The sequence below is a fragment of the Hippocampus guttulatus genome, chromosome 7 (assembly GCF_054856545.1).
Source record: "Hippocampus guttulatus isolate MCC_2025c chromosome 7, RoL_Hgut_1.0, whole genome shotgun sequence".
Classification (NCBI taxonomy): domain Eukaryota; kingdom Metazoa; phylum Chordata; class Actinopteri; order Syngnathiformes; family Syngnathidae; genus Hippocampus; species Hippocampus guttulatus.
In genome coordinates, this window is record NC_141267.1 from 11,965,765 (window position 1) to 12,085,678 (window position 119,914).

Consider the following 119,914-nt stretch of genomic DNA (forward strand, 5'->3'; position numbering starts at 1 on the left):
CAATCATTTCCCTGAAGACTTGTATTGACACTTCAGAAGTTATTCCACACCGATGCCTCTCATTCCAGTGAAATTATTTTTCCTTTTGCTGAATTGCTTTACTTTTGCGTGTGTATCATTCACCGTTGTATCCATAGTTTGGCACAAAGGGTTACGCGGAATGTTGTGCGTCCATCATATTTACACAAGGACAATGTCCGCTAATTAACACTTTGATCTTCAGCATGTTTCAATCCAAAATGCCTGTGTGTCACAAACTATTTTTGTGTGAAATCCACAGCTCTTTCAGTGTCATTTAAGATCCTGTGTGTAATGATGTTTGTCATGTGTGATGTAAACAATGCCCCCTCCCAAGCCTCTTCACTCCTGAATAAACAAGGCCGTTTGGGTTCTCTCTGTAGCTAGTCACATATGCCAGTATGGGCTCAATATTCCTGACATATCTTTGTCTTTAGTTTGCGGGACGTTTTGCACAGCATTCAAATGGCTGACACGTTTTTCCTCATCTAACTTTATTTGTGTTTGCAAAGGGAATATTCTTTGCTGTAGCAGATTTTATGTAACAAAGAATATGTCACAATAATAAAGCATTTTATTAGAAAAAACCCCGACTGATTCAATGTTCAAGTGGGTGCAAAAAATGCGACATGGTGAATTAAACTCCACTTCCCATGATTCTTCACTGACGTGGGAAAAGGAAGCTGTGACGAAAAGCAGCTAGTTGGCTTTGATTAATTTTTGATAGTATCAAATGAATATCTTGCGTTGTTTGCTGGCAAAACACCACGGGAAGTCGGGAACTTTTTGTCGTCACCCGTAAGTTGTTTGATTTGGACGGCGCGTTATTGTCAAAAAAAAAAATTCAGTCATTCAAAATGTGTTCGATTTTGAATTAGCAAAGCCAGCTAACTGTCCATGTTAGCTTGATAAATAGAAGGCGGCGACAGTATATGATATTCGCTTTTTGTTTATTGTAACTGTTTTACCATTTGAGCCATGTTGTATTTTGCTGTTAAAATTCGTCGTCGGCACCCATTGAGAAGCGCGAGGGTTTGTGTTGACGCTATTTTATTTTTTTAAATACAACTATCAATTGTGAAATGTGACTTTAAGGGCGTAATTTTTACGCATTGCATCTCGAGTTACGTGTTTTAGATACTGACATAATAACAAATTTGTTTTGCCCTTCCCGATCAATTTCCTTGTGCACGTTGTTTGCCTGTCTTTACTTTGACATTTTGCCTCTGAGCACTTGTTTCTGACATTTTTTTATTCCGACAGAAACGTCGAGTCGTTGCAAGACTACAAAAAGAAGGATGTTAAACCTACCAACCGTACTTTAAGATCGACAAGAAAAACAATCTGATGAAAGTTCATTGCAGCGTTACTTTGTAAGTAGAAATCAGTGCATTAGCGTTCATGTTGCTGACTAGTAGTTTACCCAGCGAATGAAAAGCTTAATAATAGCAGAGTGAGTTTAGTTTATTCTTGAATATTTTACTTGATGTTTGTGACAAATGGTGTAGTTATTGTTTGAGAACATTAATTTCAAGTTTGAGAGCGTTTATGAGTGGACTGATATTTTATAATTTCCCAATTGTTTTTTTTGCAGCCGTCATGGAAGAAAAGGCAAATGGCTCTGTCGACACCAAAAGGTACAATGTCAAATTACTGAGAAGAGTATCCTTATTATGGTTACAGTCAGACTTGTGGATAGAGTTGCCAAAAACTATATTCAAAAGAGTGCTGTTCCTTGAGAATATTCTAACTCCAGAAACCGTAAAACTTGGTCTCCCAAATAATTACTACCAGAGTACGGTCAAGTGTTCATTGGAAAAATCAAGCACGGTTTAAGTAATGAGTAACTTCAATTTTATTTTATTTATTTTTAAATAGCACATGAATGTCAAATAGATGGGAATATGAAAAAGAACTTGCAAATTCAAATCTCGCCAAACAAAAAAGACTTGCCAGGCAGAGCTTCTTGATTAAATAATTATATGTATGATTTGATTATATTGAATTTAAAGAGGTGGATTAGCCAATTACCAGAGTCATGTGACAGAAGTGTCTCAGACAAAGAAAAATAGATTGTGCATGTAATGTTGTACTGTATCCATAGTTAAAAAAAATACTAAAATTAATGATTAGAAAGTGGAGAGAGCCAAGAGGTAAATAGAAGCCAAATTGGCCTGTCCCAGATATTTTCAAGACCACAACAGTTAGGGTTTTTTTGTTTGTTTTTTTTGGTTAAGTGATCACTTGGTCACACCACAGTGACCTTTGTTTGCATAGTTTTGCACTGTTAGAACTTGTTTTTTTGCAGGTAATGCTGTACACACACACACACACACACACTTCCTGTGTTTGTGTAATGTATTTCAAAACAGACTGAAATAACACTACAAATCTAATGTTAACTGTAAACATTTACATAGGATGATCAGTCTTCTTTAGCTGCTTGTGAAACATTGTGCTCGCATGCTGCACTCGCTCACATCCTGTGATTTTCCCCCCGCGGCCCCAATCCATAAGCCCAAGTAATGCCCTTGCGTACCACGCCGAGTACTAGATTGCATCAGAAATCTCAGAGAGAATGGGGCGTGCAAGCAGGCACCTCGACAGTAGTCAGAAAGAAGACTTGGATCTCGCTAACATATAGCTAGCTTTTTTTTTTTTTTTTTTTTTTTTTTAACAGCAACCCCAAGTTTTCCATTGGTGGACGTTTGCACAGTACTATACTTAATGATGTTGTGTTTGCCTGCGTGTTTTTAAGACTATGCTAAGTCTAGAATCTAAATTTGAACAATACACTGTCTCCGCAGCCCAGTGGAGAACGGCCAGCTTCCAGATCCAGCCAACTGGGCCGTTGCTGATGTCGTCAATTACTTTAAAGCAACAGGGTTCGAGGAGCAAGCCACAGCATTCCAAGATCAGGTTGACCTCCCTACCCGCCTTCATTTGGCTTTAAGGCAACTAACGTGGGTGGCAATAGCAATAACAGTGATTCACTTCTTGACAGGAAATCGATGGCAAGTCACTGCTCCTGATGACACGTAATGACGTGTTGACGGGCCTGTCCATAAAGCTGGGCCCAGCGCTGAAGATCTACGAGTATCACGTGAAGCCACTGCAAACACAACACCTAAAGAGCAACGCCTGTTAGCACGTCACCAGGAGCTCGCTACTCCACCGCTTCAGTGACAATCGACAACTCCCAACCAGCTGTCCGTTGGCAGAGACTGCTCTGGCCGCATGGCACCTTAAAACAGGATCAATTTCAATATGTTTTTAGAAACATGGGTGGCACCTATGGGGTCTCATGAGCTGTTTACCTTTTTAGCTGTTCTTATGTCTGCTGCTTCAGATTTGTATTTTATATTTTATTCTTCATGTTTTATTTAAGACAAGAATCCTTGTTAATGATGGTGTAAAAGAAGTGTGATTTGTTTGTGTGGATTGTGCTACATGTGTGCGTGTGTGTGTCATGAACCAGTGATGGATTTTAAAACGGTATTTGTACATAAGATGATATATGATTTAAAACACCGGAACACTTTGACACGGCAGAAAGTACAGATGTGGTACTGTTGAATTTGCCTGAAAAAAAATGTATATGCTCTATACGGCGCAACTGAGTCCATGCATTACCATTCTGCTGCAAATAGGAAGTATTATACTTTTCCCAGATAAAACAAGCCTTGCTTGGTTTTTTGGAAATAGTAATGTGTGTATAATGATGATATTCCTACTACCTGTGGTGCTTCAACTTGGTCGAAAAGACAACTAATCAGGTGTGTGTGTGTGTGTGTGTGTGTGTGTGTGTTTAACCATGTGCAACACTGGAATTTGAATATTTCACTCAAAGACTTGCAATAAAGGGTGCTCTTTTCTCACCAAAGAACAACACCTGTTTATTGGTGATTGGTACTGAGACTAAGGTGCTATGTGCATCATCGATGTTGCTATAGCATAATTATTCTTGCACTTGTGTCTTCACAGCCTGGCGTGCTTCCTACGCACTGTCCCTGTGATGTTTCCTGATGGGTTGTCAACGGGAAGAAGAACCTGTGACAGTAAGAAAAACATTTCGGTCAAGTCAATAAATTACATCACAATTGACCATAACTGAACTTACTTCGGCCTTGTTCTCAATGCCCATTTTTGTCATGTCGATGTTGAAGTAGTGGTTGTTGGGCATGATGATCTCAATTTCATCCACCTGTAAATCAGCGCACACATTAGCTAGGATGCATTAACTGACCGTAGCTCTTTGATTTCCTACATACAGCTACACGCCTCACTAAATGGCAACGGAACCATGTGCTTTCTCATCGCCAAACAACAAAGAAAGGTTATGATAACATGCAATATCAGAATCTGGTTTATTGCCAAGAAGGGGAATGCAGCAAAAGCAAGGAATTCATGATGACGATTATGTGAATGAATTTAAAATTAAAACAAAAGAAAGAGAAAATCGGCAACTGAAAATACTGCATTCAAATAAAGGTAATACTGTAACACAAAACACTGCCACTAATTTATAATGAATGTGAAATGGCTAAGCATATGCAAAGAGTAATTCTGGAAGTACTACCCCGTGACAGCGGTATTCTTAATGGGTGGTGTGGCAATAGGATAAAGTTCTGGCCTTACCTCAGGAGCCCGAGTGAGGACGAGAACTTGTGTATCATAAAGTGTCTTCTGCACAGAAGGTGAGAACTCTCCCTGATCAAAGGGGCCTGCAAACGTCTCAATAATTGTGTCTTTGACGCATTTCCTACCAGAACAAGGGTGAATTTCGATGAAACATTGCAGCTTTGTCATCGCTGCTACCGCACGTGTGTAAGGCTAATGAATTGGATTTTGTCATTACCAAACAGTGTCAAAGTTGACATCTTGAACCTTGTTGTAGCGCCACTTGGCACAGACAGTGGTACAGAAACACCTGTCCGTGGCCTCTTGCAGTGTGGTGAAGCGGTCTCGGAGGAAACCCACGAAACCGGACTGAGTAGTTTTCAGTACCTTCATGTCCTTGAGTCCACCATGGATCACCGGAATGCCTGAGTAAGGGACAGAGAGAGAGTGCGCGGAGTGCCAACCACACAAACAGACAATACAACAGAAAGGTGATTGCAGTACCATGCAAATCTTGTTCGATCTCACAGAATCGGATGGTTTTCGGGTTGTAAATGAAGGCGTGAGCATGTTCCACTCCATTCTGAAACAGGAAATTAAAAAACATGAGCAGTGGTCGTACATTGACCAGTGACAAATGTCCAAGGTGTACCCCGCCTCTTGGCCAAAGTCGGCTTCGATGAGCTCCTACTCAGCCATGGCACTAATAAAGACAAGTGCTGTACAAAAATGGAAGTTTTTTCCATAGAACAATTACATGAACGTGGGGTCGCATTGGCCATGTTGTGTGTATGGGACTGAAAAGTCTCGCCAGACAAGTTTGAAATCTGGGTTTGCGCAGTATTTGATTGTTGTTACCCAATATCTTAATGTTCTCTTTTACGAGCTTTTCCAGTTTATTTCGCATTACTGTTAATTACAATGGAAATAGTACAACTCCCAACCTCACTCAGTGATATCTTTGAATGTTTTCTAACCGTACCCAAGTACAGTGTCGAATTGTTGAACTAAAATTACATGACTGTGGCCATAGAAGGTTGTTATTTAACCACAGCATTTTCCATCATGTCCATGTTCAAAACTATAGCCAGAACGGTCCCAAAGTTCTTGATCTGGAAAGGCTCAAGTTAATGTGTGTTTTTTGATGATACACGAGTTACTCAGTGTTGAAAAAAGACTGTGGCTCGGGATCATGATCAAAACAGAATGACATCCTTTGTTAACCTTGGTCTATTTATTTATTTTTTTACCTTGTCCAGCCTTTTCCATGGTGCCTCCTCAATGTAAACCTTGACCCGCAACACGTGGTTGAAAGAGGTCAAGAAATGGTGACAAAGATCCAAAGAAAACTGCTCAATGGTCTTCACCTGAACACAAAATACAGTATGAGGTAGGCGAGAAATATACCGGTACACACAGTTTCTGCCTGACAATTACTCGCAAACTCTAATACTTCATAATCAGATGTACTCTACTATGACAAAACTGTGTAATTGTGTCTACAGTATGCATCCATCCATTTTCCGAACCGCTTGATCCTCACTAGGGTCGCGGGGGGTACTGGAGCCTATCCCAGCCGTCTTCGGGCAGTAGGCGGGGACACCCTGAATCAGTTGCCAGCCAATCGCAGGGCACGCAGAGACGAACAACCATTCACGCCCACACTCACACCTAGGGACAATTTAGAGCGTCCAATCAGCCTGCCATGCATGTTTTTGGAATGTGGGAGGAAACCGGAGCACCCGGAGAAAACCCACGCAGGCCCGGGGAGAACATGCAAACTCCACACAGGGAGGCCGGAGCTGGAATTGAACCCAGTACCTCTGCACTGTGAAGCCGACGTGCTAACCACTGGACTACTGGGCCGCCCCTGTATCTACAGTATGTAATACATAATGCCATGACAAAAAGTGGGGGATTCTCCCCCACTTTTTTTTTTTTTTTTTTACGTTCAGGCCCCAAAGCCAGTTTCGCTTGTCACTTTGCAACCAGTTTGTTTGTCAAAACATGAGTCAATCCACAAATGGCAAGAAAGCATGACCAAATACACATGGGAAGTCTGCCACTTTGGGTTGAAGCAGTCATTTTGGCCATTCTCAGGGTTTTTTCACGATAGAATTGGCCCTGGGAATCTTTCCAATCACGACTAAATCTGCACCACATGAAGCAGAAAGATAATTGCAAAGGAATACATTGTCAATCTGGCACATTTGCCAACTTTGGTTCATTGATATGCCTCATTACACAGCCTTAAGTCAGGACGTTGGTAATTTTTTTGCATTTTGGGGCAACTGGAAGTACTTCAGCATAATTAGCATTACATATAGTCACACTCAACAATTATACACCTTTACCTGATTGTTTTTTTTTTAAATTCTAAAATAAAAATAAAAACAATTTAGTAGTGTGATGAGCTCTGGTCAAAGGCTTTATTTGGATACTGTACTCCTCACTGTGTATGGATTGTGGTGGTCATGCGGTACAACCTACCCCTTTCAATTTGGCCAAGGCATGGACAGTGTTCTTGATTGTGTCAGTTGGGATGATGTCCGAGTTGTCTCCGGTGAGATATTCCTTGCGGGACTTGAGAGTGAGCTGCACATCTGCCTTGAGCTCGATGACGTCATGGTGGCCCCCCTGTCTCCTGATGCATAACACTTTCACCGTGTTCTTGCCGTAGCCCGTCCGCACAAATTCGACGTTCTGCCACATGTGAACGACAGCTGTCATTGAGCGTATCTACTGTAAAGCTGAATGAAGCAGTATGAGACTGAAGAGGACAGGAACAACAACAATAGATTGAAAGCTGGCAGACAGTCATTCTGGCAGGAGTATCTAATATTAGCCTGTGTACTAAATTATTACCTGATTGGAACCGCTCGCCATATTGTCTTCTGCTCAACTGATCCTCAAGCAATGGCCCCATAAAAAAAAAAATAAAAAAAAAAGTTGCCTGACAGGTAGAGGAGGATTTGTAGAGTGGGAGGTTCCACATTAGCCTGTGGCCATTGGAGCAATTTTGAATCCGAGCCCAACTGTCATTCACACATTGTACAAATACTGTAAATACATTATTTTATTTTATTTTATTTTTTATATTTTGGCCTGACATTAAGAAACAAGGCAAGGTCCAGAACTGTGAAACACTGCCTCCTTACTTTTTAATCACGGGTGTATCTGCAAAATCTCCAAATAGTTGAGTTAGACCAAGTCATTATTTCAATAACCTTCCTTTTATATAGATTGGAGTATACACTTTGTACAAATAGTAATGTAAAATATTTTTTGCCGTGATAATTTTCATCATGTGAAACTTTCATAAGAATAGTAGTTTTGGAAAACTTTGGTCATGGTGACACCCTGGACCAATTGCCAGTCAATCCCAGGACACCCATCGACAAACAAATAATCACAGTCACGTAAACACCTATGCACAATTTGTATTCAATTCAACTAAACATACACTTTTTTGGAATATGAGATGAATCCATTATTGCCCATTAGTAAGTGAACAAATAAGTAAATGGCTGATCACCCCTAAGTGATCCAGGACAGTTGTCAAATATCAATGGTATTGTTCCTTTTCCGGAAATGCATATCATCATTCCAATGAAGTCGGGATGTTGTGTAAGATCTAAATAAAGACTTAAAATACAATCATTAGAAAATCATTTTCAACTAATATTTAATTGAATAAACTACAAAGACAAGATATTTGAAGTACCAACTGATGAACATTGTTGTTTTTCTTTGCAGAAATACGCAAATTTTGAATTTCATGCCTGCAACACATTCCTACAAAGCTGGGAGAGAGACGGGAAACTAAAGAGGGTGTTTAGTTGAGCAGTACTAAAAAACACCACCTGTTTGGATTCCACATTTCCACAAGTGAACAGTTTAATTGGAAACATGTGAGTGTCATGATCGGGTGTAAAAAGAGCATCTCTGAAAGGCTCAGTTGTTCAAAAGCAAAGATGTAAGGTTCACTACATTTTCAGCAACTGCATAAGTAAATAGTCCAATAGTTTACGAATATTTCCCAATGTAAAGTTCCAATGAATTTAGTCATTGAATGCCCATGACCTTCAACCCCACAGGCGGCACTGTATTAAAAACCGGCCTCATTGTGTCAAAGATATTGCCACCTGGGTTCTAGGAATACTTCAGCTAACCATTGTCAGTTCATATATTTTGTCTACGCATCTACAAGTGCAAGTTAAAATTCTAGTAAGCAAAGCAAAAGCCATAAATAAACAACACCCAGAAATGCTGCTGGCTTCTGTGGGCCCAAGCTCATCTGAGATGGACTGTTGCAAAGTGGGAAAGTGTGCTGTGGCCAGACAAGTCCACATTTCAAGTTGTTTCTGGAAATCATGAATTTTGTGTCCTTTGGGCCAAAGAGAAAATTGGACATTCTGATTGTTATTAGCGCAAAGTTCAGTGTGCTTGTGCCAATGACGTGGGTAATTTGCACATCGGTGGAGGTACCATTACTGCTGAAAGGTACATACAGGTTTTGGAGCAACATATGCTGCCATCCAAGCAATGCATTTTTGGGAAACATTTCTGCTTGTTCCGGCAAGATAATGTCAAGCTACACTTTGCACTTGTTACCACCACATGGCTTCATAGTAAATACGTTTGAGAACTGGACTGGCGTGCCAGCAGTCCACACCTGTCTCCAATGAAAATGTGAAAACTATGAGAATGGAGACCTCGTACTGTTGAGCAAACTGAGTTGTACTTCAAGCTAGAATGGGAAAGCATTTCACCTACAATTTAAGTGTCCTCAGTTCCCAAATGCTCATTGAGTGGTGTTAACAGGAAACATGATTTAACACAGTGGTAAAGCGGTCTCTATCCCAGTTTTTGGGAATGTGTTGCAGGCATCTAAAAATCTAAATGTGTGAATATTTGGCTCCCACTACCCCCCAAAAATAACATAAGTTTTATTAGCTTGAATATTAAATATCTTATCTTTGCAGTGTATTCAATGAAATAGAGTTTGAAAAACATTTGTAAATCACAAAATTGTCTTTATTTAGATTTTACACAACAGCCAAACTTAATCGGAATTGGGGTCCATCCATTCATTTTCTGTACTGCTTTATACTCAAAAGGATCACAATGGATTATCGGTACGGTACATTTCCCGAAAAATTACAGCAACCAATTAACCTGACCCTGCTTTTTTTTTAACCTAGATATAAAGGTGTCACTCATACGTAAAAATTATTTTGAAATAATGTTTAAGCATGTCTACAAAACAAAGTGTTCAATGTTATATTTGTGTAAAATCCAGTTTGTATAAATATGTATCACAATTCTAGCTATTGTGATTTGTGCTAACACTTTGTTAAAAGTCAAAACTTTTAAATGTTCTGCAGCTAATCTTCACATTAAAAGTTTTGGGAAATTTACCAGACATTTTCCAACCCCAAAGCACCGCATGATACTTAAATGCATAAACAATTGGAAGATGCCCAATGGGATACATTGTCATCAACAGCCAAAGCTCTATTTTAGAAAAAAAAAATTCAACGATACTGTACTAATGAAGTGTTGTAAACACCTCCCAGAGTGTTAAAACTATGACCGACTCAGCCAAAACACTGTCATGGGACTCTATCGCATCACTTCCTTTTTTGCATTGTGACTGTGCACTGACCACTTTCAAAATTGGTACTCAACGGTCAGAAGAGGTTGAAACTTGTTTTTTGGGGTCCACTCAGCTGTCGTCACCTACAGATCTCAATGGCCTTAGCATTAACTGTTTTTGTACTTTTGGCTTTCACTGTGTGTGATGCTGCTATTTCCTGTCAGAATGAAGCTGGCGAGCCTGTCGACTGGTGAGCTGATTTATGCATTCAGACAAGAATAATAAACGTCACTGTATTCTAATCGATACGTTTCATGTTTTACATATCCGCAACCTTTTGGCATGAATTCACTGTCTGATCTGCTGCAGGTTCATCATCTACAAGCTGCCAACATACAAAATTGGTGAAGTGGGCAGTGGGGTGGACTACATGTACCTGGACCCCTCGCTTGAGACCTGGCAACTTAGTAAAGTCATGATTAACACTAGTCAAGGAGCCATTGGAAACACCCTCAGCCAGCTTTACAGCAAAGCCATTATGAACAAGGTGATGCTTGTAATTATCTCGTTCTCCTGCATTATCCACTCGAGTACCACTTTTATATCTTGGAGGAAGCTTTGTTTTTTTTCAACAGGAAACTGTAGCTTCTGCTGTAAAGTGGCACTTCTTTGTACTGTTTGCTTTCAGCATAATTGTGCATGTTATGTTATGTTATGAAATACTGCATCTGAATTTATTGACAGTGTATAAGCAGGATTTTGACTTATATTTTGATATTCTGAAACTGTGTTGTATTTTCCTCAGACTAGCAGCTCTGCTTATGCCCTCTACAATGATTCACCGCCTGTCCTCAAATACCTCCGAGGATATGGACACACCAAAGGTACAGTCGTCAAGAAGCTATGATCTTCTGGGGCGAATGTCCAAGTGGGTGCTGTTCAATAGGTGATGTAAATGCCTCTAAATGTTGCCACATCTCAACTACATACAACTGTAGTAGCTTGTATCACTTTGAGGATTATTGTATCCCAGTCGTGTTAATAGGGTTCTAAATGTAGTTCAGGGGTAATTTACTGTATTTACTCGACCGTGTGGACTATAGGTTCAGGAATTTTGTTCTACCGTGCTGAACATAACTGATTCGATGATGACTCGTTTTATTTCGTCCGACTTTTTGGAGGGGATTCTTTTTCCAAATGGTTCATCTTTTTGCCTTACCTTTTCATGCCACTGGAGGTAGCCTCATAATGATGTTGCAATACTCTAGTGACTAGAGGGATCTGTGATGTGAAGTACCAGAATGTGGCAGCCATTTTGCATTCAACAAACAGCAGACTCATAAAACAGAGGTGTTATTTCAGAGGTATTGATGAATTTGTGAAAGTGTCGGAGCAATTGCATGTCTTTTACAGTTTTTCTGAATGTATAGGGACAAAGGTGTAATGGGTAGTTAAGGATCATTCATACACTGTCATCTGCAGAGTTTGCAAAGCATCAAAATGTGGTTGCTTTGAAGCCGTTCATGTCCATCCATCCATCCACTTTCTGTATTTACCAATTATGCGCTTTTGTCATTGTTGTTGTCAAGAAGTGTATTTCAGTGGGCCACCATCATTTGCTTGGCCAGTGGGTTCTATCAACAAAGGTGTGGCAATATTTAAATTGTGAGCATTGTTTCTGATTTTTCCCGTAAAATTTAAAAGTTCTTATTCAGATTACATCTGCCCTGAGCTGCAGTGTATTTCTCTTGTCTTTACTATTGTGGCCTAAAATTTAAAATGAATAACCTTTTGAAGCATAGGACTTCAATCTTGGCTGTTTCACCATAGGAGACATTTACCCATATTAAACCAAGACGGCATTAAAAAAATAAATAAAGTTGCACACTTTGAAAAAGAAATGTTTTACAAACATTTTCCCCCTTAATCAAATTAGTTGAAAGTGACAACTGGAGAGACAGACACGGGCAACTATGAATGGTCGTCCGAAATGTGCAAAATACGTCTGGAAGCTAAAACTGGATTTTTTCTTCTTTTTTCTTTTCTTTTTTTTCTGATGCAAGACATTTTGGCTCCAATCACCAATAGACTTAATGTGGTATTTGGGCAATGACCAGCTCTTTCAGGCACAGTACTAACACCACACCTGTTGGAAGTCTTTTTTAAGGCAGAGGCAGATGAACAGCTCATTCAAGGTACATGGCACACTGTTATATTTCCTGTTAGATTTTCTAACGTTAATGTTTGAATATGTTTTCGTTACCCTAGCTAAATGTTGAGCTATTTGGCTTGTTACCTAACCAGCTGTAACATCAGTTGTTTTTTAACCTCTAGAATTGTAGTGTTGTGATTTGCAAGACAAAAGGCTGTTTTCATAAGTAGTGCATACAAAATGACCATATTGTTGTCAGCCATGTGATCATTAATGTGATCTTTACATTTCAATGCAAATTTGAAACAGGTTATCACAGATACTGGTGCTACAATAAAGTACACGCTGGAACAACCACTTCCCTGGGGTCACTGCAGGACATGCAGTCATCAGCCTGGACTGGACCAACATGGCCGATAGACAGTATATTATGCAAGGCCAGAGGGGAATTTTAGACCAGGCTACTGTGTGTACCTGAGCCACAAAATTAAACTGGTCAACCGGACTGGACTAATGGCTCTGCCCTTGGCAATGTAACTTTAAACACAATAAACATTCAACCCTGTCAGTGTTGAAGGGCTTTTCTTATATTCCTGTAATCATTCATTCATTCATTCATTTTCCGAACCGCTTTAAAATTTGGGGGTTGCTTGGTTTTATTTTAGTGATGCTTGAGCAACCTCAAAATGGGCGAGACATGCCTATGGTTGACACACTTGGGTGAAAGTGTTTGCTTCCTGTGTGTGTTTACGATCTGTACCTACAGTATGTTTAGAGTTGTCTTTTTTTCTGCCTTCCAACAGGGGTACTGCTATTTGACTTACACCAGGGCTTCTGGCTGTCCCACAGCATCCCCCATTTCCCTTCATTCCCAGAGATGGGTTACCTCTACCCATCCTCTGGCAAAGTCAACGGGCAGACAGCTTTGTGTGTGAGCCTCCACTATGACCAGTTCCTCCATATCAGTGAGTGATCCCTGAACAAGGAGAAGGCCTTCTCTTGTCGACAATGCAAAACAATGAATCCACAAACACACACACACACACACAGTTTCAGTCAGTTGTAAATAAATACATTAAAATATAAAAACATTTTCACCACACCCGATGTGTGTGCAAAGTTTGGTGGGTTTTCACTCATGTTTAGGTCTTCAAAAATGTGAATCATTACAGAGGATAATAGTAATGTCTACAGAAAGTCAATCACATTGATATGTGGTATGTTTATTGATTATGGCCATTTGAAACTTTTGAGAGGCAAAATACATCAACTGATATCAAAAGAATGCATGACTTTGAAAACTAAGTACAATTTTGTTGTTATATTCAAACACATGCACACACTCTTAATGTTTTCTCTCTTCTAAATTATTTTTCCCTAATGCTGGGTATCTCTGATTTTCCCCAATTACAGCACAGCATCTGGTGTATCTTTTCCCACGGTTTTACAATTGCTCTGTCCCCTCCGCATTTGCTACCAAACTGCCTCAGCTGGCCCAGTTATGTGCTGGCCATAGGCCAGAAGCGCCTTCAGATAAGAAAATGGACCAGCTCGTCTCCCGACAGGGAGAGATGTTTTTCACTTTTGCCAAATCTGAACGTTTTGTGGATGGTAAGTTAATTTTATTGGTCAGTTTTATGTACATTTTATTTCTTTCGCACACTAAAAACAGAGAACTGCAGCTCCTTGTTTTGGTTTTTTTTTGTTGATGTTTGTTTAACTTCTGACATACATGTGGATGCAATTGTTTGTACCCCTCAAACATTCAGTCGAGACAAGGCACTCTTCAAACCTGAGAATGTCTTATTTCTTATTATTGCTAATACTGTTAGACCACAAAAATAAAACAATGCCTGGTTTTCAATTTGTCAGTTTCAATCTATTTTTAGTGATCGTCGTAGCTGTCTCCTTATTTAACAGTGGGGTACCAACAATTTGTTCACATGTAAGAATTATCAGTGCCCTATGATCAAGTGCAGAAACGCTATCGCCATACTGCAGATAGAATCAACCTCACCCTGCCCTTGCAACGCTAAGATGTCAAAGGCACCATTCGCGACCAAATGTGTTGTCATCATTAAGTTGATGTTTTTTGTAGTTTTCAAATAGTAGTGTCAAATGCATTCATTATTAAATGAATGCAATTTCTAACACATGAGCTTTTTAAACAGTCTTAATTGAATCATGCTGTGCCATATACTGTACATTTACGGGTTCAGAAAATTATGAGGGGAAAATGAGGGGGAAACTGAATTCATTTCTGACTGTCCTTCATCCAGACATCTACACTGGCTGGGTGGCTCAGGTACTGGATGCAAACTTGCTGGTCGAGACCTGGCAGAGACAAGGCCATGACCTGCCTTCCAATTGCTCCCTGCCCAATCACGTCATGAACATAAAGAGGATCCGTCTTCCCGGATCCGTCCCATTCCATTCTAAGTACGATCACTCTAAGTGGTGCATATCGTGGGCTTATCAGAAGCACTTGACCTGCTTGGGAGACCTGAACAGGGAGGTATCCCAAATGTGGCGCGGTGGGGGGCTGCTGTGCTCCTACAACACTTTGATTTACAAGGCTTTCAGGCAGGTGGTGGACTGGTACATTGGATGCTGAGCTTTGTATTCTTTTGATTGTTATCGAACAGATGTTTCTCGAGATGTCATTGATGGTCTGTCGGAATTATGACCTACCGGTTAATCTCACTTTCCTGCTGTTGAGCTTGCTCTGTGAATTGATCGATTGATTTTTAATATTGTTTTGAAATGAAGGAAAATTCTCTCAAGGGTGTGACGTCTTGGGTTCACGCAGTTGTGGTATTAAGCTGAATATTGCTATATTGTGGTTGCTAGCTCCCCCGTAGTCAACATTGCATTTTTTGTTTTGTTTTGTTTTTGTGACAAACTGAGTCAAGAGTGCCTCTGCTGTTTCCAGTCAAGTAGTGCACTATATTTTGCCTCTTTTGCTTCAAAATGTGAATCATCAATGATCAATTCAATCAACAGTGTTTTTAACAATGAATAATAAATGATGATTAAGCCTATCCCGTACAGTCATATACTTTTTCATGCATGTTTTAGCAAGGAATCTGAAATGTGTATGTCTTTGCACACTTCGACGTTGGTTATTAATTTGCCTTACGTGACAAAAATAGTTTTCTGGGAGGCCAATTGGTGGGTCATCAAGCAGTGAGAGGCTCACATGGCACTGTCACATTAAAGGTCAACTTGATTACAGTGTTGTACAGGAGAGTGCAAAAATAGCTATACAGTAGTAACTTTGTCTTTTTATTTTATTTTTTATCTTTTTGTTTTATTTCTTAAATACTCGAAAAATATATTTTAAAAAAGATTACAATTAAAAATAATTTAAATATATTTAAAGAAAAGATACTACTGTATGCCTACTTTTTCTCACCGCCTCTGTATTAATTGAATATCAAATTTATTGAAACTGATTCCCCCAGTTAATTCGATGTATGCCTACTTTTTTCTGTATTATTTGAATACAGGTATCTAATTTTGTGAAATAGATTCTCCCAGTTCATTCGGTTTTTACGTCCTCCTCGCCACTAGGGGATGTATATGTTCAACAAGTGAGCAAATCATGTGAACCGGAAATGAAGAACGGAAGGAGCGGAAGCAGCAATAGCCACGCACGTGAAGTAGGACACTCGTCGTCTTCGTAAACACTGCTGGAAGAGGATGGATATCACCGAAGTTCCCGTGACGCAGAAAGGTAAATGCAAGAAAAAGAAGAATAAATGTGATAAGACAAAGACCACGGAACAATCAGCCAAGATGGAAACAGACGTGGAGGTGAAAGAAGAGAAGACAGAGGAGACCGTCAGTTTCCCACCGGCGTTCAGCTTATCAGACATCAAGAATAAACAGCGACGACACTTAATGTTTTTGAAACTAAAGCAAGATAAAAGAAAGGTAAAGTCCTGAACACGACTCAATCGCTTGTTATCACATCGCCGGTGTCCAAGCAGGCCTTGACAATTATGATAAATAGATTTGCCGTGAGGGAAAAGAACGTACAAGTAACGTGAACGCTGTATATAGTCAAGATTACTGTTACGTAAGAATAATGACTCGGGTAAAACTATACAAAAATGCTGTTGTGACGCGTGAAACGATGAGTAAGACTTAGCCAATTGTCCAGTAACTAAATATAACATTCCATGAGGATGGGTGATAGAAAGTATGTTGACGTTCTATCACCCTTTTAATAACATTGCCGGTTATCTTTATTAGTTACGTAAGTGCTAATATGTTTTTGTCTTTGTATTAAAGCAAAAAATGGAGCTCAAGAAAAAGAGGAAAAGACAAGAAAAAATGTTGGGTAGCAAGGTGAGTTTTTGCTTCTTTTATTATTGTTGTTGAAGAATAATTCTTCCGTGTTTGAGGGTTTATAATGTTGCTTGGGGGGAAATGTGCTCGTAGTAAAAGCTTATTACGTACTTATTATTTCACAAAACAGCATTAATGCTTAGTAATGTAGTTTATTTGGAAATTAACCTTTGCACAAAACGTATTCTGTTTTTTGTGTGAAGTAATTATTAACTGTTCATAGCAGAGCTGTATGTTGCTCAAAATTGTTATTGAAATTGGGAAATGGGTGTTTAATGTGTAGGGATGAAATGGTTTTAAAGAATGTACATAAATTTAAACAAGTGATAATAGTAAGGTAATTGATGTTTGGTGCTATTTTTAATTCTGTCTTTTGAAGGCCCCGCCTAAGCAAGTTCCCAAGACGATAGAAAACCAGCGAGTGTATGACGAAACGACAGTTGATCCGGAAGATGAAGAGGTGTCGTCATGATTCTTTTAGTCATCTCTTGATAGCCGATAGGATGAATTTGGCTTCATCCCTGTCATTTTGAGTCTCGTCTAGGTTGCGTTCGATGAGGCAACAGATGAATTTTCTGCCTACTTCAACGGGCTGACGAACCCCAAAGTGCTCATCACAACGTCGGACAGACCCAGGGGGGTGAGCGCAAATTAGTGCTTTGTTTGAACACCAATTTTGTTTTTCAAACGCTGAATGATACTCCCGTGTTTCTCAGAGGACGGTGAGGTTCTGCAGGCAGTTGGCCACTGTGATCCCAAACGCTCACGTCTACTATAGAAGAGGCTTGGCCCTCAAGAGGATCATTCCCCAATGTGTCGCCAGAGACTTCACTTACCTCATCGTCATCAACGAGGACCGCAAAGTGCCAAGTATCCTCTCTGCGGAGCGACGTTCCTAACGTATGCGCTTTTTATTAGAAAAGGGCAAAGAATCCAGACTGCTAAGACCAAGCCCTTCTTTTACACAAGATCAAAAATTGATAATTTTGTCATTTCTGCAATTTGTTTCCCCTTTACTACTGCATTAAGGCCAGCAAGAATGAAGTTGCCGTTTTTTCCATGTTCATATTCCTGTTCTGACAACAATGTCGCATATATGTAAAACTTCAGCAAAACGACGTCATAAAAACACATTACAGTTTAACTGTTAGTGCGTAAACATGCCCTGGAGAACCAGAGGATAAAAACGGTATTCCATGTGTCTAATGGAGCTCTTTTCAGCTTTCTTAACTCCAGCTTTAAGATGGCTTGGTTCTTTGTCACCTGCCTGAAGGGCCCACTGCACACTTCAAGGTCAGCAGTGTTCGACTACGGAAGGAGATGAAGGCAAGTGGTTTATATTTCAGCGTTTCAGGCGGTAATATCGTCTGGACTGCATAGAGCACTGATATCAAACTCAAGGCCCGGGGGCCAGATATGGCCCGCCGCGTCATTTTACGTGGCCCCCGCGAAGCCAAATCAAGTGTCTTTGCGAAAATCTGTACCGAAATTTTCATGTGTAGATTATGCGAAAAATGTGTTAGCCCGTTTACACTCACTTGGGCAATTATTTAACAATCTATTATAATTGACTGATTTCAAAACTAGTAATCTATTCATCTGTTGTGTACAAGTAATAATGCGATAAGACAATGAAACATTTTTGTGGTTTCACTGTCCTAACGGCCCTCCGAGGGAAGACGTAACTTCAAAGTGGCCCGCGACAAAAATGAGTTTGACACCCCTGGGATAGAGACTTGATACAAATTGTAGAAATTTTTTTTTTTTTAATCGTTTGTAAAATTATCATGTTCTTCCTGGCCAAGTTGCTTGATGGTTCTATTATTGTGGCTATTGTTGGGCGCAATTGAGGAGTGTGTATTTTCCCAACACGATTGTGCTGTTTTGTGACCACAGCGACGAGGTAAGGAGCCAACAGAGCACACCCCTGAGGTGATCTTGAACAACTTCACCACACGTTTGGGCCACAGCATTGGCCGGATGTTTGCTGCTCTTTTCCCTCAAAACCCCCAGTTTGTGGGTCGGCAAGTGGCCACCTTCCACAACCAGAGAGACTTCATCTTTTTCCGATTTCACAGGTGAGCATCTGATGAGAAAGTACACACCCAGTCATCAAGGCCGCTTTTCCAATGATTATTGTGTATGTCAAGATACATCTTCAAGAATGAGAAGAAGGCCGGCATTCAGGAATTGGGTCCTCGTTTTACTCTGAAACTTCGCTCTCTGCAGAAAGGCACCTTTGATTCGAAGTTTGGCGAGTATGAGTGGGTCCTCAAGGTGAGAGCATCTTCATTTCATCTCATTAGTACAGGCCACATCAACTATGGCAGTTCCCTGCTTCCACCTTTTTATACAGTTAACGTAACTTGTCTACCTTTATGCTGCTGTCTCACTCAATGAAACAAAGCAACATTTTTTTTAATCATTACCATCTTCATTGCCGGTTTTCATTTACTGTTTTATTGTTTATTGTATGATTTATTTTTGCTCCGTGTACACCACTTCATATACTACAAACGCTGGTTGTTTGAAAGTTGAGTTATCAGTCAAATCAAATGCCTGTGGAATATCTATCATAACTTTTATTCCTAATACAAACAAGGGTGCACATAAAAATGTAGTTGTGCTTCACAAATGAGCACTAGACATTATTGTTCGGCCATATCACTAATATGTTTTCCTTCTGTTTGTAGCGCCATGAAATGGATGCCTGCAGGCGTAAATTTCAACTGTGAAGGGAAAATCATCTCTCCTATAATTATGCAAACACCCCTGTTAATCCCACAGTTTGCGGTTTCATTCAAAATGACTATATTGTTCTTACTGTGGATCTTGAGACTTTGTGTCAGTTAGTCTAGTTCACAAACCCAGTACAGAAAAAAACTGATTTTGTTGTTTGTGCTTTTAAACACACAACAAGGTGTGAATGATATTTTCCAGATGTTCAGACCCTTTTGAAAAGGTGCATTACATTACATTGGGTCATTTCCCTCGGGATTAATAAAGTAACTATCTGTCTTGTGTATTACAATTGTTTATAACTCTTTTGTGAGACAGCACGTGCTGCTGTTGTATACTGTACGGTTGTTAGACTCACACGAACAATCGTAAATACAGATTTGGAGATAAGTGTTGGAGTGGTGAGTTCTGATTTATGTTGGTTGCAAAACATTTATGAAAATACAATTGTTAGAGACCAAGAGCTAAATGTGTTTATTCTTCGCCAGCCATGACAACTGTACAATAAACGACATGTATTTTGGGGGTATGGTTAGGTTTGTTTTATTTTTTTAGAAAAGAAGTTTCACAATTGATGATGCTCACAACCCAGTGACATTGAGGTTACAACCTGCAAGGCAATTGAAGAATCTCAGCGACCTAAAGGCACACTCACATTTATTAATTTTTATATGATGGTTTTACATTTATGGCTGAGGAGTCTTCCATCCAAATATTTACTGTAATTAGGACATTTCAAGGTTATATATGACGTGTAAGAATACAAGGTCACGAAGCCCAAGAGGAGGGCCTCTTATGTAATTGTTCTAATGACCATTTTTCATTTGTTTTATATTTGTAGGCTCGACCTGTTTTTCATGCAAATATTTACCGTAAGTATAACTTGACTGTGGTTGCGCTTGGCTATAACATTTGGAACTGATTTTACCACCGTAAAACAAGTAAATTTGTGTTAATCATGCACAAAATTGTGAAAAATGTCTTGTAAGCACCTGGAAATGTTTACTGGTGAAATTTTTACAAATGTAAAAAAAAAAAATTTTAAACCCTAGGTTGCAATTTTCCCGAACACTCCTCAGGCGATTCGAGTCTATCTCCACGAGGTACCACACACCGAAGACCTGTAGAAAGATCGCAAATGTGAATACGTACTTGGAAAAAGATTATTCCATGTTGAAAGAAGGCAGAGTGGGACTTACAAGGGCGAAGGCGTCGCTGTTACAGGAAGGAGCAGACTTTCTGCGGTCTGAACGGGTTGTTACTGGACGACATACCGGTTAGCAGCGGGTCATGCTGGGCGTTCTGAAGACAAAACTGCTGCATGTCAGCCGCGGCCAAGGATACCTGACGAGAACCAAAACTGGATATTAAGTAATCAGCGTCAGAAAAACGGAATCTGTAGTCGAAGCGAAACAAGAACTCGAGAAACGCCCCTGCAGCTACCGTTAGGCTCCGTTTTTACCTTTACTCGGTTTATTCCCGCTTCAAAACGAAGTTGTTGGACAATTTTCTTCATCGCTACGATGCTGGATGCCCCCGACATTATTTATTCTGTATTGATCGGTTTTAGTGTCGGAAAATTTGGTTAAATTTAGTTCCAAAAACTTGTTGACAACCGAGCGACGAATACACTTCCGGTTATTGTTGGCGTACTTTTAATGGCGCCTTCAGAGTTTTAAAATTTTGTTGGAATTTCCACAACTATCGTTGACAAAAACAGCGGAAATAATTCATCATTGACAAAGATTGTTGTTTGGTATGTGTAATCTGTCGTTAAATTTATGTCACTATGATCATCTTTTTTTTCCAAAGAAGGTGATAGTACGCGTCTAAATTGATTTCTGAAATTCCATAAATACGTGAACGCCACACTTGGAAATGGGACGACAGTTGCTGCCTCTGGTGGAATTCCACGGAGTGCAGGACATTACTAATGACAATCTCACCAATCCTGTGTTAAATGCGTGTTTACAAAGTCGTAGTGAATAATTAGGACGTCAATTAAGAAATGCGCAGTATTTACTGTTGCATTAATGAATCATTTAAAACTGGTGAAGCCTCAACCAGCCACAACCAGTGTGGTGGGAAGCACATTACAACTACAGTACTGTACCTCGTTGCTGTACTTAAGTAGATTTTTCAGTTATCTGTACTTACCCCAAAGTATTTATTTTTCTGACGTATCTTTACGTTTACTCACAGTATTGAAAAACATACAGCGGTTTAAAAAGACACCCCCCCCCCAGTTTTTTGTGATGAATAAAAAAATTGAAACCAAATGAAATAATTTCAAAAAATTTCCCCACCACTAATTTGACCTTTAACCCCCAATGTGAAATCGCAGGTGTATCTTTTCTGCTTGGTTACATCAGTATCGCAATTTGCAGAGATGAGGTTTGCATTTCACAGGGGCGGGCTCCTATTATTGTGCAAATAGAATCATTCAGCCATTATCTGGTCCACTTAGCTTCACGAGGCTCGCAGCCGTGCTGGAGCACTATCCAACATCTATGGGATGATCTGAAGAGGGCTGTGTTTTTGTAAAGTGGCCATACTGATAGACTCCTACTCAAAAGACTGAGTGCGCCAACAAAGTATTAGTTTGAATTTAATCATGAAACCAGATTAATGTAAATTGTTGTTGTTGTTTTTCTAATTACTCTCCTTAAAAGAGTTTCTTTTTGAGTTGTGCGGGTTATACAGTAGGTCCGATTAATGGTGGTAAAACTTTGAAATTAATTATCTTAGTCTCATCTTTTACAACAAAACCTGGCATTTGAACAAGGGTGTGTCGACTTTTTATGGCCATTGTATCTGTGCTTTCTTCTCCTTACTTTGTCAAAATAGTCCTGTACTTTATTTTACTTAAATAAAAGCATCTATCTAATCAGTACTCCTACTTTAGTACAGAGAGTGTAGCTACTTTCGCTACCTCTGCAACCAAAGCAACCGATGCTGGCACCCTCATAAAAGAATCTTGAGTATGTGTGGAGCCACTATTGCGTCAAGTCATCTCACAACTGTCCACGCCTCCGCCGGCTCAAACGACGCATCACCAAAACGCGGCATTTCTTTGTGCGAAGAGCACGCATGTGCATGACTGGACTGATGAAGATGGAGCTGTCGTGTGAATCTGCTTATACCGCGGATAGGAGACCAATCAGTTGCAAGGTATGTTCACAATGCAAGAAAGACAAATGATCACTGACTGCACTCTGGAGCACTGTTTCATTGTTTGGTGTGTGTGTGTGTTCAGTTCGTGGAGCTCCATGTTCTCTATGTGCCGGACGACCAGTGGAATGTGAAGCTGAACAAAGTTCCTGCAGAAGCCACGGAGAGTTTCATATCGGCAGGCTTCATCAGGTCACATTTGTTGTTGTTTTTTTTTTTTTTCATGGAATCAAGAGAAAATTTGTCAAATGAAAGCATCCACAAATACTCTTGATGGTTACATGTTGTATTTTCTTTTATTATTCAGCTGTGAAATCTAATGAATTCCATCTCCCAAAAGAAGCAGCAACATTCCTGAACAAATGTGGACAGGAGCATCACAATTTTAATTGTCACATTGCTGTTTATCAAATTAACTATGAAACATGCCACAAGGATTCTAATGGTTGTTACTGAACATCACCAAACCCAATCCAGTCCATCAAAGTGTTAAAAACTCTGACTTTTACAATTGACTTATTTTTCATTTTTCAACTTGACAATGAAAACTGCAAAAGCAGTTGGCTGTCGCTTGTTTTGAGATACAGTATCGTGAAAAGTCAGGGGGCAGAATAAACAATGTCAGTATTTTGAGTTTTAAGAAAAAGGTTAGGAGAATCAAGTAAAAATATTATGTTTGTTTAAAAAAGTCGCACACATTAAGAGTAAAAATGATGGTAGGTATCAAAATATTGCAGGCAGGTGGGAAAAAAAGATTTTGTCACAATTTGGTGGGGTGATTTTATTCTGTTCTCACCCTCTATTTCCCTGTGTGCATTTCCGGGCCTACTGCTGCAGGAGACATGAATGCCAAATGCTATATTTTGTTGTGTTTCCAATTCACTAAAACATACGTTTAAAAAAATCATTTCAGCTTCAAAAAACTTGCAACTTTTCTTTATTGAACCCAGACTAATGTGGTTATTGTCGGTCCCATGTGTGTGCTGTAAAACAAATGTTGCAAATTTAGAGTTTACCCCGAGGTCACCCTGAAAGCTCTGAGGAGTGAACTGGGGGAGCTTCTGGGCACAGAGAGGAGCTTGGACAAATTCTCCTTCCTGAAGTGTGTGGGCCGCAGCTTGGCTCTGGTGAGTCCAGATGATGTCACATGACGCAACGGCAGTTACAGGTGCCAATCAGTCTGCGTTTGGGGCCGAACATCTTTTTTTAACCTTTGCTTTTGTCTGTTGCGTGTCAGGTCAAAAGCAAGCAGGAGAAGGATTTGAAAGCAAAAACGTTCGCCCCACCGTATGTATGTATAACACGAGTCATGTACATATTTTTGCCTTTAGAACAATCCCTGATCATGATTATTACCTCTGCACATGATGAAATTTAACAACATCTGGCCACCATCAGTTTACATGGTTACCTTAGTCTTTAATTTTTTGTGCCCATTTTTTCCATTTATTATTGCCGGTATTTTGCCAAATTAATTTTTTTCCCCCCAAATCCATTTGAAATGGAGTTTTAGAGCATTCAAAAAAATAAATATATGAAGATGTGTGTAGTCGACGTTGGCGAAGTACAGTAATAATAAATGTTGTAATGCCAAACTAATTTAAAAAAAAAAGTTAAAATAACAATCAAGAAAAAAATGTGAATTTCCTTCTATTCTACTAAATTAGGTTATTACTATCTTTGTGTTTCCAGACTGCCCAGCCGGAGCTTTACCTGCTGCCCACAGCGGAGAACGAGAGCAGCCTTTCCTCCAATTTGCTCAGCCCAGACACCAGCAGCAGTTCCTTGGACCCGCCAACCTACTACCCCCTCAAGACATGGAGCTCGCCAGCCGAGACGAAAGAGCCTTTGAAGTTCCCCCACATCGCCCAGTCTTCCCACCAGCTTGTTCCCACCTCGAGCTTGGAGGAGGAGGAGGAGGACGACAATGAGGAAGAGCAGGGTTACAGCTCCTCAGTGGGAGGACACGGTGGAGAAGAGGAGCAGGGTCTCTCTGGCAGTAAGATCGAGAGGGGGGAGCATGACCAGAGAAAGTCCAACAATCAAGCTCGTAATAAAGGTGAAAAGAAATGTTTCTTCTTTGACATTTGTAGTAAGACTCAAGGCAACTTTTTGGTACTTTTGTGGAAGCTTACCTATTAGAGTGCCAGCATGGTGGACGGCACAACGGTGGTCGACTGGTTAGCACGTCGACCTCACAGTGCAGAGGTACCAGGTTCAATTCCAGCTCCGGCCTTCCTGTGCGGAGCTTGCATGGTCTCCCCATGTCTCCGTGTGAATTTTTTCCGGGTATTCCGGTTTCCTCCCACATTACAAAAACATGCTTGTCAGGTTAATGGAAGCCTCGAAATTGTCCCTTAGTGTGAGTGTGAGCCTGGATGGTTGTTTGTCTGTGTATGTCCTGCGATTGGCTGGCAACCGATTCAGGGTGTCCCCTGCCGAATATCCGAAAACAACTGGGATACGCTCCAGCCCACCCACGACCCTTGTGTGGATAAGCGGATTAGAAAATGCATGGATCGATGAGTGGATGGATAATACATTTCTCAATGCATTTATAAAGGATCCACCAAATGGTTTCAACAATCCAACCCCCCCCCCCCCCCCAAAGAAAAGCACATACTGTGATTTTTAGCACAGGTTCAAAGGGCTCTTGTGCATTAAATACCATTCAAGGACAGCACAAAACTGCTGCACAGCAAACCAGTGCAAGAATTCATTTTGAGCATTTCTTCCCCCCAAAAATTAACTCACTCCAAATTCCAATGTTATTCACATAATCTTTGTCCTGCATGTCATTTTAAATCAGCAAAAATTGTTTATATATATATAGAGAGAGAGAGAGAGAAAGAGAGAGAGGGAGAATAATGTTGATTCTGGCTAATTTTATCCTTGTTTATATTCAAATATTTTTTTTCATTCCAACTGATAGACAATAGTAATCAAAATGAGTTATACATTTGCTCCCCAAAAATATAGAGAAAATAAATGCGCACAGTAAATTCTTGATATGCACTATGTGTAAAGGCGCCTTGGCTCAGGTGCAGGAGCATCCTCAGGAGAATGAAACAACATGCAGAAAGAAGAAATATTACCTGCAAGGAAGCAGAGTGGCCAAAGATTCCGGAGCTGTGGCGTGGGTGGAGGAGGAAGAATCAGACAGGCAGTGAGCTGAGCTCCCACTTCACTGTGCACTCTGAAACTATTCTCGACAGACTTGAGACACATGTCCTTTTCTTCTGTCCGCAGGCTCGGGAAATCAGGCGATGTGCACACATTTCAATCTCTCGGGATGAAAACAACGAATGGGGTAAAGTTTGAAATGCAGCTTTTAAAACAGGATGTTCTGTGCACGCAAATGTGTGAAAATCCATTGTTTCCATTTGTTTGTGAAGGTGACAGAGAGCCCGGTTGTGTTATCCCGACCCATCCGCTGCACCTCTCCCCCTCCTGGTCTCGACCTTACCATGACAACCCACAAGCTCGTTGTTTCCGCCTTCATCCCGACTAATAGTAAACCATCCCGTCAGGAAAACGGCTCACGTGAGGATTATGACCTCGCATTTGAAACAATGTGTGTCTCCTCCAGGAGAAGAGCTCATCGAGGAAATCAAGCTGGTGAAGGCGGAAAGGAAGCAACTAGAGTGGAAAAGGCAGGAGTTGCTCAGGAAAGGGAAAGATTTGTTGGCCCAGAACAGACACCGCAGGAACCAAGGTGGTGGAAATTTAAGATAATCCCAATGAAACAAACCTTCAAAGTCTATCAAGTTTCTTGATTGAGTGTGGCCTCAGTGGAATGTAAACAATGACAAAAATCAGTTTGATGAGCATGTTGAATTGAGTTTTTTTTTTTTAAATGCCAAAAAATAATCAACTGCTGTTGGGACTTGCGGTAAGTCGTAACAACAGCAAAGCCAAATAATCTCATTGCTCATTGTATGTTTTTGAATAAAATATAAAATCAAACAAACTAATATTTACAATATCAAATATTTTCAATTATGAATACAAATTAGTTTGTTTCACATGAATTCAATACCGTATGCGAATTTAATTATTTTTTTAAAATGTGGTGCGGCCCGGTAGTCCAGTGGTTAGCACGTCGGCTTCACAGTGCAGAGGTACCGGGTTCATTTCCAGCTCCGGCCTCCCTGTGTGGAGTTTGCATGTTCTCCCCGGGCCTGCGTGGGTTTTCTCCGGGTGCTCCGGTTTCCTCCCACGTTCCAAAAAACATGCATGGCAGGCTGTTTGAACACTCTAAATTGTCCGTAGGTGTGAGTGTGCGTGTGCATGGTTGTTCGTCTCTGTGTGCCCTGCGATTGGCTGGCAACTGGTTCAGGGTGTCCCTCGCCTACTGCCCGAAGACAGCTGGGATAGGCTCCAGCACCCCCCGCAACCCTAGTGAGGATTAAGCGGTTCGGAAAATGGATGGATGGATGGAAAATGTGGTAAAACCAATGACATCAACAAAAATATTATAATTTGATGGTGTGATTTTTACAAATTAAAAAAAAAATCAAATAATTTATTTTATAAATAATGTATGTACATGCAAATATACTGTATATCTATAATAAGTTAATTATTTACCATTGTGGAGTAAAAAAAGTGTTCGATAAAAGGTTTTGTTTTTCATTACAATTGTATTTCATTTTGATTATTTACAAAAATAGATGATAAATATAATAAAAGTGGCCCGTGTTTTAATATTTAGTGGTAACTTGGCGGCCCTGTTTGTGCCCTGAGGAATCCCTTTCATACGAAGACCTTTTCAGAGCATTAAGATTTGCAAAGCTCTGTGTCTAAAATACTATTTGTTACTTTGCCAAGGGTTGACTTCAATAAGAGCAGGTAAAAATGCTCAGACTGTATACCTGGAAATGTTTTTTTTTTTTTTTTTTACTTCTCCCCCCCCCACCCCACTGATTTTACAAGCTCGTGACAGCTGGAAAAAAAAGTACTTTGATACCAAGAAGGCCACTGCACCTTTGGAAGATGCACTGAGAAATGTGCGGCAAGAACTGGAGACATTCTACAACAAACTCCTGCAACAACTCCACGCTAGAGATCACAGAAGCAAGCCGCAAAAGCAAGGAAGAGTCTCTGAAAAGGTGCGCGCAAATTAATTGTGATCAATATTACATTGTTTACTACGTTCCTAAATTGGCAACATGTGTGTTTAGAATGAGCTCATCATTCAGATCCTGACAGAGAGCCACGCCATCGACAACCTGAAGAGGAAGGTGGAAGACGCCAAGATGAAGCTGCTGACGGAGATAAAGGTAAATCTCAAAAGTAAAAGTCGGCCGTATGGTGAAACGCCGGAGGTCCTTCACTGAACGTCGTGTCTTCCAACAAACACTGCTGTAGCTGAGGAAACAGGCTGCCACTGAACTGAGGGCACTGAAGGCGGAGCTGGCCCAGAAGAAGAGTCAGTCAGTCCATCAGGTGCCGGTGGCATCTCTGAGCTTTGTGAGCGACACGCGAGACAAAGCAAATATCCAAAACAACTCCAACTGAGAAGGCCCTGAGATACAAATGTACCCGTTTCTCGTTCTGGTGATTTTATTTTTGTGATTATTTTTGGCGGGCTTTGGGTTGCGAGCAAAAATTTAAGATCGAAACATTGACCAATTTCTCAGAAAAAGAGCCTTTGCATTATTGAATGCCACTACCGGCTGATATTTACTGTCAAAGTTAACATTAGAGTCGAGAATTACACATTCAAAACAACTACATAGCCTTTGCCTTACAACTGTTGATTTGGCTTGATGCTGACAACCAACACAAAACGACATAGATTGGAGAACGAGTTCCGTTGGTGTTGCAGTGTTGTAACCCTTTAAGCAGCGGGCGGATATTTGAACACAAGCTGTGCATCAACACATGTAGACAGGCAATTTAAAAATATGCATATGTACATTATCCTCAGCCAAAAAGAAAAAGACTAGCATTAGTGCAGTTTGCTATGTCAGTTGTGCCTTGTTTCTGTAGTATCCTAGCCCCAAAGTGGGCAAGGCATGCACACCAGAAGGAGCGGACCAACGAATCCAAGCTATAATCATGATACACAAACTGTTTCATTGTTTACATTAATGTAATGTTCTTATTAGTTTGTTTTTTGAAATGAAGTATAGAGTGCTATTTTTCTTATTCACATGGTCTTGATCCGTTCCCCTAACTCCACTCGTCATTTTCTTTCCCCACCAACTTGCATCCTTTTTGTAACACTTACTTTTGTTGTTTTTTTAAAATATCTGTCTAATGAAGAAACAGTCGTTATAAGCCATTTATCTCCTGTTTTTTTTCTTCTTGCAGCTCATATTCTGATACAAATCACAAGCACGTTTTCACTGTGTTCGCTACACCGACATCAGCATTATCTCTCAACTCTGGATTTGAGCCAACCAATTTTCACACGCATGCATCAAATCAAAGAGATAAACCTCTGCAAAATTAGAACTTTATTGTCGATTGTCAAATTGCAGTACTACAGAGCAACATCAGCTTTCTCAAAATCCAAATCAGAGGGTAATTGAGTTCATGACAAAAAAAAAAAGAAATGTGGAGATTTTCGGTATTTTATGACTGAATCCAAGTTCTGCTGTAACATTCATTTATTGGATGTTGTGTGTAAAATGCAGAAGGGTACAAAGATTTCAGAGAGTTCAACAGCAGTCGTAATTACAAAACACAACACAAAAAGTGAATCACAGTGGACTCATTCAGTCCAATGGAATGTCTGAGACCAAACTACAACAAAAAAGCAACAATAAGGCCTAAGGTGCAAGTATGCGTCTGAAAACTGGGACTGCATTACTGTCACAAAGGGACTTGTTGACTTAGCAACCACAATGCAGCCGCTGTAAAAGTCTCGGGGCTGTAAACTTTAGACGAACTCACATCCAAAAAGAGCGTTCCACATCATTGCGCTCTGCTGCCTAGCAACCGGATCGTCGCTGTAGTTCAAGATGTTGCCGTTCCACATGCCCACTCCTCTCAAACCTTTCGATTTCACAAAGTCCGTCTTGAGGCAAATACTCTCCGGGTCGTCATACCAAACCTGGTGAATCTGACCTTTTGGGTCCTGCAAAGTGAGAGGAAAAGATTGTGGTTAACTTGAAAACGTTCAATGGGAAGGTTTTACTATATTTTCTAAAGCAGGCTACTAACACACTGATAATCAAGCTCAAAATCATTATTTTCACCCACAGGTCAGCATGGGCCTGATCATTGGATATCTCTGAAAGATTATCCTGAAGGCCTATTCTTCTAATATTCTCTCTTAAGTATGTTTTCCAACAGTCTGGATGCTCTGTAGCCTACCGCCTCCTACAGGTCAGTTTTGGTACTCCAGCAGACTTCACGGTTTGCAGGAGGAGACTCGCTATTTATCAGTGAGATTATGGCTAAATATTGGCACGGTGAGATGGGTTTGGGACTGTGGAGTACACCGCATATGTCATTTTTTTTCCCTTGGCCATGTGTCACCTTCAAATATAAAAGTGTTCTTTTTCAAGCTGCAATATCAAAACGCCTTAAGGCAAGCCAAAACATACCATGTAATTGAAGTTGGGCGCCTGCTGCTTGCCGTCCCACAAGCGGCCTGACAACGAGCTGTTGATCTGCTTCATAATCCAGCTGTACGCTTTCTGTTTTCCAGCAGCATCACTACATGGAGCACCCCGGAACGGCACTTTGGCAATAGAGCAGATGCCTTCCTGGTGCATGGGAAGATACGGTTAGCCTTTCGCAAAAACATGTCAATTCAGGAATCTTTGAAATTCAAATGACTGAGGTCTTATAATTTGGAAATTGGAATAAAATGTATCTGTAAGGGCACACACATTTTCAGCGTTCGTACTGCTGTGATGTCACATGAGACGTTAAGCACCAAAGGATTCCCTCGAAAATTGTGGTATGTTTTTTTTTGCAACACTTATTACAACAGACGGTTGACCAGACAAGGTTGTTTTACTGCTTTCACAGCGTACAGTTAAGTTTTTCCTTTTTTTCATGCTTCACTCGTATTCGCGTTTAACCGAGTTTGACGCACTTCCAAAGGCATATTATTGCCATGCTATGTGCTAGCACAGGCTGACCAGCACCATATTTATTTAAATACCTCATATATTCTGCATTAATTCATGTATGGCTTGTTTTTACAGCCCTCCAATATGGCCGCCGGTAGTGCATTGTGGGTAATTGCTATAAGGACGGAGCCCTCTATTGTCCTTAGGTGTCAATGTGAAAGCGGATGGTTGTTTGTCTCTCTGTGCCCTGCGATTGGCTGGCAACCGGTTCAGGGTGTCTCCGCCTAATGCCGAAGGTAGCTGGGATAGACTCCAGCACCCCCGGCGACCCTTGTGAGGATAATGGGAATCAGAAAATGGATGGATGGGTGGATATAGTCTCCATGAAAAAAATCTGAATATGATCACGAATGTACTCTTACACCACTAATAATAACATTTCTGATAATCCGGTCAAAGCAATGTGATTTAAGACAATTCCGACATGGGATGCAAATGAAATATTTCACCGTACAGGGGGGTCCTCAAGCTACGACAAAGTTCCATTCCTACAGCAGCGACGTACTGTAACCTGCATTTGGCCGAAAGTTGGAACATACTCTAGTCTAACTGCAGTACTGAAGTCATAATTACAGGAAATATTTGTATGAAAAACAATCACTACGGTAAACTATTAAGAACAGTGGTGATGGTATACAGTATGTATGCTGCTGCGCAAACAGAGTTCATATACTACGTCCAAAATTTGACTGGTTGACTGCGATTGGGTCCTGACCCACTAGTTGAGAATCATCGGTTTCGATCATTGATTCTCAACTAGTGTACTGTGGCATGTTATTGTGCTGCAGGAAATGATTCCATTTCGGTTCTTTGGTCCAAATTTTTGTTTTTTCCACCACTTTGTCAAGTGAAATATAGTGACAAGCAGAACATTCAGACGCTCTTAAATTAGATGGAAGGCACCTAAACGTTTTGAGTGGCATAACATTTTTCAAATGTAAAAAAAAAGTGCCTTCGTTAAATCAATGCTGGGCATATTCTACCTGTGAAAGGTTGAGACAAGGGTAGTCATAGCCATACCACGGCACACCCATCACTAACTTCTCTGGCGCTATCTTCAAATTCAAATACTGATCATAGGCTGGAGAGAGACAGACAGAAAGATGAGAGGTCATCATGACTCGTTTGGTTCATCCCGGACGCACAAGCGCACCACCAACCATTGAGAGTTTGCGGGACAGGGGCGTTGGCCATGGCGATGCAGTCGCCCAGTATCTGGCTCTGTTCGTCGTAGGACATCACAAAAAGCAAATCACAGGAGTCGGCGATGGTGACGTAGTCGTAGCAGCGCTTGTCGATACATTTGGGCGACCAGGCGACATCGAAGGACACCTAAAGAACAGGATTTGGGTCGGCGGGGGAGGTTCTCGGTGTAACACGGGGAACAGTAACATGGTCGGTCACCTGCGAACCGGGGATCTCCCTGTGGAAAGCTTCGGTGGTTTCTTTGACCAGGTCTGTGAGGGCAAAGTACTCAGGCGAGCCTTCTTCTACTGCTTGTTCAATGTCGATGTTGATCCCATCCATGAACTGACTCTTGGCCAACTTGACCTTCTCCATTATCCAACCTGTCCTGTTGTTTTGGTCCACGATGTCAGCGAGGTGAACGTCACCTTTATGAAAGACCTGTACGAATGAGCTCTCAATTTCCAGAAGCGTGAATTTCCACTGAAAAATCGTTAGCTTGCTAGCATTACCCCCCGAGGGCCAACATTAAGTGTAAAATATATTTTATTTAATCAGCAGAAAAATATTTCCTGCACATTGATCTAAGACTGGCTGCCTCTTCTTCATAAAATTTGAGTCTACCATGAAATATACTCATTGAACTCATAAGAAAAGTTATATTTTGACGGAATTGTGTTACTATTTATCCTAACACAGGGGTGTCAAACTCATTTTTGTCACAGGCCACAATGTAGTTACGGTTCCCCTTCGAGGGCCGTTATGAATTTTGGGAAACCATTTAAATGTTTAGTCCCCTCCACATATTACATACACATATTACATACACAACAAATTGATGAATAACTAGTTTTAAAATCTGAAGTCAAGAATAATGACTTATTGTGGATTACATATGACAATTTGAAATTTTGGTTCAGACTTTAGGAAGCATCATGGAACTTGACATGCTTGATTTGCTTTCACGGGCCACATAAAATGCTGTGGCGGGCCAGATCTGGCCTTGACTTTGACACCTGTGTCCTAACGCTACTGCGGGTTTATTTGATAGTATTACTGGTAATATTCAAATTAGAACTGAGTAATAATTCAACATCAATGTACTGTATATCGTGATAGATACCTGCTCAATCAATAGAAATTGGTATCAGTATTAATTTAAAAAAAAAGACGTTTTGCGTACTGTCAATTCGAAGCTCCTCAGAGGAATTTTGGAGCCCAAAGGAATGTATGACAGAGAAACTATCCAGATACAAAGAAAAAAAAACTTCTAGCAAGCACATTGGCATTTCTGACGATTATCAATACCTTTTAGTACGACCCGTGCTCCTTTGGAATGAGCATGACACATAAGCTCTGCGTCGTATTTCCCAAATGTGGCTACCGTCGTCACCACGCTCCAGTTGTACGACTTCCATGTCTTCCCGCCCACATCAAACACAAACACCTGAGAGCACACACACACACACACACACACACACACACACACACACACACACACACACACACACACACACACAGGCACACACACCAAAACGTCAGTCTTACTCACTTATGTATGCAGTATTTAGTGAACTGGATATACGCTTTCTCTGCGTGGTCCATATTTGTATACATAATAACTGGTGCAGAGCTATTCCAAATGTAATCTTATGCCCGCCTCAAACGGGCAAATACACATTTTCTTTTCTTTTATAAATGAGAATTAATAATAATAACATTAATGCCAGTCGTAAGTTTGGACTTGCTTTTTTTATTGGTGAATATATGATCATCTTTTGGGTAAATCAGGAAGTAGAACCCGCTTGAAAAGTGAGTTTAATGTTTGTTCATCTTTAAATATATGTTTTGTGAATATTTCTCAAAAGGGATTTAAAGTGTGCCGACACAGTGGTTCACTGCCTCAAAGTTCTGCAGCTTTGGATTCAAATCCGGCCGGGCTCAGGATCAGTGTAAAATTACATAGGTCAACAGCAAATTCAAAAATTGCTGTATGTATCCTTTAACATATTTTTGACGCTGATTTAAAAAAAAACGTCTACTTTTTCCCCCCAGCTTTTTTCTACATTTTGGAGATCCTATCAGTTTTTGGTTTTTAAGTTTGACCAATAAAAGATTGAAATATAGATTTTACCATGCCTTGTAATTTATAGCTATGACGTTTGAGAAAAACAACAAACATCTGTTGCTGAACCTTAATTCATAAGTATTGCTAGATATATTCCTATATTACAGACTATGTTGTTATTATATTGTTATGAAAACCTAATGTGCTGGAGAAAAAAAACGAGGGCAGATTCTGAATCAGCAATTAGAAAACATTTGTTGACCAGTGTTGTTTTGGGACTGGGCTTTGTCGTGTTTTTTAAGACAGCCACTGGAATGCAATAACATATAGAGGTCCTCCGAATTGTATGTAAATCGGAATGTGGGTCGTCAATTACTAATTTACTCAAACGCAGGAAAGAGACAATAAAAAATACAATTTGAAAAACAGTATGCTGCGCTAACTGAGCGTGCCCTGAAAAAACATGTCCTAACCGTCCGTCACGTCCTAAATCGTACATCGAGAACTTCCTGATTTTTTTTCCTCAGCAAAAAATATCGCGCAATATAAAAAACACCTGATAGTACAACAATATTAATGTTTTAAAAACTGGATAAATATTACATGATCTTAACGAATATTGCATGCACTGCTATGATCATCAATGATTTGAGTTTGATTTGAAAAAAAATAGACCCGTTTGTAAAGAAAGAATCAGACATTTGTTAAAAGGAGGAACCTCGGGAAACCTATTAACAACAACAATACCGTGTACAAAGCAGAACAACGTTTTCAAAAGTTAAGAGTTTTGAGTGCTTTATTCGAACTATGTGTCAATACTTGTACAGTATAGAGGACATCGTAATCACACTGTAATCCCACGAAGTGCTTCGTTGAGAGGATTAATCTGTTAGCAGTTAAAAGCGCCAGCAAAAGTACGGTACCTCGAAATCTCTCTCGTCACGTATCTGATGGCATAATTCGGGTCTCTCACACGGACAGGATTCGGCCCAACTAACCACCATTAACGATGGTAAAAACAGGAGAAAGAAGAGTGACATTTTAAAACAGAACTTCCGATACAAGACGAAGCACACTCGGAAAGGTTCGTCCTCTGTGGTGGCTGATGAGGGACAAACTTGTTGATAATTTGAGGAAATGCACTCGAGCTCCCCAACCCCCCAAAAATTAGACTACAGTACAGTAATCTAATCATTTCAATGTCGTTTCCCCGGAGACGTGTAGGCGCTCGCTCTACCCCCACACCTTTTCCTCAACCTCTTCCTCAAGATGGCTAAACACTTTTAACCAAGTTCGTTACGTGTACGTTGAGTAACACAACTTCCGAGCGTCACTATTAATTAACTCGTCTGTGATTTAAAAAAACAAATATTTTAATATTTACAACTAAGGACGGTGTTTCATCAGAACAATAGGAAACAAACCTGATCTGAGTATAGGAAATGATATTTGGTATTTATAGTAATATTTAAGAATCCCTTCAATGGACGTTTTGTCATGGGACAAAATATCTCAAATGCATGTTTCTGTATGTGTGTTGGGGGGAGGGGGGGTCGTAAAACGTGCACACAGCGACTCCCTGTGGTCACCACTGGCAAGATTTTTGGCAGCGCCCAAGAGGCTTGCTAATTGGCGCTCTGAAGATCCTCGCGCCTCCGCGGAGAGCACAGCTGCCGGCTGTCAGACTGATGGCCACGTTTGGCGAGTGACTGCCGTGTTGTCAGTGTGTCCATCATGGAACTCTTGGTTCGCTATCTTGATCGGAGCAATTCAGTGAGGTAAGTTCTATTCCTGAGGTGGTTTCTGACTTGTATTCACCATATTTTCATTTGATTAAGTGTCATTTTCCGTGCCGTTTGAACTTTAAAAAGCGTAGTGTGTTTTAAAGTAACGATTTAATAGGAAAACACGATTCTTATCAACATATAACGACGACGACATTCACGTTGAAAGTTGCTTCTAAATGTTTCGTAATATTGACTGTAAATATTGAACTTACTGAACTCCGGCTCCAGCCATGAAATTAACCACTGTCTTGTTCTCAGTTCAGCGTGTTGAAGAGTCTTGATAAATACTCCAATCCTGCGCTAAATTAGTGTAAAATGCCCATACCATTTTCAGAAAACCTTTTTTGTTCCCCAGTTCGACCACAACTCAAGATTTAGTCAAGGAGCAAAACCTGAGGGATGACCTGAGGTTCTACTTTATGAGCCCATGTGAGAAGTACCAGGCCCGAAGGCACATCCCTTGGAAATTGGGGGTGCAGATCCTCAAGATTGTCATGATCACCACACAAGTATGTACCTCACATTGCAAAATTCTCGTTTGTTTCTTAATCTGTCACGTAATCAATTACATTTGATTTTTTTTGTTGAATGTAAACATGCATGACAAGTTGAGACTTTGTGTTTAGGTCCCATGTGCTATCTGTTTAAATGCTTTGTGATGACATACTGTAAGTGTGCCATACGTGCATATGTGAACTTTGATCGCTTTGCTGCTGACTGTGGTTAAGTTATTGCAACATTTAGAGGAAATGGAGAGAACCTGTTTGTTCCAGTGGAAATGAAAGGAAAAAAAATCTTTTGCAGAACTGCTCTTGCTTAGCCAATGTGATACTTGGTGAGCGAAGTACATTCAAATCATTAATGAAACCTCTGACAGGCACTGCCACTTGTTTGGACTTAAGTTTGAACTGACTTATCGATGCATAGACAAGTCTGCAATGGTGGCTATAGCTTGAAGTCAATTAATTGCCAATCGTGTTTTGGCATGAACAATACAGTCAGTCGCTTTGCTGAAAGCAAAAGTTGGTGGGTTTTTGTTGCAAAATAGCAGCTGCCTCGAGCATGTGGTTGAGGCAGATTTTTGTCTTACCATTACGCCTTTAGGATTATATGTGATACTTTAGGGATGGTTTGAAGGTAATATAATATGAATCTTTATTAAAAGTGTAATGCAGCCTTGTAATTAAAACAAGTTGGGCACCCCTGCATTATTTGAACAATCTTGACTAAGGATAACCACTTTGCATAAAGTAAGACTAAAAACGAAAGCAAAGTAAACTTTGCTTACCATACTTACATGCCTGAGGAAGGTTTGAACATTGAGTCACAAAGTGCTGTGCAGTGTATTGTGAGTACACTTACGATAATAGTATCTGATTGATGGAAATGTGTTCAGAAAATTGCGATTCTGTTTTCCTCATATTGTATTCAGAAGCCAGACACTTCAATATATTGTGTAAGATATTCAATTTCATCTCCATTAGTTCCTTGTTTGCTGTCAGTGGTACCACAAAAAGCCAAAATAAAGCCAATGAAAAGTAAAATCCTTTTCGTGTTTACTTGTGGTAAAGATATTAGATATATTGGGCAAGGATACAATATTAAAACTCACAAAGAACAAGGGGTAAGACTAGATAAGTTTTTACTTCCTTTGAACATGTAAATAGTTTTTTTTTCAATTTTACTTCCCTTTACGTCCTGTCAAATTTTCATTTTCTGTTTATATGATCAATAAACAAACAAGATTTTCTGCCAGAGTGAAAATAACAAAGTCACTTAACAAGAAAGATGAAGTCAACATACTCTGTTTTTGTTGGCCACAAAAAAATTCAGTGGCAGGCTCCATTTGCCCCCGAGGACTTTTATTTTTTTCACTTCCAGCTCGTCCTTTTTGGCCTCAACAACCAGCTGGTGGTGTCCTACAAGGAGGAGAATGCCATGGCCCTGAAAAACTTGTTCCTGAAGGACTACAGCGGAGTGGATGAGGACGACTACAGCGTTGCAGTCTACTCACAACAAGGTGTCTATGACAGCTTGTTTTATGTGCTGGAGCAGGCAAGTTTGACCAGTCATCATCTTTAAAAAAAAACCCACACTATAAACAGAATACTTTCTTCACAAGATTGATGTTTCAATGAAGGATAAGTGTTTAAAACGATTGTTTGGTTGTGGAAGTGCTGCCTGTCAAGTGTGCTACGCTGATGTTTTTTTGCACTTTGGCTCGGATGAGTGGATTCATGTGACGCTGCTGGTGTTTACAGTACAGCCAGCTGGGCCGGCTTGCCGTGGGTCCCATCGGTTATGCTGAGGATGAAGATGGTGGCTTGCTGCCTCTGGTCATCTGCAAAAACCTCTACAGTCGAGGCAGTGTGGCGCCTTCGGAGGAGACCTATGACATAGACGCTGAGTTGGAGACAGGTGAACATTAGAACTTCAAATACAAGCCATAAAAATGGTCATACTAAAACTCTCTTCTTCTGTTTTGCCCAGAGTTCCACAATTTGATGTTTAAACAAATAAAAAATATTGTTTATTTTCCAAAGTCAAACAAAGTTATTAAATTTGAGTTCAACCAAAATGTTGAAGAATATGTCTAAAAAGTCAACCGATGTGATGCCACTCCAACTTTAGCGTACAGGATTAACTACACTGGTATGGAATTTATTTTTTTTCAATTTATATTTGAAGTATTTCAAATGATACATGTAATGAGAGGCAACATTTCTGGTAAAGAGGTAAAATATGATAACCATAGGTCAGGAAGATGAATTTACCACGACACAGGTTAGCTTCTGTTTGCGCAGAAAAATATGAGCAATACAAAACAAAACAAAAGAGGGACTTTCATTTGTTGTGTACCAATGTTTGCAATTACAACATTAAATGAATTTGTTCGGGATGAGGCATGAAGATCAACAAATCTCATTTGTGTTCCATATCGTCGCTGACTTGCGAAAAATATACACCGGTATGCCCATTTTTGGTCATTAAAAAAAATGTTTACCTTAATGGGATGTCCAAAATACGTGTTAGACATTGAAAAGGCATTGGTTCATACTTATTGTTTGGTCTTGCTTTCTTTTTTTCGGCTTTTCTCCTCTCCCCCCAGTTTGCCTGTCACTTGATCCGAAGACCGCACACCAATGGAAAACCCATAATACATCCTTTTTTGACCTGGACTTTTACAGGTATTCTACCACGACACCTTTTAGCATGGCACACAATGCACGCATCCGCACATTTTTGTACCTGAATGGGTGAACCTAATCTTATCCTCATTTCCAGGTTGGTGGACATGAAAATAACCTTCAATTTAAAGGGGATCAACCTGCAAACGGTGCGGTCGCGGGAGTTGCCTGACTGTTACTCGTTTTCTGTCACGGTATGGCTCAAACTCAGCGTCGCTCATGATTGAGTACAGAAAGCAGAGAAATGGGAATACAGTTGAAGCTGAATGTTGCAACACTGAGAAAAAAAAACATTAAAATTGAACACTGCAAACTTGGCAATGTTCGGTCTTGACAAAAGACTCGCCTCTAAGGCAAATTACATAATCCTTCCTCCCCAAGATTGTCATGTGTCATCAGGGTACATGGCGAGTATTACATTTGTTTGAATAAACTCCAACCGTCCCGTGATGCTGGACAGGATAATCTGTATGAAATGGAGGGATTGGTCGTACTTTATAATGATTAACTTTTATTTTACGCTCATATGACAGTTATGGTGTTAATGTTGGAAATTAACTTTACTGCCTATAAAGTTTTATCACAGAATAGTTTGACCCTTGAGCACCATGCCCATTTTTTAAAATTCTCTTATTGCCCATTAAAAAAAAGTTTATTCCAAATCTGAATAAATGAAGTTGACCCTTTTCAGGTTGCACTTTATTGGTGAACACTCGAATGGCACAAACCACACAGAATTACAAAAGATAACAGCATTGTTTTTTGTGTGTGTGTTCCTGCAGATAACATTTGATAACCAGTGTCACAGTGGAAAGGTGAAACTATTTCTTGACATCGACGCACAGAGCAGCACATGCCGAGACTGGAAGATATCTGGAACAGGTAGAATTTAATGACAATGCTGGCCATTTTGTCCTCGTTGAGATGTACATGTGAATTCATGGACATAATAATTCAGTAGCACATGAGCCATACAAATAATGGAGTGCTTTTGCTGCAGAAATGCCACCAGACGCTTGCAGTTAAGGAGTGTCAGAGCACCACAGAGGCGGTTTCCTTTGTGTGGTTATCAGTCACAAAAGTGGTGCGCTTACGTGAGAGATTAACGTTCTCTCGTGTGCTATCTTTCTTTCAGCTCAGAAAAACACACACTATCATCTGGTGTTCGACGGCTTTGTCATCGTGGTTTGCCTCACGTCGGCCGTGCTGTGCACCCGTTCCATCGTGTTGGCCGTCAGGTTGCTGCAGGTCAGCCTGTTTTTTTTTTTTGTTTTTTTTTTGGACACACCTCCAAGTTCAAACCAGCTGCCATTCAAGCAAACTTGCGCCATAACCACATCTATAATTTCTGTTTGTCGGTGTGCGTTTCAGAGATTCTCCAGGTTCCTTTATGAAAACTACAGCCGAAAGATTTGTGAGGATGACCAGAGAGAGTTCCTAAATGGCTGGTACGTGTTGGTCATTGTCAGCGACCTCTTGACCATAATTGGGTCCATACTGAAGATGGAAATTCAAGCAAAGGTAAACTTCAGAGAACACGAAAGCTTTCAAATTTGACATTGGTATTAAAAAAAAATGAATGAGTGATTGACCTGTCACTCCATTTGCTGTGGAATCCCAAAGACTGGTGTTGACCTGAGTGCGAACCTGTTGTCCTATTTAAATGTTTTGTACTTCAATACACTCTTATGTTACAGTATGCACAGTTGGTCTTGCAGAGACCAATTTTACAGGACTGTATGTATAAATATGGAATGCCTTTCAGACTGAAAATGTTAACGTATGACAATTTCCATATTTTTGTGTCCTGCGATTGTCCATCCGTCTGTGTCGCCTCGTATTTTACTCGTGGTGAATCTTTTTATTGTGTATGATTTTCAGTCACAATTGGACAGTTATGACACTTCCTCTTTCTTTGCCCACAGAGTTTAACCAGCTATGATGTGTGCAGTATATTTCTGGGTACGTCAACGTTGTTGGTGTGGGTCAGCGTGATTCGCTATCTGGGCTACTTCCAGAAATACAATGTGAGTCTTGACATTTTGTTTGGCCTTTGTTCAGATGGACTAAGTAGAGCGCGTTATTTGACAAACTGCAATTGTTTTTGATGTGGAGGAACACACACTGTGCAAGGTGTGTCATAACGGTCCCAGGAATGGTGTCTCAAAAGATATATTTTTTCAACCCATCGTATCAGTTTTCTCCAGCAGTGTGGGTCAAACAATCAAACGGAATGTCTACAAAGAGATGGTGTGCCATTTCCTTTGTTCAGTGTGCAAGAAAAGACGGCAGTACGAGATTATTTTCAAGGGGAAAGAAAACCTTGTCATTGGATTTGCGATGTATCGTTCCTGATGCCATTCCTGGACTCTTTCTAACACTATATATCACTGGAGTTTCGACTCCCCCCCCCCCCCCTAAGTTATACATATGCTTCATTGCGATCTATAGGTGCTGATTTTGACTATGAAGGCCGCCTTTCCGAAGGTGTTGCGTTTCTGCTGCTGTGCTGGCATGATTTACCTTGGCTACACCTTCTGTGGGTGGATTGTGCTGGGGCCGTACCACGAGAAGGTCAGTAGCTTCGATGAGCATCATGAGCGAGGAGTATCCTGCAATCTGCGGAGGCAAACAAAATTCAAGCAACTTTGGAAGCAAAGCAGCATCACAAATGGAGTGTGAGCGATTCCACTGTGGGATTTTTGATAATGCTTGCAAACGCTAGATGGCAGTATTGACTTTTCTATCTTTCATGAGTAGTCCAACTGACTTCAGCAATCTCACTGACGTTTATTTCAGTGACCTTTATTTTTTCCTCAAAATATCTTCTGCCGGGGCGGCCCGGTAGTCCAGTGGTTAGCACGTCGGCTTCACAGTGCAGAGGTACCGGGTTCGATTCCAGCTCCGGCCTCCCTGTGTGGAGTTTGCATGTTCTCCCCGGGCCTGCGTGGGTTTTCTCCGGGTGCTCCGGTTTCCTCCCACATTCCAAAAACATGCATGGCAGGTTGATTGGACGCTCTAAATTGTCCCTAGGTGTGGGTGTGGGTGTGGGCGTGGATGGTTGTTCGTCTCTGTGTGCCCTGCAATTGGCTGGCAACTGATTCAGGGTGTCCCCCGCCTACTGCCCGAAGACGGCTGGGATAGGCTCCAGCACCCCCGCGACCCTAGTGAGGATCAAGCGGTTCGGAAAATGGATGGATGGATATCTTCTGCCACAGAGGTGACATAAGATCTCAAATGATAAGAGAAGCAGACTTGCGTATTAGGATAATGTTTCAGATGTCATTCAAACAAAAATCAAATGAATTGCTTTTTTTTCATCTTGAAACAAAAGCAAAGCCAGCAGTGGTCATTTCATAAACTAGCTTCCGCTACCACACTCTGGATGAGCGTTCCTTCTTAGCATTTTTTATGTTTTTCTACACGGGCGTGGCTGAATCAGCATCAGTCGACAAAATCTGGTGTATTTCCCTTTTGCATAGAACCCTGTGCAGCAGGATATTGCCTCAATCGTGTAGTCTTCGACACCGTGACGATCAGATAATCCACATGCACGTGAAAAAAAGAGTTGACGGTCTTCCTCTGTATTGTTTTTGCTCGTTACGATAAATGTTTGCCCCTTCTGTTTCTCCCAGTTTGAAGGCCTGAGCCTCGTGGCAGAGTGTCTGTTTTCCTTGTTGAACGGCGACGACATGTTCACCACCTTTGCCCAGCTGAAGGACAAAAACACGCTGGTTTGGCTGTTCAGTCGGGCCTACCTCTACTCCTTCATTTCACTCTTCATCTACATGGTGCTGTCGCTCTTCATCGCCCTCATCACCGACGCCTATGAGACCATTAAGGTACTTCCTCACGATCTGTGTAAACGAATTTCTATGTGGGTTAAAATATTAACTGAAAATAAATACCCCCCCCCCCCCCCCCCCCACCTGCCTCCTATAGCAAATCTCTTACTTGGACTTAATTTCGTTTCACCAGTTTTCTCCTAATGGGCCTGACTTTCCTGTAAAAGCTTTTTTAACTCTAGCATTTTGGCCTTTGTTTCATGACAGAATTACCAGAGGGATGGATTCCCACTGACAGACCTGCAAAAGTTCCTAAGAGATCAGAAAGATTTTGTTTGCTCGGAGGAGAGCAAACAGCAAGACGTCTACACCCGCTACTCAGTGTTCTGCTGCTGTGAAAGGTACGTTGCACGTGCATCGTTGGATCAGCACTCGTACGCCTACACACGCGCACGCACAACATACCCTTGTATGCTCACTGGCAAAGGAAGTTATGTGAACTGTTCATTTTTATCTGAATACAGATCAGGTTAACTGTTGATGTCAGATCTGGCTTACCCACGATTCTTACCAGTTATGTGACTTTTCCCCTTGCCAAGAATTTCCTGACCGACTCTCCGTTCAAAGGGGATGAACAAAACTTCCCAATCCAGATGCACATTTTCTTTTGTTTTTGTGGATGCTTCCTCGTGAATTAGTCTTTGTGTGCCAAACACGCATCATATAAATTGGGAATAAATAGATACCATGGGGTCTAATGTGATCTTCAAACAAATTAATGAACATCAAATGTGTGGAATCCTCAAAAGTTTGAACACAATTTTGGATTAATGAAAGTAACATTCTGACTAACTCCAATGTTTGTAGTGCTCCTTTTGTTGTGAGCAGCGAGGCCCTTTCCGACATTGCCAATAAATTCAATTTCTGATTCTATAGGGGTATCACAAAAAAAAAGCCAAAATCAGAACACCGGGAGTTAATCCCGTGTCTTTTCACTAACATGACGTTTCAGATTTGCTTGACTACTCACGGGTAAACTAATAATCGACCACAACAAACATTATCACTCATTACAACAAACCTGACCTGAAAAGATCTTTGGCGAGAAAATAGGTCTGCTTGACAATATAAAGAAAATAATTTTTGCTGCACAGTTTTTTTAATTGATCGAATAAAAAATGGACCTGGAAACCATTTCAGTACCTCATCGTACCATTTAGTCTCCTGACAGTGTATTGCTTATACTTTCTTGTTCCAGCAAGAAACTTAATTTTTCTGAAGGACTTTTTTTTTCCTGCTCATTCCTTTTCAATGATCGAATCCCTATCATCAGCGACTGGCAGAGTGGAGTGGGCTTCCCTCCACCCTGAGGTTTGGCGTGGGCTCCTCTGCACGGACAACATTGAAATTATTTGTTACACACCCAGCAATGGCTAATTAGAGGCTGGGAATATCCACCATCCCCGATACACAGCCATGGCTCTGTTCCTCCGAGATAAACACACTATAATCTGCACCCGGTTACAACGGCAACATTTGAGCCAAGAAAATGAAAGTTCAGTGGTTAGCGAGGCAGAGGTTTTGAATCGGCTTTGCATTTTGGCATGCATGTTTGCACTTTCTCCATAGGCTATCCTCCTCATTACTTAAACCACTCTGTCATTCTTTTGGAATAAGATGCGTGTTTTATTTTAAACATGTCTGAAGGAGTTTCAGTTTATCACGCCGGGAAGCTACAAAGGACAACATCATTCTGTCTCTGCTTGTGGACTGTTATAAGGCAACCAAGTTGTTGAAATTCATTGTCAACTTATTTCCAGAAATATTGAGGATGTTGACTAGCTTCGCCCCCTTCTGGTAGGGGAGAGATATAAAAGGTGACAATTGATGGTCTGCTGTTACACCATCCATTTCAAAAGCGCTTGTAGCTTCAATGGCTCAGAAAAAAGGCCACCAGTCAGATTATATCTATTTTTGTTTCATAAGAGTCTGTATGAGTCACTGAGGCTGATTCTAACAAAATGTCAATAAACAGTCTGTACTGTCTGAGCGAAACATATTGCAAACAACCCAAAAAATAAAAGGCAGCTAAAACAAAAGGGCAATTATAGTGTGTGCCTCATGAACACAGTGTAAAGGACTTTGAGTATGTTCCATGTGTTCCTGGTTTCGTGTCTGTCCATCCCACTTTTGAACTGTAGCCCCACAGTTCAAATCTTCCCACAGACCAGGGTCAAATGGGCATGAAATTTCCAAATAAAATCAATGTTTTTCTTTTTAAATACCACAACCCACATCTTGTTTTCATCACGCTTCACACTAATTATTTTTTTAAAATAAACCCCTTTTAAGTCTTTTTTTCTTTGTATTGACTTGTATTTATATTCCTATGAAGTTTTTAAAATAAACATGTGAAACCTAAATTTACGTAGACAGTGAACTCTCTCAGCCCATTACGGCGCTTGTTCTTCATTCGTGTCACAGATGAGCTGGAGTCTGCGCACTGGTCGGAAGCCAATGAGGGGGCATATATAGACAGACCACCATTCACACCTCTGGATTATTTGGAATTGTCTATTCAGATAACACAAATGTTCATGGAATGTGGAAAGAAACCTTTGTTTGGAGAGCATGCTGTCAGGAAGACCAGAGCAGCGATTCAAACCTCAGAAATGTGAGGCGGACGTGCTAGGCAAGAATAATGCAAATATTTATATCCATACAGTTTCATAGACAGAAGCTGCACAATCGCTGTTCTGGTAAGAGTATTCATAAATATGTATCAGTAACGAGGCAAAAGATACAAACATTGTCCCTTTTTCAAGATGAAGCCACTCATGCTGCACGACAAATACCAACAGTGCATTTAAACAAAGTGACCCCCCTCCCTACCCCCCAGGCGCCGTCCCGGGTTACTACAACATAGATCACTTTGACTAATCTCATTGTTTCATGAATCTAATCCTAACAGAGTCGCTGAAAGTGATGACATCGCACTCATCAGCTGACAAATGTTGCGCCTCCCGATTGAAGCAATCTGGGAAGAGAGCGATGGGAATAGGACTTCACACGTCTGACGCACACTAGCGAATATTCCTCATTCGGACTCCTTGCTTGTGGACCGCTGTGTCGTGCAATACAAAGACATTACGTGAGTCCCCATGTTGAACTTACTGAAGCATGAACTTACTCAGTTATGTCTTTGAGCAAGATGTAAAGTTGTTGTTTTTTATTTACAGTGTTTGTTGGCGACCAGGGTGACAGTGTCAGCAAGGGGTGGGACTGGTGGAGGGGGTGCACACATGCGTTTATGAATTTTCCTAGACCTGCTGGTGCTTCATAGAATGATGCAATAAATGTGATTATTCATTGTTTGTGCATACGATAAGATGCCGCAAAGTAATGAGAAAGTTACCCGTTATGTCTTTGTGCATCTTTGTTTCAGATCTGACTTATAATGTTGAATATACAGAAATAAAATGCATTATCAGCCTCAAAATCGAGTATAATTTGAATGAGTACTAGCATATCTTCAGCCCTGTACATTCAAATTCCAGATTAAATAAACAAAAAAAATTCCCATCACTAAGGTGAAATACCAATTGCCAGCCCAACTGCTTCCAGACTGAGTCTTAAACAAAATTAATTAGTGATTAAGCGGGACCATAACGCAGTCCTGTCCAATCTTCAAATCGGTGGTACAATTTGGTGTTCAGCTGAAATTCTAGGACCTTTCACAGGAACTTTATGCCGAGATGTATGCAGCATAGGTCGAATAGTCATGGCTGGAAAGTGAGGTGCAAGGATCACATGAAAATAGGGTGTGTTGGGTTCCTGAGTTTGTTTACCAAAAGCGTGACCTAGGATGCCCTTGCATGTATGCTTCCTTGAAAGTTGACCCAAAAGGACATTTAAAACTTCAGGTTACCTCACCAAGATTTTAGTATTACTTGGCCCACTAACCTTTCCCTTGATTGTGGGAGCTACAACATTTCTGAATGGATGATGACTTACTATGACTGTTCTTGGTCTCACGACTTCCAATCAAAGCCACCACGGCTGTGGTCTGTCGGCTATTTCCTTATGGGGGAGCGTTAATACATTTTAATAAAACGTTAATACATTTTAATAAAACACTGATTTCTACATATATATTGTTTTATACCAACAAATAAATATTTTTCCACCAAAAGCGCATCTTTAGAACACTTTTTTAATACTCTAAACTCCGGTTTCCCAATTTCTGTCGGTGTCTTCCACCTCCATTCATGTCATATTCTTTTTGGTCACCGAGTACAGTGGTTGGTTCTCATCAAAAGCCGTGACTTCTTATTGTATGAAATATAAATGGTCCCGAGGCAATACACAGGTTTTTCGTCCGTGCCGCCATGTAATGACATCGCATTTAAACATGTTCTTCCTGTCACGAGACGTTGCTGGTAAAGACTCCTGACAAATTAAGTTAAATTGTATGGTATCCCTCAGCATTCCGAGCGATCCTTCACGTTAGACTTGGGTTCCACTGCACCCTGGTGGCAGTTCCAGAACACAAAACAAACCACACATGCACTATTTCCATTTAACAGGAAGTGAAAGTATCATCAGTGGTCACCAAACTAGTAGTTGTGTCACGCTAGACTTCCCCATAAAATTCTGCGTGTCTCCTTCTCGTCAATTATTTCAGTGTATTTACTGAAGGAATAAACAGAGGATGTTGCTGCACTTGGCATCCCACACGTCCTCAGGCTCTGTGTTCTGGATCCATAGAGTTATACTGTACGAGGATGTTGTTTCTAGATGCTATCACACTGCGCAGAACCATGCCCTTTTTTTTAAGCCGGTCTTTCGCACCACAATTCTCATCTTTCGTTCTACTGTATTACCATAATAGAGTTAGACCACTTTTGAGTTTTATAAATGCAATCCTTTAAGGATGGATTACTCTTCAATTTGATTTGGTTTGTAATGTGACCCGCTAGTCAATCTGCAGTCATGTTTGCTCCTCTCATCACTGAAACGGATACATTACATCTGGTTGTTTCTGTAATGCTTGAATAATTGAACACGGTATGAAGCCACATTTGCTTGGAGTGCACTTATTTTGAAGAACTGAGTTTGACTCAACCGCAACTCGCCTTATCTTCTACTTTGCAATAAGTGGCTCCATTTATAAAACGAATGAAGCTGAATTAAGGAAGACTTGGGGAAAATGTAATCTGACTTGCTTGGTGAGTCACCTCCTGCTAAGCTTTGTGCAGTTGATTATCAGTTTGCAAAGGAGTCTTAAAAATCAGGTTGCACCTTTTGAGTTGGTGTGCTTACACTCGGCTGCTACAGCGAAACACAAATTTTATCTGAAAGTGCACTTTTCCACTCATCCGATGAGCCCATTCCTGTCATCAGCGACCCACGTAGTGGAGTTCCCTCTACTCTGAGGTTTGGCGTGAGCTCCTTTGCTCTGACAACATTGAAATTAGTTGCTGGGAGCTTTGCTGGCACACCCAAAGATTGCTGATTAGAAGCTATACAGTCGGAATGCCCCCATCTCTTCCTAGAAAGGTTTTCTAAATGTTTTTATTCAGTATACCCTCAATTTAATTCACTTATGTATGGCATGCTTGGCTAAACTACAAATAAGGTTGTTTACTTCAGAATTGACACTTTGTGAATATTCCAGCACAGTTGTGTATTAACAATATTTTCACTTACTGTTGATGTTTAGAAATCATCCTTTTTCCACCGCTCCCTCTTGTGTCACGGACGGCAGCTGCAACCGTCTTCATTCAATTGAGTGGAAGGAAGTACCGCCTCCGTTACATTTAGTTGTTTAATGGTGCAGCCTAATGAATGTCCATCAAGGATCCTTTGGAGCAAGCAGCTTTGTCGTTGAAATCTCATTTTAATGAGAATCTTTCCAAATCAGCTCAGTGAAATGAAATTAGCATGCTTGCTAAATGTCTCTTTGTACGAAAAGACAATTTGGCTTCATTCTACTGGCATTTCCTTCAACTTGACTAATTTGATGAGTCACAAATCTCCCCACAGTCAGAAAGATAATTGAGATTAAATGAAGCTGTTCCAATGTCAAACTTTTACCATCATGAAATCCTTGTGGAAGACATACAAAGTATTATGGAAATTTTAAAAGATTTGGGTCTCTGAAATGCATGCATGTCCACAACTGTAAAACTCTCATTATCTTTCAAGCAACTGAGTCCGGCCACTTAACTATATGAATTCAAAGCTAAAATGTAAGCAGAGCTGCACCGCTGTGTTTTTGTAGGATGTACAGGTTAGTGTTACCTCAGTCTGTTCCAGTGGCGGTTCTCGGATTAGTGGTTCAGGGGTGCAAAGACGTGAGCCCCCCATCGCCGATTAACTTTTTGCAGTGTAACTTCCACCCACCTGATTTATTACGTTTAGGTGTGTGACGGCAGCCGTCCGATCCCAGAATCCCCTTACTCGGTTTCCCCGGCCCCCGACGAAGAATTTTCCCGAGTTGAATTTTGGTCCCAGTAAATCCTTTTACAGATATACTGTATGTGGGAGGAGATTTCAGATCAGAAAATGCTTTGTCATTATAACAATCTGAAGTGCAACTGTGGTGCAGTGTCTAATAGGGGGATATTACTGGTTGGACTTGGGAGGTGAGTCTCTTTACATAGACCAAAACCACATCCTAGTCTATATTCTGTTCATTCATTTTATTCTTCGTCAACTTGGGTTTCACCGACAGGCCAGAGACATGTTTAACACTTTGTCACAATGACAATGTCACAAGTTCCGTTCATCATCACAATGTTTCCCCGCCCCACATCACAGTTGTGTAACTTTTGAGGTGTATTTTTCCTGAAAAATTTGGGTCCAATTCAGAGTTGTCATCCACCCATTGCCATTCATACATACAACAGGAGCAGCGATGGTTTGCTGTGAGTATTTTAGCTTCGTGTTCAACTAAACAGGCCTAGATTTTGCATTGTTTTAGTCAATGGAGCATATTTAGTTACCGGTAATTTTTTCTTTGTTAGATAAGGCTTCTCTCTTGCCACTTGTCACAGACATATTGTATGAATAAGACCGTAGACTGTTGTCACGTGTCCTAAACAGCCTCTTGGCTGCTCGGTTTCTTTTCATCAATGGAGGAGCATCCAGTTATTGGAAATGTCACTATCTTCACTGTGATCATTTTAATTGAAAATTCTTTTGCCCCCTCCTGATTGATACCTTTGACCGATGAAATCCCCCTGATATTGTGGGTGCTCTGTGCGGAAAATAGTAGGGGTGTTCACACGGCACACATTTGCTTCGGTGCTGCACCGATGTATTTTGTTGCGGTATATCTTACACCGGAGCAAATTTAGTGTGTGATGACAAAAAACTCAAGTTAAACTTGCGGCCATGACAGCTGAACTTTGTCTTGGGTTCATCAGGGGCACTTAAAATAGTGGCAGTTTTTTGCTTTCATTGAGTTGTACAAGTTATAGGTCACTGTCATTTTAAAAAGTTTTGAAATGATGTATCTTGGCCTCTCCTGATAGATCAACAGTGGTGTGTAGACGTTTTATGCTATAGTTTTATTATTGACTGTTTTGGTTGTGTTAACACAAGAAACTCTTTCCCGCGGCGTTTTTCTTAATCTTTTGAATAATTTTGGTGATAGGTGCTTTTTTTTTTTTTTTTACTTGAGCATCTCCCCGGGAAAAAAAATCCTGTTTACGTGGCTGTTAATATGGCATAAATTGGTTGCGTTATTAAGGTGTAAATTTTTAACGCAAGTATTCTGCCAGTGGACGTGCACGGTTTTTGTTTTGTTTTGTTTTTTGCCCCTAGGAAGCTACTTTGAATAATTCACTTAATTGTGTCTAGTCTTGATGCGGTCATTGGTAGTATAGTAATCCAACATAGGTCTACTCTAGCCAAAAGGAAATTAATAGTTTTAATGGCTGGAAACGAAAGTGGACAGAATACCCTCAACTGCGCGCCCGTGTACTGAATGTGAGTACTTTTGTCACCTCCGCCGGAAGGTATGTGAGTTTTAATAAACGATTAACTCGAGGAAAGTGTGCGCACGCGCATTGTTAAGGTTTCGGGCGCGGAGGAATTCAGTTGTGTTGCCGGCGCGCACACGCCCTCTGCGTCATCTGGTCGAAGGCTCAGTCAGGGCGCTGAATCTCTCCCTCGCTGTCTGTCTTCACTTGGCTCCACTAACTTGCCGTTGTCGCCTCCCTCCGTCCACGGCTGCGTGGGCGCAAGCCTCGAGCCACTGGAGCGGGGAAATGGTCGCGTCCTCGGGGAGGAACTTATCCGTTCTGTCGGTGTCTTGACGCAGCCGTTTACCTGAGGTAAACTCACCTTGCTGACTTTTCTCTTGACTTTTTTCCCCCGATACTCTTGTGGCGACACTCCTTTCCACCCCGCTCCACTATTCTCGACTCAGCGCTACTTTTGTACCAGTTGACAAGCCGAGCACAACAGGTTGTAAAGTTTGATCGAACTTGTTTGGACAAAAATATACTTTAGACTTTATTGACCTGAAGATTTTTTTTTTGTGTGTGCCAAATGCAAAGTATGTAATGTTTTGACCATGACGTATTGCTTGGAAAAAAAGACACAAAAAAAAGAAATATTGAATTTATAACTGACTTCATCTGCTTCTCAGGTTAAATATCCATAACGAGCAAAGGAACCACAGACAACATTGATATTTGCTCGACCTATCGTCTTCCAACAGTCACCTGCATGCATTTATGGCTAGCTGTTTGATCATTAATTCCATCCATCCATTTTCAACACCGCTTATCCTGAAGAGGGTCAGAAGGAGTTGCTGGAATCTATCCCAGCTGACTTTGGGTGGAAGGCAGACTACACCCTGAACTGGTCACCAGTCAGTGGCAGGGCACATAGAGAGACAAACAACCATTCCCACCCACATCACCACTGTCACTTAGTGGGAACCGATCCCACGCTCCCTGCACACAAGTCAGCCGAGTGTACCACTCCACCATCAGCGATCCCCAGCATTAATTCCATGTCGTTGATACCCATCTTAAGGTCCATGTAATGTACTACGGAGTCCCATCTTTGCACTCACTAATAGTAGCCTGTCGAATAAATGCTCAAACGACTTGCTATTCAGCGTTTTCATCATTTATTCTTCATCCAGTATTGAAATATGCTCAAAAACTGTATACCAAGCCATTTTGAGCATTTGTTTGCATCACACTGCATTTGAAGACACCCGTTAGCAAAGATTCGTATATTCATGTCGCTTTAAGGGGTAGGGCCTGCTGGGGTGGCTCGTGAGTCGGTGAGTCTGCGTTTGATTGTCTGGGCATGAACTGTGGCAAGCCCCTGCGTGAGTGTGCCTATTGTAGTTGTCTTTTACTTTTCCCCTGATGGTAAATGTCTGAAAAGTGCTTCGGTGACTGTGGCTCTGCTTTCCATATGTGAGGGTATTACAGTAAGGTACAGTACAGTGGAGCGTAGAGGTAGAGAGCAAAGATTTTATTTTTTTTAATTGCAAGAACAAATTTGTGATACAAGCGCTCTTTAGTGCCAGTGAACTCAACCCAATTCACCTCACAACAAGCAGCGGTTTGACAGATAGTGAAGAATTATTTAAAAAGAGGCTTTGAGCATTTAATGCCACTCCCAGTTGAAGATATTTGAACACAAATGCTGGAGTAACACAAGTAGGCACACAATATAACTACGCACAATCACAATTAAATAATTATAATGTACAAACTATTTAGTTTCCATTGTTATTACTATACTATATGTTCCCATAACATATATTAATGAGTGATGTTTTCATTATTTAAAAACACATGACAAAAATGTATATTTTTTTTTTTTGCTAGGCACTAATGACTTAATAGGACCTCTGCTAATTTCAATGGGGATGATGATTTGAGAGAAGAGCAAGTGACAAGTGGGGTCATGGAATGAATGAAAGCTGTAAAATCCATTATTTCCAAGTAGATCACCATTCATTTAAAATTGTTTTTTCAATGCAGGTTTTCACGTTTTTTTTTTAATCTGACCTTCATGCACTGGAATAACGAAATGTATTTTACTGAATGATTTTCACAGTACAGTTGAATATCAAATTTTGACATTGTTTTGTTTTGTGTAGAAAAAAATGGCGCGGCAAAACCTCACCTGCCATTACGACGAGCCCATGAGCTTTTTCTATAACAACAGCGGCGCTGACGATAAATGGGACAAGACCCAGCTCATTCTCGTCCAAGTGGTGGGCTCACTCTTTTGCTGTTTCATCCTGCTCTCCAACGCCATGGTCATCGCAGCGGTCATTACGAACAAGAGGTTCCACTACCCGTTTTACTATCTCCTCTCCAATCTCGCTGCCTCAGACTTCCTGGCGGGCATCGCGTACGTGTACCTCATGTTCAACACTGGTGAGGTCTCGCGGAGACTGACAGTGAAAGGATACTTTATCCGCCAAGGTCTTCTGGACATCAGCCTGTCTGCCTCGCTGGCCAACCTGCTCGTCATCGCGCTGGAGCGTTACATCTCCATCATGAACTTTAAAGTCCACAGCAACCTTACGAAAAGGAGGGTGACCCTGCTCATCGTGCTGGTGTGGGGTATCTCCATCCTCATGGGCGCCGTGCCCAGTCTGGGCTGGCACTGCATCTGCAACCTGAATGACTGTTCCCAGCTGGCCCCCATCTTTAGCAGGGGCTACCTGGTCTTTTGGTCCGTGTCGAACCTGGTCGTATTTCTGGTGATGGTGGCCATTTATATGAGGATCTACGCCTACGTCAAGAAGAAGACGTCGTTGCTCACGCCGCACACCAGTGGCTCCATTAACCGCAAGAGGACGCCCATCAAGCTCATCAAAACAGTCATGGTGGTGCTAGGTAAATACTGCTCTTACCCCTTTTGTTATGATTCCTATTGTGTTCTTCTATGTCCATCTTTAGGGTTTCTAAATAACCCTAGATTATGGGAAATGCAGTCATTGCTGAGTAACTTCCTGATAACAAGGACTCCCCGCATCGTGAGCAACAAAAAAATTGTGACTTTTGGCTTTTTGATTATGGCAGATACACTCTGTATGAATATGTTTTCTGAGGGACAGGCCAAACTATTTGTGGTTAACGACACAGCACATGTTTATGATGCACAATGAGTTGGGGAAATTTAAGTATCTCAAAAACTCAACCGCTTCAACGTGATAGTTGGCAATTGGAATACTAATGTCTTTTAGAAAACTTAAGAAGCTTGAAACTTCCTTTTCTTCTCCGGTATTTTTATCATCGACAAGCCAGTTGGATTAGTTGATTATGTTCTTTGTTGAGTGGGTGATTTGCACCACTCTCTCCCTCAATTGAGTCAGAGTATCCATTACCACTACCACAAAAAAGAAAAAAATGAAAATGGAGACAACCAGAAGTTAAATGATCACAGATTATCAACGTTCTCTTTGATAAATAAATTCAACACCTACTAAATATTATGAACACTAAAACTAAATAGGGAGCTCTTAAATCAGAACACTATATCGTTGAAGTCTTGTATTCCAACCACGATTAAAAAATACACTTTGAAAGTAGTTTGATTCCGCCTCTGGCCTTTGTGTGTGGAATTTGCATGTTCTCCCCGTGGCTGCGTGGGTTTTCACCGGGTACTCCGGTTTCCTCCCACATTCGAAAAACACGCGTGGCAGGTTAATGGAGCACTCGAAATTGTCCCACGGTGTGAGTGTGAGCACGGATGGCTGTTGGTCTCTGTGTGCCCTGCGATTGGCTGGCAACCAGTTCAGGGTTTCTCCTGCCTCCTGCCCAAAGACAGCTGGGATAGGCTCCAGCATGCCCGCGACCCTTGTGAGGAGAAACGGATTAGAAAATGGATGGGTGGATTTATAAAGTTGGACAAACCGTTCTCAGCAGCAAAGAGATCGGGTTTGTTTAACTTCAGCGCTTTAGTTTTGTGTGCGTTTTTGTTTGTTTTTCTTATGCAATGACAAAGGCAAAAAAGTGCTCATACTGACCATAGGGGCCGAATTGGTACATGACATAGCGGTTACATAGGTACGGAAGCAAAATCTGTATCCTGGTTATCCTTGCTGTTCAGAACAATATGGGAGAAGAAACAACACATTTGCGATGTTTCCTGCCTCTCCTTGAATATTCTGCATCGCTCATGCATCATCAAAGGGTGAATAGATGTATTGCTGTGTACATTATGTATATTTGTTTCGTAATTCCTCAACTTTTTATACATACTGTACATTACATTAAGAGTTTAGAATGCCATGCTTTTGATGGGCAAGATTTTAACTGAACAAATAATGGTCAACCTCACATGTTCCGTTGTACTGGTTGTTCCTAAAAGTGACTTAATGTCGAACCAGGAATTGAGGTGAAACTCGGAGGTGGAACACTTTGCCTTTTAGTTACGTTTTTTTTATTTGTTCACTCCACCCAGATAAAAAAATCAAGAAAAAAAATATTGCTGGATATCATATGTCATTGTTCTTTGTTTACACGTGCCCGTTTGTCCATCCAGATGGTTCGATTACTGTATGTGTACACAAAGTATTCCAAACCGCTGTGTAGTTATCTTATCCTACAAGGACTCCGCTCCTCTGCGTGTGCAATGTTTCTGTCCACCAAACACACACCCTTCAATGAGCGTTCGCCCCCCCCCCCACCTCCCTCCTGCCATGAAAAACAGGAAAACATAAGACAAACATACGCTGTGCACATTACCTCTGACTACGATATGTATTGCAAGCCTTGTAAAGTCTCTTAACATTCAAATGTCTCCCTACTTTCACATTCGTACGATCTTTCAGTTCAAATGCCCGACCGCGAGTGTAACTGCAGACAAGGTGACAGGGTGTCACGCAAAGTCCACAGCCGGGTTCAAGGGGATGGTTTATGTCGGGCAGTTAAACTGTTAACTCTTGCTCCAGTCGGCTGGGTGGAAACTATACAAACCGGTTCTGAGGCGTCTGAGTGCTTTCTGGGTCCAGTTAGAATGAGTGATTGCGTAAGTTTTTGATCTGTCTTTAGGCGGGGACAGTACAGAGAGCAGACATACTGCATGACTTCACATGACATTCAAGAAAAAATCGATCAGCATGAGTAAGATGCAATTGGGGATTTAGTCAGTCTGTCTAACAACACGGGTTTGGATTTTGCTTCCACTGACTCGGATGCTGGTTTGGGTCTCTGTCATTCTTGTGCCTACAAATAATTGGATTGTATCTGAAAGTGTTGGGCCTGCTTTTCTAACACATCATGCCAGTTAACATGCTATTTAGTTTTGGGGGGGGGGGGGGTTGTCCCCCAACTTGGGTCAGGAATAGAAAATCTACAAGCATGTTCTGCAGCTGCCCTCCCCCCGCCCCCAATTGACAAACGTTTACACTTTAAAAGGCGATGTCTAAAAATGGTCAAGTTGTTCAAGCCATGATAGGAAAACATGATTGTCTCCCAGTGAACACTTTGTTTTGTCTGTAGACATGCTGAAGGTAAAGACATATTGCTGGTGGAGACAAGTTGAAGCTTGTGGTTTCATCTAAGTGCCAAAATTCCCTTTAGCGGCCCAGTTGTGTGCCCAGGCATGTTAGGCTGGATTTAAACTGCATGGTCCAAGTGGCCCAATCTTGATTTTTTTTTTTTCAGTCTCAAGTGGCACAATTCTGAAATGCACTCTGGTGGCGTAAAACACATGGAATGGGGAAAATGTTCAGGTCGGAATCAATGGATAAAAATCCAATATATGGCATTTGTCTGCCAATGCAAGCTCAGCATAAATGCACAAATTACATTTACCCCGTCAATGCAAACTCGACATGATTTAAATGCCCTCCATGGGCTAAAGAGTCAGCCCAGCTTATGTAACATTTAATTGCCCTGTGTGTGTATTATTGTTTACTTCCGTGTAGTCACTACAACTGTCCACAGGAATAGATTTATTGGAATTAGACACTCGGACCTGTCCAAAAATGCCAAGTATCAGAAAGGGTATTGAAACTGGGCGAAACAAATCATGCAAGTGACTCGCTACGATGATCCCACGTAGGAAGTCTCAGCAACACACGTTTCCTCTCGTGCTCACATTAAGAATCGTAAACAAAAGTGTAAACTAATGTGGAAATACAAACTGGTTTCACTACACAAGCAAAATCACGTCATGGAGAGCAGCCAGGCTAAGCACAGCTCAACATAGCTGGCGATGTGCACCTTTAAAGTCAACAATAAATCAACAGAGCATTGCTGGAACTCGCTTTTTCTGAGGCAGATTGGCTGTCGGGTGTAGAGCCAAAGTGCTTTGATTCTTTGGGCCTTTTAATAGTGCTTTGGCTTTAAAACACATCGTACAGGGCTAAGGTGGACTTTGTAGTCATCGTTCCCAAAAGTGAAACATTTAAAGTTGAACTTGGTTGCTCTTGATGCTTTTCTCTATATATGAACATGAATGGACTCTTATTTTGTTTTCGTTTTAGCCAAAGAATAGCAGATTCAAGCAGTGCTCATTTACAATTACCGGTACTTGAATTGCGCCTGGTTTTTCGGAGCATTTATCCCACTTAGAAAATGTGGAACAGTGTCTGCTTCACCAACTTTTTATTTCATTCAGAAGTTGTTGCACTTCTGAATTTATCTTTACTTGAACGTAATATTATAATTTGGATGGTGCATTGCTCGAATGTCGGGCTGCAACTAATGTAACAACTACTTCTGCCATACATGATACAGAGTATGTATGGCTTTAAAATACATGGCTTTGCCTGGTGTTGGGAAACGAGAGTGTAGAGTCGGCTGGTTACATTACTCAACTGGCTATCATACTGTTGATACATTACCTTGTGTTGATAATCATAAATGTTCTATTATGGTACGCATTGCACTTTATCGTCCTATTTGGACAGAGCTATAATGAATGAACTCTTTCCTCACCACTATTGTGCCAACATATTTCCACACGGAGTGGTACTTGCAACTGCGGTAACTTCAGTCCTTGTGGAAAAATGGTCAAGGGAGGGTCGCGGGCACGCTGGTGCATGTTCCAGCTGTCTTCGGGCAGGATACACCTCGAACTGGTTTTCCAGCCAATCGCAGGGCACACAGAGACGAACAACCATTCGCACTCATAATCACACCTTGGGACAATTTAGAGTTCCATTAACCTGTCATGCACGTTTTCGGAATGTGGGACGAAACCGGAGTACCCGGTGAAAACCCACACAGGCACTGGAAGAACATGCAAACTCCACACAGGAGGGCCAAAGCCGGAAGCGAACCATGCACCTCTGCACTGTGAGGCCGGCGTGCTAATCATTTGACCATTGTGTTGCCCTAAGATTGATTGTTTTGAATGTATTTCAGTTTTTGATTTAATTTTTGCAGCCTTACTTGAATGTGCATGTCATTTGTTTATATCCACAATTAATTGATTTGAAGTCCTTGTATCAAAATCCTTTTGATGATCTTATTGATTTTTGGAATCAATCTCAACTATATGGAAAATTAAATCGCTGTCAAATTGTTGTCAGCATTGTTTAAAGGTTAGAGAAGCTGCTCACTGTCGTGGTCGGGGTAAAATAAGAGGTTGAAAGGTGAACTGTCTGTTCCTGAATTACGAGATAACAAACAAACCACCTGATTGCTTAGCAAAGGAAGTATTCGACTGCCGGCTGATCTGAAAACCCACACCAAAGACTGTCTTGTTTGCTTAATCCATTTGTTGTTTTTGTAGGAGCCTTTGTGATCTGCTGGACTCCTGGCCTGGTGGTTCTGCTGCTGGACGGTCTCAACTGCACCAGCTGCAACGTCATGAAACTCAAGCGTTGGCTTCTTCTCCTGGCCGTGCTAAACTCTGTCATGAACCCGTGCATTTACTCCTATAAGGACGAGGAAATGTGGACCACCTTCAAGAACCTCATGCGATGCATAGGCAACGGGACACGGCGGCAGCGCTCAACGCGAGCCAATACCCGACCGCTAAACTCCACCCAGGACACGGGCAACAGCCCGCCTCCGTCCGAAGAGACAAAAAACACCGACCAGGATATCTTCCAGACCTGAGAGTGGGATTTGTTCTGAACTTTGAGGAATGCCTGCTCACTCTAAGATGGAAATGCTTCATGAAGATAATGCGTAGACTGGAGTCAACAGTTCTTTATCTTCAAAGAAAATTTGGTCTGGAGAGGAGTATCAGCACAGGCTCACCGTGTCAGTTAAAAGCCCGAATTTTCGTGGCGCTGAGAAGACACAACACTCCAAAACATCCTGTTGCCGTAGCAACATGATACAACATTTGTTTTCACTCATCGGAATTTCATCATTTTGGAAACGATCTCTAAATGGAGAAAGCAGTCTTTTTTTCTGTTATTTATGGCTGAAAAACAGTGAGGACACCTTGGTGCAATTTTATTTCCGGTTTCATATCCCCCCAAAAAAGTATATCATATACCGTACCAAGGGTGATGCTACGGTCTTGTTTGTGTCTATTTGGTCAATATGAGGTAGCATGATATTGAGCGGCTTACGTCATTTTCAGGACAATTTTCTTAACAGTACTGTAGTTTTGTAAACTGTCGTTTTTCTATTACATACTGCAAACAGAAGTAATGTATGCATACTCTCTGGACACTACATTAGGTACACTTGCGATATGTTCACCTGCAGAGCCGCACTGCTTTACTGCGGTGATGGCAAGCTGCAAATTTCTTTACAAAAGTCTACATTTTAAAATGATTACCTCTGTCAACGCCAACCACGCATATGTTGTCTTTGCAAAGGCAAACCTTTGGATATTTAGATCTGGCTCGATTTTGCAAGTGCACCAAATCTAGTGTCAAGTTGCGTAATTTCCCCGAAGAGTGTCGAAGATGGGGGTGAGGGGGGGATAAATTTCAAGTGTATGGATGATACCTTGTTGTTTTTTTTTTTTTTTTTTTTATCCATTTGCAGTCTCTGCCTGTGGGCCAAAGATAATAGTCACTCAAACTTAGCGCTGCTGATTGAGGCAAACTGGTTCTCCCTGTAGCATTTCCCCACATCCGCTGCAGCTACTTTTAATGGCTGCTGCTGCTCTGCTGAAACAAAGGCAAGAGGCTTGCAAAGAGGAAAAAAAAAATATGTCGTAACACACTGGATTCCTGCTGGAGGTCCGTCACACAATAGTTTACCTGCAGGAAGTTAGGAGGATATGACTGACGTAGGCTGCATCGCTCCTTCCCAGACGCTTGTGCTATAAATAACTGACAAACGCGCCTTCAGCCTGCGGACGCCGACTCTGACGGTTCAATCTTCCTCATGTCGCTATTTCGTGTTTTGTGTCGACTTGTTCATGTCTTGTGCATCACACAGAATGCATGAGTCTTTCTAGAAATTTATATTGGAGATTTGAGTTTTATAAAAGATAAATATAAAATCACCTTTAGTACTTGAGCGTGACTTCTTGTGCTGCTTGTCGACATATTCTTGCGCCTTTTGTAACCTTGAAACAATATATGTGGGGGACCATTGTTTAATGGTGGGATCACGAAAAGATAAACAGGACAGTAGAAAGGTTTAACCTTGAGCATGCCAAAACGCGATCGCTGTCACTCCTTTCCCAAAATCGCTGTTGTGCTCAAACATCCAAACAACTCGAAGAGACAAATCAGAGTTACTTAACAAAAATGCATTGATATTTAGAACAATCGATTCCCCGCCACTATCTCTTTTTTTCAATAAATCTCCACTCCTTGAGAGATCCTACAATCACTTGCCGCCATTTGAAGATCTATTGGAGTGCTCAGTCAATTTTGCGTGACCTTTTGCTTCCACTCTGTTGGTCCACAAGCTCTTGAGAGGGAGCAACACTAACTGAACTGCCTCCAAATTGAATGTCAGTTTAAACAAAGTGCCCCAAATCTGTAAACATATTCTCTGAACTTTTAGTTAATCCTTGCAAAGTGCTTGTAAGAGATAACTGGCCATAAAATAATATAAACCGCTTTTGTTTTCAACCTCTAAACTGAACATGCATCCTTGAGGACCAGCTGGAAAAGGCGATTGCATGGTTGACTAGTTAAAAAGTCAGCTTTCAATTCGGACCTCATGAAAGTGAAGTGGTTTCCATTCACAAAACGCTTCTTGAAAAGAGTGAGGATTGTTCATACTCAGCTTCCAGCATCGCTGTTAGCTGCCACTCACATTTTTGCCAAGCCAGAGGCATCTACACTCCAAAGATTGTGTGATGGCAGGCCTTCATATTACCGCTGCCCTGTAATCATGCATTCTCTGAAGGGGGGGAAATGAATTCTGCCTATTTTCTGGAACACTGTGTTTCCGTTTGCTTTTAATCTCACACTAAATAAAAAAATGGGTCAAAAATGGGGGAAAAAAGGCACATAAATAAATCTCAGATGAAGGATCTTCATGTTGATGTTCGACCTCTACTGTTAGGCAGACATGTCAACCACTAGGGCACTGCTCAGCTGAAAAACGCAACCTACAATAACCATAATTTCTTATGATGAACAATTCGTAGTAGCATCATTTTTTTAATCGTTATGGTGCTCAGATGAATTTATACAAATGGTCCCTGTAGGAAAAAAGGCACCCCCTCTCCCGTTGTATAAACTGTTGTGCTACCTTAATTTGCTATTAATTAGAAGTGAATTAAATAAACGTCCTTCTGCAGTGTTTAAAAAAAAGAGCCCAAATTAAAAATGGACTTATAATCATGTTTACCAGAGATAAATATGATGTTAGTTCTGATTAAAGCTGATTAATATTGACAAATCAATTGAAGTCACTTACAAACACACACACACACACACACACACTTCAAAAGTCACGTTGCTGACCGAATACTGATTGGGGAGCCACTTGGTCTGATTGGATAATTGGGGACGTGATAGGAGTGGGTGCGGGTGGAGAAGGTCATGCCTGTCCGGCCGCTAGTGACGTGTGGGGAGTTTAATGACTGATGAGACACTTAAATATAAAATAAATCATCCAAAATATTTTAGCCCATACTTTTTCAGTTTAGCAAAAAAACTCCATACTGTTTTTTTTTGTAGTTGATGGGCTGTTGCATATATCTCCCAATTTTTGTAGAAATAGGTGAACCCTACACCTGAGAAAGCTTAATGAAAAAAGAATTTTAAAAAGCTCAATTTGATGCTGTCATTGGGAGAGCCCCGGGTGCTCTCTGGACCTCAAAAAGGAGTGTGAGTTGACCATTATCTTAGGCACATCTTGCGGCTGGACCAGTTCCTGATGGTCACTGCGCACCACTTCTATCTTGGAAAAGATGGTGCCCCCTCCCCCCCTCCCTGCCAGGTGGGTGGAGATGTCAGTGACAGGAGCCTCCCCTGCTTGCCCCGACCACATGCCCCTGACGCATGTGAGGTGCATGTGAGGTGCCCTTCAGTCAGCTCTAGAAATTGCAGACTTGGTCATGGCTCTGTGGACAGCAGCATCCTTCTTCCTGACTTTCTCTTTGGTGAGTCGTCACTCTGCAGGATTTGTGGTCTCAGGGAGAAAAAAAAATTGAAATTAGAGCAAGGTTGTTCGTGTAATATGATTTCATAGGCATAGTGTGTTTGCAGTGTGCAGGTCATTCATCGAGTTCACTCTTGGTGACTTCGGTGTGATGAACTTTGAAGGGGGGGAATAAATACATTTGAGCATTCAACCTGGGTCGAACGCCGACTCGTTGACAGTGTGTATGGGGGAACTGTCTCTGTCATGTATCCCATGACTGATGACCAGTCCAAGGTGTAAACTGCTTTTTGACCAATGGCTGCAAGGATAAACTTCAGCTCCTCGTGGGACCCTGAACTAAATGAGTTGTGTGGAACATTGCCTCCCGTGGTTCTATTACCTCCATTTTTTATTTAAATAACCAAATATGGTTCCTTGCCCTCTGAAGGGCAACAAAAACGCATAATAATGTCTTGCTGTCTCCTGCTGACATACATACTGCACATACCCTTGTATAAAATTATTTGTGCAGGGTGTTCATTGCTGGCATGATCTGGACAACACGGAGTATGATTGCTGGCCCAGCAACAATCCAAATGATTACAACATGATAAGCTGTGGTGGTATGTGTTATTAATGACCCGTTTTTGTTTGTTTGGTGTTTTGTAACAGTGACATCCAGTTGCACTCAAAATGTTTCAAAGCTCACTTTAAATAATTTGCTGAATGTGTATTCTCTTTTGAAAGTAGTTGCCACTTATATGGTGTGGTGAGCTTTTTTTTTTTAACCTTTGTAAATAATTTTGGGTGCAACTGTAGTTATTGTACGACAGGTGGCTCCGTTTGTACCGGTTAGAAATAGAGTTTTGATCGAGAATAATCCTCATTCGCGTTTTTAACACGTTACCTTGTAATGGCTAGCTGGTAAGATGAAAAAAATGACATTCTTAACAGGCTACTACAACATCATCAACAATCTCAAAATTGTATTTTTCCCCCAAAAACATTTTTTTTCACATTTTGGCTTTTCTGTTTGCTTTGCTTGCTTTAAAAATGTATTTTGTCATTCTACTCTTTCATTTTATTCAACTACATGAAGACCACTTGTTGCTAACCAGAATTCATATACCGTACATGCTTATATATTCATTCAAATATTTACTGTAATTATGTCTTTACATCTGCGGAAGTGGTGTACCAACTTAAAAAAATAAGAATAAAATAACTCGAAACAGCTCCATCCGGGCGGCCCGGTAGTCCAGTGGTTAGCACGTCGACTTCACAGTGCAGAGGTACCGGGTTCAATTCCAGCTCCGGCCTCCCTGTGTGGAGTTTGCATGTTCTCCCCGGGCCTGCGTGGGTTTTCTCTGGGTACTCCGGTTTCCTCCCACATTCCAAAAACATGCATGGCAGGCTGATTGAACGCTCTAAATTGTCCCTAGGTGTGAATGTGAGCGTGGATGGTTGTTCGTCTCTGTGTGCCCTGCGATTGGCTGGCAACCGATTCAGGGTGTCCCCCGCCTACTGCCCGAAGACAGCTGGGATAGGCTCCAGCACCCCCCGCGACCCTAATGAGGATCAAGCGGTTTGGAAAATGGATGGATGGATGAAACAGCTCCATCCATAAAACTCTTGTACATCATCCTTTGTACTGCATGTGGTTCACGCATTGACTTGGGTGCAGAGTTCCTCCAAATATGGCATCTGAGAAGGGTTACAAGTGCAAAGCTGCACACTATAGAAAGAATTTGAATTCAGTGAATAGGCTTAATGAAATGTAAATGGGGGGGGGGGGCATTTGTCACACGCATATGTGTTGTTGTCGGCGCAGGTCTGGAGATGGCTTGGGTGCAGCGCCCCCCGGAGAAAGTCACCGACGGGGAGGAATTCAATGTTTCATACACCGTCACGGCCTCAGATTCCTTCTATGACTACGCTGTCCGTAACAAGATTTTCCAGTTCAGGTGAGTGAGTTTCATAAACATCCGGAATCTTGAATGTCTGCCGTGCCCTGATTGTTCACATGCATGCATGCATGCATTCATGCACACACGCACAAATGCACATCGCAAAGCTCATGGATTTGGGGCTCTTCTCAAAGGATTTATTGTAAATACAGGAACTTAAATTAACCAAAATAACTTTGGTGTAACTTGAAAGTGATTGCCATGGCAGGTCATGCTTATTAATATTATGATAAGTGTAAAAAGAAGTGTGCCCGTAGTCGAGTGGTTAGCACCTCGACTTCACAATGCAGAGGTACCACCGGGTTCAGTTCCAGCTCCGGCCTTCCTGTGTGGACGTTGCATGTTCTCCACGGGCCTGCGTGGGTTTTCTCCGGGTCCTCCGGTTTCCTCCCACATTCCAAAAACATGCATGGCAGGCTGATTGAACGCTCTAAATTGTCCCTAGGTGTGAATGTGAGCGTGGATGGTTGATTGACAGGCTGATTGAACACTCCAAATTGTCCCTTGGTGTGAGTGTGAGCGCGAATGGTTGTTCGTTTCTGTGCGCCCTGCGATTGGCTGGCAACCGGTTCACGGTTTCCCCCGCCGACTGCCCGAAGACAGCTGGGATGATGGTAATAGTCCTTTCTGTAAATTAAATATAAATATAATTTTAAAAAATAATATAAATTGATTTCTGCAAGGATTCCGAAGGTTCCTTGAATGTTGCTGTCTACATCCATGACAAATGTCCACATAGCACAAAATCTGTCTTTCTGCACCTTGATCAAATTCACTGACATCGTGTTACACTACCCGCACCAGTAGTTGGACGTGCTTCCAGCAGGTGTCAGGTTTAGCCGATTTCCAGTCACCAGAATGTCAGGTGTGCTTGGCAGATGTCAAAGTAAAGGCCCTTCTTACGCCAGACTGCCCACCAAGGCTTAGAGCGATCTGCCAAATTCCCAAGCACACAAAATGAGGTTTGCACTGGCACTGGCATGGAAATCAAGATAAACCAGTTTTGACGCTCACTGTGCCATCTACAAATATTCAGCCAAAGAGGTGACCAGGAAAAAGAAAAAAAGCAATCCTGTTAATCCACATTGCATTTTGTTTTCGTTGTGAGGGTTCGTAATAATTCCTGGTTGGTGTTGTAAGATTATAGTTAAAAAGAACGTAGCCCAAGGATTGACACTACTCGTATTCATACTCCCTTTTGCATCTAGTGACGCTGCAGAGGCGAAGCGATTCTGCCATGATCACGAGTGCCCATCCAACTGGAACAACGCCAATGAACTCAACTGTTGCGTGTACCACGCCAACATCCACTCGTGTCCTCTGGGCCTCATGGTGAGTGTTGCGCAATGCAGTTTCATCCAGTAGTACCAAGTTGTCCCTTTTCAAAGTATTACACACGTGCGCTAATTTCAGATCTGATCTGTCAAGGGCAGCACAGTTACGAAAACATTGATCAGAAAATGGAATTGAAAATGTAAAATAAATACTGTTCAATAAAACTGATAGAAGGGAGAGGTGTTGCTTTACAGAAACAAGGCGGTATCTGCGGCCCGTGGATTCCCGATGATGGCAAAATAGTCACTCATACAGTGTCCAAAGCAGGCAAAATGAGCCAGAAATACTGGACCTCAAAGGTGAGCATACATGGCTGTTTTGGGGATCGTGCTTGAATTATTTTTGAATGATATTTGAAGACCCTCTCAGAAGGCAGTACGATGATCTTATGGTGGAATCTCCGCTCTCGCCATGCCGTGTGCAGTTTTGTAAGGGTCCTTCCTCCCACATTCCAAATGTATGCCGGTTAGGTTCATTGAAGGCTCAGTTTTCTTTAGGTTTAAATATGACCGTGAATTGTTATTTGTCAATATGACACCAGCAATTGTCTGTCAACCAGTCCAGGTCCAGGTTCCCACCTCTTGCCCAGAGTCAACTGCGATAAGCTGCAGCTCACCCGTGACCAGAGTTTGAACAAGTGCTGTCGAAAACGGATGGACCCTTATGCAGACACTTTTTCTGAATATGGATCAAGAGAAATCTAATAAGAAGCAATTCTTTCATATTTAGTTTTGAACAATATTTGTACCCATAAAAGGGATAAAGACACACATTCACATGTTTCACTCCTGACAGCAGATGGCAGCAGGTTGTAATTAGTACTTTCATGGATGTGGATAATAAAGTGTAATGTTCAGTTAAAAACACTTTTAGTTATTGCTAAGTTGTACACATAACATATGGAGAGATAATACATACAGTATATATTTTTTTAAATAAAATAAAAATCTATGAATATGCAAATCCACGAGTATGTGGGAGTCCACTATATCAAAGAAAAATGCGACATTGACACGATTTCTATGCAGGTGGTGTTGATCCATGTCGGTGTCACTTCAGTTATTGCCCATATCAAAATCGGACAAATGCACGCGGCACTGGAATCCAAAGTGCTTGTTGTCAGTGCTCAAGGTCAGTCCGCATGGTGCTCCGCATTTGCTCATATTTCTGCATTGCAGCCACGACTAGATAAAATCATATTTACACAAAAGGGAAGGCTTTTATTCATTCATTTCATTCTTTAAAATAAAACGAAATGAAAGGCGACAGGAATATAAGGAACCCTTGGCCTCGCAGTTGAGTAATTAAATTTAGTAATAATACAGATGATTCAGCTTGTTCATTGATTTCTATGTGTCTGGAATGTTCCAGTATGTGGGGACGATGTCTGTGAGGGGGAGGAGAACTGCCTCAACTGTCCTGCCGACTGCGGCATCTGCCCCATGTCCATGGCCATCAAGGTGTCCATCGGCCTCCCCGTCGCACTTTTCAGTGCTGGATTCATCCTAACCATGGTGGTGAGTGCGTGTGTGTGTGTGAGTGTGTATGTGTGTGTGCGTGAGCCTCACCCCACACAAATGGTTCCACACAGATTTGCAAGGGGCTAAATATTTGTCTTCCTTCCCTTCCCTGCAGTGGCTTCAGTACCAGAAACAGAAGATGCTTTGGGATGAAAGCTGGATCATTGACTATAAGAGTATCACTTTTGGTAAAAATATGAAAAACTATATGAAATGAATGATTTTATGGACTAGGGGTTGAACAAGAGATGATGTTTTGTAGTCAGAATCGATTATTCCATGGCACCACTGACATTTTATCAGCACAGTGGTCTCCAACATTTTTTGGGCCATAGATTGGTCCATATTTTGAAGGCATAGAAACAAAGAAAAAGAAATGATTAAAAATACAACTCACCATGATATGAAATATAGTTGTTGCAATTACCGGGAGCCCTGTGCATTCTTTTCTTTCAGCAAACCGGCCAATCTTCTCCTGTTTTGCATTGCACAGCTTGCGAGACGTGACATTGTAGCCAGGCTCAAAAAAAAAAAAAATAATTCAGTTCCAATATTCAATTTCATTTTTTTTGTATTTCAATACAGACTCGCACATGTTGCGAGTGATCTTGCTACCGGTACTGTTAAGTCACAGTGTCGTGAAGCAAAATAACGGTTGCAAAGTGAGTGCTTGTTGTTGTTGGAGGATGATCAAACAGGGGGAAGTGTGTTGTTGTCGACACGGCGGGATCCCTTGACCGTTCTCCACTTCCCCAGGTCCTCCGCGTGTTCGTTTGATTCGGGCTGAGTTGATGTGCAAAAGTCAGAGGCTGGAAATGGAGAAGTTCTTGCAAGATGTTTTACTGAACGTTCAGGGCACAACACGAATCGATTCGGGCTCCTGTGAGTCTCAGATTTCATCAGGAAGCCCCGAGCAACTACAGTCACACGTACATATAGGCATAGTATGTTAATTATATTAATTTAGGGGCGGGCAGTCCTTCCCCTTATGTAAAAATCAGAAACAAAGAAAGGTCAATGTAGTTCAATCTTGGCATTCTGACAAAGTACAGACCATATCCCGAGACAAGAGTTCCTCCTCTAGGGACCTTGACAGCCTTCAGGAACTTTCCCAAGGTGGGAGACGCAAAAGAAAACACTTGGAGGGCTGTTAATCACTCAAGGGGAGATAGGACCCCAGCTTCAAACTACATTCTTTGTTTGAAGTAGCGGATGTTCAGGACAGAGACCTAATAGTCAAGGTCGACCTGTCTATGATACAAAGTTTTAAGCTAAACATATAACATAGGTGATATCTTCATTGTCATAAGAATACAATTTTTGTTGTCACACGTTGGGCAGCTGCCCTCACTGCTACCCATCAGTCTGATGGTACAGCAGGTTTGAATATTTTAATACTATCAGCGATCGGAATAGTTTAGCTTGAGAGGCTAACCCTTATTCTCATCCACCACTAACTTATGGTTGTATTCTCGGACCCACGCATATGTATGAAGACTCTGTTGCATGTTGGTCGGATATTTCGCTGCTTTACAGAGTGTTGCAGTCCAGCAATGGCCGACGAGAAGACAAGAAACCGAAAACATACCTGACTTCAAATTTTACATGTTGGAAGAGTAGTAAAGTCAACTAGTCATCCAACTGGTTCAACCCCTTGTGCGTGCGCGTATATAAAATTAACATCTGACGATTTTGTGCCGCAGGGAGAGTGTGTGGGACAGACTTTGGCAGCACAACGAGCCCCCAGCATGTGAAGAGCACTTCCAATGTCAGTCAGTTGACTGACATAACCATATGCACGGGCGTCAACACCTTCTTCAAGCAGGGCTTCATCCAGCCTGGCATCTAGTAAGACAACGAGGATAGCACTCAGTGCAACGTACACCTTTCAGTGTGAACCTTTCGTGACAAACAACCATTCCTTATCATATTAACATCGTCACCAAGTGGAGACTGGGCCCACGCTGCCTCCAGCGAAGTCAGATGAGTGTACCACCACACCATTAACGACTAAATTACTCCCAGTGCCAAATAATATGGTGTCATTCAAATAAAGCTAGGTCAAACCTGACTTACCTCACACACATTGAATATTAGGTGGAACATAAAATGGCAGGACCAAACCATTCTCAATTTGAAAGTGGGGGAAAGCCCTCCAGTGTGAGTCAAACAACAAAAAGAGAAATTAAATTTGCTGTATCTTGTTTGTTTCCTAGTCAACATCTTAGCTAGCAGGCGGCCTCATGTGGCCAACACAGGTTTCTATAATTTGCATTCTGACGCAAGGGAACTGGGACACAAAGCCAAAAGACAAATTTAATTCCCAAAACTTTTTGGGGGGTATTTTTTCTTTCTTTTATTTATTTATTTTTTTGTAACCAGCAAATGGTGATCAAAGCATTACCTCTCACCCACACACCTTTGCTCTTGGCAGAGATAATTAAATATGGTTTAATTACTTTTAATGCCATTTTGGAACAGCAATTGAAAACACACCCAGCAGTAGACACGTTCAACACATCTGCCTCACAGGTCTGAGTTTCGGGGGTTGAATATCAACTCCAGCCTACCTGTGTGGAGTCGTCTTCTTCACCCTGCTCTAGCGGGCGTTTTCACCGGCTAGTCCGGCTTCCTCCCACATTACTACAAAAAGGTGCATGTAAAGTTAATTGAAGTCTCCAAACTGTCCATAGGTGTGAATTTGAATAGTAGTTTGTTTATATGTTGTCTAGGCATGCTGCCGCTCGCCCGAATGGAATAGGCTGCATCCGAGATGCAACCCAAATGAGGATAAGCGGAATATAAAATCAACTGATACGAGTCATTTTTATTTTATAAAAACTGACAAGTAATTGACAAGTAATACCCATTTTTTTCTCCGCCATTTTCCTTTTAGTGACGGCAGAACGGTTGCAGTCAAACACATCCATGGATGTGTTTGAATTATTTGAATTATTCCATGGTGTTTGACTGCAACCGTTCTGCCGTTACTTAAAGGAAAATGGTGGGAAAAAAACGGGTATTACTTGTCAATTATTTGTCAGTTTATATGTTGTCTAGGCATGCTGCCGCTCGCCCGAATGGAATAGGCTGCATCCGAGATGCAACCCAAATGAGGATAAGCGGAATATAAAATCAACTGATACGAGTCATTTTTATTTTATGAAAACTGACAAGTAATACCCGTTTTTTCCCACCATTTTCCTTTTAGTGACGGCAGAACGGTTGCAGTCAAACACATCCAAAAGAAACACTTTGCTCTGTCTAAAACTATCAGGAAGGAGGTGAAAGAGGTCAGGTGAGAGAAACAACATGTGACACATTCACATTGCGATTTTATTGATTTATTTTTTTTGCTGGCAGCGCACAAAAGTGTTTGTGCGGTTCATTCACTAAGTTGGTGGTCATTTCCCTTGTAGACAACTGGACCATCCAAATCTTTGCAAGTTCATCGGGGGCTCCATCGAGGTTCCGTATGTGGGCATCATCACTGAACACTGCCCCAAAGGAAGCCTGTCGGATGTCCTCCTCAATGATGATGTCCCAATCAACTGGGGCTTTAGGTAAGGAAAAGTCACATCTTAGGTCCCCTCACAATAGAAAAATTACATGTTCATTTGTCCAACAATGTAACTGGAGTTTACATGTTGTGGGTGATGAGGTGCATCAACAAAATCTAATTAGATCCAATAAAAGAGCTTGATAAAAATTCCGCCTTCGCAAAGGTAAAAGCAGTTGAAATATTTGTTTATTTGCAGTGATGTAGAACTGTGCTACATCTTGTGTTGCTTCATCAAGTAACTGAATTACAAGTATGATAACCTACTATAAACTACAACCACAGCAGAAACGGAGAATTATCTGTAGAATCTTCATATATGGTCTTGACACTCCAAATGCAATGCGATGTTTCATAGATTGTCCTTTGCTACCGACATTGCCCGTGGGATGTCCTACCTGCACCAACACAAGATGTTTCATGGGAGACTACACTCCAGGAACTGTGTCATTGACGATCGCTGGGTTTGCAAGATCTCTGGTAAAAATAACAGCAAACTAAATACAGGGTACAATAGAATAACCAAATTCATTTTCTTCCTGTCTAGATTACGGTCTTACACTCTACAGAAAGGAGGACTTTGATGTAGTGAGTAATGGGTTCACTTGCGGCGAAGTCAATCACGTCTACTTTGCTCCAGAGGTCCTTCTGGGAAGTAGCTCGACCATGACGCCGGCAGCAGACGTCTACAGGTTACTGCCTCCACTTGACAGCATAAGTTGAATTCAGGATATTGTATGAGACAAGTGTAGTTTTTGTATTTGTGGCTTTTCCTTGCAACAGAGTAGTGGTGAACATGTAACGAGAAGAACGGCATACTTAGGAAGTTAATGTAAGTCAAGCGTGGTAGACATGTAAGGATTTTTAACAGCGAAACCGATTTTTAAAGTGTGAGAGAACCAACTCATTATGAAGAAAAAAAAAATCTCAAATTTGGTAGGACTGTAACCCACTTCAAGAGCCCGTAAAAAATAATTCAGAGATTTCACATGCATAAAGTGGGCCATTGGAATATGCCCTCCACCCCCACCCTCCTGGAAAATCGCTTTACGGGTGCCAAATTTGATTTCGGAATATGAGCCTGACGAATGAGGAAGTTCGTTTGTCAGATTTTGTTTTGCTTTTAATATTTTCTGTTTTGTAATTCAATTTAATCTTACATTTCTGGGGTTTCAGGAAGGTAAAACAGGCATGGCTTACGTGCTATCAGGTCCTAAAGCCTTGAATCCAGTGCTTGTGTCATATTATTTTCTGTTCGAAATTAGTTCAGTAGTTATGGTTAATGACATTTTCAAGCTCAATGATAAACGGTTTCTTTTGGTTGACTTGAATGTTCAGCTTCCAGAAAGAAAAAAAAAGGAACAGAATAATGGTGTCCTTTCATCATTAGTTGCAAAAGCATGACATTTTACCACATATACGTGTAGTCAGACAATTTACCCGATGGGGTGGGAGAACATATCCCATGTTCAAACTGTCTATTGGATTGCTTGTATCCTTGCACTGACACAAAATATTTTTTTCATCCGGTACACATTTTGTTTGTGTTCGACGTATTTAACGTCTTCTCAGTGGTGTGTCAAATTTAGATGACATTTATTTTCACTGAACAGTTAGCAGACCCCTTTTCAAAGTAGCAAAGTCTCACTACTTTCTTGCCATAAGAATAGCAGAGAAGAGAGTTCAACTGTTTTCACATTTCTGTGATTATTATCGATGGCACTTGAGGTGAATCTGTGTCACGAATCAACCTTGAATGATGCCAACAAATGTTTGTTTTGTTGTTTCAAGCAATTTCTTTCTATAGGTTATTATAAACTGTGGATTTTTTAAATTCCCTTTTTATGACAGTTAGTAATGTTAAGATGTGACTGCAAAGTTGTCCATAGATGGTTTATGATGGAATCGTTAGACTGTGGATTACTTAGGACTGTAGTTCCATTTCTATTATTATCTATGAGGAAAAAAAATGTAGGTCTCAACTGTACCTTTTCTGTCTTTCCTCTCAGCTATGCCATGATCCTGGTTGAGATTGCCACTCGCTCTGACCTCATTTCAGTATGTTGGATTTTTTTTTCTTCCCTCTACCTGTGGCTTTGCTTTGATCTTGACTTTGTAACGAGAAGTTCTCTTGATGGGAACAGGATCAGGCGGAAGGAGTGAGGCTGGATATCATATGGCGCCCTCCTCTCCCCGAACTCAAAGCAGGAAAAACTGACGTGGACTGTCCCAGTCAAGAGGACTACTGTGAGGTTTGTTATCATATCATTTATCAGAATAGTACTGTCGTGGCAAGTTTTCAAGAATAACGCCAGTGAAAGAAATTTACAACACGCATTCACTATGGGTTGAAATTGTTGTTTGATAGCATTGGATGAAACTTGATGATGGTGAAATTGTGTTTGTGGGATCAAACAGTCATGGGTTCATCATAATCGGAGCAATTTCGGAGCAAATATGTCATGCCGTGAGGTCAAGTTAAAAAAAAGAACTTAGTGTCTTTCAAACGTTGAAATCAAAACAATAGACTCATCTGCGGTAGTCTATACTATATTCTCTTATCTTTTCTTTTATGTTCGTGCGGTTAAAAACTGTATCCGACCAAAGTTCCTACACACCTGTGCAGAATTCATTTTTCATATGGGTGCACCAACCGATGGCGTCGTCATTTGCCCTAGTGGTGGTATTGCCACATTGCATTGCTCAACACGAAAAAAATTGCTTCATTAAGTACCCTCACTTCTTTGCTGCTCTTTGAGTCAAAGTATCAGGAGCCAAATACATGCAATCAACTTTGCAAGTGTACCTAATGCTGTGTCCTTTAAAACAACAGGCACCCTCGGTGCATTTGCGTAACTCTTTTGCAGCTCATCAAGAAGTGTTGGTCTCAAAACCTCACCACAAGGCCCACATTTGAGCAGGTCAAGAAGATGCTGGACAAGATGAACCCACATAAAGTCAGCCCCGTGGACATGATGATGAACCTGGTAACCTTTCCTCTAGCACTGTGCACAGGGTAGACTGTGGAATAGTAGATTGTTGGAGGGGGGTGGGGGGGGCAGCATTTTACCATCTGACCCAGCTGGACATGATGACATCAATTTTCACACTCTGCAGATGGAGAAGTACAGCAAACACCTGGAGGCCATAGTTGCCGAGAGAACACAGGATCTTCTTCAAGAGAAACAGAAGACCGATCGCTTGTTATACAGTCAGTCACACGTGTTAAATTGTCACATTTTCTCATATTTATAAGATAGTCAGTAATTTCTTTTTTGCGTCTCCAATGCAGCAATTTGGCAACAAAACGGCCACGCTTGGGTAGAGGGTCGGCCTCACTGCTGGAAATCCGCTCCTCGGATTTCGTACCACTAACCTTGACTGTATCGACCGCCGAACACTAATTGCTGCCGTGCCAGCGGCAGTGGTGTTAGCCTGTTAGCTGCGGGGCACAAATGACTGACTGCCTTTGGAGTCCAGCAACACTTTAGTGTCGCGAAATGAAACTCGTTGTGTCCAAATTCATTTGAACATTCCTAATCTAGTCCACGTCAACCTGTAAAAATATAAAAATAATCAGCACAATATTTTCAATTTTGTGGAGGTGATAATGGCTTTTCCTCCTCGGAGCTCATATTTAATGTCAATAAAATCTGAAATATTGTGCCAACCGCTTTTATATTTTCACAGTTTGAAGTCGACATAAGTAGTGTTGTGCATGTGCATTTTGGTCAAGATTGCTCACTATTTTCAGAGACTAGGTAACAACAGAACCTCACAAAACAAGCCAGGAAACAATATTAGTGCTTGCCTCTTTCCTTCACTGATGTAGGCTGATATTAATTTTTTTTTAAAGCAGGCATGCCCTAAAAAAAAAAGTGCACTTTAAGATGTATTGAATGTAGTCATAAAAATGCATTAAATCACAATTGATTTTTTTTTTTTTTTTTTTTTTGCAGGGTGCGGAGGGGAGTTGAGTGCTGACATAATATCGTGCATACAGACGCATTACATAAGTGTCAGTGTTCTGGACACTCTTCAAGTTTCAACATCATTTCTTTCCTCTGCAGGCATGTTACCAAAGCCGGTTGCTGATGACCTTCGCCAAGGTCGAACCGCAGAGGCTCAGAGCTTCTCCAACACTACTGTCTACTTCAGGTTGGTTTGAACTGTTCACTTCACTGGTGAACTGGAGGCGACTTACTGCGGCTGTCTGACAGTGACTCTTCATGACAGTGACATTGTGGGCTTCACCCAGCTGTCGGGGGCCAGCACGCCCCATCAGGTCGTGGACTTCCTCAACCAGCTCTACACCACCTTTGACGACATCATTGACAATTACGACGTTTACAAAGTGGAGACCATTGGCGACGCTTGTAAGTGATGAATCATGGACATGTATTCCAGTCACAAGAGAAAAAAAAACTAAATAGTGTAGAAGTGTACTTCTCAAGAATAATGAGCTTGTCATTTGGTTGCACAATTTTATACTTGACTCGAGATGTCTAAATTCAAATAATGTTGAAAAAGAAAATGTGAGTAAATTGAAAAGACATCAGTATTTTTGTTGGGTGGTCCACTGAGATATTTTTTATGCACACTCGGTAATTCAGCTCAATCAAGTTTTGGGAAACATTGACTTTCACAGCAAATTTTGTGGACAACAGTAAATCCCCAAGAACGAAAGTGTTATTTCAGAATTCTATTAATAGTAACAATCAATATTTATATTATATGTAAAAATGTTTTACAACTCGATCAAACATTCAACAAGCTGTTTGAAGTAACAAAGTGTAGTGCACTCAATTTTACCTTAAGAATCAATTCCACACAATAAAAACAATTATTAACAATGAAGTAATTGTCAGTGTTATTAATTTTACCCATCCCTACGATGACATTTGACTTTTATTGCTTAGGGTTATACTCCCGGATAATAGCGATGCCATTATTATTCCCATGGTCTGCAATAGTGGTGAGTGTAGCTTGGGGGACACAAATGATCTCCCGCTGTACCCCAGTCTCTTTAATGAAAGGCATAAATACAGCATTTTGAGGAAAAACAAGTATTTTCTTGTCTTGAACTTTTTTTTTTTTTTAACTATCCCTGACAATTGGCTGGCCGACACAGACATGGTGGTCTCAGGGGTCCCCCAAGAAAATGGCATCAATCACGCTGGGGAGATCGCCAGCATGGCCTTGGATCTGGTCAGCGTTTGCCACACGTTCAAGATCCCCCACAAGCCCAACACACAGCTGAAGATACGTGCAGGCATCCACTCAGGTACTTGTTATCTTGTACGTTACTACCTGCGCTGTATGCTAATACATACAAGTATGTATTTAGACGACGTGTGTGTTCCTGGAATATTTTGTCCCTTCAGGACCTGTTGTAGCTGGTGTGGTTGGAACCAAAATGCCTCGTTACTGCCTCTTTGGAGACACTGTCAACACGGCATCACGAATGGAATCAACGAGTGAAGGTAAAGAAGGATGAAGAAGATCAAAATATATTTCATGCGCGCACTTTAGATTTTAACTACTTTATAAAAGAGGATTGATGGATCAGGGAAGCACCTGAAAGGACACATCTGAAAGGACAGTGGTTACGACAGTGGACAGCTTACCATGTTATCAGATTACAGGCTGCATGAAAGGGCTAATCATAGTTTAACTTTAAAATCATTCCCAGGCATTTTGAAAACGGTATCCATCAAAGTATACCATCATGGTCAAGATTTATAGCACACTATTCTTGTCCGTGATATTTTCTCTAACTTAACACCACCTCCTCATACCGCTGGGCCAATAGTGAGGACAGATTTTATCAATGTGATGACCGGAGGTGGAGCTATCAGGGATTGAACAGGCACACTTGCAGCTTCTACTTGCAAAACAAGTGCCCAGAATGTGAGAAAGAGCTCGGCAATAAAAACATGTTTACCACACTGTGTGAATGTGTTGCATGGACACTGAGCAATCAAGCGTGTGTACCGCATATCACACTTGATAGGCAGGCAGTCCAGAGACCCAACCATTTGTATGCAAACAATTAAAAAGTCACTTCCTTTTGATAAACATTGACCTGTAATGTTCAAAGATATAGATGCATGTTTTCTTTTTGTGCCATCTGGAAAGCCTTGAAGATCCAAGTGAGTGGGGCCACAGCTGACCTTCTTCACATGTTGAGAGGATACATTCTAACCTGCAGAGGGACACTAAATGTGAAGGTATATACAGTTGCTTGAAAGTCTTGAAAATGCTTTCTAATGCTGATTAGATTTTCAAGTATATAAGCAAGTAAGGTCTACTTGAAATGTTAAAAAAAAATCTAATTAAATTAAAACTTTAAATCCAGAATCAAAACTATGCTTGTTTTTCCCCATGCCTTTGATAAATGCCATTCAAAGCATTTTAAATCAATTTCACTGTTTGGTTTTTCAGTTATTTTAGAAAGCTACCTTTTTATTTCTTTACTTTTAAATGTCGTTATATCATTTGCTAAGGTGTTTAAATGCTGATAATCTTCAGTCTTTTCATAGGTTTGGTAAGCTACTTTTATTTTCTCCGCTTTGCTTTTAAATATCTGAAGCTGCCTTGTTCGTAAATGCTTCTCTCAGTTTCAAAATGAGTGAATATTTCCCGCCCCCCCAAAAATCACAATAAGGTTTCACAGTCTGAACATTACATGTATTATGTTTGTGTCATATATATGCATATATGTTTATATATAGGTTGAAAATAATTTGCAAATCATTGTACCGGTACTTTGTTTTTATGTACATTTTACACTACATCCCAACTTCATTGCAATTGAGGTTTGAATTTCAGAAAAGAACCCCCCCCCCCCCCCCCCACAAAAAAAACCTATCATTTGAGCATGGGCGTGTTGACTTCTTATATCCAATGTATATCATGTCTGTGGTGCGGAGGAGAGAAAGTAACTCTAATTCAAACTTTCCCTCAAAGGAGATATTAAATATTGGGTGTGTCCTTCCCATTGAATCATCTCCTACACTCCTGATCTCAGAGCGGCGTTGGGGTGTTGTTCATGTGATCTTTGTGGGGAGGGGTCTTTTCCACAAACTTTAATGCATTTCGCTTAACCATGGCCTCAGCTGCTGCTGGCTGTCCCCCCAGCCCCCACCCCTTTCCCTCCCTCGTCCATTAAGAGAATTGCTTTATTTAAAATTCAGAGGGACAGATGTTTCTTCTGCGGACTTCTCATCCTCTCTGAATTTGTCACATTTTCGATTTCACCAGGGCAAAGGTGAGATGAAAACATGGTGGCTCGAGGCCAAGCGAAGCGAGTGCCCGGATCCGTTGCTCAGCACGTCAGAGTTGATTGGAGGTCCCGCGCCAGTTAGTGACTGATCCTGGCCAACATATCCAAGCGTTGAACAAGACGTAAAGCATGTGCAGTGACCGATTACATGTTGTGTTGTGCAATGAATCTGTGTTGCAAGGAAGTCACCCGAGTTGTAAGGGTTGATCTTTGTTGTCAGTGTAGTGACAACACTGTACAGTACTTCCACTGTAGCGGCAATGTCAGGCGACATCGTACTTAGACGGTTTATTAAATGTCCCCATTGTTTGTTTGTGGTTTCTCTGTCATGCAGCAACTGCCTCAATATTAGGTACTAATTTATAATGCAAGAGCTGTCACAGAAATGATCCACGGACAATAGCGCTCACACTGTCAGTGTTTGTGATTTTACATGTTCATTCAAGTGGTTGTAATTTTCTGCACTACATCATACATCATTTAATGATGAGAGTAAAATATGATGATGGTCATTCATCATATCGAGACTCTGCTTTGTCACTGTACAAGGGAACGTTCGAAACATACCAGTTGTACACTACTATCACGACCACAGTTGTAAACACGTTAATTTAAGAACTCATTATCTCAGTCATGCAGAATATTTGATAGCGCTCATTAGATGGTGTACTGTATTAACTTGTGAATGAGATTTAATATCAAATTTAAATTATGCTGCTCAACGCATTTGTACAATTCTGTGTAGTACTGTATTTTATTAAATTTTAGACATGTAGACATTTATGTTGTTTTCTTTATAATGTATCCATTCATTTAACCCTTATAGCGGTTCAAAGATGATACAGTATTCTATCCATCTACCCATTTTCTAATCTGTTTATCCTCTCGAAGGTCGCGGGAGCCTATCCCAGCTGTCTTCAGGCAGTAGGCGGTGTACACCCTGAACTGGTTGCCAGCCAATCATAGATGATATTTTCTGACAATAATCAATTTCGACATATGGTATCCTGCCTTCTTTGCGCTGTGTAATTTATTAGAGTACAGTCCTGGAAAGGGTCCTCGGTTTACGGCGCCCACGATGGCGGTCAGTGAAATGCCAGGTCTTTCATTTAATTATTTTGTATTAATGGCCTAGTGATGTTTTTACACACAAATGTGTGCCGTAATTATGACTTTATTACTTTGTTGGGATGTTAGTGTCGATTGATAACAGATTTACGTAAGAATTCGAGTTACGTCGCTGCCGTAATCACGGGAACGTTGCGTCGGAACCGAGGATTCATGTACAGTACGCACGATCGCACGCAAATTAATAAATATCGGTCCAATTTCATCATGGTGTACGTTATTTGATCATACACCACCTTAAACACTTCAATTATTTTGGGGTTCTATGCAGGTTCAAATAAAATGGAAACGTTTTTTTTTAATGAATAGCCACTCCAAGAAACGTTAAAACTATGAGCCAATCCAAAGAGTTGTTATACGTTGCTTAGCGACATGTCAACCAATCCGCGTGCTTTTTTTTTTCCTTGTGTGCTCTAATTTGGAGATGGGAGACTGGCGAGCTGAGTCTGTGGAGCGTCGTGCGGCGAGGGAGAGAGAAAAATGACATTTCGTAAGTACAGCACCCAGGTTTTATTTGTTTTCTCGCATTTGAAGCATTAAATATCAACATCTCGGCTAATATGTCGAAGGGGTGGGTCGTAACCGAGTCGACGCCGACACCTGCAGCCCCCGCGACCTCACTCAAATTGCCCTTTTTGCTCTGGTTAAAAGTTAGGAATAAATACAATTTGTGATGATTTCCCTAAGATGTGTTCTTACCTCATGTTTGTTCCCTCGTTGTGTTAAAGCACGTCATGATCATGACACACTCTCATTCCAAACGAATGCATAATGCGTCACATTTGTTATCTTCATCGTAGTTGACTTTTACCAGCTCACCATTGTAAAATCACGCACACCTTTCAGTTGACCTCTAAGGTAAATTTAGAAACCGCCCTTTGTACTTCTCCTTGGATTGTTGTGTTATAGTGACATGCATTTCTAATACTTTGAACTTAAAAATCTAACGTTAAAAGCCTTGTGAAAATATGATTTCAATGAGCCTCACTGTGGAGACTGTTGAGCAAATGCCTCTGCATTTGCTTTATTATGTTTTATTTTCTTTACCGAAAAGGCTATCTGACAAACACAATTCACAGATAAAATGTGTGGGATTTATTGAGTATGTTGTTGTACAGATAAAGCACCATATTGCCTGTCTGGGATTAGTCTGATCAGATAAGCAAAAGAGCATTGAGATAAGAGGCTGCTCCCATTTGAGCTGCAGTGACATTGCTCTCACAAAACCACCGCAATAATCCAGAGGAAATACTTCTCCAATAAATTGCGAAATTCTGTAGTAGTATACATTCATTCATTTCAGTAATTCCATTTTAATAATAATACCGATTGATTTAACACATCATGTATACAATACGTATTTGCCGAAGTGGATTGTTTTGATTGTTTCTTCTGTTCAAATTTGTTGAGGAGCTCTGTTTCACCCCTCCTGACCACCAGACACGGTGCCTAAATCACTGGATGATAACAGGTTCTTGTTTTGATTGACTGTAAATTACAATTATGAAAACAAATATCATGATTTTACTTAACTGTGTGTGGTGAATGAAAATATTTGAGTTTCACTTTTTGAATTAAAGTACCCCGAGGTTTTTCACAATATTCGTATTGCAATGCTGCTGTATAACTGGGGTGAGCACACTCGGTCAATAATATCCTACTCACAAGAGTCATGGGTGTGCTGCTTGCCAGCCTTATGTAATATCCTATTTGAATGTTTGTGATACTGAATTTCATCTCTCTAGCACGAAAACATTGCACCCAGAGAACATTTATGCTGTTCGTTCTGGAGATTTATCAGAATAAACACACAATGTACTCAATTATATCCCTATCCGTCACTCAAAAATATTCCTTCAGACTTATTCACTTCATTTTCCATTTGTAATTGTGAAATCAATGACGCAGAAAAGTTAACAAGTGAGCATGAAATAGTTGCTGAATATTTTCTCTTCGTGCAACAGGAGAACTTTCCACTTGTTTAATACATCAGACAAAGTAATGAACAGCGAGCAATGAAAACGTGATGTTACAACGCCTTTTAGAGCAACATCGTGCTTATCTTCATACCTGTTTAAAAAAAAAACATCTCAGGGCATGTTATTTTTTTACTTGACTGTCATCTAATATGAGCTTCTATTTCAGGTGCTGGCTGCATGAGAGGAACATATTGGAACACTAGACGTGTGCAAGTGTATTGAGTATATGTAGCGGATTTTGAAAAACGCCGGAGGCTCCACTTCAACCATGCCAGAGTCCTCCTCGGGTGAGTTAAAGTCTAAAACATAATAATTGTTGAAAATAAAAAACTCCCGGTCACAAACAGATTAGGGTCCCGCTATGTAGGATATTTGGAGCTGATATTGATAATCAGGGATAAAACAAGACAATATCCGATATTTTGGCCGATACCCGATATAATCTTGGTACTGAAAAACATAATGTGGAACTTTGTCCAAATAATTTTAAACGAAGACATTATCTAGCCCAGGTAAATACTCTATGGATGGCAGTATGAAGTTTGAAAAAACAAAACAAAACAACAACAACAACAAACGGTGACTCCTGCAATCTTTTGTGCCTTGTAAGCGGCAACAATATATTTATTTCAGAAACTGCAATTTACAAAGGGGCACATACGCGCTTTCTAAAATTTGTATAAGGAAAAAAAAATCCTTAGAATGCTCTCCTTGATCTCCCCGAGCAGCATGTTTCCATGAGGACATTATTGTCATGGGGCATGAAAGTCTAGTTTTGTATTATTTGACAAAGCTTACCATGAAGTGAAAAACTTCTCGTTTCTCTCAGCTGATTAAGTGGTGGAAAAGTGACACTTTTAATCTCCATGCAGCAAAAAAATATAATGCATCGGTTACAGATTGAACAATGTCGATTTATCAACGACACATTATAATCGGCCTGATTTAATTGCCTCGCCGATAAATTGTGGAACTCCAATGTAGAACAGTCACCTAGATATTGTCAACCTCTTTCTTGTAAGTCAATTATAGGCTCTTAGTCTATTCTTAGCGTGTGTGTGTGTGTGCGTGTGTGTGTGTGTGTGCTCGCGTGTGTGCGTGTGTGTGCTCGCGTGCGTGCGTGTGTGTGTGCCAGCTAATTGCTTTTTACAATGGGACGAGGCAAAACTCTTGAACACATTACAAGAAAACTGTTTCCGGATACATTTATTGGCAAAAAATTATGATCAGTTCACCATAAAAAATTTTGTCAACAAGCAAGCTCATATTGAATTTGTGGGAAACTGTTTTAATTTGTTTCAGTTCGTATGTAAGTAATCATCGTGTACTGTATTTAATTCACCTGCTTTTTAAACTCAGTATAGCGCCCTCTAGTGTCTAATTCTGATATTGCAATTTTAATCAAAATCTCGACTGTGGTTCTCTCTATTTCTCCCTAGTGGCTAAACCTAAAATTACTATTCTAATGCACTGGTTCCCTCTGATGTCACTCATTTTGAAAAGGTCTAAATCAAATTGGGCTCTTCCTCAGTGGTTAAACTTAATCTAGAAAGGCCTGAATCAAATATGTGAACTATAGTATTTGAATTCTTAGAATTGCAAATATTCGTGCCAATTATTTAGCCATTTATCAAACCAATTGTCATGGAATTCAATTCATTGAACCTTATACCTTCCATTAGTCCATTCGACATGGCACACACAGGACAAGTGCTCATTTCTACCCTACAGTTCTTTCCTCTTGCGTCATGTCAGACACAACTTCTATTCAATTGCCCAAATGAGCCCCAAATCTGAAGCAGGTATCCCTAGAAAGATTATAACACACTAAATTGCTAAAAAAAAAAATTTGGAGGGGGGGGGGCTGCCTACGTCATCTAATGTTGGTGGCACATAGCTTCAAAGTTTGAAGATCATTTGGAGGATTCACCATGAAAAAGGCAGTGAGAGACTCCATTCATTTCTGCTTCCAGCTTTCATTATTGTACTTGCACAACATAATCTTACTCCCAGAAATAAGTCACTTGCTTAGCATGCTATGCTTCTAACAGACACTGTTTCCTCAGATGTCAAGGATGTTGGCAGCAACTCTATCAAATGTCACACACCCCCACTAATGGGGTACTTGGACCAGCCACCGCTGACTCTGCAGAGAACTTCCTACATGCACATGAACTTCTGCAATGAGCACAACGTTCCAGAATGTGTCACACATATCAATCAGGTTAGTGACCTCTGATTGCACCGTAACACAATGTGCAAAAACAAACATCTTGTTGTCATCTTAGAAGAGGGAGAAGCTGTTAAAGTGGTACAATTAGAACCAGCTTCTGACATTTTCACCAGGTGTGCCAATATTTTTTATTTAGTGTACTTAAATAAGCATAATTGCTTATTTAAGCCGCTCACATTTGTATGTATATTCTATTATGTTTCAATGGAGCCATGCAGACAAAATGACACTTGCTGCTCCTATTATTCAGTGTACAGCTTGTACAGCACCGTTAATTTCCTGTTCCCTCAAAATAACTTGACACACACTCATTCATGTCGAAACAGCCGGCAACAAATGTAAATACACTCCGAATTGAAAATGTCCAAATTGGGCCCAATTAGCCATTTTCCCTCTCCAGCGTCATGTAGCACATTTGCGTTATAAGACATGGCGAGGAACTCTTTGTATCTGCAAAGAACAATTGTTGCTCTCCATCAAGATGGCTTCGGCGATAACATTGCCAACACACTGAAAGTGAGATTCAGCGCGGTGGCCAACACCAGAGAGTGGTTTAACAGAACAGGTTTCACTAATCACAAGAGGTCTCGCCATGGTCGATCAAAGAAATGTAGTGCTCATGTTCAGTGTCACGTTTGTTTGTTTGTTTATTGATTTGTTTGTTTTTTTATTGAGCATATATAGTACACACAATAACAGCTTGACAAAAGTCAAACAAAAATTATGAAAGGAAAATTAAAAATAAGTGTTTGTGAGATACAGCACTGTACTGTATGTTACAATACAAGTGTTGGAATGGAGAATCTAAAAACCACCAAAAAAAGGCTTTTGGCTTCTCACTTCATTCATAGGAGGTGCTATCACTGGGACTTCCACCAGTTTGGACGCAATCTGGCAGCAGCGTAGACGTGAATGTTGTCTCGCTACTTAACTGCGTGTACGAGCTGCTACAGCTCCACCGCAGAGGCCTCCAAACTGTGGAGAATATGGAGATGGAGCAGTTGAAGTCCAGCAACAGTGTTGACTCCCTGCAGCTCACCATCACGCGATTGAAGGTAACATCACCCTTCTAAATACCGTAGAGCTGCATTTTGTACACCAAGCTTCAGCCACTGTGGTTTACACCATGTCACTTTCTTGTCTATGCTTAGCTTCGCTTTTAACTCAGCCTTTTTCCCGAATCACACCTCATTGAGTGCCAGTCAGTTCAGAACACTTTGACAGATTTTTCAAGATCCACAGAATATTATGTTCGACGATTATATTGGCCAGCATTGAATGTTAATCAGAAATGGCTTTACGTGCGTCCTATGCATATGTATAATCTGTAATACTTTAATGTTCCCTGTTCGAGTGTTTGCTTCCAATTGTCCGACTAAAAGTGGTCGTTGTGTGGCATCATTTTTGGCATGAGTTAAATCACCTAAGTTGTCTTTATAGTTCAAAATGTTTTTTTTTTTAATGATCTCAATTTTTAGTTCTTCATGCTTTTAAATGAAATCTGCACATGTTGAAGCAATCGTATCGCGATACAAATCTGTTCTGCTGAAGGGCAAACTCATTGTGCCAAAACCTTTACATACTGCACTGTATTGTATCATGTTTTTTTTTATTTTTATTTACTCTCTTGATGCCATGTTGTTATTATAGGAGCAGCTTGAACTTGCCAAAAGAGAAAACACGGGTCTTCTTGAGCGGGAACGACAGCTCCAGCTGAAAGTGAAGAGTTTGCAGAACTCCTTGAAAAATGAAAAGGAAGAGGTGCTTTAAGAGTGACAAATATCTGTTTTGAATGACATGCAGCGGTCAGAACAAAACACAACCCTCTTGTCCTGTAAATGGCTTCTGTACTGCATTTGCATTTGTCGAGCACATTATGCACGCACATCGTCTGCATTTGATGCGCTAAATTTGGTTCCCATTCAAACCTTCACACTTTCTGACTACAGCAAATCATATCGTGCACTCGAACACTCTTGAATAAAGACGGCGACAAGCAACATAAATATTCATACACTGGTCAAAATCAAGTCAGGGTGAATAGTATCAACATCTTAGTTCAGTTACATGTCGCCAACAGAGACTTTGTTTGCGCTCTGATTTTTGCACATTTTGGGTCAAAATTAAGCCCGATCGGTCCCTGATGGCCTAGTGCAGGGGTGGGCAAACGTTTTGGCTCGGGGGCCGCATTGACTTTTAAAATTTGACAGAAGGGCCAGGTCAGCACGAGCTATGGTACATTAAAAAAAAAAAAAACTGCATTTGTTGACAGTCCATATCAAACATCAACAGAACAAAAGCATGAGGGTACTGTATTAATATACTTTTTTTAAATGACGACAGTGTTGTTGATGACCTATTTTAGCCTGTGCATTTCTGCAGATGGGTTGTGATCAGACCAGTAGAAGTAGAGCGATACAGAGGTCCTAGGTGGTCGAAAAGATCCCCCCCCCCCCTGTGTTCTGCAACTTCAAGTCAATGCACCACCTGGCGGTGAAATGCCTGTCATTACAAGTCCAATTGAAATGAATGCAATCATTCACATCGAACCTTAATTGTGGACCGACCTTCGGCGGGCCGGATTAAAAGGCCCAACGGGCCGGATTCGGCCCGCGGGCCGTAGTTTGCCCACCTCTGGTCTAGTGGTTCACTCACCTGACCTCTGTGCATTATGCAGACAGCGTGGGTTCGGTTCCCATTCATGAGCCCTGTGATTGACTTGGCAACCAGTCCGGGCTGTAGACTGCCTTTCACTCAAAGTCAGCTGGGATAGGTCCAGACCACCCGCGACCTTGAACAGGATAAGTGGTCTACAAAATGGATTGATGGATCAAAAAAAAAAAGTCACATGCCAAAACACATGGACTACTACAAAATGTGTTTCGCATTGTACATACCGTATTGGCCCGAATATGAGACACTATTTTTGCATTGAAATAAGACTGAAAAAGTGGGGGTCGTCTTATATTTGGGGTCTAGACATTATACCCATTCACGACACTAGATGGCGCCAGATATCATTGAAGCGAATGCTGAACTTGACTCCCCAGGCCAAAGTGAACCCCTGTCACGAAGAATAAAAATAAAAACAGCTGTAGCATGAAGAGGAACAATAAAAAATAGCGGTAAGAAAGGAAAGAGAAGAAACTAATAGAAGAGATAACAGAAAATGGAGAAACGTAGTGACAATCTGGAGAAAAGTGTGTCGAAGGTCAGCCAGGTTAACCGGCAGCTGAGGAGAAGCTATGATTTAATTTACATTTCAAAGACCAGAAGCCATTCATTTACATATGTGATTGCACTTTAGTTTACATATTTAAATGTTCAGATATTAAGATTTGAATGAGGCAAAATAACATACATTTTCTCTCAAATATATTATTATAATAATTTGTTTCAGATGTACTGTAATTATTTTCTGTATAAAATTAATTTGGTGTTCAAAAAGTATGTTTTCAAACTTGAGTCTTGTAAAAGAGGTGGCCGTCTTATATTCGGGCCAATGCGGTAGTTTCTCTGCGTTCTTGACCACTTCCAATTTTTTTTTTGTTCCAGATTCACAAGCTACAGAACGTAGTGTCCAGCCGGGCTAGCCAGTACAATCACGAAATGAAGAGGAAAGAGAGAGAGTTTAACAAACTGAAAGAGAGACTGAATCAGCTCCTGGTCGACAAAAAGGAGAAGAGACTTGGTTCGATTTCCTGATTTGCACCATCATCGTACGACGAACGAATGTTGTGCTGACGATGACTTTCTGTTGCTTTTAGCGATTGACGTATCAAATAAACTTGGAAGGGCAGACGGCAAGAGGAGCCTCTGGAAGACTGAGAAGACGGTAGCAAAGTAAGTCGTCTTTTTCACCCAACAGTTCAAACATTTTGCTTGCACTCGAATTGCGTTTGTCTCCGCAGGCACGAGGGGGAGATGTACAAAACTCTGCTTTGGGACTACGAGAGCAGGCAGAAGGAGCTACTGCTAGAAAATGCTGAATTGAGAAAAGTTTTGAAGCAGATGAAAAAAGAGATGATGGGCATTCTCAGTTCCAGGAAGCCAACTGTCAACGCAGACAAACAGGACAACGGTGCTCAAGAAGTAGGTAAAACACAATCAACAGATAGGATACAGTGTTCCCCCGCTATATATTGCACTTTCAGAGGGTTTTACAGCATACACGTACAAAGCACTGTAATGCCCTCGTATGTGGGAAAGGAGAGCCACAGACAACCAGACACCAGCAGGTCCCACCTTTTAAGACACATACTGTTTGTAACACACAGACAGTACAATACATACAGTACCGGTACTTATATTTCATTGATGTCGGGCAGAAACGCAACTCCAGGAAAACAACCAAAAACGCGCTCTTAACTTTGCACTGTCAAATAGAGCAAGCTGATTTAATCACCTACTGTATATTAGTCATGAATTTGTAAAAAAAATGCATCACCATCTTGGGACTGGCCGAGAGCATCAATTGGTGAAAAGATTATGAAACGGACCAAATTTTGACTTTTGGTCTGACCCCACCAAATATGTTTTATCCTGGCAGTTTTGCATCTGTGCTCAAATGTGTTTACCATGTGTTTTAAAAGTGTATTTTCTTATACTAAGGTGTTTATGATGAGTTTATGTGTGTTCAATGTGTGTTGGAGAGCAAAAATAATTATGGTACGATTTAAAAAAAAAAACTTCTCTATTGTGAGTGGGAATGTATCCTCGCAATAAACTGCACAATGATCACTAAGCTGTACTGATAGAAGAGGATGTTTTGTTTTTTTTTTATTTGTTTTTTTTTGGGGGGGTACAGGTGGACTCGGATGAGGAAGAAGAAGGGATTGATTCCTGTAAGGAGAGTGTAGAGCTGTTTAGTGTTCACGCTCGCGAGAAGTTGACCAACGGTGTTCGGCGTCAGTGGAAAAAATTGAAGACCCACGTTGAGAGACTGGATAGCCGAGGTAGTCAAACTCTTCACGTTTTCAACTGAATTTATAATGCGAATTCATTATATTTGGTTATCATTACATTACATTGAGAGTGGCATTCTCAGGCTTATAAACCATTCACTAGTATAGCCAGCAGCTATAGATGCCAAATATGTACTGTAACTTGGAGGGTTGGCAGTAAAAGATGTCAGTGATCTTTAAAACATACACTTATATTTATACATACTGGAAACTTAAAGAGATTGTGTCTCGAGGATTTTTGGGGGGTCAGTTCATCTAGGAGGGACAATGTTTTGGTTGGACAAGAAAGTAGTCTTCTCTGGCCTGAACCGTTCCCTCAAAGTTGGAAATTTTGCAAGATGAATTAAACTAGAGGTCAAAGAAATCAAGCAGCACAAGTGAAGATCTTTGTGTGTCGTTGACTTCGACAGATGACAGCGACGACACTGAGAATGTTCCCCAAGACACATCCAAGGAAATGGGCAAACTAAGACTCGAGGCCCGGCAGTGTAAAGACTATATTCAGAAACAGCATCACCTCCTGCAGGTAAGAAACAATATTTCATTGTGTCAGTGTGTTGCAGGACTGTCAAATAATGTCTGTAAATGTACTGTGGCCTTTTTCCCCCCCTTTCCTCTGGTAGCAGAAGCTGAGCGCTCAGTGTGAAGAGGAGACATCCGCCATGCTGGCCGACTGCCACATGTTCCAGGAGAAAGATTGTCTCCGAGACGAGTGGAAGACCCTCGAGGGCCAGAGGAAGAGTTTTGAGAGGGAGAGGAGGAACTTCACAGAGGCAGCAATCCGACTGAGTGAAGAGGTGATTGTGAAATCGAATCCCATCAAGGGCCCACCGAAATGCATGTTGATGTTGTATTATGCTGATCACACTGCTTATTAACTCTTTAACTTCACAAGACGTACTTGGACGTCTTTTTAAAATTAGGCCCCGCCTACCAAAGACGTACTTGTACGTCTAAGTCTTTTTTTTTTTTTTTGCGTCAGAGAGGAGGAGGGGATGATGCAATCTGTGAATGAGAATAAGCCGTTTGTATTGTAAATCATGTAAAAAAAAAAGTGACCAGTAGGTGGTAGTGGTGCCTCATGTGCTTGAAATGCATGCTTTTACAAAAAACTCTTTTTCTCAGTTTTTTGCCCAGGAATCGCCATTTTCATGAAATTTAGCCAATTTGTAATGCCGATTGCTGAAGAATGGAAAAAGATAGAAACAAAATTTAACTTTTCTGCTGAAAGAAGAGAGTCCAACCTTTATTTTGGTAGGCTCTGTGTGTATATAGCATTAGAACCAAATACTCTGTGGGCCTTGCAAGATCAGTCAAAATCCAGTAAAACGCTGCGATTGAGGGAGTTGCTGCAGTGAAATTGGCTGGGATTGAATGAGTTAATCTTGTACTTTCAGAGGAAGACCTTTGAGGAAGAACGCGCCACGTGGCTCAAACACCAGTTTTTAAACTCGAGCCCTTTTGCTGACTCCAAGAAACCTCAGTCGCATTGTGCCTTTCAGACACGTGAGTGACTTTTTCCTCTTTCAATGCACATTGGACTGATCATTCTGGTGCATGCCCTTTGACCACCAGGGGCAGTATAAGACACCCATCCATTTTCTAATCAGCTCATCCTCTAGAGTCCATCTCAGCTGTCTTCGGGCAGTAGACGGGGTACACCCCTGAACTGGTTGCTTGCCAATCGTGGGGCACACAACCATTCTGGCTCACAATCACACTTATTATTATTATTTATTATTTAATGTAATTGTCACCACAGTTCTGCCCACTTTCTCAACGGGGATCAATAAAGCAATTTCCTAGTGAGGGTCAATTTTGTTTCCTGATCTCTGCAGTAACTGAAAAAGAGCCCAGTAGAGCATCGCTTCCTGAAAGGGCCATCACCTCCCCCACCCCTGGATGTGCACCAAGTGTATCATCCTCCACATCGGACCTGCTTCACACATTAAGCATCATCTGTGAAAACAGGTACATGTTTTTACCTGTGTTATGGTCGTGATTTTTCATGTTGGCTGTAGAATTTCCCTACGTGGTTGACTTGTGACTGTGTGACTTTCAGCTCCACCAAACCAAAGAGGAGCGAAGATGCGGGAGATGCTAGCTTCTTGGCGGCGGAGCACAAATGGTGGATTAGCGGCGGCGACCACAGCAGCCTCACGCTCACACGGGACAACGGCTCTATCTGAGAAGATAATAAAGGCCGATATCCATGCACTGAGCTACAGTGCATACCAAAGTATTTAGACTTCAGGATTTTTGGGACCCATGACCCGAGGGAGGATAAAAGCAATCGAAGATGGATGGATGTTGGAGGTAATTTGTATGATCTGGTCAGTTGTGGGCATTTTGTTTTCATTCAGATGTTTTCTATTGAGATTTTGTGGAAAATGTTTTCTCTTGTACTGTTTATCTATCATATTAAAGCCCTGGAGGTGTTCAGTACAAGAAAGAACAATGTAAGGCTCATTGGTTACGGGTGTAATTCAAACAAGAATCTTCTTTTTTTGTGTTTGGAGACACAGTAGACACATATGATAGTAAGCTTTTTTTGTCGGATGATTAAGACTAGTGTTCACACTTGAAAAGTGAATTTTTCTATTTTAATGCAGACAAATTTTTGAAACACGTCTGTATGAAATGTGTTTCCCCATATGCCTATTTAAAAAAAAAAATAAACCAGCCACGGGCCAACAAGCTTTCCTGTTCTTATATGATGGCCGGAGGGGCGAGTAAAACTTAGAACCATTTGGTGAACGATACAATAGACCCCTATGGACCTTGGTTTTGCACTTGGTGAGTAAATAAATCACAATGGTTTTTATGTGGCTGCCCTAAATTTTCGGTGTGATCAATTTATTTTCTGTACCTGAGTCATTTGTTTAATTCCCTAATGCGAAACCTTTTTAAATTTGGATGTGAACTTTTGGGGTGTTTAGTGAATACAATCGTGACAATGAGCAAGGCTGCGGTCTTTGTTTTCCCAAATCAAGTGGCCATGCCCGACAGAAAACAAGACTCACTGCTTCAAGTCACCACAAAAGGAGGAAATCAATGTTGTGCTGATTTGGTTTGCTTTCAAATGTTTGGCGCTTCAGTTTATTTAGTTCATTTAAAAAGTCTTTGTTAAAGGAAATGCTTTTGGCTACCTTTGACTTTTGGTATATTTTATTTGATAGGGTTTTTTTTCCCCAGAGTGCACAAAAGATTCCACTGTACATTTGTGACATCGAATAATTACTGTATTTGTTTAAGGCATTTGTTAAAGATAACTTTGTTGACCAAAAAAAACGAAAAGCACATTCGAACGAATATCTCATCTCACAGCCAGAATCTTACCTACGTCTAACCACAGCCTGTCACAATGTGTCAAATATCGGTCTGTCTTTTCTTTCAATTTCAACCTGACTATCCGTCATTGATTTAAATAACAGTCACCGTGTACAAAAAAACCATGACCACATAAACCGAACCGTGGATTTGTGAACTGTTATTTGACATTTTAGGGGCCTCTTCCCAACTTTGTTGACATGTTTCACACAAGGACACGCTGGGAGTTTGGCGTGGTTGTCATTGTTCTGGATGGTCAGGGTGACCAGTGATGATGTGACATTTCAGCAGGTCAGCTTTTTTTCTACCATGTTAACTTATTAGAATTTGTACAAAGTGGATAAAATGAAAATAATAAAACTGCTGGATTATGTCATGAACAACTTGTTGAATTTGGCTTTTTGCATCCAGAGATGGTCACTGATGAGTAGAAATTATTTTACAGGAGATATTATTTATATACAGTATATCTTAAATATTCTTGGTAGTTGTCTGGCCTACAGAAAATAAATCAAAATGATGCCCTGAGATTATTACTCAATGGTCGTACAGTAGTTGGACTGGTAGTGCATGTGAATTGTTTAAAGGTGCAAGTGTCAATACACTGCCGGTCGTATTTGGATATCTAATGTTCAAATGTATCTGCCCAATGAATAACTCAAACAATGAAATAATTGTACTTGGAAAGTTACTTGGAAAATTAAGTGCCACCTGATTCCAGTCCTCGATGTAGAGTAGTTGCTGCTGCCATTAATAGCCCTTGTATGGTGTTTTTCAAAATACGTGAACTATATTTTTCAGACTGTTCTGGTGTATCTTTATATTTGTACCTTGTTTTGTATGATCAATCTTGTTTCCCTGTGCCCCGGACCCCGAGGCCGTATAAACAGCCGATTGACTGACATGTGAAAATTGACGACTCCACAGCATGAAACTCATTTTGCGATGCGACTTTATTGAACATTACATTGAGAACTTTGAGACTAAGTGACAGAGTAATTGTTGTTATGCGCACTGAGGTGTGCAGCTGCAAGCGAGATGGGCTTGGGTTGTTTCCCTCATATCCACGCTGTAGTTGTAAAAGTCCTGAGGAATAACGGCAGCGTCTGCACATACCGAGAGATCAAGGCAATATAAGAAACGATTGAATTCTTCTGCTTCTGCATATTTTGTTAAACGCTCACCTTTGGCCAGACAATGGAAGCCAACGGTAACGGCGGTGGTCTTGATAGGGAGGCAACCGGGCAGGCAGCGCAGTACAGGCTCAACAGAGAAACATTTGGATTCCTGACCTTGGACATTCGTTTTCTTCTCCAGCTGCACAGACTCGACCTTCATGCGACATTCTGCAAAAGTGAAAGTCAAGTCTTGCACTTGTCGCTTCTAATTTTCGGGGATTTATTTTGAATTCAGGTCAAATTCTGTCCTTGTCAGTGTTTCATGTCACCTGTGGTGTCCCGGCAGCTTTCAGCCGGCAGAACCCAGGAATGAGCAAAGCTGACGGCGTTCTTCGTCACGCGTCCGTTGGAAGTGCGGTATTCCTGTCTTATCTCACCATCGGCCTTTCCACAGAGTCCACAAGTCTGTCCCTTAATCCAGTCCGCCACTTTGATCTGCATGGATAAAATTTAATCAACCATTTTTGTCATCTGTAAAGTAGATCTAGTGATCATCAACTTAAAATAAGCTATGAGTTACCGTCCAAGAATTTTTGTCAAAGTAGACTTCATGGAGTCCCAGGCTCGGGGCGTAGACAGAGATGCCATCTCTGTTTGGTCTGATCTCAATTTTAACTAGAAACACAATTGAGAATTCCCTTGTTACAATGGGTAGTGCAGTGAAAGGACTGGAGAGTTTTTGTTCTTTGAGCAGTGTGACAATGCTCACTCACGGTAATATCGATGACTAACCTGTTGGGTGCTGATATGGCAGATGGCTGGTAGGCACCTCCCTTCCATTAACCTTCACAACCACATTAGTGTCCCTCAAGTACAGGTCGATATCACTAAGAAAGTGAAAGTAAGGTTGTTGGGGGTTTTTTTGCATCATCATTGCTTATTTAGCGCAACCTATTCTTATTTCAACTTACATGTCAGCGATTTTAACATTAATATGGTTGTGCACATTATCGTCCTTCCTCAACAAGACCATGAACTTCATTTCCTCGCTGCAGTCCTGAGCCAGAATTTGGTAGCAATACTGAGGCATCTCGTTTTTGTACTTCCTGTTGTTGAACGTGGTCACGGTGTCCCGAATGGAACTACATTCAGCTGAATGGAAGAAGAATAGAAGACAGTTTGGTACCTGAACAAGTATTGCGCGGCGCAAGTTTTTTTTTACTACCTGCTGCGGCCTTGGAGATCAAGTAACGGACTTTATCAGCCAGGTCATCAAAAGGCGTGAGTCCTGTGAACTCATCCAAGGGCAAAGCAAGGGGCAGACGCAAAGCCAGTTTATAGATGCTGCGCTGTAAACAGAAGAGTACACTTGTGAGGAATTGTCTTTTGAAACGAATCAGAACTGCTGCACTGATCATACTGTTGGCGTCTTGAAAATCAAATCCAAGGTCCTTTCAGATGTTGCGGCCACTGTGAATGACAACTGATCGACACTGTTGTTGTCCCTGCTTCGGATGAAGCTGTCCCATACGTAAGCAGGAATGTAGTCATACGCCCTGTGGTGGAAGATTTTACAACAGATATTTACGGGGTCGGGGGGGGGGGGGCAGTCTTTGTGTTGCTAGCATACTTCTTTGCGTAGCGTTTGAAGACAACCGGCAGTTGATTCCATGTCATTCTGAGGCGAGCTGCTGGACTTGGACCAAGTAGACCAGTCTCAGCGGTGACTGTCAAGTCATACTGTTTGCATGCCTGTCCCCAAGCTATTTTGGCCTTTCAAGACACAACAAATGGCATGTTAGCTGTTGATGCTGAACTGGAAATGTGGGAAGTGAAGTTTTCTTACAGTGGCTTTGTGCTTGCTGAGCAAAACGCCATCAGCACAGAGCCTCCAGTTGTTATCAGCAGCCAGGGCAGCCAGGATTAGCTGAAGTCGAGCATTAGTCTTGTCGGTGTAGCCAGTGATTTGGTATCCCTGGAGCTTGCCATCGGTCCTCACAGCTTGCAGGATGACAGCAAAGGCAGGAGCATTTTCAGTGCCAAGGAATTTGTTCTGAGAAGAAAATCAAACAAAAACCACAACTTTTAGCCAAAGAATTTGTGATATGAATGCTCATCATGTTTCAAAGGTTTCACCTTGTTGTAGATGGCCTCAAAACTTGAGGCGCTGCTTCTGCTCTTTTGAGATGAGCCAGCGTGAAACTGCAATAACATAAAATGGTGAGAATTACATCTGGATCTTCATCATTGTGCCCATGCACCGTGCTCACGTACCATCTTGTGGTTTTGCCGGAAGGTGCGCTTGTTAACCCGCTATCAGCAAAAGATGAAAACAATTCAGAAATTCCACAGTTGTCCACTCAAACCAAAAAGTCTGTTTTTGGCATGTTTTTACCTTGGAAGTGTGACGACTGGAACGGGAGGAACGAGAGCTGGCACTAAAGAGAGATTCCAAACTGGAGGCAGAGCTGCTCTTAGCAACCCTGCTGCGTCTGCTGCTGCTGCTTCGTTTGCTGACGCTCCTGCTGCTACTGCTGCTGCTGCTGCTGCTGCTACTTTTGCTGACACTGCTTTTGCTGCTGGTGCGTCTGCTGCGGCTGCTCACTGAAGATGCAGAGGACTTGCTTGAAGAAGAGGAGGAGGAAGAGGTGCCATTCAGAAGTTTCTTGAGCTTCATCAAGACTGGTCTTTCCTCGATGACTTCGTCTTCAGCCAGATTGATCTTCTTGATGATTTTCTCTGCGGCCTTTGGTCCGACTTGAACCAGCATCTCCAGTCTTTCAATTGATTCATCTTCATCTGAGATTAACATTAAATTAGATGTTTATTGAATCTACTCTAAGTACGGTATTTTCAGAATTCTGTTACTTACTCTTCTTCACTGACAAAGAGGCAGAGTGATTTCCAGCCATTCTGTACAATGGAATGTCCTTGACAAAAGCAGCGTTGTCGGTGGCAACCCTGAAACAGCCTCTCAATCCAGTTCCGTAAATTTGGAAACTGTACTTTTTAGAAAATGCTCTCCTTCTGATAGGGTGAACATCTCTTGCCATATCCTGAAGGATCTCTGAGGATGCAGCCTGTTGAAAGGAAGAGATGGGTAAAAGCAGTCTATATTTTTCCACACGTGTCTTGCTGCCTAACATTGAAAGCTTACCGAAACAGACCCAGAAGAGGTTTTTGAGTTGAGGATCTCCTTTGAAGTTGGTCTCATGTATTCAGCAGGGATGAGAGGGGTGATTCTGGGATTGGGAATGTCTTCAACATTCCTCACCACAGCAATGCTCTCAACCCTGTCAAAGGATCAAAGCTTTGGTTATCTTATCCCTTTCAAATTCAATACTGTTCTGTGTTTAAACTGAAAGTCAAGTCTTACTCAATAGCTACAACGTGTTCAGGTGCAGAAACGGGGAGAGCGGCAATCTTATATTGACCCTCATTGATATCAACTCTTGCTGAAATGGAGGCTGGTACAACGGAGTTGATCTTGGCTCTTGAGAGGACAGCAGCCTGGAGAATTGCAGTGTTCACACCCATCACAGCAAACATGTTTGCAACAACGCTAGAAGGAGAGGACGTGGTTCAAATGTTAATATCCAAAAGATAAATTTTGATTCAATTGTCAGACTTCCTGTGCACCTTGGTTTGATGTCGACCATAAGCTCAATGTTGGTCTTCAGGAGATGGCGGAACTGGATGGGTTCTGGCAGGGCTGGAGTTGCAGTTGCCTTGACTACCAGAAAGTACAGTTTTAGCTTTTCTCTTTGGTTAAAAAACAGCAACAACAACAACAACAAACAAAACATCAGAAATAAATAGCATAGGTTGAAAGGAACCACATACTTTTACCAACTGCAACAGCCACAGCAGAAGTGTACAGGCCTAGCTCCATTGGGAATCCAGCGGCCGTTGGCATGATGCGCCTCACTTCAGTAGCCAGCACGGGCTTTGCAACATGGAAAGAGGCTCCTGACAGTAGAGATCTGATAACGTCCCTACCAAGATCCTGAACGGACGGCCCGTTGGCCAGCTGTGCAGAAAAAAAAAGTATCTTAATGCATATGCATTCGTAAAAATGTTAAACCTTTTTTTAAGACTTGAAACCCCCTCAGTTGATGTTGGTAAGTCTGACAAGCTTTCAACACAACAATACCGTAATGGCCTGCTTAATCAAGTCTTGGTTGATGTCAGCGAAGGCAACTTCTTGTCCGAAGAACTTGACATAGACGGAGGCGAGAGGCTTGCTGTTGGGCATGGCCCTCCAGTCAGACAGCTGGAACAACACACCAAAAAAAAAATATCAGCAACTTTGGGCACACCTGCATTGTATGACATTAGTTCTGTCCATCTAGAATTGCATTGATAACTTACGGCTTTGATGACACGCTTCATCTTGGTGACCCTGTTCACATCATCAGCTAATGCATGGCTTTTCAGCAAAGCCTCCTGGAGTCCCTCAGTTCTCACTCCAACCTAGCAAATTATCACCAATGTCAAAGTGAATTTATACACCAGTCATTCAAAGTAAGGGGGCTTCAGAATTTTACTTCAAAGACATCAGCAGCGGCTCCAGCAATGTAGGCACTAGTCTTAGCCACGATGGTTCTTGGCAAAATGGTGGCAGCATCATTGATGTAGAAAGTACTGACGGCAGCACCAAGCATAAAGGGATCTGGGCAAACGCATTTAATTAGCAGAAATAAGGAATGTAGGGCCATGTGAAATACCGTATAGCTCTTACTGCTGTACAAGTCCATCTGAATGGCTCTGCTAAAGCGGAGGCTCAGTCTGTCCAACTTCTTGCTCAAGATTTTGACTGCGACACTGCAAGCAGCGGCACTGTAACAGAATTTCATGAACATTAGCTTGCGCAAGACAAATCTGACCGTGTGTCTTGAGAGGGCTTTTACATGGAAGCATGGTTGGGGGCGGTGCTTCTGGTCAGGGACTTCATGTGAGAGTAGGTGAAGCTCGCCACCTGCAAATTCTCCTCCATCTTCAGAAGATTTGCAAGACTTGTCACTAAACCCACTGCAGGGCGAGTCTCGAAGATAACGATGCATGCAAGCATGCGCAGCTCGGGATGAAGAGCCTTATCCATATACAGCTGAAGAGCCACTTCTTGGACCTGATTTAGAGTAGACGCGTACAAATTACTTTGTGAAGACTTTATTGGAGAATAGGAATGAAACCTTCAACAATTATCTCAAGTACAGACAGCATCAACTCCTTTGTGAAAGAGTTTTCGTATGTGTGTGAGGCGTTGACAACATACCATTCTTGGTTCCTTCTTGGCGATATTCCTCATGGCCATGATTGCCTCAGCGTGAACTCTGATTGGTAGGCTTGTAGCCGCTGTGCCATGAATGGGAAGGACCTTTGTGATCGGCTTCAGGCTCATTGGATGGCCAGCATTACTCAACACCTTCAAAATGGAAATCATTTGCCGTGTGTCGCCCTTGGAGACAGACTCCGCAAGAAGGGTGTGAATGGGCTGTTTGAGAAAAGGACAGCATTGATTCACTTCTCATTCGGGAAGAGAACTAACCAGGCAAAAATAGTTCATGTTAAGGTCATTTCACCTTGACCAGTTCAACGGGGCAGACTGGCTTGTCGGCACAATATTTAGAAACCATGGTGCCATAGCCAAGTAACACAATCTCATTCAGAACGGGGTTCGTCTTTATTTTGGGGTTGACTCTCAAGCTCTGAAAAAGACAGATCCGGAAATCATTCATGTTTCATGAAAGAACAATGTTAGGAGTGCGGGGGTATAGCTTTCCTCACATCAAACAGCTGAATGGCCTCATGGTTGGCTGTCACCATATGAACTGATGCAATCAAAGCTTGAGCGACCTCAACAGTGCTGAGTTCCGCAGCCTCAAATCTCTGAATGATGAATCTCAGTGCAACAGGAGTTCCAACGGAAGGAAGCGTATCCAAGATCCATTGCCTGGAGGGTAAGAGTAGATAAATTGCATTGTCTTTTTATCACTCAAATTCTGATGAAAATGTTACCTGTATGCAGGTTTTGTCTTGTGCTGCCTCCAGACCATTTGCAGATCTTCAAGTTTGGCCATACGAAGGAGTTGAATGAACTCCCAAAATCTGAGAGGGGCATCGTCATGGACACTTTCCACATTGTTGGCGACTATATGACTTAGAACCGCCTCTATCTACAAACAAATTAAGATATATCGTCAAATATGCTAGGAATCTCATTTCTCCTTGTCGACCCAGAGAAGTTGAAATAGGTACCTGAGTTTGGAGGTTGGTGACCTTCACAAGCTGGATGGGTGTTTGCAACAGCTCGGTGGAGAACTCATACTGGACGGATCCACGTTGACGGTACTCAGCCTTCACAGGCACTAAGGGCCTATTCTGCACCTCAACGAAAACCAAATGTTGCCTAGGAAATAGTCAGATAAAAATATGAATTTACTGCCTGGTAGTCTCCTCATTTTGACATACTGTAGATATGATTTTCCTTTTCCATACTTGGTCTCCATTTGAGTTGCTCCGTTCATCTCTTTGAAAGGTGTGAACTGAATGACTTCATTCACGGATGCGTCCAAGATCATGAGTCCGTTGGGAACTGACTTCAGAACGTAGTTGTATGCGGTTGCACCTTTTAAGGTCTTGGAATCCTGGAAGACAAACGTTCGCCTTAGCACACCACCCTTTTCTCTTCCATGAAATCTCTTTCCTTCCATGACAAAGACTGATCATGCAATTACCCGCTGACACTTAGCACATGTCTCAGTGTAGGCCAACCCGATGTCCTTCACAATCCTTTCCTGACAGTGGTTCAGATCCCTGGTCTTTGTCAGGAGGATGCGTTCAGCCTTATCGTCTTCAGTGATGGCATAGAAAGTTTTGCACACACCCTGAGCTCCGGCCTGAAGGCAAAAGATGACATTTTATAAAACTCTGTGACGGATGCATAAGCAATGCTGACTGCCTCTTTGGGTTTACCTCCTGCATCTCGTAGACATTCTGTGTCTTCTTTACGTTGAGCTGCAGGACACTCAGGATACCTCTATAGATGTTCAGCACCATGACCGAGACTCCCTCGGGCGCGAACATTTTTCCGACAACACCATTGGAGTACTCAAACTTGATGGGGATCATAAGTTGAGGTGCCAGGACCGAAGTCAGCTTGGTGGCCGGGGTAAAAGCATCCTTTGGCCAAACACCACTGTACTCGAAGAACTCAGGTTCAGTAAGCTACAGTTACAGACATGTAAATAAATTATTTTGCTTTTCCCACTCAGGTGTTGCTTGAGTATCCGACTGAGCTACCTCACCTTGAGCATGAGCATGTTGTGTTCAATGGCGCTGATTAAAACTTTGCTTCTCACTTTGAGCCCAGCTCTCGCCAGTCCTTCCTCAGGGAGACCGCCGAGGAGCCATGTCTCATATTTGTACTCATATGTCTTACCAGCAGCAAAGTCAGGAGCTTGAAGAGTCAGAGTGTTGATTGGCACATGCGCAGGTAACAACACGTTGGCATACAGTACAGTTGACCTTTGTGAAAACATAGCTCATTTTCTACAATCGTTATATATTGGCGTTGCAATGAAATACTTGTATCTCTCATTAGTAAGCATACGTATATTTTATATTTATATTTATATTTACTCAAAACCTAACAAACATGTCTTTCTCACAAATTTATGAGTAGTACAGGGATGATCCACTGGAAAAAAATGTATACTCACCGAAGTCATGTTGACAGGCTAAAAATAAATGAAACAGAAATGCACAACTGATATAGTTTATCAAAATATACAATTGGCCTCAAAATGCAAACATGAAGTAGACTTCTTTTTTTCAATTAACAGTAACCAATTTTGATGGGTGTTTCATGGTTGGATGGATGTCAAGGTAAATAAATCAATAAATAAGCAAAGATTATTAAAGAATAAAACATTAAAATGTACAGTACAAACTTTGAGGTCGAACAGAAAAGAAGAAAAATGCATTCTTAAAAGTGAAAGATAGCATTGGCACTTACCCGCAAGGGCCAGAGTCAGGGCAAGCACAACCACTCTCATGGCTGATGGGTCGTACTTGTCGGCACTCACAAGCAGCCTTTTATAGCGAAAACTTGTGCTGCCCACCTATTTACTTGGTCAAAGTCAAGCATCATTTGTAAATATTTGCTGTCTTCTTGAATCCGAGCCATCAAACGAAAGTACGGAATTGAAGCTTATATTTCATGAATTATATGATGTATTCATGCCCAAGGCAAATTTTGATGAAAATTCATTTTTATTGATGGAATGTCTATTGTTGTTGTCACTGGAAATGACATAATGAATCTAGAACGGATATAATGAAATCCGTTTTTTTAATAATTCCCTCCAAAATTATTGTTATCCTATCAAAAGCATGCTTATCTGCTCCCAATGTATTGATTCACTGACTTTATATGGCACAAAGCAAATAGTAATAATATCATAATAATAATAATAATAATAATTTGAATATATGTATGTATGTATATATATATATATATATATATATATATACACAGTATATACCTGTACATACATATGGATATGGATCCTGGTGACTATATACACACACATATAGTCATCACCAGGATCCATTAGATAAGTGTGAGATATATGCATAAATGATATTTAAAATCTAACATTTGCCACTTTCTTGTTTCAGTCTTATAGATAGAAGATACTAATTAAACAGTTAACATTTCACTCTACCTCAAAATTTGGTCAGGGTATGAATATGGGGCTCTCAATAGATTTGTAATTTATTCAAATCAATGTCAAGAAAATACCAATTTCATCCACAACAAGGGTCATTTAATCCAGAGGGATTCGAACATAAACATTTGGACTGAGTGGATGGTAAGCTGAGTGTATTTATTTCACAGTAGAGAATTAAACATAGAGCTCGTTTTTATTTGATTGAACTAAATATATTTTAGTTACACTGTTGTGGTTTTATTTGTGAGTTTTCTCACTTTATGATTTATTGCTGTCTGTCACATCTGTGTCACATTGTTGCATTTTGGTTTCAAAGTTCACACTAACAGGGCACAATGACAATGGTTGTTTGCTCACTTTATTTGATATGGTCAGTGTGACCATGATGACATGACATTTTAACAATTGTCAGCGTAGTCCACAAGATACAAAAGAAAAAAAAGAAAAAAATCAAGAACACACATCACAATGTTGTGAAAGCTCTATATAAATCAGCATGTATTGTATTGTATTGTATCAGAGTAACGTGGACCAACAGAATTGCTTTGATTCTTCGTATGGTTACATTAGCCACTTGTCGCTATAGGCAGCTGTCAGTCATAGCGTCTTTCGTGGACGAATCGAATCTGCTTGATGCCTTGGGGGAGCACACGTGGAAAAAGTATCGGGTGTTTATGCAAGAACAAAGTTAGGCAAACACAAAAAAAGCAATATGACTTTGTGGATTTTCAGTCATCCAGGTCATTCTGCAAAGGCTGAATCAAAAAAACTCAACAAGGGGGGTCGAGTTGTCCCGCTTCAACTTTGCATCACACACTAAGGCAAAAAAAAAAAAAACGGTAAATGAGACTTAGAATAATAGCGAGTGCCGGTTATGATACAAATGACTGGGCAGCCACACTTAGTGCCCCCCAACGCTAAGCCCGCAGCCCCAAGTACAAAACCGTAGAACTATGATCATGCGTTTATTACGCTTTGCTTTCCAAGACAATAACAAAGTCAAGAAGTGCCATTTTAAGTTTGCAAGTTCTTTAGGCTAACATTGTATAAATGATTAATAACAATACAATTGTTTGACAATATCACACATTTGTTCATGAGAAGGTTTAAAAAATACCTTACATAAACGTTAAACATAGTGATATGGGAAACAAGCAAAAAATAAACGTTTCCTACAGTTAACTACAATTACAAATCTGAACCCCAAAATGCACTCTAAATTTGGTCTTTACTTTTTTCAGTGCTTTGTACATTCAACCAACTTTTAAGGAACAATAAATTGAACAAAACTAAACAACACGTAGCATAACCTATTGACTCCAACCAACCAACCATTAGGTTGTGCAGTCTCATGACCGTCAAGATATAGCTGGAGGTGTGGCCATGTTTTGTCAAACTGTTTGATTATGTCTTTTAATTTGTATCTTATTCTCTTGAAGTGAAGTGTGTTAGTTATCCCTTTTAACCACATCTGAGATGATGGCACCTTTGCAATCATCCATAATGAGAATCTGTTTTGTTTGTTTATTTTTTCTTATCATAAGCCTGTAAGGCAGGCATGTCCAGCTCCAGGCCCAGAGGGCCACTGTCCTGCCTGTTTTCCAGTTCTCCCGGCTGCAACACACCTGATTCAGATGATCAGCTCATCAGCCAGCTCTGAAGCAGCATTAGAACGCTCCTGATTATTTGAATCAAGTGTGTTGCTCTTGGGAGAGCTGGAAAACAGGCAGGACAGCAGCCCTCCAGGACCGACTTTGGACACTCCTGCTGTAAGGGATAAAACATTGTTATATTTTGCTCAATGCCCCGAAGGCTTCAGATGCCCCATGGATATTGAGTACTGTAGAGCATAGGTGTCAAGCTCAGGTCCTGGAGGGTCACTGTCCTGCATGTTTTCCAAGTCTCCCTGTTGCAACACACCTGATTCAAATGATCAGATCATCAGCAAGCTCTGCGCAAGCCTGACATTGAACCTGTTCATTTGAATCAGGTGTGCTGGAACAGGGAGACTTGGAAAACATGCAGGTCAGCGGACCTCCAGGACCTGAGTTTGACACCTATGCTGTAGAGGTTCTGACTTGATCACAGCTTCTATGACCTATGACATAATGATACAGATAAAAATCCAGAAAGATTAAATCCTTGAGCTTGTTGCATAACTATGAAGATGTGTTGCAACCGAAATTCTCATTTGCACCATATAGGTATAAATATTATGTAATCTGTCCTTTGTGAACTAGGGCATGTGTATAATTTATATTATTAAGTGAATAAAACAATGTCTTGGAAAAAAAAAAGATCTTTTAAAACATAGCAAACTCTGCCTTTACTGAGACTTTGCATTGACCGTTTTGGGCATTGCTCAAATCCGAGGAGGGTAAGCCACAAAATCTTCAGTGGACAAGGCATCATGTTGTTTTGTACAAAGAGCCCAAGAATGTGGTTTGACAAAAACAAACTAAAAAATGAGTGCTGGTTTTACAAGTCTTATCCAGTAGAGGGTGCCAGTTATTTATGCCACACCTCGGAGAATGCCGCCCTAGACAGTTGCTTCTTTCACCCATATAAAAAAAAAAAAAAACTATCGACAGACTTATACAGCATCTGCACCACTGAAGACGCTGCATTGATCCACCTGTCAATCAACCTCTCCATCCGGACCTCTTCCCTGACTTGTACAGGGGACTCACCTTTTTCTGACTGAGCACCGGTGTATCAGATTTGGAGAAGCTGATTCTCATGTCAGCCGTTTTGCACTCAGCTGCAAACCACTTCAATAAGAGTTGAAGGCTGCGGCTTGATGAAGCCAATTGAATCACATGAGGTCGCCAAACCGAACCCCCACAACGTCACTATGTGAATGTTATAGACGGAAGTGACGAAGAGCAGTCTTGGCGGAGTCTGACTCTCACTGTAAACAAATTTGACTTCCTGCCGTCTTTGAGCTTGAAAATCGGACACCATTTGTACCCCATAATCCTGAAGCACCCAACTTAGAACTCCCCAAAAGACACAGTTGAACACCTTCTCCAAGTCTATAAAACACATGAAGACTGAGCAAAACGCTCAAAACACCCGAGGTGTAGAGCTTATCCACAGTTCCAAGGCAAGGACAAAACCCACTCTGCTCCTTCGGAATTTGAGCTTTTCCAGACCTTCCTCTCCAGAACCACTCAAAAGCTCTTACCGGGGAGCGTGAGGAGTCTCATCCTCCTGCATTTGGAATCTGCCCTCCAGTCCCCTTCCTTCAAAAGGGGTACCGCCACCCGACTCTGCCAGGTGAGAGCCACTGTCCCTGATGTCCACAGAGTGTTGCAGAGGTATGTAAGCCAACATAGTCCCACAACATCCAGAGCCTTTGGGAAACTACAAAATTACCCTCACTGATGGTCACAAACTGTGTGTCATGAGCGAAAAAACAAGACCCTGAATCCAAGCAGGCTCGCCAAATGAGTTGCCTCGGGCCATTTGATTAGGCTGCCTCCTGGATGCCTTCCTGGTCAGGTGTTCCAGGCACGTCCCACGGGAAGCAGGCCCCGAGAATGAAGACTGGCTTGGGATTTCCTTGGAAGAGCTGGACGAAGTGGCCGGGTCGAAGGAAATCTGGGCTTCCCAGCTAAAACTGCTGCCCACACAACCCGACACGGATATAGCAGAAGAAAATGGATGGATGGCCTCAATGTTAGATTTGACTTTTCCAAGAGGCCTTCGACTCGCAGTAAAAGTTTGACATGTGCAGTCGTTCCTCTTCACTGCCATCGATGAAAGATGGGGCGCAACTTTGAAAGAAAGTTTGCAGGGACTGATTTGCGAGCTCACTCTCAAGCTGACTTGGTGCAATCATCCTTACTCAGTACAGATAAGGGAAAACATAACTTGATACTCTTAAGATCATTACAAAACAAGAGGATTAAGGCATGAATGCCCAGATTTTTTTCTGTTGCTCACGATAAGGTGACAATAGTTTAGTCACTGTCTCAACATGCTGTGCATGCAACAAACTGGATAATTGATGTGGGGGAAAAAATCAATCAAGTCCTTGAAAGAAAATGGGAAAAAAAATGGATGCGCGCATTCGTTCATCCAAACACATTCAAATACCTTCAAAGTATGGTCAGAATTTTTGTAGAAATGTATAAACAGACTTTGGTCTGAAATGCAAGACAGGGAAAGGAAATTTCAGAAGCGATATACTGTATACAGACAACAATCAAGACACACATCCCTTTAAAAAATGAGAAATGAAGAATGTGAGCAAAGAAAAACCCCCACTGCACCTGAAAAGTGAAATATGTTCACGTTTGCATTCTGATGTTTTGGTTGTAATATTATTATTTTTTACATTATTACATCCCCAACATGTTCGGATGGGGGCACTACGGCGGGTACACTGATTCGCATTTCTGTGTCACTAGTTCTGAGTTTCTGGGTTCAAACTTTGGTGTGGGCCTTACTGTGGAGAGTTTGCACCTGGTGCTTGTGCCCGTGTGGATTTTCATGATGTGCTGCGGCATGTTAGGTTCATTGAGGACTGTAAATTGAGAGTGTGACTGGTTGTTTGTCTGTTCAGTAGGTGCCTTGAGATTGACTTGCAACAGATCCAGTGTTTGCCTCACATCTCACCCAGTCAGATAGGATCGATTCAAGCTCACTTACGGCTGGATGGTTGGATACAGTACGTGGATTGAACAACCCCGGTGAACAAATGAATGACGTTTGTCTTGTTTATGAACAGCTAACCACATAAATTCCACACATCACACAGGTCTGCGGTTTAAGTTCACACTTTATTGTGATTGGGAGTAGTCGTATTCATGGAAATAAAAGTTGTTGGATTGATTAGGCACACTGTGGTGTGCAACGGCAGGCTAGGTGGGCTTCGGTTTTTTCTCTCAGGTCCACACTCTTCTCAAAGATGCCGCTCATACCCTCAGAACGGTTCAGACGGGAATCTGAAACGGTATGCGGGTGGTCAGCAGTGAAGGTGATGAAGAACTTTAAATCGCCATCTTGTAAAGATTTTTGTGGACTTACCAACAGGCAGGCAGTGGAAGCCAACTGAGACAGTGGTGGTTCTCAGCGGCATGCAGCCAGGCAAGCAGCGCAGCACGGGCTCGACAGAGAAGCACTTGGACTCTTCGCCGTGCACTGTCATCTGCTTCTCCAGCTTCACAGACTCAAGCTTCATGTAACACTCTGGGAGAGGTAGGCACGTATCATATCAAAAACAAAAAAAATGTATTCTTAATCATTCGGCCAATTTGATTTTACAACCATTTAAGCTTGATGGGGGGAATTTTGGCCAGGTGCAGATGTCAGTCATAGTGTGTGTATTTTTTTAAGATTAAAAAAAGAATTCTTGACGATAGAAAGTTCTCATTAGATATATTATCATCATTGAAATGTTGACATATTCTCATACCATTTTTTTCTTGTGTTTCTAATTCAACATTGTATTTACAGCCAACAGAGAACTTCCACTTCCTAAAATATGAATCTTCCCAATGGTCAGTAAAGGGTCTCCCTTAGTAATTATATAATCTGGTCAAATAAATGAATAAATATCTCAAATAAAATTCTGTATTTCAAAAAATATTCAAAAACATTAAAAAAGACTGAGTCTAGAATGAAGCCGCCCCCTTTTTATTGATTTTTTTTACCCAAATGGTACTGTATAATTCAATATGGTAAATAACAGGGATCTTTAAAATGTTTTTAGGAATTTTGACTGGTCAAAATAGAACCAAAAGTAATAATTTTATGTAAACAGCATATTATTGGTATATTTAATGAAGTGAAGTTACCAATGACAAAATCTGACAAAAATCCCCACCTAAAAAAAGGTTCATTAAATTTGCATTAACACAACTACAATGCTTTGTTTGAGGGCCCGGGGGAAATGAAGCAAGGTGGACTCAAATGGGTAGCGTAGAATCCAGGAGGTTCATGGACAAGTCGAGTGCAACGGATTTACCTGTAGTATCCCGGCAACTCTCAGCGGGCAGAACCCAGGAATGAGCATAGTTGACTGCGTTCTTGGTCAAACGTGTATTGGGTGTGCGGTACTCCTGTCTGGTCTCCCCGTCGGCCTTTCCGCAGAGTCCACAGGTCTGTCCTCTCATCCAGTCCACAACTTTAACCTAGACAAATGAACATTGTGAGCAGGGTTACTTTCCTGTATGTTGTCGCTGCGTTGGACCTTGAATTAACTACCCTCTGGACGTTGACGTCAAAGTACACTTCCTGAAGACCGTGTTTGGGAGCGTGGAGAGCGATGCCTTCGCCGCTCCGTCTGATGTGAATGTCAGCTGAAACAAATGCACCAAAGCCAATGCTCATTGAGTGTTGAGTTACAGGGATGACTTCAAGAGGAAGAAAAAGCAAACCTGTTGGATGAAGGTATGGCAGGTTACTGACGGGGATTTCTGCTTTATTAACCTTCACCATGGCAATGCGGCCGTTCTGGTACATTTCCACTTCGCTGATAAAAAAAAAAAAATAATAATAATAATAATACGAGAGTAATACTCACTTTGTGGCTTGCCGCGTTCGTTTTTGGTGATGAACACTCGCTTACATGTCAGCAATCTTCACAATGAGCAAGTTGTGTTTGTGTTCTTCGTCTCTCTTCAACAGAACAATGAATTTTGCCTCTCTGGTGCAATCCTGAGCCAAAACCTGCGGGCATGAGTGAGGCATTTCTGCCTTGAACTTCTTGTTGTTGAATGTGACCACAGTGTCTTCGGTTACGTTGCACTCAGCTGGACAAAGTAAGAAAATACAATCATTTAATATATAACATATGTGTTCAAGAACCACTGGCTGAATTTGAACTTGGGGCTTCAGGGCTTCAAGACTGTTTATGTCCAATAATTAAATTCATCAAGCGAGCACCAACCACAAAATGTGTATGTGAGAGAGTCTACAGGCCTTTGCATCAAATTCAGATGCTCTTTGTTTCAAAAATGTTTTATTGTCATTTTGATGTTCATGGTCGTTAGTTGACATATTTGACTTTTTTTTTTCATTCATTCATTTAATTTCCTGAACTAAGCCCCGTAAAGAGAAAAGGATGTTTTTACCTGCATGAGCCTTGCTGACCATGTAGGAGATGGTGTTAACCCAGCTGTCCTGGTACGGCAGCAGCTCCAATGTGGTGTTTCCAATGGGCAGAGAAATGGGGATAGGCATGCCTTTCTTGTAGATGGTCCTCTGTAAATAATAAGTTGTGATACGGAATCTGAGTGACACTGGTAAAGCATGATCAAAAATACTTTTTGACGGTACCTTTGGTGTTTTGAGGACAATATTCAGGCTTTCTTCTGAAGCAACTGCTACTGTTAGTTTGATCTCATTTTGAACATTCTTGACCTTTGCCTGGTTAATTCCAGCCTCCAGAGCGAGTCTTGAAATGTAATCAGACAACCTGAAAAGAAAAAATAAATAAATAAACCAGCACGCGCCCCTCGGATACACTAAAACATTTGAAATGTGCATACGACTGTGACTCTTACTCATGGGCATAGTGTTTCACGTTCTTCGGAAGTTTGTCCCAAGTCAGCTTCAAACGGAATGCTGGCTGTTGATCAACAATACCTGCTTCAACCGAGATCTCAGTCACATATTGCTTGCAGTCAATACCCCAGGCAACCCTGGTCTGAAAAATGGAATCGTCAGATGCCAGCAGTTAGCCGTGGTTCAAAGCCATGAGTCAGAATATACAGTATCAGGTGTTGCACTGTTACCATGAACTTGTGGTTGCTCAGCCTCACACCGTCAGCACAGATTCTCCAGTTGTTGTTTTCGGCCAGATTTGCAAAAATGATCTGCAGTCGAGAAGTCTCTTTGTCAAAGTAAGCTGCAATCTGGTATCCTTGTTCCTTGTGGTCGGCTCTCACGGCACGGATGAGGATGGTCACAGTTGGGCTGAGAGTCTTAGAGAGGTAACGAGCCTACAAAAACACAAAGATTTGTTTTAAGAAAACTCCCCCCCCCCCAAGTGAATGCATATGCTTGGTATTGGTATGCAACTCACCTTATTGTAGATGGCTTCAAAACTTTGGGCACTGCTCTTGCTGTTGCGAGCAGTTGAAGAGCGGGAATGCTGCAAACAAGAGAAACATTTACTTGGCTGAAGGAAAGTCCTTCATATTGCATTTGTGCAATGGGAAATACCTGGTGGATGTGGGTCTTGGTAAAATTCATGTTATATAGTTCCTGCTGCAATGGTAAAACATCACTGTTAGTTTACTTTTTAGACTTAATGTGGTGGTGCTTTCAGTAGTTTGCGTCTCACTTTGGAACGAGAACTGGACAAAGATCTTAGGCTGCTGCGGCTGCTGGAGGATTTGCCCGAACGAAGGCTGGATCTGCTCCTGGAGGATTTGCTTGAACGAAGGCTGGATCTGCTGCTAGAGGATTTACTTGAAACAAGGCTGGATCTGCTGCTGGAAGATTTTCTAGAGGCATTTCTTGGCTTGGATGTCTTGGTAATCGGGTCGAGAATGTCAGCCACCTTGCGAGTTCTGCGAGAGGAACTCGAAGAGCTCTTGGATGAGGTAGCAAGGCTTGACCCGCTGGAGCGAGAACTGCTAGAACTGGAGCTGCTGGAGCTGGAAGAAGTGCGGTTCTTCATACCAGGAGCAAGGATCTTCTTCAGTTTCATCAGGACATTTCTATCCTCAAGTATGCCCTCATTCTGACTCAGGTCAATGACTTTGATGATCTTTTCCGCTGCTTTTTTTCCAACCTGAATCTCAATTTCAACCTTCTCGATGGTCGGTCCAGAAGCTAGAACCAAAGACAAAAATGGACTTTTAAATAACCACCATTTGCACCAGTGGCCTCATTCATTCAACTTGCCTGGTGTAACCTCAATCAAGACTGAATGTTTCCCGATGACGGCATACAGTGGAACGTCTCGGATGAAAGACGCATTGCGAGATTTGAACACAGCGCATGCCTTGATTCCAAGAGTTTCAAGTTCTCCACACAGCTTTTTCTCAAAGTCCTTGATGAGTTTGCTCATTTTGCTTGGTCGGTCAGTGATAAGCTCTGATGACTGTTAACGGCATAACCGAGAGAACATTATTGCTTTGCAGAAAGGTGGTTGAACGCAGTGAACCAGGATTCAAACTCACCTTAGCATCAGCCATAGAGGAAGGCATCCTGGCAGACCAGGATGAGCTCTTCTTTGAGTAGTCTGTTGTAAAGTCGTCTGGAATCATTGGCGTTATCTTAGCAGCGGCAAGATCTTCCACATTTCGAGCAACAGCAAAAGTCTCAACTCTGTTGGGATGGAGCAAAAAAAGAGAACGTCAGAAATTACAAACATCATAAAGTCAGTTGAATATGCCAGGAAGATGCGCATACAGTGCAGATGCAATCTTATTGATGCCCTGGACAGGTAAGAGGTCAAACTTGAAGTTGCCCTTGATCATGTCAAGTCTTGCTTCGATCTTCGCTGGGAGAATAGTGTGAACTTTGGCTCTTGAGACCACGGCTGCCTGGGCCAACGCTGTATTCACACCCATGACTGCATAGGTGTGCATGGAAACGCTGCAAGACACCGATTTTTAGAGTTTAGTGGTTGTGGCATGGTGTGTGGGGTTGTTTTGTGCATTTTAGCCCATTTTTGTACTGTCAGTTTACCTTGGGGTAAAAGCAGCCCTCATGCTGATGTCAGATTTAAGAAGTTGGGAAGGATGGAAATCCTGACCTATAGGTGGTGACACAGTGGCTTGGACTGTGGAAAAGAGGTTGAGTCAGTGTACCTGTAAATCTGTTTTCCGCGTTAGTGATATTTAAACAGAGTTCCACCTTACATTCAATGGCCGCAGTCAACACAGAAGCAGTGTAAAAACTGAGTTCCATCGGCAGACCGACAACAGTGGGCAGGATGCGACGAACCTCAGCAAGCAGCGTTGGCTGAGCGTAATTAAATTTCATGCCAGCCAGCACCTGATCGAAAGCCTTCCTTCCGTAAGCCTGAACTTCGGGTCCGGTGACAAGCTGATGACAAAATATGACACGTAGACTTCACGCTTTGTGGTATGACCATTACGAGGCCTTCACCCAACATGCATTGTGAGAAGACACGTACCGCCATGACCTGATCAACCAATGCTTTATCTGCACTGGCAAAGGCAATCTCCTGTCCGAAAAGTTTCAGGTGTGCCGAGGCTAGGGGCTTGCTTGATGGCTGGGCCCTCCACTCAGAAAGCTGCGATTGAGATGCAGAGGGAAGCGCAAAGATATGAATGATGTCGTTTCTGTGCTGGTCATGTGCCATAGAAAGATATCCAACGGATCACGGGAACTTACAGCCTTGAGAGCTCTTTGCATCTTGGTGATCCTATCGGTGTTGTCAGGAAGCTCCTGGATCTTCAGAAGGGCTTCCTGGATGCCCTCAGTTCTCACTCCAACCTGATAAGGTGAAAATTATTGCACTGCTCAAATATTCTTGATCAAAAACAACAACTACGATTGGTTTAATAGTACCACAGTGTATCATGTGCCACCCTAGCATCCATAACTGTGGAATAGCTGCCGGCCGTTTATATTTACCTCAATGACATCAGCATATGCTCCGGCCAAATAGGTGCGAGCCTTGGCCATGATGGACCTTGGCAAAACAGTTGCAACGTCATTCACATAGAAGGCACTGGCAGCAGCACCCACCATCCAGGGGCCTGCAGAAACAAGGTGGGAACCACCAACTCACTGAGTTTAAAAGGTTCTGCGTATATTAATACTCTGGCAAGGTCTTACTGTAATAGCCGTCAACAAGGAGCGCTCTGCTGAAGCGATAGCTCAGTCTATTCAGCTTGGGGCTGAGGATTTTCACAGCAACATTGCAGGCTGCGGCACTGCAAATAGAAGGAAATTTTGAATCAAGTGACGTTGAAGAGCCACAATAGATATGGGACCTCTTTTAAAGTACTTACACAGGCACAAGATCAGGAGTGGTGGACCTTGTCATGGCTTTCATGTAAGAGTAGACTAAGCTGGCAACCTGGAGATTTGGTTCTTTCAACACTGCGTCAGCAAGGGCAGCCACCAGACCCATGGGCAGTTTGGTCTCAAACAGCACAATGGCAGCAACCATACGGAGCTCTGGGTGAAGATCTCTTTCCATCAACAGCTGAACAGCGATACCCTGGACCTAATTCACACAAGCACACCGCTGCTCGTAACAAAATAGCTGCCAAGATTTTTGGTGATCGAAAGGAATCAGATCATAAAATTGTCACCATTTTTGGATCTCTCTTTGCAATGTTCCTCAGGGCCAGAACACCTTCGATTTGAACTCGCAAAGGCAGGTCAGCAGCAGCGCTGCCAAAGTGAGGTAAGACCTTCAAGATTGGCTTGAGGCTGCTAGGATGCCCTGCATTACCCAGAACTTTGAGAGTGACAATTATTTCCTTAATATCACTCTTGGCAAGAGCCCGGGCAGCCCAGTCATGGATCGGCTGTGGAGGAAAATAAAAACATACAATCATGCTGATGTTACAAGTACAACATACAGTATATCGTTGGAGAAAAGCAAAAGTACCAAGCCATCATACCTTGATGAGGTCCACTGGGCAAGTTGGGTTCTCTGCACAGTATTTATAAACCAGACTGCCATAGCCTAGTGCAATAACCTCTTTCAAAACCGGAGTTTCCATAACTTTCTGGGTCTCAGCTAGCTCCTAAATTGAAGTGAATACATTAAAAAAAAACACATCACAAATGCTGAATTTCATGTGTCGCAATTACTCAAGACAGCATGTAATAGTGACTTGCCCGTAGGATCCTGATGGCCTCCAAGTCAGCAGTCACCATGTGCACGGCGACCATCAATGACCGAGTCGCTTCAGCAAAGGTCAGCTCACCGGCAATGAATTGTTCCTTGATGAACCGCAGCGCAACATGAGTGCCAATGGCAGGGACGGTATTCAGGATCCATTCTCTGGAAGACAGAAATATCATCGGTAAGTCATTATTTGGTTCGAGATTGAGTATATTTTAAGTCCGTGTTGTAACTACCTGTGAGCCGTGCGTGATTTGTACTGCGACCAGAGTGCCACGATACTCTCATATTTGGCCGAACGCAACACCTGGATGAGCTCAATGAACTTCAGAGGTGCCTCTTCATGCACTTTAGCCACGTTGTTGTTCACCAGGTTGTTCAGAATCTCAACAATCTGTGAATCAAAAAGTGAAGTGTGTGGCTGCGGGGTGAAGAAGAAAACCTTTGGTCGTCATTTTTACTGAATTACCTGAGCCTCAGCATTGGTAATCCTCAGGAGCTGAATGGGTGTCTGAAGGAGCTCGCTGCCGAACTCGTACTGCAGACTTCCGCGTTGGATGTATTCGGCTCTGATGGGCTCCACTGGAGCTTTCTGGATCTCCAGGAATTTCAAGGATTGCCTGTGGACCGACACTCTTTATTAAAAGAACTCACCCTTTTGTTGGTCGCATCTTTTTTTTTTCCAAGTCCATACTTAGCCTCCATCTGGGCAGCACCGTTCAGGATGTTGACGGGAGAGAATTGAATCAGCTCAATCGAAGATGCCTCAAGGATCAGAGCACCTGTGTCTGATGGTTTCATGACATAGTCGAATGCGGCTGTTCCTTTCAGGGCAGTGCCTCTCTACATTAAAAAAAAAGATTTTAACACCACAATATATCGCAGCGTGGGTGAAAAGTGACTACTTGCGCTTTACCGCTTGACACTCAGCACATCTTTCTGTATAAGCCATGCCGATATCCTTGACAATTCTCTCCTGGCAGTGGTTCAGGTCCTTGGTTTTGGTCAAATGGATGCGCTCAGCCTTGGCGTCCTCAGTGATTACGTAATGGGTCTTGCACACACCCTGTACGCCAGGCTATTCCACCACAGTCAAAGGCTCAAAGTTAGTGAACGTATAATGAAATAAATAATGAAAGTAATTAGTTATACCTCCTGAAGCTCATAGACATTCATCGTCTTCTTGATGTTCATTTGGAGGAGGTTGAGGAGTCCTCTGACGATGTTCAGCACAGAGGTAGAGACGCCAGCAGGGGCGAACACTTTGCCTACGACGCCATTAGCGTACTCGAACTTGAGCGGTGTCATGAGTTGAGCTGACAGGGCTGAAGTGAGCTTAGTGGCTGGGACGAAAGCGTCTTTGGGCCAGATGCCGCTGTACTCAAACAGCTCTGGATCCAGGAGCTACAAGGGAAAGAGACGGAGTTGTCACCTAGTCCTGTGCCTGAAGAAAATGTATTGATGCTGACACAGGTGTGGTTGCTACCTTCAGTATGAAGGTGTCGGCAGTCAATGCACTGATCAGAACTTTGCTCCTAATTTTGAACCCAGCCCGAGCCAGACCCTCCTCGGGAAGTCCACCCATAAGAAGGGCTTCATATTTGTAGGTGTATGTCTTTCCAGCAGCAAACTCAGGGGCTTCAACAAGACACAGTGATGCTTATTAGTTCAAGAATCAATCAAAAACATTTCCCCCATTTTTAGTAAGGATTTACTTACTAATTTTGATCTGGTGACCAGCTGAATGAAGAGTGAAAACAGGAATAAAGAGTTATTAGACAGTACCAGAAATTTTGAAACAGTGTTCTAAAAGCAATGACAACGAGTCAATTCTCTATCATGTAAATACAAAAACAACGTCCTCTTAAAATTCTCACTTTGAAGTTGAAAGAGCAAAAAGACATACCCACAAGGGCCACAACCAAGGCTAGCACGAGCACCCTCATGGCGATGGATGTGACTGATGCATGTCGGATACTCCTTTATAACGGCGCTTCTCTGCTGCGTACACAAGCCCAAAACCAAGTTTGATTAACCAGGCATCTATCTATCTGTCAATGGTGTTATCTTGCCCTGGCCACAGTGGTTGAGCAAACAAGGCAAATAAAAGATGTCACAAATAAAACGAGTCAACTCAACCTGACTTTTGCCTTTGGAAGTTGTCAAGTTTTTTTTTTCTCCTTTAAACACAATTTCTTTTTACATTTTAGTATCACAGTTCTGTGTTTTGATTTTAGTTATATTATTACACGTTGAAATACAACAACCATCCAGCCTGAAATGCTGAGGTTATATTTGATGAGTTATTAAACTGAGATTAAAAAAAATGCTCCTTATTGTTGGTGTAGTGTACAGTAATTTCACAGTGTATTTCGGAATTAGCTACATCTTTAGTGGCAGTCCAGTTGTACAACACACACACACACACACACACACACGCACACATACACACGCATAATAAATGTATTGTGGTTTTAGTACCTGAAATTTCTACATTTTCTGACAGTATTAATCAATAAGTGGTGAGTGGCTCACATCAAATTTTCTGGGGCCCCCTGTTTTAGAATGTTATAATTTCAAAAAGCAAACTACACTTATAAATGCTTGTGAGCAGTAAACAAACAACTTTGGCAGACAGGTTTCACTGATGGGATAAAATGTCATTCCAGCCTGACCTCAAATGTTGTCACAAACTCTGCCATGACCTGCAAACTTTCCAGTGCCAATAATCCAAGCTGACTTGACTGCGAAGTATAACTTTACTTAATACCTGATCACGACAAACACCATAATCTTTTCTCATGTGATACTAGCAGGGGTGTCTCACCACAATCTACGCCAACTTGCCAACAATCAGTATGTTTGTGTTTGAGAGGGAGGGTAGGGGTTGATAACCGTACAACATATTCTTACGAACGTAAAATATAGTGAGTAACTTAACCCATCATCTGTTTGAAATGGGCTTTCCTGTCAGATGGTAGTGAGGATGTGTATGTATGTATATGTGTGCATATATATATTCTCCGGGTACTCCGGTTTCCTTCCTTGACAGGCTGGCTGAACACTCAAAATTGTCCCAAGGTGTGAGTGTGAGCGGGGTATGGTTGTCCTGGGTGCCCTGCGATTGGCTGGCAACAGGTTCAGGGTGTCCCCCGCATACTTCCCGAAGACGGCTGGGACAGGCTCCAATACCCCCCGCGACCCTTGTGAGGATAAAGCGGATCAGAAAATGGATGGATGGAGACATATACACACATTTATTCATTTATTTAATTGCAGAGAAGAGTCCAACACCTCTTTCCTGAGTATAAGAGCTTGAATTCGGAGCGTAGCACATGAGAAGGATTGTCTAAAATGTTATTGGCCTGTTGAATAAAGTCTACGATCATCTCAACAGTGTTAAGGGTGTTCAGCTCAAGGTTGTAATGGCTGCAAGAGAGCATCAGCTGCTCCACTTCTTGTCGATACGCAGACTCGTCAAAGTCTTTGAAGAGGCCGTTGATTGTGGTGTCGTCTGGGAACTTCGGGAGTTTGACGGCTGGGTACGTTGAGGTGTGGTCGTTCTACTCTACATTGTAAAGTCTACACAAATGGAAAAAAAAAAAAAAAAAAAGAAAACGTGACCATGTATACTAAGGTGTTTTTAGCCCCCAAAAAAGCGACCATGTATAGTCAGGCGTCTTTAGCCGAAAAAAAACGACCATGTCTAGCATGGCATTTTAGCTGACAAAAACGACCATGTATAGGAAGGCGTTTTTAGCCGAAAAAAAAAGACCATCTATAGTAAGGCGTTTTTAGCCGAAAAAAAAACAACCATAGATAGGCGTTTTTAGCCCAACCCCCCCCCCCCTCCACACACACACACACATTTACAGTAAGGTGTTTTTACCAAATAAAATGGTTTGTAAGGCGTTTTTAGCTGTTTGTCAGCCATTTTGGCCGAAAAAAACGATTAAACCATGGTCGTTTTTTTCCGGCTAAAAACGCCTTCCTATACAGGTCTTTTTTTTTTCGGCCAAAAACGCTTTACGATACATGGTCTTTTTTTTTTTCGTGCTGAAAACGCCTTACTATACATGGTCAGTTTTTTTCGGGCTAAAAACGCCTTACTATACTATGTCATTTTTTTCAGGCTAAAAATGCCTTACTATATACTATATCTTTTTTTTCGGGCGAAAAAATCCTTATTACACATAGTCGTTTTTTTAGGGCTAAAAACGACTTACTATACTATATCGTTTTTTCGGGCTAAAAACGCCTTACTATACTATGTCGTTTTTTTCGGGCTAAAAACGCCTTACTATACTATGTCGTTTTTTTCGGGCTAAAAACGCCTTACTATACCATGTCGTTTCTTTTTGGGCTAAAAACGGCTGACTATACATGGTCGTTTTTTTCGCCCTAAAAACGCCTTACTGTACAGGGGGGGGGGTTTTCAGCCAAAAACGCCTTACGATACATGGTCTTTTTTTTTCGTGCTAAAAACGCCTTACTATACATGGTCATTTTTTTTCGGGCTAAAAATGCCTGACTATACTATGTCGTTTTTTTCGGGCTAAAAACGCCTTACTATACTATGTTGTTTTTTTCGGGCGAAAAACGGCTTACTATATATACTATGTCGGGTTTTTTTTCGGGCTAAAAACGCCTTATTACACATGGTCGTTTTTTTAGGGCTAAAACCCCTTACTAAATATACTGTCGTTTTTTTCGGGCTAAAAACACCTTACTACAAATTGTCGGGTTTTTTTGTGCTAAAAACGCCTTACTATACTATATTCTTTTTTTATGGGCTAAAAGCGCCTTACTATACTATATCGTTTTTTTCGGGCTAAAAACGCCATACTATATACATTGTTGTTTTTTTTCTGGCCAAAAATGCCTTACTATACTATGCCATTTATTTTGGGCTAAAAACGCCTTACTATACTATGTCGTTTTTTTCGAGCTAAAAACGCCTTACTATGCTATATCGGTTTTTTTTCGGCTAAAAAACGCCTTACTATACATGGTCCTTTTTTTGTCGGGCTAAAAACGCCTTACTATACGATATCAATTTTTTCGGGCTAAAAACGCCTTACTACAAATTGTCGGGGTTTTTTGTGCTAAAAACGCCTTACTATACATGGTCGTTTATTTCGGCTAAAAATGCCTTACTATCCATGGTCGTTTTTTTCAGCTAAAAACGCCTTACTATACATGGTCGTTTTTTTGGGCTAAAAACGCTTTACTATACATGGTCGTTTTTTTCGGCTAAAAACGCTTTGCTAAAAACGCCTGACAATACATGGTCATTTTTTTTCAGCTAAAAACGCCTGACTATACTATATCGTTTTTTTTGGGCTAAAAACGCCTTACTATACTATATCGTTTTTTTCGGGCTAAAAACGCCTTTCTATACATGGTCATTTTTTTCGTGCTAAAAACGCCTTACTATACATGGTAGTTTTTTTCAGGCTAAAAACGCCTTACTATACTGTGTCGTTTTTTTCGAGGGAAAAACACTGTACTATACTATGTTTTTTTCAGGCTAAAAAGGCCTTACTATACTATATCGGGTTTTTTTCCGGCTAAAAACGCCTTCCTATACATGGTCTTCTTTTTACGGCCAAAAACGCCTTACTATACATGGTCTTTTTTTTTTCCCCAAAAAACGCCTTACTATATACATGGTTGTTTATTTCGGATAAAAAAAAACTCCTTACTATACATGGTCGTTTCTTTCGGCAAAAATGACTTCCTATACATGGTCGTGTTTTCCCGGCTAAAGACGCCTTCCGATACATGGTCTTTTTTTTTTGGCCAAAAACGCCTTACTATACATGGTCATTTTTTTTCGGACTAAAAACGCCTTACTATGCTATGTCGTTTTTTTCGGGCTAAAAATGCCTTACGATACCATGTCGTTCTTTTCGGGCTAAAAAAACCTTACTATATAATGTCTTTTTTTGGGCAAAAAACGCCTTACTATACATGGTCGATTTTTTTGGCTAAAAACGCCTTACTATACTATGACGTTGTTTTCGGGCTAAAAATGCCTTACAATATTATGTCGTTTTTTCGGGCTAAAAACGCCTTACTATACTATGTCGTTTTTTTTGTGCTAAAAACGCCTTACGATACCATGTCGTTCTTTTCGGGCTAAAAAAACCTTACTATATAATGTCTTTTTTTGGGCAAAAAACGCCTTACTATACATGGTCGATTTTTTTGGCTAAAAACGCCTTACTATACTATGACGTTGTTTTCGGGCTAAAAATGCCTTACAATATTATGTCGTTTTTTTCGAGCTAAAAACGCCTTACTATGCTATATCTTTTTTTTTTCGGCTAAAAAACGCCTTACTATACATGGTCCTTTTTTTGTCGGGCTAAAAACGCCTTACTATACGATATCAATTTTTTCGGGCTAAAAACGCCTTACTACAAATTGTCGGGGTTTTTTGTGCTAAAAACGCCTTACTATACATGGTCGTTTATTTCGGCTAAAAATGCCTTACTATCCATGGTCGTTTTTTTCAGCTAAAAACGCCTTACTATACATGGTCGTTTTTTTTGGCTAAAAACGCTTTACTATACATGGTCGTTTTTTTCGGCTAAAAACGCTTTGCTAAAAACGCCTGACAATACATGGTCATTTTTTTTCAGCTAAAAACGCCTGACTATACTATATCGTTTTTTTTGGGCTAAAAACGCCTTACTATACTATATCGTTTTTTTCGGGCTAAAAACGCCTTTCTATACATG

The 119,914-nt window shown here is 41.3% G+C and overlaps 13 protein-coding genes and 1 long non-coding RNA gene across 23 annotated transcripts; 9 read left to right on the forward strand and 5 right to left on the reverse strand.

Annotated features, from left to right (window-relative positions):
• Positions 1-670: 670 nt before the first annotated feature.
• On the forward strand, positions 671-3,907 carry samd13 (sterile alpha motif domain containing 13). Of its 2 annotated transcripts, none has more exons than XM_086115008.1 (5): positions 671-816; positions 1,282-1,391; positions 1,613-1,655; positions 2,826-2,937; positions 3,023-3,907. In XM_086115008.1, the coding sequence occupies exons 3-5, from the start codon at positions 1,618-1,620 to the stop codon at positions 3,164-3,166; spliced, it is 294 nt and encodes a 97-aa protein (XP_085971134.1). In that variant the 5' UTR covers positions 671-816; positions 1,282-1,391; positions 1,613-1,617; the 3' UTR covers positions 3,167-3,907. The 2 variants fall into 2 exon arrangements, with proteins under 2 accessions (XP_085971134.1, XP_085971135.1); XM_086115009.1 differs by lacking the exon at positions 671-816 and adding an exon at positions 871-1,050.
• Positions 3,871-7,582, reverse strand: uox (urate oxidase). Of its 2 annotated transcripts, XM_086115006.1 has the most exons (8): positions 7,504-7,582; positions 7,129-7,341; positions 5,889-6,005; positions 5,143-5,221; positions 4,877-5,063; positions 4,657-4,780; positions 4,139-4,222; positions 3,871-4,068 (listed from the first exon to the last, which is right to left on the reverse strand). In XM_086115006.1, exons 1-8 carry the CDS (start codon positions 7,522-7,524, stop codon positions 3,997-3,999), a joined length of 897 nt encoding a protein of 298 aa, XP_085971132.1. In that variant the 5' UTR covers positions 7,525-7,582; the 3' UTR covers positions 3,871-3,996. The 2 variants fall into 2 exon arrangements, with proteins under 2 accessions (XP_085971132.1, XP_085971131.1); XM_086115005.1 differs by lacking the exon at positions 7,504-7,582 and having other exon boundaries at positions 7,129-7,368.
• Positions 7,583-10,176: 2,594 nt separating this feature from the next.
• dnase2b (deoxyribonuclease II beta) lies at positions 10,177-15,430 on the forward strand. Its single transcript, XM_086116711.1, has 6 exons — positions 10,177-10,487; positions 10,607-10,784; positions 11,043-11,121; positions 13,193-13,354; positions 13,803-14,000; positions 14,669-15,430. The coding sequence occupies exons 1-6, from the start codon at positions 10,393-10,395 to the stop codon at positions 15,001-15,003; spliced, it is 1,047 nt and encodes a 348-aa protein (XP_085972837.1). The 5' UTR covers positions 10,177-10,392; the 3' UTR covers positions 15,004-15,430.
• Positions 15,431-16,017: 587 nt separating this feature from the next.
• On the forward strand, positions 16,018-20,010 carry rpf1 (ribosome production factor 1 homolog). The gene is made up of 9 exons (XM_086115402.1): positions 16,018-16,325; positions 16,686-16,742; positions 17,122-17,202; positions 17,287-17,382; positions 17,459-17,612; positions 17,986-18,068; positions 18,639-18,820; positions 18,893-19,019; positions 19,436-20,010. The coding sequence occupies exons 1-9, from the start codon at positions 16,092-16,094 to the stop codon at positions 19,475-19,477; spliced, it is 1,056 nt and encodes a 351-aa protein (XP_085971528.1). The 5' UTR covers positions 16,018-16,091; the 3' UTR covers positions 19,478-20,010.
• Positions 20,009-21,139, reverse strand: LOC147202250 (guanine nucleotide-binding protein G(I)/G(S)/G(O) subunit gamma-5). Its single transcript, XM_086115403.1, has 3 exons — positions 20,944-21,139; positions 20,681-20,825; positions 20,009-20,602 (listed from the first exon to the last, which is right to left on the reverse strand). The coding sequence occupies exons 1-2, from the start codon at positions 21,022-21,024 to the stop codon at positions 20,700-20,702; spliced, it is 207 nt and encodes a 68-aa protein (XP_085971529.1). The 5' UTR covers positions 21,025-21,139; the 3' UTR covers positions 20,009-20,602; positions 20,681-20,699.
• A 96-nt stretch (positions 21,140-21,235) lies between these two features.
• Positions 21,236-28,941, forward strand: spata1 (spermatogenesis associated 1). The gene is made up of 12 exons (XM_086115401.1): positions 21,236-22,652; positions 22,738-22,844; positions 23,662-23,779; positions 23,890-23,943; positions 24,345-24,711; positions 25,680-25,818; positions 25,902-25,962; positions 26,048-26,165; positions 26,242-26,367; positions 27,588-27,763; positions 27,836-27,934; positions 28,023-28,941. The coding sequence occupies exons 1-12, from the start codon at positions 22,572-22,574 to the stop codon at positions 28,170-28,172; spliced, it is 1,596 nt and encodes a 531-aa protein (XP_085971527.1). The 5' UTR covers positions 21,236-22,571; the 3' UTR covers positions 28,173-28,941.
• A 160-nt stretch (positions 28,942-29,101) lies between these two features.
• Positions 29,102-35,228, reverse strand: ctbs (chitobiase, di-N-acetyl-). Its single transcript, XM_086116472.1, has 7 exons — positions 34,922-35,228; positions 33,239-33,377; positions 32,150-32,358; positions 31,906-32,077; positions 31,729-31,826; positions 30,212-30,373; positions 29,102-29,739 (listed from the first exon to the last, which is right to left on the reverse strand). The coding sequence occupies exons 1-7, from the start codon at positions 35,036-35,038 to the stop codon at positions 29,542-29,544; spliced, it is 1,095 nt and encodes a 364-aa protein (XP_085972598.1). The 5' UTR covers positions 35,039-35,228; the 3' UTR covers positions 29,102-29,541.
• A 360-nt stretch (positions 35,229-35,588) lies between these two features.
• On the forward strand, positions 35,589-45,909 carry mcoln2 (mucolipin TRP cation channel 2). 3 transcript variants are annotated; one of them, XM_086116247.1, is made up of 14 exons: positions 35,589-35,776; positions 36,141-36,294; positions 37,667-37,840; positions 38,047-38,203; positions 38,895-38,973; positions 39,071-39,167; positions 39,756-39,855; positions 40,109-40,221; positions 40,345-40,421; positions 40,925-41,000; positions 41,425-41,547; positions 42,609-42,815; positions 43,026-43,159; positions 45,730-45,909. In XM_086116247.1, the coding sequence occupies exons 1-14, from the start codon at positions 35,733-35,735 to the stop codon at positions 45,764-45,766; spliced, it is 1,572 nt and encodes a 523-aa protein (XP_085972373.1). In that variant the 5' UTR covers positions 35,589-35,732; the 3' UTR covers positions 45,767-45,909. The 3 variants fall into 3 exon arrangements, with proteins under 3 accessions (XP_085972373.1, XP_085972372.1, XP_085972374.1); XM_086116246.1 differs by having other exon boundaries at positions 35,590-35,776; positions 40,345-40,494; positions 40,899-41,000; XM_086116248.1 differs by lacking the exon at positions 35,589-35,776 and having other exon boundaries at positions 36,145-36,294; positions 37,667-37,805; positions 40,345-40,494; positions 40,899-41,000.
• On the forward strand, positions 45,770-60,180 carry lpar3 (lysophosphatidic acid receptor 3). 3 transcript variants are annotated; one of them, XM_086116250.1, is made up of 3 exons: positions 45,770-45,909; positions 52,897-53,644; positions 58,497-60,180. In XM_086116250.1, the coding sequence occupies exons 2-3, from the start codon at positions 52,903-52,905 to the stop codon at positions 58,823-58,825; spliced, it is 1,071 nt and encodes a 356-aa protein (XP_085972376.1). In that variant the 5' UTR covers positions 45,770-45,909; positions 52,897-52,902; the 3' UTR covers positions 58,826-60,180. The 3 variants fall into 3 exon arrangements, with proteins under 3 accessions (XP_085972376.1, XP_085972375.1, XP_085972377.1); XM_086116249.1 differs by lacking the exon at positions 45,770-45,909 and adding an exon at positions 46,053-51,100; XM_086116251.1 differs by lacking the exon at positions 45,770-45,909 and adding an exon at positions 51,115-51,233.
• A 1,646-nt stretch (positions 60,181-61,826) lies between these two features.
• On the forward strand, positions 61,827-78,666 carry LOC147202255 (atrial natriuretic peptide receptor 2-like). 2 transcript variants are annotated; one of them, XR_015101429.1, is made up of 23 exons: positions 61,827-62,240; positions 62,754-62,844; positions 64,053-64,185; positions 65,397-65,520; positions 65,718-65,822; positions 66,552-66,654; positions 66,895-67,040; positions 67,159-67,231; positions 68,747-68,891; positions 70,255-70,341; positions 70,463-70,606; positions 70,961-71,082; positions 71,150-71,294; positions 72,612-72,660; positions 72,747-72,854; positions 73,470-73,589; positions 73,720-73,813; positions 74,673-74,760; positions 74,839-74,978; positions 75,522-75,577; positions 75,734-75,886; positions 75,987-76,085; positions 76,741-76,787. XR_015101429.1 is itself a non-coding variant. In XM_086116242.1 (23 exons), the coding sequence occupies exons 1-23, from the start codon at positions 62,196-62,198 to the stop codon at positions 77,974-77,976; spliced, it is 2,517 nt and encodes an 838-aa protein (XP_085972368.1). In that variant the 5' UTR covers positions 62,088-62,195; the 3' UTR covers positions 77,977-78,666. The 2 variants fall into 2 exon arrangements, 1 of the variants encoding a protein (XP_085972368.1); XM_086116242.1 differs by lacking the exon at positions 75,522-75,577 and adding an exon at positions 77,866-78,666 and having other exon boundaries at positions 62,088-62,240; positions 76,741-76,832.
• Positions 78,667-78,817: 151 nt separating this feature from the next.
• On the forward strand, positions 78,818-91,904 carry LOC147202256 (afadin- and alpha-actinin-binding protein-like). Of its 2 annotated transcripts, none has more exons than XM_086116243.1 (14): positions 78,818-79,505; positions 81,161-81,281; positions 83,061-83,218; positions 84,079-84,282; positions 84,878-84,988; positions 86,783-86,918; positions 86,995-87,070; positions 87,139-87,319; positions 88,035-88,182; positions 88,602-88,717; positions 88,815-88,988; positions 89,589-89,697; positions 90,030-90,162; positions 90,254-91,904. In XM_086116243.1, the coding sequence occupies exons 2-14, from the start codon at positions 81,263-81,265 to the stop codon at positions 90,378-90,380; spliced, it is 1,692 nt and encodes a 563-aa protein (XP_085972369.1). In that variant the 5' UTR covers positions 78,818-79,505; positions 81,161-81,262; the 3' UTR covers positions 90,381-91,904. The 2 variants fall into 2 exon arrangements, with proteins under 2 accessions (XP_085972369.1, XP_085972370.1); XM_086116244.1 differs by having other exon boundaries at positions 88,818-88,988.
• A 552-nt stretch (positions 91,905-92,456) lies between these two features.
• LOC147202257 (vitellogenin-like) lies at positions 92,457-100,720 on the reverse strand. 2 transcript variants are annotated; one of them, XM_086115988.1, is made up of 34 exons: positions 100,657-100,720; positions 100,361-100,378; positions 99,947-100,098; positions 99,615-99,866; positions 99,377-99,538; positions 99,138-99,286; positions 98,898-99,048; positions 98,658-98,815; positions 98,427-98,592; positions 98,222-98,347; positions 97,915-98,133; positions 97,550-97,767; positions 97,381-97,478; positions 97,187-97,311; positions 97,011-97,112; positions 96,793-96,912; positions 96,483-96,669; positions 96,279-96,372; positions 96,016-96,201; positions 95,797-95,932; positions 95,512-95,719; positions 95,035-95,438; positions 94,914-94,952; positions 94,776-94,841; positions 94,486-94,692; positions 94,270-94,412; positions 94,060-94,195; positions 93,865-93,988; positions 93,611-93,791; positions 93,432-93,526; positions 93,220-93,314; positions 92,969-93,134; positions 92,706-92,867; positions 92,457-92,627 (listed from the first exon to the last, which is right to left on the reverse strand). In XM_086115988.1, the coding sequence occupies exons 1-34, from the start codon at positions 100,694-100,696 to the stop codon at positions 92,527-92,529; spliced, it is 4,986 nt and encodes a 1,661-aa protein (XP_085972114.1). In that variant the 5' UTR covers positions 100,697-100,720; the 3' UTR covers positions 92,457-92,526. The 2 variants fall into 2 exon arrangements, with proteins under 2 accessions (XP_085972114.1, XP_085972113.1); XM_086115987.1 differs by having other exon boundaries at positions 97,187-97,478.
• Positions 100,721-106,142: 5,422 nt separating this feature from the next.
• Positions 106,143-115,149, reverse strand: LOC147202258 (vitellogenin-2-like). Its single transcript, XM_086116107.1, has 34 exons — positions 115,075-115,149; positions 114,888-114,908; positions 114,655-114,806; positions 114,321-114,572; positions 114,085-114,246; positions 113,863-114,011; positions 113,638-113,788; positions 113,405-113,562; positions 113,162-113,327; positions 112,942-113,067; positions 112,627-112,845; positions 112,321-112,538; positions 112,145-112,242; positions 111,941-112,065; positions 111,698-111,799; positions 111,477-111,596; positions 111,199-111,385; positions 111,026-111,119; positions 110,747-110,932; positions 110,515-110,662; positions 110,237-110,435; positions 109,671-110,164; positions 109,550-109,594; positions 109,410-109,478; positions 109,120-109,326; positions 108,889-109,031; positions 108,662-108,800; positions 108,457-108,586; positions 107,952-108,135; positions 107,761-107,855; positions 107,588-107,682; positions 107,349-107,514; positions 106,409-106,570; positions 106,143-106,326 (listed from the first exon to the last, which is right to left on the reverse strand). The coding sequence occupies exons 1-34, from the start codon at positions 115,112-115,114 to the stop codon at positions 106,214-106,216; spliced, it is 5,115 nt and encodes a 1,704-aa protein (XP_085972233.1). The 5' UTR covers positions 115,115-115,149; the 3' UTR covers positions 106,143-106,213.
• LOC147202259 (uncharacterized) lies at positions 112,485-113,826 on the forward strand. Its single transcript, XR_015101419.1, has 2 exons — positions 112,485-113,349; positions 113,665-113,826. It is a non-coding gene; the product is annotated as an uncharacterized LOC147202259 (long non-coding RNA).
• Positions 115,150-119,914: the final 4,765 nt, after the last annotated feature.

Coding starts and splice junctions, on each gene's coding strand:
- lpar3 (XM_086116250.1), top strand. CDS start 52,903: ATGGCGCGGCAAAACCTCACCTGCCATTACGACGAGCCCATGAGCTTT. Junction 53,645..58,496: donor AACAGTCATGGTGGTGCTAG/GTAAATACTGCT, acceptor TTGTTTTTGTAG/GAGCCTTTGTGATCTGCTGG.
- dnase2b (XM_086116711.1), top strand. CDS start 10,393: ATGGCCTTAGCATTAACTGTTTTTGTACTTTTGGCTTTCACTGTGTGT. Junction 10,785..11,042: donor GCAAAGCCATTATGAACAAG/GTGATGCTTGTA, acceptor TATTTTCCTCAG/ACTAGCAGCTCTGCTTATGC. Junction 11,122..13,192: donor AGGATATGGACACACCAAAG/GTACAGTCGTCA, acceptor GCCTTCCAACAG/GGGTACTGCTATTTGACTTA.
- uox (XM_086115005.1), bottom strand. CDS start 7,368: ATGACAGCTGTCGTTCACATGTGGCAGAACGTCGAATTTGTGCGGACG. Junction 5,064..5,142: donor GATCGAACAAGATTTGCATG/GTACTGCAATCA, acceptor TCCCTTACTCAG/GCATTCCGGTGATCCATGGT. Junction 4,781..4,876: donor GTCAACTTTGACACTGTTTG/GTAATGACAAAA, acceptor TTGTTCTGGTAG/GAAATGCGTCAAAGACACAA.
- rpf1 (XM_086115402.1), top strand. CDS start 16,092: ATGGATATCACCGAAGTTCCCGTGACGCAGAAAGGTAAATGCAAGAAA. Junction 17,383..17,458: donor CGTCGGACAGACCCAGGGGG/GTGAGCGCAAAT, acceptor CGTGTTTCTCAG/AGGACGGTGAGGTTCTGCAG. Junction 18,069..18,638: donor GACTACGGAAGGAGATGAAG/GCAAGTGGTTTA, acceptor TTGTGACCACAG/CGACGAGGTAAGGAGCCAAC.
- LOC147202256 (XM_086116243.1), top strand. Junction 84,283..84,877: donor TCACCATCACGCGATTGAAG/GTAACATCACCC, acceptor TTGTTATTATAG/GAGCAGCTTGAACTTGCCAA. Junction 88,183..88,601: donor TGAGAGACTGGATAGCCGAG/GTAGTCAAACTC, acceptor TGACTTCGACAG/ATGACAGCGACGACACTGAG.
- mcoln2 (XM_086116246.1), top strand. CDS start 35,733: ATGGAACTCTTGGTTCGCTATCTTGATCGGAGCAATTCAGTGAG. Junction 38,204..38,894: donor AGACGCTGAGTTGGAGACAG/GTGAACATTAGA, acceptor CTCTCCCCCCAG/TTTGCCTGTCACTTGATCCG. Junction 41,001..41,424: donor GCTACTTCCAGAAATACAAT/GTGAGTCTTGAC, acceptor TGCGATCTATAG/GTGCTGATTTTGACTATGAA.
- ctbs (XM_086116472.1), bottom strand. CDS start 35,038: ATGTCACTCTTCTTTCTCCTGTTTTTACCATCGTTAATGGTGGTTAGT. Junction 31,827..31,905: donor TGTCCCGCAAACTCTCAATG/GTTGGTGGTGCG, acceptor GTCTCTCTCCAG/CCTATGATCAGTATTTGAAT. Junction 30,374..31,728: donor CTTGTCTCAACCTTTCACAG/GTAGAATATGCC, acceptor CCCATGCACCAG/GAAGGCATCTGCTCTATTGC.
- LOC147202255 (XM_086116242.1), top strand. CDS start 62,196: ATGGCTCTGTGGACAGCAGCATCCTTCTTCCTGACTTTCTCTTTG. Junction 66,655..66,894: donor GCTTGTTGTCAGTGCTCAAG/GTCAGTCCGCAT, acceptor GGAATGTTCCAG/TATGTGGGGACGATGTCTGT. Junction 70,607..70,960: donor CCAATCAACTGGGGCTTTAG/GTAAGGAAAAGT, acceptor GATGTTTCATAG/ATTGTCCTTTGCTACCGACA.
- LOC147202257 (XM_086115987.1), bottom strand. CDS start 100,696: ATGAGAGTGGTTGTGCTTGCCCTGACTCTGGCCCTTGCGG. Junction 99,539..99,614: donor ATGTCTACGAGATGCAGGAG/GTAAACCCAAAG, acceptor TTTTGCCTTCAG/GCCGGAGCTCAGGGTGTGTG. Junction 98,134..98,221: donor GCCCCGTTGAACTGGTCAAG/GTGAAATGACCT, acceptor TTTCTCAAACAG/CCCATTCACACCCTTCTTGC.
- samd13 (XM_086115008.1), top strand. CDS start 1,618: ATGGAAGAAAAGGCAAATGGCTCTGTCGACACCAAAAG. Junction 1,656..2,825: donor GGCTCTGTCGACACCAAAAG/GTACAATGTCAA, acceptor CTGTCTCCGCAG/CCCAGTGGAGAACGGCCAGC. Junction 2,938..3,022: donor CCACAGCATTCCAAGATCAG/GTTGACCTCCCT, acceptor ACTTCTTGACAG/GAAATCGATGGCAAGTCACT.
- spata1 (XM_086115401.1), top strand. CDS start 22,572: ATGTGCATGACTGGACTGATGAAGATGGAGCTGTCGTGTGAATCTGCT. Junction 24,712..25,679: donor CAATCAAGCTCGTAATAAAG/GTGAAAAGAAAT, acceptor CTATGTGTAAAG/GCGCCTTGGCTCAGGTGCAG. Junction 27,764..27,835: donor AAGGAAGAGTCTCTGAAAAG/GTGCGCGCAAAT, acceptor ATGTGTGTTTAG/AATGAGCTCATCATTCAGAT.
- LOC147202258 (XM_086116107.1), bottom strand. CDS start 115,114: ATGAGGGTGCTCGTGCTAGCCTTGGTTGTGGCCCTTGTGG. Junction 110,165..110,236: donor CTTGATTGAGGTTACACCAG/GCAAGTTGAATG, acceptor CTTTGGTTCTAG/CTTCTGGACCGACCATCGAG. Junction 107,515..107,587: donor TTGACGTCAACGTCCAGAGG/GTAGTTAATTCA, acceptor TCATTTGTCTAG/GTTAAAGTTGTGGACTGGAT.
- LOC147202250 (XM_086115403.1), bottom strand. CDS start 21,024: ATGTCGGGGGCATCCAGCATCGTAGCGATGAAGAAAATTGTCCAACAA. Junction 20,826..20,943: donor CGGGAATAAACCGAGTAAAG/GTAAAAACGGAG, acceptor GGTTCTCGTCAG/GTATCCTTGGCCGCGGCTGA.